Source organism: Manis javanica, chromosome 4 (genome assembly GCF_040802235.1).
Source record: "Manis javanica isolate MJ-LG chromosome 4, MJ_LKY, whole genome shotgun sequence".
NCBI lineage: Eukaryota > Metazoa > Chordata > Mammalia > Pholidota > Manidae > Manis > Manis javanica.
The window spans coordinates 120,750-252,240 of NC_133159.1; the positions used below are offsets into that span (position 1 = coordinate 120,750).

At 54.5% G+C, this 131,491-nt stretch overlaps 6 protein-coding genes and 1 long non-coding RNA gene across 22 annotated transcripts in view; 3 read left to right on the forward strand and 4 right to left on the reverse strand.

The window, feature by feature from the left end:
• Window positions 1–8,083: 8,083 nt before the first annotated feature.
• On the reverse strand, window positions 8,084–18,832 carry LOC140848635 (uncharacterized). The gene is made up of 4 exons (XR_012129723.1): window positions 18,707–18,832; window positions 17,255–17,317; window positions 10,290–10,497; window positions 8,084–8,178 (listed from the first exon to the last, which is right to left on the reverse strand). It is a non-coding gene; the product is annotated as an uncharacterized lncRNA (long non-coding RNA).
• A 39,065-nt stretch (window positions 18,833–57,897) lies between these two features.
• On the forward strand, window positions 57,898–78,017 carry SAMD11 (sterile alpha motif domain containing 11). Of its 5 annotated transcripts, XM_073232962.1 has the most exons (15): window positions 57,905–58,943; window positions 59,529–59,573; window positions 60,039–60,130; window positions 63,625–63,806; window positions 65,198–65,248; window positions 69,022–69,146; window positions 72,221–72,310; window positions 72,490–72,624; window positions 74,329–74,491; window positions 75,604–75,719; window positions 75,952–76,030; window positions 76,112–76,623; window positions 76,806–76,930; window positions 77,279–77,389; window positions 77,487–78,017. In XM_073232962.1, the coding sequence occupies exons 1-15, from the start codon at window positions 58,427–58,429 to the stop codon at window positions 77,730–77,732; spliced, it is 2,589 nt and encodes an 862-aa protein (XP_073089063.1). In that variant the 5' UTR covers window positions 57,905–58,426; the 3' UTR covers window positions 77,733–78,017. The 5 variants fall into 5 exon arrangements, with proteins under 5 accessions (XP_073089065.1, XP_073089063.1, XP_073089064.1 ...); XM_073232964.1 differs by lacking the exon at window positions 77,487–78,017 and having other exon boundaries at window positions 57,898–58,943; window positions 77,193–77,375; XM_017671938.3 differs by lacking the exon at window positions 59,529–59,573 and having other exon boundaries at window positions 57,907–58,943.
• Window positions 78,018–78,180: 163 nt separating this feature from the next.
• On the reverse strand, window positions 78,181–91,075 carry NOC2L (NOC2 like nucleolar associated transcriptional repressor). Of its 2 annotated transcripts, none has more exons than XM_017671940.3 (19): window positions 90,932–91,075; window positions 90,644–90,796; window positions 89,350–89,524; window positions 89,134–89,259; window positions 88,424–88,541; window positions 88,247–88,337; window positions 86,660–86,738; window positions 86,443–86,553; window positions 86,062–86,175; window positions 85,196–85,384; window positions 84,805–84,944; window positions 83,978–84,089; window positions 82,079–82,192; window positions 81,707–81,808; window positions 80,343–80,486; window positions 80,126–80,239; window positions 79,127–79,259; window positions 78,718–78,819; window positions 78,181–78,444 (listed from the first exon to the last, which is right to left on the reverse strand). In XM_017671940.3, the coding sequence occupies exons 1-19, from the start codon at window positions 90,955–90,957 to the stop codon at window positions 78,338–78,340; spliced, it is 2,250 nt and encodes a 749-aa protein (XP_017527429.3). In that variant the 5' UTR covers window positions 90,958–91,075; the 3' UTR covers window positions 78,181–78,337. The 2 variants fall into 2 exon arrangements, with proteins under 2 accessions (XP_017527429.3, XP_017527428.3); XM_017671939.3 differs by having other exon boundaries at window positions 88,424–88,544.
• Window positions 91,076–91,227: 152 nt separating this feature from the next.
• On the forward strand, window positions 91,228–98,320 carry KLHL17 (kelch like family member 17). 4 transcript variants are annotated; one of them, XM_073232966.1, is made up of 13 exons: window positions 91,228–91,852; window positions 91,950–92,697; window positions 93,599–93,858; window positions 93,946–94,067; window positions 94,214–94,435; window positions 94,871–94,987; window positions 95,202–95,415; window positions 95,701–95,845; window positions 95,927–96,094; window positions 96,386–96,597; window positions 96,685–96,758; window positions 97,004–97,185; window positions 97,444–98,320. In XM_073232966.1, the coding sequence occupies exons 2-13, from the start codon at window positions 92,573–92,575 to the stop codon at window positions 97,670–97,672; spliced, it is 2,070 nt and encodes a 689-aa protein (XP_073089067.1). In that variant the 5' UTR covers window positions 91,228–91,852; window positions 91,950–92,572; the 3' UTR covers window positions 97,673–98,320. The 4 variants fall into 4 exon arrangements, with proteins under 4 accessions (XP_073089067.1, XP_073089068.1, XP_036855569.2 ...); XM_073232967.1 differs by having other exon boundaries at window positions 91,228–92,697; window positions 97,004–97,131; XM_036999674.2 differs by having other exon boundaries at window positions 91,228–92,697; window positions 96,509–96,597.
• A 793-nt stretch (window positions 98,321–99,113) lies between these two features.
• PLEKHN1 (pleckstrin homology domain containing N1) lies at window positions 99,114–111,065 on the forward strand. Of its 5 annotated transcripts, none has more exons than XR_012129909.1 (16): window positions 99,114–99,284; window positions 99,384–99,483; window positions 102,160–102,321; window positions 102,411–102,491; window positions 102,610–102,682; window positions 102,972–103,096; window positions 103,170–103,301; window positions 103,389–103,469; window positions 104,168–104,243; window positions 104,359–104,507; window positions 104,639–104,788; window positions 104,987–105,127; window positions 105,306–105,446; window positions 105,718–105,817; window positions 106,050–106,098; window positions 106,182–111,065. XR_012129909.1 is itself a non-coding variant. In XM_073232969.1 (16 exons), the coding sequence occupies exons 1-16, from the start codon at window positions 99,202–99,204 to the stop codon at window positions 106,295–106,297; spliced, it is 1,851 nt and encodes a 616-aa protein (XP_073089070.1). In that variant the 5' UTR covers window positions 99,118–99,201; the 3' UTR covers window positions 106,298–111,065. The 5 variants fall into 5 exon arrangements, 4 of the variants coding, with proteins under 4 accessions (XP_073089072.1, XP_073089070.1, XP_036855573.2 ...); XM_073232969.1 differs by having other exon boundaries at window positions 99,118–99,284; window positions 105,626–105,817; XM_036999678.2 differs by having other exon boundaries at window positions 99,118–99,284; window positions 102,175–102,321; window positions 105,626–105,817.
• On the reverse strand, window positions 107,704–110,757 carry PERM1 (PPARGC1 and ESRR induced regulator, muscle 1). The gene is made up of 3 exons (XM_017671933.3): window positions 108,789–110,757; window positions 108,032–108,157; window positions 107,704–107,839 (listed from the first exon to the last, which is right to left on the reverse strand). Exons 1-3 carry the CDS (start codon window positions 110,755–110,757, stop codon window positions 107,769–107,771), a joined length of 2,166 nt encoding a protein of 721 aa, XP_017527422.3. The 3' UTR covers window positions 107,704–107,768.
• A 19,858-nt stretch (window positions 111,066–130,923) lies between the features above and the next one.
• Window positions 130,924–131,491, reverse strand: part of HES4 (hes family bHLH transcription factor 4) — a 5,170-nt gene continuing 4,602 nt past the window's right edge. For 3 of the 4 annotated variants that reach the window (XM_036999860.2, XM_036999859.2, XM_036999861.2), the window contains one exon: window positions 130,924–131,491. This exon is cut by the window's right edge and continues 3,149 nt beyond it. The gene's annotated coding sequence lies outside the window, so the exon portion shown is untranslated. The other variant, XR_005056380.2, reaches the window with a different exon arrangement.

Sequence of the window (131,491 nt, forward strand, 5' to 3'; positions counted from 1 at the left end):
ATCTGCCACTGACTAGAGTGATCCCACCCATGACACACGTATGCGGGGTCTTGGTACCATCTGGGTGCATGGACACACACCATACTGATTTGCATACCAGATTCCCTTGTAACTGCCATCAGACCTTGCTTCTGAAACAGCTTGAATGACAACTCTCCAATCCTCTCATTTTCTGCATTAATGGCTTTTTGAATTTCTTGTATCTCCTTTTTTTCTGGCTTGAGGAAGTTCTTCTATTTTTTCTTTTGGTTCTGGCTCATTAGCACTATCGTCATCCTCTCCATCACAAACCTCAAAGTCATCTTCATAGTCCTACAAAAAATAATAACACTTTGGAAATGTTAGGGCAAAGTGACTTCAAAGAACACTCATACAAATCATAATTTAAAATAGACTTTTAATTTAAAAGTCCTCACTGTGGCTAAGAAAGCTTTTTATTGTTTATTGATTTCAATGGCACTGAATTATAAATCTGTGTACCATTTTTTTCTCTAAAAAGGAAACACACTATGTAGAAACATATACACTAAGAGCTCTTAGTAATAATATGGAATTTTGTGCTGAGAGTGTGTCTGTGCATACAAATATATAAAGTATGTATGTACTCTACATGCACACACATAATTACATATTCTGCATGCACATGCATGCACAAAACATATACCCTATAAACATATATACACACATGCACATACTCTATATACATCCTCTATAAACACATACACACAACAATATATATGCTCTATATACATACACACACATGAATACACACTATACATACACTGCATACACACATGAATATACACTATATATGCTCTATATACATATAAACATGCACACACTACATGCACATCCTCTGTACACATATATACACTATACTCTAAAAACACACACATGCATATACACATATATACACATGCACACACATAATACTCATACTCTACATATAAACACACATGATATATACTATATGCACACATACACATGTATATATTCATATGTATGTCTGAATGCAGTATACTTGAAAATGGGTTAAATTGTAAAAAATAATTTAATTACATCATATTGGTAAGAGTTGACAGAGGTATGACAAATGTTTTAGACGCAAAAGGCCTGTATCAAACAGATATGGAGTACGAAGAGTAACAATAAAGAGAAAAAAGCTACTAAGTTACTCTACTCGAGTTGATTTTTAAGAACAGATTATTTTTAAGCCAAGAAAAATTTTAACTTTTATACATACTTCAAAATGATCTTCAAAACTAGCTGTATATCCATCAGCTACAGCATTTTCTAAATTAATGTTGTCCTTTTCAATTTCCTAGAGATAAAAATCAAACATACAACAAAAAATTCAATTATAAATTTGAATCTTGAAAATGGGTTGGAAAAGTATGTTTTCTGAGATTCATTTGATGTTGCTAATTTTAAAATGTTAAGTATTTATAAAACTAACATAACCTGACTTCAAATTATTTAAGAAATACCTTGCTAACTTATAAATATGATCAAAAAGAGAAAACAGTTAATAAACACATCCTTTTTGAAAAACCTCTATAATTCTGATAACTGAAGAAAAAATTTATATATGTAAATAAATAAAATAAAAATAAATGGCCAATAAATTATTTCTATGAACAAATTCCAAACTTCCAGCACGCCTCTCTGGCTTCCCTTCTTGCCCGTGAACAAATCCCCACATCCACACTGTCAAGAACAGACACACAGACGTGTGCGAAAGCAGACGCCAGCGCAGGGCTGTCTGAACTGCCCCAGTGACAGAAAAGCTCATGTGTGAAGTCCTCACGTTCCCGTCCTTGTCACGTAGAGCAAGAAGGGCTGCTCAGATCTGGGCCTGCCCCTGGGCATCAGGGTGTACCTGGCTCATCGCTGATCCACTCCCAGCCACATTTTACCAAATTATTTACTTAATTTCCTATTGTAAAAATGTCAGCTTCCTTTTTAGTGTTAAGTTAAAAATTTTATATAGATTTCTGAATATGTTGCAAGTGCGTTTGTAATATAATCACACCCTTAGACTGCCTGTTCCCTAGAAGGTCAGTAATCATCTCATATTGATTTCACGTACAGCTGACCCTTGATCAGCACAGGAGTTATGGGCACCGACCCCACCACCCCAGTTAAAAATCCACATATAAGTGGACCCATGCACTTCGAACTGTGCTGCTCAAAGGTCAACAGTACAGACTTGAATCACATTTTTACCAAGGTCACTACTTTTAGGTGACAAGTCTGATCATTTGGCTGCATGAAGATGACCTCTGGGTCTCAGGGAGACCACAAAGGCAGTGACCATCAGAAAACGGTACCTTGGGCTCCCCTGTCCTGTGCTCCTCTCCCAAGGGCCTGTGTCCTGTCCGTGTGGCCCTGGTGCCTCTCATCACCCAAGTGGAAGCCTTCCTTACGGCGTTTCTCTCTGCTCTGCTCTGCTTCTTCCTTGTCAGGGAATGAACTGCTTTTTTCTTTTGGATGCTTTTCTCTTCTTTCCCTTGTGCTGCCTTTTTCTTGATGCTTCCTTTCTCGATCTGGCTCTTTCTGCTTCCTATGGCTTCTCTCACCTTCTTCCTTATAAAGCCAGAACTTGAGAGGGTTGTCTTTACTGTCACTGTACTGCAGCTGTGGACACGACACAGGGACAAGCACGTGAGCACACAGGCAGGCACGCAGCGCTTCACGCGTGTTGCGGTGATGGTGGGGACCAGCACTGCCCCTCCTTCCTCCATCCTGCTGCAGCTCCTTCCCAAAAGCTTCCTCTGCTGACGCACAGGAGAAGCCCACTGCCCCCACTGCAGATGCTGCACCCACCCTGCCCCACCACACAGCAGTGACTCTGCCAGGCACCCTCACCAAAATGGGGGACAGCGTCCAGATTCCTCACATGGCACATGGGACTCTGCATGGTTCACCCTGCCCCATGGCCTGGTCCCCAACTCCTGGACTCCACAGCCTGCACACCCTTCCTGGGGAGTCCAGGGACCTCTCCAGAGGACATGCTTCATGAGCAGCATGTCCCTCCAGCCTCTCTACTGGGAAGCTCCATGTCTGCTTCCCACCCACAGGGAGATTCTCAAACCAGGCTCCATCATTTAGTCGTGTCTGAACCCCAGAACCAGTATGAGTGCTGGGTATTAACTGGAGAGGTCCATTGCAGGGCCACGCTCACCTGTGCAACACCTGGCTCAGACCCAGTCCTGCCCAGCAGAACCCCAAACCGCACTGTGCTGCCTGCCACTCAGGACTCCTCCACTCACACCCAGGCAGCCACTCCCACTCCAGCCGGAGGTGCCCGCTAGGCTCAGTGCACCCTGGTCCCCGTTCCCACCACCCGACTCCTGCCCGCTCTGCTCAGCTGCCAGGGTGATCTTCCTACAGAAAACACGGTGCCAAGCCCCTGACAAAACTCCTCAGCTGTTAAGTGAGATTACCCACACAAGCCCGCCACCAAAATAAATTCTGTGGAGGTTAAAGATTTAAGTGCTAAAAAATGTCATAAGTACACAGAACAAAACACAGGTGACTATTAACACTGGTGTGGGAAAAGGGCTGTGTATATATTACAACAGAAATAATGAAAGACAGACTTGGCTACTTCATAATTTTAAATAAACTTATAAAAACAAAGATCCCACAAATAAAATTCAAAATGGAGAATGGCAGTAGGATGTGCAGCAGGGAGCCTACCTTTAAAGCATCCTTAAAATCAACAAGACGGGGTCCTAGGGCAGGAAGAAAATGTGCACCAGTGGTAACAACAGGGCAGGAACCTTTACCAAATGCTCAGAAAGTCCTTTTCTTGTGAATCAAGTGAGCAGAGATTAGAAATTATAATGCCCAACTGCTGGTTAGGACCTGGGGAATCACATTCTAATGATAAAATAATTACAGCTTTCATGGAAAGTAAGTGGGTTAAGGTTACAATCACCTTATGCTGGCAAGTTCATTTCCAGAAATTAATCATATGGGAATAATTATGATAAGTACAAAAACTTTATCCCATGGATGTCTTTATAATAAAAAAATTCAGAAGCAACCTAAGCATCCAAAAAAAGAAGATGTGTCAAGAAAACTATATGTCCATATCATTGAATATTATAATTATGCAGCCACAATAATAATATTATAGAGAAATATCCTTACTTGGAAGAATGCTCAAAATATGCTCAGTTTAAAGTTTATAAAACAGCAAAAATCTAATTTAAGAAAAATGGTGTATGTGTACATAGATATATACATACTTAGAAATATATATATATGAACCTGTAGGATATATACCTACACATTATCAGTAATTGTCTCTGGGCTGGGATTCATTTTTTTTCCTTATTATTATTTCCTAAATTTTCCAAAATGACAAAGTATTGCTCTTGGAATCACAGAAAAACACTTGACTAAAGAGAAATAACTGAGTGCCATGGGGCCAAGAGCTTTTCAGGCCTGGAATTCTGTTTTACAAAGCCTGCCAGCCCTCCACAGAGAATGCACACCCCTCCACCCAGCAGCCCGGAGAGCCCATTGCCCAGCCCGCGGCCCACCCTCCTCTCCCGGGGTCTCTGCTCTCTCTCTCTGTCTCCTCTTTTGGAGTCTTGCTCTTCCATCGCCTTCTCTTCAGTTTGTACTTTACTAACTACAAAAATAAAACATATTTTTAACATTCACAAATGAGCACGTCAAAAAGATCTAACCTCTTGCTGGTCTTTACTGTATGTACCACATTACTACACAGTATATATTAACACATATGAAAAGATATTCTTCAATTAAAACACATCCTCCCAAGATGGGGAATCCCAAGAATGGGAAGTTCTAGAATCTGACCCTAAAATAGAGTGAAGAGGGACATCAATGGCAACTGCCACTGAGGCAACCCAGAAAATGTCAGACTGACCCCTGGACACTGAAGAGATGCACCAGACAGAACAAAAGGCCATCAGAGCTCACAGAGCTGGCAGAGGCACTGGGAAGCAGGGCCCCATCTCTGAGAAGAGCCTGCCCAGCTGGGGAGACGTTTCTGCCAAGGGCCCAGCTTCAAAGAAGTAAACGTCGCCTCAGGGATGAACTTCATAACCACACCAGGCGCCCCACCCCTTGCCCCTGGAGCCCACCACTGAGGGCACGGCAGGAGGGGGGCCCAGGGCCCCACCCACAGTCTGCTCTTTCTCCCTGCCAGGAGGGACCCAGGAGAGCCATACACGACCACTGCTGACACCCACAGTACCACCCGATGGTGGAAACTCGGCCTGTACTTTTAAATATGCAAAAAAAGTCATTAGGCTTAAACTAAGAGCATCAATATTTTTAAAGATGAGGACAAAATTAAACATTCAGAGATAACTGAAACAAAGTTCATTCATTCAAAAAGCGTTGACTGGGCATTGGCCACTCTTCTAATAGCCAGGAGTACCATGGATCAAAAAATGGGGTGGAGAGACAGAATAGGGTTGGGGTGATTCCCAGGTTTTCCCATCTGAGGAAGGGAAGGACACAGGTGCCGTCCACTGAGACAGGGAAGGCTGTGAGAAGTTGGTGTCTCGGAGCTCCCAGAAGTTCATCTTGAAGGGCATTAAGTTCGCAACATTATCAGAGAGCAAGTACAGGAGGACATACAAGCCCAGACAGGGATGAGGCCCAGCTGGGAATCAAACTTGGAAATCAGGAACAGATAATGGTATTTAAAACCATGAGACTGGACACATTCACCAAGGCAGAGAGCAGCTACAAAGGTGGTGCGGAACAGGGGCCCGTTTTACAGAAGGGGAGATGCAGAGGGGATGAGGGAGACACAAGAGCAGCCAGGAAGGAGGAAGGGATGTCGGGGTCTAAGTGCACGATCTTCCCGGTGCGTCCCTCTCGATACTGCGTGGGAGAAACAAGATCAGGAGGCGACCGGAAAAGAATGTTCTGAGGACAAACAAGATTCCATTGGAAATAAATACGAAGAACATCAAAATAATGACCCTAAAAAGAGGCAATGGAGAGTAAGGTAGCTGCTGTTAGACTTAACAAGTGGCAGGTAACCTGCTAACCAGCAGTTAAAATACACCCCACCCAACAGAGCACGAGGAGACGCTCCCAGCCTCCCCGTGGGCTGTCTGCAGAGGCGTGCGATGCACCTGCAGCAGAGGGAGTGGTGGGTGCCAGGGAACGGTCCCACCCACATCCAGGCCCTCCTGGCTCCCCATGACTCCAAGAGCTGCCACAATTTCTTCTCATATACTCCTTTTCTTTTGAAGTTGGCTAGTTCACATTTTTTATAAGAAGCATATACTATTTGTATAATTATAAAATAGTGAAGATATTTCCATTACAGGGGGAGAAAAGATATGCACCTTTACTTTAGAGTTCCTAGGAATTTAGATAAATAATAATTACAGTGCTGAAATAAAAATGGTACTTCTGATGAATTCTTTTTATCAAAGAGCATTATTTTTATTTACACTGTGGGTTGACATTTATTGATAATAAAACTGAAATGTTTCAATAGCAAAACTCTAGTAAATAAGGAGAAACTGTTACTGCTTTCATTGAATGAAGTGAGTTTCTAAAATAGCAAAAAGAAAACAACAGTGAAACTCAAATGGGCCACAGCTTCAAACTCAGAACTCGGACATTTATGAAAAGCACCAGAGAAAACAAAACAAACGAGTGAACATTAGAAAAGAGGAAGTGCCCCCAAACTGTGAGCCCTTTACTTCACAGGAAAATGCAGAGGATGAGACACACCAGCTGTGCACCACCTGCCAGCATCTAGGTTCCCCCAGGACACTCCCGTGACCCCCGACAGGCTGCACACGCACCTGACTGCACCCTGTGCTCCGCTCTCTCTAGGAGCTGCGGGCCCCGCAGGCTGTGGGGGGCAGCGTCTGCCGGAGCTCCACTCTCTGGGCCCGGGGCTCTTTGCCTCTGTCCCTGTCTTTTCCTTGGCTCTGGGGCTTTTCTGCATCCTGCTCCCGGGACTTCTCTCTCAGCTTCTCTCTGCCCCACTCGCAGGTGTCCTTTCTCCTCTCCCGTTGCTTGTCCCTGTGCCGCTCGCCACGAGCCTGCTCCCTGGCACCATGGCCTTCCTGTCCAGCCATCCTCTCCTGGGGCTTGTGCTCTCTGCACCTGGGGGAGTCCGCTCCTGACTCCTTGGACAGCTTCCATTCCCTGTGCTTCTCCTCTTTGGGACCACCTGATGGTGTGTTCTGAGCAGGAGACAGGCCCTCACAGTCACACCCAGGGACAGACCCCCAGCTGTGTGCCAGCCCAGCAAGGCGGGCCTGGACCAAGCCTTTCAGAACAGACAGAAAGGGGGTCAAATGTAGCATTTCTATGCTTGCCATGGTACCCACTTAGCAGACCCTCACGCCTAATGGCAAATCAAATATAAAATTCCACACTGGTTAAAAAGAAAAGGAAGGGTACACTGGGCTGGGCTTTAAATCTGAGACATTAACTGCCTGGGTCCCACTCAAGGAGCAAAGACCCTCTTTATAAAATTCTCAGGAAGCCTCCATCCCAACTGCAAGGCCCCTCTATACATGCACACACACACACATGACCGCACAGACAAATGTACTCACACACATACACACAGAGACCACACATACATGTACATGTATACCCAGAGACCTCACACACATGCAAACATGTGTATACAGAGACCACACACAAATGTACACACCACACATATAAACATACACACACAAATGCATATACACACATGGAAACCACACCAATGCACATACCACACATGTATACATATACAGAGACCATATACACTACACACATGCATGTACACATACACAGACCAGATAAATGCACGTGCTATACATGTACACACATGTGCAAGCACATACCACACATACATGCACATCTGTAGACATGCACACACTCTCTCTTACACACACAAACACATACACACAGCCCAAATTCTGAACCATGACAGAAACCCGACCATGAAGGTGGAACACAGGCTGGGCTGAGAAACCTGGTACCACCACTTCCAGGGCTTTGTCTCTGAAATGAGCCACATGCAGGTGCAGCTGTGCAGTGCGACGTGGACACCACCACCGGAGAAGCCAGCCCAGCCCCAGAGACCCCAGCTCAGTTCTGTGAGCACATTACCCAAAGGTGTCTCCTCAGGTTGTCTGCTTTCCAAGTGTCATCTTTGGTTTTTCTCTAAAAAGAAAAACAGAAAGAACTTCTGTTTTTACATTTGCTATTTTTAATTTATTTAAGCAACACAGAAAAAAGTTCATCAAGTTAGAAATTTTATGGCTTTAAATAACTAACTTTGTATGCTCTAGTGAGCTGCTTTTTCTTTAGGCCATTTAAGTCAACGGCAATTAGTCCTTGATATGCAAGAAGTTACTGTCTGCCTACTGGAATGAAAGGCAAGAGAAATACAGATTTTCAGAAATCATTCACCAGTCTAAAATCACCAATAAACAATTGTAAGGTGCTCCTTTGGCTGCTTCACAATATAAAGTCCCTGCTGCTTTAAGGCTTGGGCACAGACTGCACTCACCCCTCACCTTGCCCACAACACCCGGGACCCTCCCCAGGCCAGGCCTGAGCCGGACACCGCGGGATGCTGAGGGAGTCACTCAGCAAGCCGGCCAAGGGCTTCCCGCCAGAGAGCAAGACAAATTCATCCTGTTTCATTTTCCCTTTGAGAGGCACTGCCTTAAGGGGTACAACTAAAGGAAAATTTGGTTGGTTCCAAATTTAAAGCAAATGCACAAATGAAAAATAAAAACTTATTCATGAGGAAGCCACCAAACATCTTCCTTGTGATGTGAAAATTAAGCACACAGGAAGAGCTCAAGAAAGCCCCTCAGCACATTAATTAGGAAAGAGTGAAAAATCAGTTATAAGAATCTAGCCAAAGTATACAATATTCACAAAATTTACTGTGATGTACTATCATTAGAAAACATATTCTTTTTTGATAAATTGGTCTATATAACAAAATGAGTCCACAGTAAGGGAGTGTGTAAGATGATCAGCTGCAATTACTGTAACTATAACTTACACTTTCTGAAATGTAAAATCTTTTCTCTCTCAAGCTACGAGCTCTGCATAGAGGTTATGATGTTCTCCAAACAAACAGTCCAAACTTCACACAGTTCAAACTCCAAACACATGGTCCAAAGACAGTGTGTGCTGCTGGAAGGGTTGACGACAGGGCAGAAACCCCTCTGCGCAGGTGGAACAGCCCCAGCTCAGGCTGGGTGTCTTAGGCAGCCCCCCTGGTCCCACTCATTTCCAGAAAGCAGTTTCCCCAAAGCACACAGATCCGCAGAAGGAATACCACATCCCAGCCAAACAGCTCGACCACCTGGGCCTGCCTCCAAGCCCCTCAGCACATGGCACTGACTCCCACAAGGTCTTGGGGTGTCCTGGACTGGCAGCACAGTGCCCCTCCCACCATCAGCACCCAGCGCCAGCTCAGCTCAGCAAAGGCGAAAGTGGAATATCCACTAACTAGCTGGATGCATGTTCAGGAGTGCTTAGAGGAAGTGAGCGGCCTTGCTTACTACCCCATGTGGGAAACAGTCATGGTTCCTTGAGCCTGGGTGCTAGCACACTTCCCCACAGGGCTGGTCTGCCTCCCAAGCCTGGCTGCATGGGTCAGACACACCCATCACCACGTCTAACTCTGCCACGGTCTGCCTCCCAAGCCTGGCTGCATGGGTCAGACACACCCATCACCACGTCTAACTCTGCCACGGTTCCTGACCCCACACGTCCCGTGCAATTCCACAGCCACGAACCCAGCACAGGATCTCACGTAGTGGCAGACACAGCGCCTAACTGTCTACAGCACCCCTGGCCAGGCCCAGTCCAGGGGGTCTAGTTTGAAGCACCAGGGGTGGTGACCCTGCCTGACACCAGCAAGAATTCCCAGAACTGCAGGTTGGAGTGAGCAGAGCCCTGGAGACACAGAAGGGAGGTGACAGTCTAACTGGCACATTCGCCAAATGACCCACAAGGGGTGAGGCTGGTTCACACAGTTCTAGGACCGAGATAGAACTTACCTTTGACTACCTTGTTTTTTAATTATCCCTCATACTAGAAATGATTTTAATTATCAAATTCAATTGTTTAGGAACAAACTATGAATGTGGCCTATTCAATTTCTTGGCTGCTTTTCCTTTTCCTTATCTGCTGTTTAAATGCTGCCTCCATGGCAATAAAGTGGCCTGGGAAGAAAACAATCATCAAGGAAACTGAGATTACTGACTGAGCCCCTGTTATTCCCTACAACCCCCACATTCACGCTTTACCATCAGCTCACGCCTGAGAGCTCGTAGGACGTTCACACTGCAGATGACAAACTCCTGGTCTTAGAGTCCATGTATCTGCAGACGAGAGCCCTGCTGTGGGGGTGCTGCACCAGCTCTGACAGCACTGAGTCAGAGGCCCATCCTGCCTGAGGGCTGCATTTCCAAGGTTCCAGAGACACAGTCCTGGGTTGTGCAGACACCCAGACATCTGAGAGGCACAGAGGAAAGACACACAATTGTAAATGTGATAAGAAATGGGGACAGGTCTGTCCAGGTGTTGGCCAAACTGTCATTCTTTTGAAAGCCAGTCAGTCTCTTCCTGCAGGAGACCCACACAAGTGGGTCAGTAAGGGCCAGCCCTCAGAGAGTCCAGTGCGGTCACACCACAACAGCCAGCCGCTCCACAGGTAGGGGGCAGCAGCCCTCACTGACCTGAGCAGTTCACACAAGCAGATGGTGAGCCGCTTAACACAGTAGTTTGTATTTCACATCAGCATTTCAAAGGGAGGGTAGAGATTTATTCTAAGGATAACCTAAACACAAACTACATGTATCTACATATGTAGTTACTTATGTACATACATTTAGATTTCTGTAGACACATATCTACTTCTAACCCTAACCCAAACCCGAATCCTAACCCTAACCCTAAACGCTCACCATCACCCATATATCACCGTATCCTTGAACCTCAATCTCACTCTTGACCTCACATCAGAGGCAGACCTGAACTCTAATCACACCCCAATTTTCCACATAAACCTAACAAAACACTTAACCAAACCCTAGCACTGGCCCCTGGATCTGACCCCTCACCATCATCATCGTCATCACCCACATATCACCGTAACCCTGAACCTCAATCTTGCCCTCGCCCTCACATCAGAGCCTGACCCTAACTCTAACCGCAACCTTATCTTCCAAGTAAACCTAACTGAATGCCTAACCATAACCCTAGCCCTGGCCAGAGGACCTGACCCTTCACCAACACCATCTATGTCACCCACACATCACCATAACCCTGAAGCTCAATCTTGCCCTCGTCCTCACATCAGAGTCGGATCCTAACTCTAACTGTAACCCTATTCTTTCCGTACACCTTACCGAATACCTACCCAAACCCTAGCCCTGCCCCTGGACCTGACCACTCACCATCACCATCAACGTCACTCACGCTTCACCATAACCCTAAATTTCAATCTTGCCCTCTCTCGCATATCAGAACTGGACCTTAACTCTAACTGTAACCCTATCTTCCCCGTACACATTACCAAACACCTAGCCCAAACCCTAGCCCTGGCCTGTGGACATTACCTCTCACTGTCACCATCAATGGCTACACCTCACCATAACCCTGAACCTCTATCTCGCCCTCGCCTTCACATCATAGCTGGACCCTAACTCTAACCGTAACCCTATCCACCCCGTACACCTTACCAAACACCTAACCCTAACCTTAGACCTGACCCCTGGAACTGAACCCTCACCAAAAGCATCAACATCACCCACACCACACAGTAACACTGAAGTTCAATCTCACCCTCGCCCTAATATCAGAGCCAGACCCTAACACTAACTTATAACCATATCCTCCCTGTAAAACTTACCAAACACCTAACCCTAAAACTAGCCCTGAACACTTGACCATCGATGTAAACCACGCCTCACCATAACCCTGAAACTCTACCTCACCCTCACCCTCACATCAGAACAGGACCCGAACTGTAAACTTAATCCTATCCTCCCCGTAAACCTTACTGATCACCTAACCCTAACCCTAGCCCTGGACCCTGGACCTGACCCTCACCGCCACCACTGACATCACCCACACTTCACCGTAAATCTGAAGCTCAATCTCACTGTCACCCTCACATCAGAGCTGGACCCTAACTCTAACCGCAACCCTCCATGTAAACCTTACCAATCGCCTAACCCTAACTTTAGCCCTGGCCCCTGGACCTGACCCCCCACCATCACCATTGACATCACCCATGTTTCACTTTAAATCTGCTCAATCTCACCATCGCCCTCACATCAGAGCTGGACCCTAACTCTAACCGCAAACCTATGTTCCATGTAAATCTAACCAAACACTTAACCCTAACCCTAGCCCTGGCCCCTGGACCTTACTCCTCACTGTCAGCATTGATGTCACCCACAACTCACCTTATTCCTGAAGCCCAATCTCGCCATTGCCCTCCCATCAGAGCCAGAACCTAACTCTAACTATATGCCAATCCTACCCATACAGCTTCCTGAACACCTAACACTGACCCTAGCCCTATACCCTGAACCTGACCTTTTACTGTCACCATCGACTTCACCCAGGCCACACCGTAACCCTGAAGCTCTACCTCACCCTCGCCATCACATCACAGCCATACTGCAACTCTAACTCTAACCCTATCCTCCCCATACACCTTACCGAACACCTAAGCCTAACCTTAGACCTGGGCCCTGGACCTGACCCCTCACCATCACCATCAAATGCACCCATTCCTCCCCTTAACCCTGAACCTCAATCACGGCCTCGCCCTCACATCAGAGGCAGACCCAAACTCTAACTTTAACCCTGTCCTCCCCATACACCTAACCAATAACCTAACCCTAGCCCTGGACCAAGAACCTGAGCCCTCACTGAAACCATGGATGTCCCCCACACATCACCATAACCCTGAAGCTCAATCACACCCTCGTCCACACATCAGAGCTGGACTGGAACTTTCACCATAACCCAATACTCCCCTTATACCTTACCGAACACCTAACCCTAGCCCTGATCACTGAACCTGACCCTTCACCATCACCATCGATGTCATGCAACATAACCCTGAACCTCAATCTTGCCCTTGCCCTCATATCAGAGCCGGACTCTAACTCTAACCATAGCCTTGTCCTCCCTGTAAAGCCTACCAAACACTGAACCCTAACCCTAGCCCTGGACCCTGGACCTGACCCCTCACTGTCACCATCAACATCACCCACATATCACTGTAACCATGAAGCTCTACCTCGACCTCACCCTGACATCAGAGCCATACTGTAACTCTAACCATAACCCTATCCTGCCTGTACACCTTTCTGAACACCTAAACCTAACCTGAACCCTGGCCCTGGGACCTTACCCCTCACTGTCACCATCAACATCACCCGCATATCACTGTACCCTTGAACCTCAATCTCGCTCTTGTCGTCACATCATAGGTGGACCTGAACTCTAACCACACACCAGTATCTTCCATGTAAACTTAACTGAATACTTAACCCTAACCCTAGCACTGGCCCCTGGACTTGACCCCTCACCATCACCATCACCCACATATCACTGTAACCCTGAAGTTCAATCTCGCCCGCACCCTCACATCAGAGCCAGACCCTAACTCTACCTGTAACCTTATCCATGCCATACACCTTAACAAACACATAACCCTAACCCTAGCCCTGGCCCCTGGACCTGACCCCTCACCATCAGCATTGACATCACCCACACCTCATCGTAATCCTGAACCTCAATCTTGCCCTCATTCTAACATTACCCTCGGACCCTGACTCTAACCGAAATCCTTTCCACCCCGTACCCTTTACATGAAACCTAATCCTTATCCCTAGGCCTGACACCTGAACCCAGCCCCTCACTGTCACCATCAACGCTACCCCCATGTCAACATAACCCTAAACCTCAATCTCGCCCTCGCCCTTATATTAATCCTCATCCCCAACTCTAACTGTAACCCTATCCTACCCGTTCCCCACACCAGAACACTAACCCTAACGCTAGGCCCAGCCTGGGAACTCAGCCCCTCACCATCACCCTTGACATCACCCACACCTCACCATAACCCTGAACTTTAGACTCATCCTCACCCTAACATTTCCCCAGATCCTAACTCTAACCATAAGCCTATCCTTTCCATACCTCCTACCAGACACCTAACCCTTACCGTAACCCCAGGCCCTGAACCCAATCCCTCAGCATCATCATCAACGTCACCCACACTTCATCATAACTCTGAACTTCAATCTCGCCATCACCCTAACATTAGACCTGGTCCCTAATAACCCTAAACCTATCCCCTAATCCTAACCCTGACAACCCTATACCTAAAACCCTAAAATCCTAACCCCCACTCCAATCCTAATCGATAACCCTAACCATAAACCCAACCTGCACCCTAACCCATACTGTAACCCTAACCCTGACCAGTACCCTCACTAACCCCTCCTCTCATTCCTATCCCCTGATTTTAAACCAAATCCCTAAGACAAACTACTCCTCACTGGTTTTCAAACCTCTATTTCTTAAATTCTAGTAATTAACATTCTAATCCTAAATATCTAAATTCTTAAATCCCAAAGCTCTGAACTGTTAAATTTCCAAATTTAAGCTAGTAATCTGAGTGAAGTTAAAAGAGAACACACCAGGACACAAACATGTTTTTTGTATACATGAGCAATGAATAATCTCAAAAGGAATTTTTTTAATTCCATATTAAATAATGTCAAGATTAATGAAATACTTAGGATTAGAGATATTCAAGGTGTAAGTCTTGTACATTGAAAATTATAAAACATTGGTGATTTAAAAACTAAAGAAGAGCTAAATAAATGTAAAGTCCACCCATATTGATGGAAAGACTTACATACTGTTAAGGGGCAATGGCAAAAATTCCACCTAGCGTCAACATGATTCCTTTGAAATTTCACACAGACTTTAATGCGCCAGCCAATCCTGACACATGGAATTTCAAGGGGCCCCAAAGAGCCCTTGAAAACAATCTTGAAATAGAAAATCAAAGCTGAAGGCTCATGCCTCCCAAAATCAAATCTTAGTACAAAGTAACAGTAAACAAAACACTGTGACACGCATAAAGGCACACAGTTGGCCCTTGGGCAGCAGGGGTGTGAACAGCCCAGGTCCACTTGAGAAGACTTTTTCCACAAATATTTTGAAAAAATGTTTAAAGACTTGGGAAAATTTGAAAGATTTGCTTTTTTCTAGCTTACCTTACTGTTAGAATACAGCACAAAATATATATTATGTACAACATGTGTGTTGATTGACTGTTTATATTATTGGTAAGGCTTTCAGTCAAAAGAGATGACCAGATTTAGGCTAACTTAAGCTTTGGGGTAGTCAGATGTTTTATGTGGATTCCGACTCTGTGGGATGTCAGCTACACAAACCCCCATGTTGTTCAAAGGTCAACTGTATGTACAGATCAACAGAACTGAGAGGAAAGCCCAGAAATTACCCCAACCATCTACAATCATTTAGTTTCTGACAAGGGTGGACAACATTAAATTAGGGAAAGAATGGTCTCTTCGGTAAATGGTGCTGGGCAAATGGCTGTCCACGTGCAGAGAAATGAAACTGGACCCTTAATACATACCAGATACAAAAATAAACTCAAGATAAAGGGCTTACATGTAATAGGTAAAATTAGACTCTAGAAGAAAACATGAGGATAAACGTTCATGACCTTGGATTTAGCCATGGTTTCTCAGATCTGACACCAAAGGACAAGCAACAGAAGAAAGCTAAATTAGAGTTCCCCCAAATTAAAACCTTTTCTGCATCAAAAGTCACCAATCAGAATGTGAAAAGCAGCCACAGAATGGAAGAAAATACCTGCACATTGTACATCTGACAGGAGCCTGTTATCCAGAAAGCACCACAAACTCATACAGGGCAACAAGAGAACACACAAATTTTTAAAGTGGACAAAAGACTCCAGGTAAGATACACAAACGATCAACAAGCACATGACCAGGCATCACACAGCATTAGTCATAATGGAAATGCAAATTAAACCACAATGGCTCCCCTGCATGCATGCATCAATGGCCATACTCAGGAAAATTAAATATCACATGTTGCCAAGGATTTAGAGGAATTGGAGCCCGTAATCTTTGCTTGTGGAAATGTAAAATGTGCAACCTGTGTACAACAGCTTGGCATTTCCTCATAATATAAAATACAATTACCTAATTCTGGGTAAACACCCACTCTAGATAAATACCCAAAAGAAATCAAAATGTTGTTCAAACAGAAACTGGCCCGTGAGTTCTTGGCAGCACTGAACATCCATAGCAAAAAGGTAGAAACAACTCAAATGCCAATCAAGATGTAAATGGATGAACAAGACAGTGTTGACCGATAAACTGCATTATTCTGCCAAATACAGAAATAAAGAAAAATGGTCCTAAGCTCTTTGAAAACGGTGGGGGGTCCCCAGAAACTTGAACATAGAATTAACATGATTAGCAATTCAATTTCAGGGCATTTGCCCAAGTGACACAAAAGCAGGGACTTAGATAGTTGCACACCCATGTTCACAGATGCATGATTCACAACAGCCAAAAGGTGGAGACGACCTGGGTGTCCACAGACAAAAAGATGAACAAAATGTGGTCTCTACACAGTGGAGTGAATAAGGGAGTCCTGGCACCTGCTGCACAGATGGACCCCAAAGCCATTATGCTCAGTGAAATGCCCCCCTCAAAGAAGGACAAATATTATGTGATAACACTTATGTGAGGTCCCGGAGAGCCCAACTGAGGGAAAGTCTTGGGAACAGTTCCAGAAAAAGGAAACTGCATCAGGACAGAAAGACATGTGCACACAGCTGGGGCGCGTGGTGACAGCTGCGGTGGGTCTGTGCACTGGATCATCATGTGGAGACCCTAATGCTTCCTTCATTTGGGGTCAGGTGGTGGTTCCCTGGGAATGTGTCCCTGTTTGGGGTAGACGCTCCAGCATTTTGTGTGAAGTGGGTAAAGTGAGATGCTGGGGAATTCAGTATAAAGAGAATTTGTACTGACACTGCAAGTTTTCTGTATTCTTGAAATTGCTGGAAAATAAATTACTTTGCAAAACAACCATAAGAAGAGCAGAGCAGACATCACACTGCATCAACAGGGGCCAAGCCTCCACATCCAGTTCACCCGAAGGGGACACTACTCACCTTGCAGGGGTCACTAGAAGGCACGTGGGAGGATCCCCTGTAGCCACTGGGCCTTGGGATGACCTGACGTACAAACAGCGGGATTTTAGAATTCCAATTTCCCACACCACTCCACCAAAGACCTTGTTAGAACTAAAAATGAATTCAATAAACTTGTAAGAGATGAAATCAACATACAAAAGTAGGTTGCTTGTATTCACTAATAACCGACCATCAGAGAGATTAAGAAAGCAATGCCCTTTGAAACTGCATCATAAAGTATAAAGTGCTGTGGGTAAAACTGCAGTATTTCCAGAATCTCTTGTCTGGCCTCAGTGCATCACCTTATCAGCAGGTGTTTCCAAGGGGTGGAGAGAAGTAGTCCGTCTCTCTATCAACAGGTGATTTCAAGGGCGAGCGAGTGCATATCTGGACTGCAGACGTTCAGCAGGGCCCCTTCTTCTGCAGCCAGGTTGTGAGAGACACTGGCGAGCAGGAGTGTATGGCTGCTAGTAAGTAAGGAACTGGTTTCTCCCACTTTATTTCTCCCTTCGACTGATTTCCGTTCAAAGGTGCTTTGCCCCAGAATTTTCCCCTGGAGTTACAGGTACCTAAGAACAAGCTTAACCAAGGAGGCCGGAGGCCTGAGCTCTGAAAACTGTGGACACTGTGGACGTGGACGGGAAGTTAGGTTATGACAAGTCCCCTCGGCCCACAGCACCGTGCAGACTCCGTGCGACCCCCACTAAAAGTCCGTCGCACTCCTCACAGAAGCAGACACCCCGCAGTCTGGATGGAACCCCACAGGACCCTATCCCCACAGCCGTCCTGGGAAAGCAGAGCCGGGGCGTCGCGCCCTGACCGCCCAGGACACTGAGACCCCGCGTGGCGGCAGAGCAGACGCGGGTGCGGAAACAGGACACCGGGCGCCCTCCGCCCCCCAAACCCGCTCTGCCCAAGAGGCCGGCTCACGAGGCCCGGGCGCAGGCCGCGGGTGGGGGCCGCCCTCGGGGAGCCGGGCTGGGTCAGCGCCGCGCTGCGCCCCGGGGGCCTCCCAGGCGGCCGCCACCCCGGGGACCCTTCCCAGGAAACCTCCCCGTGTGCTCGGCGCACAGCAAGGGCTGCGCCCCGGTAAGCGGGCCGCCGCAGCAGCCACGTCCCCTGACCCCACTCCCGTCTCAGAGCCTCGTCAGGAAGGACGCCTGGAGCCGGAGGGCGTCCCGCAGGTGCGGCCCGTCCACGGGGGCCCGGGGCCAGGAGCGCGCGGCGCGGAGACACGGGCTCGCGGGGACGCACTGGGCGCCGCACAGCCGCCCCGGCCCCGCACCGCCCGCCGCACCCGCGACCCGAACTCACCCGCGCCCGCCGCGTCCCCAGACTCCGCGAAGACCCCGTTCCCCGCCGCAGGCCCTTCCTCCCCCGGCCCCTGGAAGGGAGCGCTCGGCAGGCGGCGCACGGGGAGCCTCTCCTCACCTTTCCGTTCCGCGGCTCCCGAGGAAACCGAGCCGTCACTGCGGGCGCGGCCCGCGGGGTCCCGAGTCCGCCGCGAAGCCGGAGGAATCCCGGCTCCGTCAGCGCGAGGAGGAATGTCCCGCGGCCAGAACGCGCATGCGCCTCGCGGGTCCACAATGAGAGCATTGGCGCGCTCACAGCCCGGGAAAGGTGGCGCCCCCTCGTGGCTAAACTGATGAACCACAAAACTTTGGAAATTCAAACCCCAATGGGCACGAATTTTCCGTGTCTTCTCCAGTTCGTTAGAGACCATACGGAATGAAAGGAAGGTAGATACAAGCTATACAACTCATGCAAAAATTCACTCAGAATTGTCCATGGACAAATTTTAAATGCAAAATTTCAGAAATTCTAGATAAGAGCAAGAAAATCTACCCAATCTTGCTGATGACTTTTAACACACAACACCAAAAGCCTAAACACAAAAGAAAAATAATTAATCACGTGGGTTATATAGAATTATAATTTTCTACTCTAAAAACCTTGTTCAGAGGACCCAAAGACAAGACAGAAACTGGGAGAAAATATTTGCAAAATACATATTTGATAAAGAATTTGTACTCAAGATACTTTAAAAATCCATAAAACAAAAAAGAACCATTAAAAAATATTTTACCATTAAAAAAAATAAGTCTCACCTTAGGATCCAAAATTGCTGCTCCAGTATTTAGACAACTGCTTAGAAAACCTATGTCCCAACAAAAACCACCATGCGATTTTACACAGTAGCTCTATTATAATGCCTAAAAACTTACAGATATAAGAATGTTCTCCAGTAGATGAATGGGGTAGCAAATTGGGGTACATCCATGGGAAGGAGAGCAGAATATGCCACCCCAAAGTATGCTTCTTTGGCACAGGGTTATGTTGGGCTGATTAATTTTTAAAAACAGCAGACAGAGAGACTCTCTGGAAATTGACTGTCTTGGCCCCAAATGTCCAACCCACCGGCCCACACCCTGCAGCCCACCTGGCTAGAGTGGGGGTGGTCACTGAGCTCAGGAGACTTGGGGTTGCCAGAGCAGTTGGCAGCTGGACACATGCTAGATGCATGGGAGCCCTGTAGTCGTGGCGGGGGAGGCATGCCAGGCTGATGGCGGGGCTCCCTGGGGCCCAGGTGGCTGCATAGCCGGGACCTTCCCCAGGGTGCTCCATGTACCACTGTGTCCATGTCCTGAGTGGAGGGCAGCCTCCCCAGGGCTGCTGGAGACCTGGGTACTGCAGGACATGGCAGAACCCTGGACCCAGGACAAGATGCTCTGGTGGGAACCATGGGGCCCTCATTTGGACATGCATCTGAGTCACTGCCCTGGCTGGGTGGGGAGGCCTCGGGGGTGCCCTGGACATCAGGACATGTGAGTGAAACATGGACAAGGTGGCTCCTGAGGTCCTAACGTGGCCCCTGGAGCCACAGAAAGTGCTGTTCTGAGAGACAGAGATAGAGAGAACACAGGAGAGAGGGGTCCAGCAGAAGCCAGGTGTCTTATAGCTAGTCTTGGAAGTGACACCCCCCCACTTGCCATTTGCTGTTCCTTAGACCAAGCCACAAAGTGCACCTGCCCTCCAGGGGAGTGAGGGGGATGGCACAGGAGAACCAGGAGGAGGGAACCCTGGGGCCGTCCTGCTGCTGCCCCCACACCCTGAAATGAGCCCCTTGGACCTGAGTGTGAGTCTGGCAGAGGCCCTAGAGGTGTGTGTGTCTGTGGGGACCGCATCTGTCAGCGCCATGAGGAACTGGGAACAGACAGGAGGGGAGGTGACCCCAGTCCCCAAGCAGACCCAGGCCCATTTCATTTGCACTCTGGGCACCCCCAGCCCTCCACTTTGTGCTGCCAGTGCTGAGTCTGCACATGAGCGACATGTGAAAGTAGGAGCTCCAGACATTTACGGCTCTGCACACCCAGTGACCTCCTAGGAGGTTGGCTGCAGTGACCCCTCTGTGTGCATGAGGACCCTCACAGATGATGAGAGGGAATGCGTTTGGCGTGTGGCCAAAAACCAGGCTGACGAGTCACACACAGCACCAGCACCCTGCTGATCATGCTCCAGCAGCCCGAGCGGTCTCCGGGGCCGAGCCCCAAAGCCCGAGTGGACACCCCACTCGGGGGCCCTGGGAAGGCAGGTCATGATCACATGATCACTTGCCTTCTGGCTGGGATGGAAAGAAATGAAAGTAAACAGGTCAACCAGGAGTGCCTCAGGGAAATGACCCAGGGGGCAGATGAAACCAGCCCTCTTTATGAACCGCCTTTCAGAGGTGCGCACACACCAGCCCTAACCCCCTGAGGGCCTTATTCTCCTACACCTACACTTCATTTCCCAGTCTCAGCCAGATATTCGTAAAAAGGTCCAAAAATTAGAAAATGGACCCCAAACACCCCAGAAAGAGCTTGTAGGCCTTGGGTTTAGTTTTCAACAATCGGGATGAAGAACAAAAAAGTCAGAAAGAAAAACAGGCTAAAGCCGAATATCAGATCCTGACCTCTCTAGTTCAACCTCCCACTGACAAGCCTGCAAAAGACTCCACCCCACACCCGCCTGGCAACTGTTTCCACTGTGGCAGTCAGGACCCCGGGCCAGGAGCTTGCCCCATCCCAGGCCTCCTACAAAGCTGTGTCTGCGCAGTGGGGTCACTGGAGAGTGGATTTCCCTCTAGGGAAGTCAGCCCCTCCCTTGAGTTCTCTCCTCTCTAGGCGACCAGACACATCTAGAGAGGACCTGGCAGCCCTCATGGCCTTGTCTTCAGCGACAGATTGACAGAGCCTGGATCCCAAGGCCCCCTCCACAACGACACCAGCGGATCCCGGGTAACAATGGCGGTGGCAGGAATTCACGTTTCTGTCCTGGTCGAGGGGCCAGCCTCTCTGTGCCTACTGAATACTCGGGACCTCTGCTCCCCTCCTCTATCTGGGTCGCTGGGATGAAAGTCTTAATAGAAACACCAGCCCAAAACCGCTCCTTTATATTGTTTCTTGGGCCATGTTACTTTCACTCATACTTTCCAGTAATGCCCCACTGCCCCAGCCCCTTCTGGGAGGAGATATTCTCCACCGCATAGGGGTGTCCTTACACCTCCCCTCACTTCCCTCGGAACCCTCCCTCACTCTCCCAGTCATACCCCCTAAGGAGGCCCTCCCCTCTGAGGCGGTACAGCTTATTAAATCACAAGTTGACCCTATCGTTTGGGACACGAAAAACCCTTCTAGAGCCACACATCACCAACCCTTCAAAACAGTCCCGAGAGATCCTACTTGCGCTCACAGTTAACCAATACCCCACAAGCCCTGACGGCCATCGTGGCCTCCAGCCCACCGTCAGCCACCTTCTTAAGGCCCAGATCCTCATCCCTACCCACTCCCCGCAACAATAGTGCCAGCCTTCCTGTAAAAAAACCTGAGGGCTCCTTCCCGTTAGTGCAAGACCTCCGGAAGATTCGCGAAGCTGTTGTTCCCACCCACCCAGCAGTCCCCAACCCCTACACCCTCCTCTGCCATATCCCCCCAGTACTCATTACTTCACTGTCCTGGACCTCAGACACACCTTCTTTACCATTCCCCTCAGCCCTGACAACAAACAACTTTCTGCCTTCACCTGGACAGACCCTGTATCTCTGTTCAGCCAACAACTCTCGCTGGATAGTTCTTCCCCAGGGATTTCGGGACAAGCCGCCCCCCGACCCAGTGTTCAGCCAAGCACTGCCAGAGGACCTCCAATCCCTCGTCCTCTCCCCTAGCCGCCTGCTCCAGTATGTCAACGACCTCTTGCTTTGCAGACCCTCAAAAAATGGTTCTATATCCCCAGTCCCCCTCCTTAGATGCCTGGGGAAAGAGGGGTACCCCTCCGACCTTCTCAGCAGCCATGCTCTAGCCCTTCTCTCCCCAGCCCGAGTCCAAGTCTTACACTCTCAGCTCCTACAACCCTCAGTCACCTTCCAGCTCTCCTGGCCCCATTAGCCTTTATCACCCTCCTCCTTCTTTTCCTTCCCTGCTAAATTAACTTATTCCAAAGATTTTTAAAGGATTAAATGGCAGCTATCTCTCAGGAAACTACTTGAAAACACCTCCCAATGGTGTTTCAAAATAGCAGAAAACGTGCTTCACAGCACTCCCTCCTCAAGCAGGAAGTATCCAAGAAAAGAATGGTGACCCGTCTCCCTACACCCCTTTAGAGCCAGAAATGATAGAGCCTGGATGGAAGGACCGGAGGACCACCTTTTTGAATAAGCAACACACCATCTCAGAGAGACCCAGGTTTCATCTGACTTAGGCTGCAAGTATTCTCTGGAGGACACATCAGCAAGCCACAGGCCCACCTTTTCCTTGATCCCTCAAAAGCCCACCAAAAAACTGGCCATAAAAAGCCTCTTAGCCTGTAAGAGACGCTTTCTTTGTTCTGCTCGCCAAAACAGAGGGTTCCCTCTCAGGTTTAGCAATAAACCTGCTTGGACTATGGCGTGTGTGTCCCTTCTTTTCCTTTTCCTGAGGACCGTGCACCCTGAAGGGAGAGCCAGGACTTCTCCAGTCACTGCCTCAGCTTTGGACACAGGATTGGATCATGAGCCCACATCCCTTTAGGAGAGCCACTCCTGCACCAGCCTCTGCGGAGACCCAGAGCCAACTCAGGACCCTGCAGCCCTGCAGGGAGAGCCTGTTCTAGAACCGCCCTCAGCACCGGCTCCCCAGCCACTCAGTCCACCTGCTCCCCTTTCGGAACCTCCTTCCCCTCCTGTTAGTGTCTGTGTTTGGTTTTGGTTGAGTTTTCCATTTTTGTTTTATATAGTTCATGGCATATCTATTTTAAAGTACAAGGCCCTCACACTCCATGTGAACCGGCATGGTGATCAGCCTCAGACCAGAAGAGCACACAGTCCCATCCCTGCAGCAGCCATTAGAAACACACTGCAAAGGGTGTAACTTAGACGGCAACAGGCCTGTTAACTCCATTCTAAAATATTCCAGTCATCCAAAAGGCAAGGAAGAAGGAAGAGAGGGAGAAAGAATAAAGGAACAAAGAAACACAGATGCATCACGTAGAAAACTCACAGTAAACTGGGAGACATCAGTCTGAGCACATCCATGACATGGGATGTTATCAGATGAAGCACTCAAATTAAAAGGTAGACTTTGTCAGGATGGCAGAAAAAAGTACCCACCATATATGCACTGCCCATATGTGTAATCTAACAGGAACAGGGTGTCTGGTCTCTGTTCCCAGTTCCTGACAGACAGCTGCTAAAACCCGTGGCCTCTCTGGAGTGATGAGTGTCTTCTGTGTGCTCATGAGACAGCGGGTGACTGGGGACCCCTGGAGGGCCTCGGGGTGGGGCTGGTCCCGAGAAGGACCAACGTGGGACCCGAAGGTGGGAACTCTCAATCCCGCCCCCAACCTCCAGGGACAAGAGGAGCTAGAGGTTGAGCTCAATCACCAATGGCTAGTGGTTAAGCAACCATGCCTACATAGGGGAGGCTCCATAAGAACCTACATGCTGGGATCCGGAGCACTTCAGGGTGTGTGTCCAGAGGGCATGGAAGCTGTGTGCCACCCCACACCTCGCCCTGTATGCCCCTTCCATCTGGGTGTTCCTGTTTGTATCCCTTATGATAAACTGGCACTAGTAAACTGTGTGCCCGGGTTCTGTGAGCTACTGAGCCTGAAAGGGAGAGAGGCACATCAGACAGAAGTGTGGGAACCTGGGCCCCAATACTGGCAGCGGGCCTCTGAAGTGGGGTAGTCTGGGCCTGCCACTAACTCCAGGGAGTTGTTCTCAATAGAATAAAAGTAGAATGGACAGAAAAAAGGGACATTGTGCAGAAGAAATGCAAACGAAGTATGGAATGACTACACTGACCTAAGAGAAGGTGGATTCCAACACTAACAACACCACAGGAGAGAAAATGTATCTCAGTAACTATAAAAGGGTGCATCTTTCAGGAAGACGTACCATCCTAATGGGTGTTAATAACAGAGCTTCAAAACACTTAAGGCAAAAACTGACAGAGTTAGAGAGAGAGGGTGGGAGTGGGGAACTCTAGGCAGGTAAAGTGGTGGCCCAGGAAACACAGGCCCCTGTACAAGCGCCTGAGCATCAGAAGTCTGCCCTTCAGCCATCTGCATGCCAGTGCCTGTGGGCAGGCTGCAAGCTCACTGCAGCACCCACTACCCCACGGGCACCACACAGCTCTCCCACCCCATGTGCCCCGGGGCCTCACCAGTGCCCCGTGTAGAGACAGCATGCACCCTGCTTACAGGAAACAGCTTCCAAGGAAACTGGATGGAGAATGAAAACCTAAAAAGAGCTTCCCAGGGACGCCCGGGGGCTGAGTTCTGGGCCTGACAACTCTATTCCCCAAACAGTGCTACACGTCCCATGCTGGGGTGTGGCAGGCCCATCAGTGACGGAGCAGAGGTCACATCGCAGCATCCCTGTCAGCATGTGGAGGCCTTGCTGCTCAACTGTGGCACCTGCTGGGCTGCATGACCTCTCTGGGTTTGGTGTCTGGGGTTCAGGCTAAGGCTAGAACTCAGGGGTTAGGGTCAGGGTCAGAAACACACAGGAAAACTGAGAAATTCCATGAAATGGCCTAAGCCATTACCTTAACATTTTCATGTCAAAACTAAAGGAAGTTTGGGAAATGGGGTTAGCCAGTTAAGGGGTCTTATCTGGCAAAGCACAGTAACAAGTTTTCATGCATATTTTTTCTAGTCCACTTTGATAAGGTTCTTAAGATTTAGTGATCCTTTTATTGGTATAGGGAGGTACTCTTACAAATGGAGATTTTCCTTTTAAAAGTAAATATACCTCACAAAAGGGCTACTTCTACTAGTCTATCAGGCATTCCGTGTCTGCTGTTTTTAAAAACTAATCAGCCATATTTTGGGATGGTATATTCTGCTCCCCTTCACATGATGTACTCCATTTTGCGTATCTATTCAGGTACTGAAGGACATTCTGACTTCAAGTTTTTGCCCATTATGAATACAGCTTTGTGTATAATTGCACGCTGAATTTTGCTAGGACATAATTTTTCAAAGCTGTCATTTAAACAGCTTTGGAGGTGTGACCATCGGGTCCTAAGGTGTGACTTATTCTGAAAAAATCCCACCAAACTCTCTTCTGAAGGGGCTGTAGGTGCACTCCACCAGCAATGAAGGATGGTTCCTGTTGTTCCTCGCCCCCCAGAAATTGGTGGTGTAATTATCTTGGAATTTAGCATATGTAATAGGTGTGCTGTGCCATGTGGCTGTTTTAATTTGTATTTCCTAATGGTATTTAATCTTGATGTAGTTTTGTAAGTTTATTTACTACCTGTATACCTTCTTTGGTGAGGTGTCTGTTCAGATTTTTACTCATTCTGAATGGGGTTGTTTGTATTAGAGTTATTTGTACATTTTGAGAACAAATCCTTTATCAGACATGTGTTTTGCAAATTTTTTCTACCACTTTGTGGCTAGTCTTTTCATTTTCTGAAGAAGGTCTTTAACAGAGTTAAACATGTAATTTTATTAAGTCCACATTGTTATTTTTCTTTTGTGGATATGCTTTTGGTGTTGGGTGTTAAAACTCATCACCAAACCCAAGGTTGTGTAGATTTTTCTCTCCGTTTTCTTGTAGAATTTTTTTTAATTTTGCATTTTAAATTTGTCTATGAATGATTTTGAGTGAATTTTGGTACGTTATAAAGCTATGTCTACATTCATTTCACTCCATATGGTTTCCACTGAGTCGTTCCTTAACTGTATTTGAGGACGACACTGGAAATTTGGCTCCAATTCGAATTTCCAAAAGCGTCGGTCAGCAGGTTCGCCGGGAGGGGGCGCTGCCTCCTCTGAGCTGTGACCTCTCGCCCTGCACCAGCCCCAATGGCCCGGAGGGGACGCCTGTGCCACATCGCCGACCCACAGGGCGCATGCGCCTTCAGCCCGCAGACTCGGCTCGGCTCTGGGCTGACAAACGCAGGGTCTCCTCAGCACCTGCGGCCACTTCGGGACAACGACGGCGGCCGCAGTGACAGCTCAGTTTCCTCAGGAGCCATGGCGGGAGGACAAGGTGAGGAGAAGTGAGGAGACAGAGGAGATGTTTTCAGCATGCTGAGTGCCCAGCGCTTCCCCCCAAAGCCTCTCTTCGCGCTGCGCCCCAGGCCCCGTGCGGCAGGTCCATCGGCCGCACCTGTGGAGTGACCAGTGGGCTCTGGGTCCATGGCTCCACGTGGACGAGTCCCTGTGAAACAGGAATGGGCCTGAGGGGACTTGGCTGCTGACAAGCAGCCTGCAGACCCAGAAGCGCGGTCCGTGGCTGTGAGTCCAGCACGCAGGGGTCGCTTTTCATGGTGTGAGTCCCCAGTTTGGGGGCACAGCGCAACATATCAGCCTGATTGTGTGGGCATCGGTGGCGGAGCCACATCAGGATGGGAACCCTCAAGGGTTAGGGCACAGGTCGGGATTGGGTGGGGTTAGGCTACGGGTTATGGTACTGGTTAGAGTTAAGGGTTAAGGGAACAGGATTGAGGGATAGGGTGACAGTCGGGTTAGGATATGGGCTAGGGGGTTTGGGGGGAGGGTTATGGGTGAGGGGTTATGGTTAGGGTTAGAGCTGTGGCTAGGGCTAGAGTTTACCGGTTTAGATGCAGGGATTAGGATTAGGGATTAGGGGATAGGATTGGTGTTGGAGGAAGGGTCAGGGTTAGGTGCTTGTGGATAGAGGTTGGGGTAGGGGTTAGGGTTAGGACTCAGTGAGTGCTGGCGTTGGGGTTGAGGTGGGGTGGGTTACAGTTGTGTCAGGGTTATGTTGAGGGGTTGGTGTAGGGGTTTGATTAGGGTTTGGGTTTAGCATCTTGGGTTAGGGTTACAGTGACAGTTAGGATTAGGGTGTGGGTTAGAGGAAGAACCACAATTCTATGTACAAGAACAGCTCAGTTCACCAGGCTTCTTTCCCAGTCTTGTAGGAACAGAGATTCATTTGACAGGAAACATTTCCTTTCTGTGCATACCAGTGTCCCACTAGGAAGTCCTGTGCATAAAGGCGAACTAACAAGAGAGATACGCACTTAAAGAGCAGCTCCAAGGAACTAAATGATGATTCTGCTGCAGTCCCTTAGCATATGCAAGCAGGGCTTGAGCAGGACGTGTTTGTTCCTTTGGATTCTTAAGGGTCCGAGTTAGGGGTCAGTGTGAAATCAACAGTTAGTTTTCAGGGTTCAGTGTTGGGGTCAGGTTCAGGTGTAAGGGTTTGTGTTTGGGTTCAGGAGTCAGGGTTCGTGGGGTTTCAGGTTCACGGATTTGGGTTTGGTGCCCAGGGTAGGGGTAAGGATTAGGGTGAGGGTTAGGATTAGGGTTAGGTTTAGGCTTAGGGTGAAGTTGTGGTTTTGGTTTGCATTAGGATGAGGGGTTCGGGTTAAGTGAGCTTCAGGCCAACAGTGAGGTGTGGGTGAGGGAGAAGGCTGGGGGCTAGGGTTACAGTTTGGGTAAGCTTTTGGGTGAGGTATAGGGTGAGGATAAGGTTATGTTTCAAGTTAGAGTTAGGGTTTAATGTTAGAGTCAGGGCTAGTTTTAGGGTTAGGTGTGATGGGGTAGGGGTAGGGGTGTGGGTAGGCCTAGGGTTAGGATTAGGGTTAGGGTCAGGCTTTGGATGAATCTATGATTAGTGTTAGAGGTAGGATTAGGGTTTGGGCTAAGGGTTAGAGCTTTGGTGTTAGAGTTAGGCTTATGGTTCCATCTGAGTGTGAGGGTTAGGGTTAGGATTGAGGGTGAGGGTTAGGGTTAGGGTTAGGGTTAGGATCAGGGTTTAGGTAAGCATTATGTGTACGGTGGGGATATGGTTATGGCTAAAGTTAGGGTTAGGGTTCAGTGTGAGGATTAGGGTTAGGTTTAGGGTTTGGGTTACAGTTAGGTGAGGGTGAAAATGAGGGTGAGGGATTAGGGTGAGTGACCAGGATTAGGTTTAAAGTTAGGTTTTGGGTGAGGATATGGTTATAGTTATGGTTTGGGTTCAGGTTCAATGTTAGGGTTAGGGTGAGATTTATGTTTAGGGCTATGGTGAGTTGTGATAATCATGGTGAGGTTGGGGTAGTGCGGGCATGGGTATGTTTAGGGTGAGGGTTAGGGTTAGGGTTAAGATGAAGTTGGTTAGAGTTAGGATTTCGGTTTAGGCTAAGGGTTAGCAAGAGATTTAGGTTAAGGGTTATGATTCCGTTTGAGTTTGGGTGAGTTTGAGGGTTAGGTGTTAGATTTATGATTAAGGTTAGGGTTAGGATTAGTATTAGGTGTTGGGTGAGGATATGGTTATGGTGATAGTTAGGTTTAGGGTTCAGTGTTACAGTTGGGGTTAGGTTTAGGTTTTGGGTTAGGGTTAGGTGTGGATGAACTTGAAGATGACAGTGAAGGGGTGGGTGAACATCAGGTATGATGATTGGATTAGGGATTGGTTTAGGGTTAGTGTGAAGTCATGCTTACTGTTGGAGTTAGGGTCTGGGGTTAGGGTGGAGGTTAGGATTAGCTTTCGACTAACAGTGAGCTGTGAGTGAGGGTTAGGGTGAGTGCCAGGGGTTAGGGTTTTGGTGGTGGTGAGCTTCTGGTTATGCTTAGGATTAGGTTAGTATTCAGGGTTAGGCTGTGTGGGTCCCATGGCTGATAAGTCACTTGGTATCCAAAGTGAACGGTAAGAACTGGTGGCCAGGTGTGGGTGTCTCCAGTGGCCTGGGGCACAGTGCTGTCTGAGGCAGTTGGAGGTCAGTGTCCTCCTTGTGCAGCCCGTGGGGATCTCCAGGGTCATGCCAGCTGTCCTCGTGCCTCCTCAGCCCCTTGAAGAGCTTGGTCAGATGCTGCTCCGGATTTCATGGGACACGGCCGTTGAGGTATAGACGGAGGTGGCGGTCAGCATCCTGTGTTTGGAAGCCGAGCATAGGGTTAACCTCCCGCTTCTTGAGACAGAGCTCAAGGAAGAAGTCGCCCGTCTACAGACAGAAAATAGGAATTTACATGGGAGGTTGCAGTTTTAAATCTGCCTCCGAGGGGACTTGGAGGAAGTAAGTCATGACTGACTGGGATGGCTGACTGGGAGTTGCCACTCACAGCCACTGCCCAGCATCAAGAAACAGTATCTTACCACATTTCTCTATCCCAGGAATAGGTTGAATTTCAAAATTTTAGGTATGGCTTCCACTGAATGGGTATTGTTTTTCCACCTTTGTAAAGTCAAATAATCACAAGTACAAACACAGTCAAAGATCATCTTTATGTGTGTGTGTGTGTGTGTCTGTGTGTGTGTAGTGATATCTGTTACTTAATTAGATGGGAGGAATCTTTTCACAATATATATGTCAAATCATCACTGTCAAGGCAAAAATGTTGAAATGTCCTAAATTAAGTGACATAAAGGACAGAGAAAGAGGGACAGAGACAAGAGAAGGTCATCAGTCAGTAGCTGCAGGCCTCTGGGTATGAAGTCATTTCAACAAGCACCGCGAAGGTCCGTACAACCATGGCATTCCCCTTGCATGTGAGCCGTGAATAACCATCACCAGCAACCAATCCATGAGCCTTCTCTGTGGACTACTCACCTATCCTAGGACTGTCCCCACTTTGTGCTAGCCCACCTTCCTTATTTAACCAAAGTGAATTTAAAGAATTTTCTTTCCTTGAGACCCCTCATAACAGACCCGTCTTTCCTTGAGGCCCTTTTTCTTGAGTCTGGTGGACAAGTTGTTTCTGCAAACTGGCCTTGCTGTTGGTGAAGCAGAAACTTCCTGTCCCAGAACTCGGCCCTTATCTGGCCAGCATCTGTACAGGCTCAATAAACCCTTTCATTTCACACATCTCTCAGTCTCTAGGGTTTCTGATTTGTCATCATGATGTACAATTTAAGTCACAATTTATGCTTCCAAAAGGTACTTATTTTTAATTTCAAGAAAGGAAAAGACTGTTCTTTGGCCACAGATCTAAGTCACAAACATGTAGCCACAGTTAATTAGCAACAATGTGCTGTGAAAATCACCAAGCCAAAGCAGCCTTGCTCCAGCAATGATGCTTCTGGTAGTTAGCAAATCAATGGCACTTCAGCCTTCTGAAGACAAGCCAACTTGCTAACAGCCGGGCTTTTAGACAACAGCCAGTCAGCAAGTGCCTCCTACGGTAACAGAGATTCTAAAGTCAGCTGGTGTTGAGCACAGGAGCACAACTGAAAATCTACCAATCCGAGAACACCAGGCTTCCCAAAGCTCGAGCAAATTCAGCTCTGGCATTCAGTGTTGCACTGTGCTACACGTATGGCTCCCCCTTGCAGACAAAGAGGGAGTTCACACGTTTTGCACTAAATACTGATTCAACACGCTGCTTATTTACAAATTCACAATCCTTTCAAGTTATACCATTGTTTGTAACGAGTTTTAAGTGACAGACAACACACTAAGGCAGTTGTGAGATTATCAAATGTATTACTTTCCATGTTGTTGGCAGTTGCTATTATCTATATTTATTTATGTTTATTTGGACCTCAAAATGCCAAAACACAAGTGTGAATTTTATGGTTAATTTTCTGAACAATTGATATTTTTTATTTGAAGGAAAAAATCTTTTGGAGCTCTCTGTGCAATATGCAATTGTTCATTCAATTTGGAAAATGATGGAAAGCTAGATATAAACCGGCATATGATAACAGCTTAACATAAGAAATTAATGATTTCATCAACCATTACTGAAAAAGTGATAAAATGACAATATTTTATTAAAAGATGCACATGAAGAAGATGAAATCATCAGAATTTAAAATAGCCTTCCACACCGTATTTCATCATCAGTCTGTCTACTCCAATAGCCATTTGGATATCTTTTCTTATTCCAAAATTGCAAACAAGTTTTCAAATGCCAGGGGAATGGAGGGGAAACACAACAAAAGAGTGTTCGTCGCCCTTATTGTGATAAGACAGATGTAAACAGCTCCATTTACTATCGCAGAGATTATGAAAGATCTAAACAGCTCACGTTTTTAGATCTTTCTAAAGATCTAAATGCAAGTAATCACAAGGCCGAAAAAATTCCCTTTGCTAGTGCAACATTTTTCTTGCCAAAGGGCTTGTTCATAAGGCTATTTTGATATGTTTAAACTTAGTGAATTAAAACAAGAATTGCATCACTTTATCCCTTGTACATATACAAAGGTTGGCAAGGGTGTGGGCAGGTGGAAGGCATGGCTGGGGGAGTGTACAGTGATGAAGCATTCTTCTGGAATTTACTCTGTCAGCACTTGGTACTGTTAAGTACATGTGTCCCATGACATGACCCTACCACTATAGGCTGTTCCCTGGGTCTCAAGAGGGGCTAGGAGGGTGCTCATAGTTTCATTGATCTTTTCTATTATCTTTTTAGTCTTTATTTCATTTATTTCCACTGTGATGTTTGTTATTTCTTTCCTTTCATTGACTTTGCACTTCATTTTTTCTTCTTTTACTAGTTCCTTGGGGTGTAAAGTATAGTTGTTTGTTTGAGATTTCCCTTGCTTTCTGATATAGGCATTTATTGTTATGAACAACCCATTTTACTGCTTTTGTGCATTCCATAAGTTTTGGTTTGTTGTAGTTTCACTTTCATTTGTCTCAAGGTATTTTTTTTCCTTCTTTGACCCATGGGTTGTTCAGTAGCATGTTGGTAAATCTCCACATATTTGTGAATTTTCCAGTTTTCATCTTGTAATTGATTTCTAGTTTCATATCATCATGGTCAGAAAAGATGTTTGATATTTCAGTCTTCCTAATTTTATTAAGGCTTGTTTTGTGAAGTAACATGATCTATTTCAGATGGTATGTTGTGCATATATCCGATAGGTACATCTGGTCTAATGTGTTGTTTAAGGCCAATGATTTCTTATCAAATTTCTGTCTGGATGATCTACCTATTGATTTAAGTGGGGTATTAAAGTCCCCTCCCTCATTACATTGCTGTATATTTCTCCCTTTATGTCTGTCAATATTTGCTTTATATATTTAGGTGCTCCTCTGTTGGGTACATAAATATTTACAAATGTTATATCCTCTGGTTGTATTGACCCCTTTATCATTATGTATTGACCTTCTTTATCTATAACTATGGTCTTTGTTTCAAAGTCTGTTTTGTCTGGTAGAAATATGGCTACCCAGCCTTCTCTTGGTCTCCATTTGCATAAAATCACTTTCTCTTTCCCTTTGTTTTCATTCTGTAAGTGTCCTTACATCTGAAGCGAGTCTCTTGTAGGCAGCATACAGATGGGTCTTATTTTTTCATCCATTCAGATTTTTTTATCATCTTTTGACTGGAGAATTTAGTCCATTTATATTTAAAGTAATCATGGATAGGTATGTACTTGTTTCCATTTTGTTTATTTTTTTATGGCTGTTTTGTAGATCCCTTCTGTCCTTTTCTCCTCTTCCTCTCTTCTTTTTGGTTTTATGACTTTCCTTTGTGGTATGTTTCCATTACTTTCTTTTATCTTTTCTTTATCTACTACAGGTTTTTTGCTTTGTCATTACCTTGAGATCTACATATAGTAATTTATATTTGTAACAGTCTATTTTAAGTTGAACAACTTAAGTTTTAGCGCATTCTAAAGATCTACCTTTTTCACCCTTTATGTTTGGATGTCACATTTTACATCATTTTATCTTGTGTATCTCTTAACTAATTATTGTATTATTTTTATTACTTTTGTCTTTTAGCCTTTATACTAGCTTTGTAAGTGATTCATCCACTACCTTTACCAGTGAGATTTATAATGCCCTTTCTTTGCGGCTTAAAAACTCCCTGTAATGTTTCCTATAGTCCAGTTTGGTGGTGATGAACTTCTTTAGCTTTTGCTTGTCTGGAAAATGCTTTATCTCTCCTTCAATTCTAAGTGATAACTTTGCCAGGTGGAATATTCTTAGCTGACAATTTTTCTTTCAGTAGTTTGAATATTTTGAGCCATTTCCTTCCAGCATTCAAAGCTTCTGCTGAAAAATCAGCTTATAGCCTTATGGGGATTCCTTGTACATAAAACGTTTTTCTCTTACTGCTTTTGAGAATCTCTCCTTGTCTTTAACTTTTGATGTTTTAATTATAATGTGTCTTGGTGTGGGTCTCTTCAGCTTCATCTTTTTTTTTTTTAACTATCTGGGATTCTTGGACCTGGATATCTGTTTCTTTCTCCAGCTTAAGGAAGTTTTCAGCCATTGTTTCTTCGAATACCTTTTCTCTCTCCTGGGAGTCCTACAATGAGAATGTTAGCCCACAAAATGTCCCGTAAATCCCTTAAGCTATCTCCACTTTTTTTCATTTTTGTTTTATTTTTGCTGCTCTGATTGGGTGAGGTTCGCTGTCCTGCCTTTGAGTTCACTGATTCTTTCTTTCTGCTTCTAGTTTGCTGTTGAGCCCCTTTAATGTATTTTTCAGTCATTTTATTCTTCACCTCCGTGATTTCTATCTGGTAGCTTCTGTCTGTTGAAGTTCTCACCGAGTCCACCCATTCTTCTGGCCATGGCCTGACTTCAGCAGTGGCGCTCCCTTGCTTCTATCGGTGCACAGAGCACAGGCCCCATCGTGCTGAGGGCGTGCTGGGGGCGGCTTAGAGGCTGTCACAGTCGCTCACGTTCCTTCGTGTTTTACTCTAAGCCCTGCCTCCTAGCTGCTCCCAGAACCTAAATACTCTGGGCACTTAGGAGCTGAGAGTGAATGAATACCTCACATCCATGCACTTCTGCTAACATACTTCATCTCCTTCCAATAGATTGCTCCACCCACCGTCACCCCCACATAAAGTTCAACAATTCATCCTCAAGGCCCAGATCAAACCTCTCCTCAGAGACCCCAGGGCCTAGCATTAGAAAGGAGTCCAGAGGTTGGCGTTCTTTGGACACTAGCTCAACCCTCTCGCTAGGCCTTACATTAATTTAATTTATGTAAATGCACACTATTTGGGAAGATAATTCATAAAGGCTGAACTTTTCACTGGAAAAACTTTTTTAAATGTCAAAGACAAGGTTGAATCCCGGACAAGCCGGAAGTCGTGGGAGAGCCCAAGTCACAGTCCAAGGGGAGGGTTGTCCTGAATCTTTTCCTCTGCGGGAGAGGAAAGAATTAGCATCAAGAGGGGGCGCCAGCAGCCAGCAAGACGCCGACAGAGCCACCAGTAACCAGGCTCAGGAAGGAGCTTGGGTCTGGGCTGAGACACCTGGAAATGAGCCCAAGTGAGGGGTCTCTCAGCAAAATGGATGTGGCTCTGGGCTGAGATGCTGCAGCCTGAGTTCCCTCTGTCACTGCAACGTCACCTGAGCAGTGAGAACAACTGGACCACACAAAGCTGCCAGGAGGCACAAATGGGTGCTGTGCCAGCTACCTGGGGCAGTGTGGATCTCAGAGTCCCCCGGAGCCCGGTCTAGGGTCTTGTGATCTGAAGCAAGGCCGGCAACCCCTCTGAGCCTCATCTGCTGTGTGGGCAGCTCTTCTCAGGTGTCCTGGAAGCCCTGGGAGGGTCGGCAGAAGCGCAGGAGGGCCGGTACTAGATCACCACCTCTCTGAATCCATGATCATCCTCCCAAGAGCCAGGGTCTTGAGGATATGAGTGCAGGGGCCCCTTCCCACCCTCAGATTTGTGAGGTCCGAAGAGGCCCTCACCCCAGGAGTTTTGTGAGGCTCCAGGGACACCTAATACCCACCCCCTCACCCTACTTGTGTCGAGGAAATGTCCCCATATCGAGTCGCTTCCTTCTGCTCCACCCCTTAAGAAAGCCCCAAGTGTCCCTGGGGCCTGGAGTACTGGGCCCATGCGGCTTGCCTGCACCTGAGTCTTCCCTCCTCCGGCACCTGGGGGACTAAGGTGATGGCCCCTCCCACCTTGGTCTCATCCCTGTCCTGTCCCTGATCCCCTCCCCTGGGCTTTCGCATACTGTCACTGACGCGCAGGAGCCCCGCGTCCCTGTTTTCCTGACTGGGAGCTGCGGCGGGTCCTCCGCGCAGCCTCGAAGCGCCGCCACTAGGAGGCGCTGCTCCTCCGTGAACCGCCGCTCCAGCCCTCCCTGGATTTGCGGCATCAGGGCTGAAAGGCGTTCCAAAAATCAAATATACGGAAATAAGGGTGAGCAAGCGGAGAGACTTTACAGAGAAGACAATGGCATAGCAACGGCCAGGTTACCAAACTTCTGGTCTTGTTCTGAACCTCAGATTCACGAAAAGAGGCTCATGGTCCAGGAAGTATCTCCCTGTAAAACTTTGGTTCTGACACCTGCCTGGGATTTTTACACTTCTGGGCAGACCAGTGTGGGACTCTGTTGCCACAGCGTGTAGGTTTGACCACATGAGCTCATCTGGGGACCAGCCTAGTTCCCAAGACCCAGCCTTGGAATAAAAATGGAGAAAAGGGCTTTGGAATCATCAAACTATTTCCCTGGTAAGACACTGCACGTCCCTGACCAAGTCACCCAGCCTCTCTGAAGCTGCTCTGTCATAGCAATAACAGTGCCCTCCAGAAGGGTGGTTGGCACATCACAGGCAACGTGTATAGTTCTCACCCCACCACCACACAGCTCTCACCACGCCCCTCACCAGTAAATCGCTGCCTTCTGCAACCACTGTTTGTGAAAATGAACGTATAAAATAAATAAGCAGATACCACTCCACATCCACTAGAAAGACTATAATTTTTTAAAAATTAACAAGTGTTGGTGAGGATGTGCAGAAGTTGGAACCCTCATACACCACTGGTGGGAATGTAAAATGGTCCTGACACTGATGAAAACAGTTTAGTGTTTCCTCGAAAAGCCAGACACAGAATTGCCATATGATCAAGCAGTTCCACTCCTAGGTACACACCTAAAAGAATGGAAAACTGGCACTCAAATACACGTACAGACATATTCACCGAAGCACCATTCACAACAGCCAAAACATGGAAACAACCAAATATCCATTAACTGATGAGTGGATAAACAAATTATGGTATATCCATACAATGCATTTTTCTCAGCCATAGAAGCAGTGAAGTGCTGGTACACTCTGCAACATGGGTGAGCCGTGAAAACATTATGTTATGTGAAAGAAGCCAAACACAAAAGGTTATGTGCTGCATGAGTCCATTTATGAAATGTCCAGAAAAGGCAAATCCATGCAGACAGAAAACAGATGAGTGACTGCCAGGGGCTGTGGGAGAGGGTAATAGGAATGACTGCTTAATGACTTTGGGGTTTCCTTTGGGCCCCACTTCCAAAACCTACACCCCAATTTTAGTCACCAAGTGGCATCACCTGCCCTTCCTCCTCTGTCACTAGCCTTGACCTGGCCTCAAGACCACCACCTAGCAGGTATTCCTGTCTTCAGCCTGGTGCTGAGAACCCCTCTTCTCATCTAAGGCTGACTTGGCTCCTGCAGGGAACTTCTCAGGGTCTCCAACCCCACCCTCTGGAGCAGACTCTCGGCCCTTTAACATGCGCAGCCTCGCCAAATTGCAGGAGAAGCAACGGACTTTTTACGACTAACTTTCTTCTCCTCTTTGGTCCTCTCTCTGGTGCTCCTGGCCAAACCTCTGGAAAGGCTTGCTAGCATGCCTCCACTCATTCTGTCTCCCAGCAAACCCCAAGCCTCACCAGACCACCTTTCACACTGGCAGCTCCAAGGAGCATGGTCCAGTACTATCTTCTGGGACCCTTGTGCCTTTCTAGGGGCCGACAGCTCCCATCCTCGTAAGCCCCATTCGTGCCCCTACCTCCCGCCCCTACCTCCCCCCAGTGTGAGCGACTGTTCTCAGGACTGTCCTAGACCCCTCCCGTTTTCGACCTACCCCAGGGGGCAGGGCCCACTGATAGCTTCTCTGTATTGATCAGGGTGGACAGACTTCTGGGGACACATACCCCAGAATCTGAAGCTCCCTCATCATCACTGAGGTCCTTTCTCAGCACAGTTGTGTGGGGACCCCCTGGCAGCTCTCCAAGCTGCGACTTCAGAGAGCCAGCTCCTTCCACCTAGGATGTCTCCCCCTTTGGCCTCCAGGATCATGGTCAAAGGGAAAACTCTCACCTGCTCTCACCCCAGCCATTCCTCATCTAAAATGCACAGGGTCCGTGAAGATAGTCGGAGACACCCTGGATTCCCTGCGGCACCCTGCCCCACTGGCAGAAAAGAGGACCCTTGGGGATCAGCTGGCATCTCTGCCACAATCTGCAGGCAGCATCTGTGTTCAGATGTCTCCTATTCACTGCAGACACATGGCCCAGCACCTCCTGAGCCTGCAGCTATCTCCCCGTCAAACTCACTCACCCTACAGCTCTCTGATCACCCGACCCAAAGTCTCAGGGGGCACGAGCTACTTTTGCCACAGTGAAGAATCCAGTCCCAAGAATTGATTCCGGGGAGCTCCGCTTTGTTCCATCTTGTTTTCCCTGACCTACGTGAGACCTAAGGTGAGTGCCAAGACTTTCTGTCATTCTCCAGTAATTGAAATCTTCTGTTCCTTAAAGTCATTTCTAAAAGGCTTGTTTCAGTGATTAGGATGTGCCATCCTGTGTGAGCACTGAAGCTGGCCTCTGGCAGTGAGCAGAGGAGATTTGGTTCACTGTGCACTTCCTCGGCCCTCGGAGGGTCAAGAAGGAGAGGTAAGGGTCAGGGGTCTCACCAGATTAAAGCTGCTGGAACCCATATTCTCCGGGCTCAGAGAGTATCAGGAGCTGACGATTCCTCTCAGAAGACGCACAGATGCTCCACCCCACCCTTCCCACTAGGTCCACCGATGATCCTTTACCTATAGATCCTCCTCATGAACCCTGGAGATCCCATGGTCTACCCACCTGTGGACCACATCACAGTCTGCTTGAGGAACCAAGAAGCCCCCTGGCCAGCTCTCTTTCCCAGGTGGTGAGAAATCACACACACACACACACACACACACACACACACACACACACACACACACACACACTCCGTCCTGACCATCCCTCCCCAGTGTGAAGATTACCCTGAACCCCTTGCCCACCAAGCCTGGTCTTGCCTAAAGACTCCCCAGGACTGTTCCTTCTACCTGAAGGGGCTCCTCTAGTTAAGTCTCAGCTCACTATCAACTCCATCCACCTCCCTCCTGTACCTTCCTGCCCTCAAAAAAAGTCAAAAACCCCTGCAGAGGCAGTTCTCCTGTTACAACCATGCTATCTTAACTCTCCACACGTTATAGTCTAGCATTTTTCTTATTAATTGATTTGTCTATTTGTTCATTACTTTGCTCTGCTCCCTTGTGGGATACAAGCTACAGGCAGCTGGGTCCTTCCAGCACCTGGCAGAGCCCAGCACACAGCAAGAGCTCGATAGAAACTGCATATGTCATCAAAAAAGGGTCCTCAGTATGTGGGGCTGTTAAAGCTGCATGGCAGCAGATGCCCGCAAAAAGGTACAGGTGCCAGTGCTGGAGAGAACAGGGGACCCAGCGCTGAGCATGAAGCAGGGAGGGTGGGGTCCTGGCTGCTGAGGGCAGGGGCTGCACTGAGAAGGGGCACGGCGAGTCCTCTACAGACAATTCTTTGGAAGGCTCCCTGAACCAGGGAGGAGGGACAAGGTGTGGTCGGCAGGAAAACAGGCCTTGGGACAAACTCCGTGTCGTCGAGTCGTGGGCAGGTCGTGGGGCTGGGGAGAAGCCGCCGCAAAGGAAGGAGAACACAAAGATACAGAGGGGGCAGAGGGAGGGTGGGGCGGGTGGGCGAGGGGAGGGCCCTCCGCTGCGACCGGGCCAGCCCTGGCCTTTCTGGGTCTCGGGCTCCTCTCCTGTGACCTGGGGCGGAGCAGCACGATGCCCAGCACGCTGGCACTGCCTGGATGCTTACGGCCCCGTCGGTGGCCCTCACCGCTCTCCTGTGGCGTAGGGCGAAAGGGCAGAGGGCAGATGGGGCCGCGGAGAAGCTGGTGGTGCGGGACGCAGCTAGGGGCAGGCGGCCTCCTGGGGACAGGCCCCGGATCTCCGGCCGGGCGCTGTCACCAGGCCGCGGGGACACCCAAGGCACGCGCCGGCGGGCACGGGGAGGGAAGGGTTAAGGCCGCCGCGGGCCAGCAGCCGCGATTGGCTGGCGCGCAGGACCCGGGGGCAGCTGCAGGCGGACGGCCGCCCAGACTTCCCGGACGCTGCTGGCGCCTCCGCCACGCTGCCGGCGGCCTCCGGGGACGCGCGCAGGCTGCCTGGGGACAGCGCCGCTCCTGCGCCGCCCCCTCGGCCTACCGCCGGCGCTCGTCGGCAGCAGTGTCCGCGCTCCGCCGCCAGCCAGCAGCTCCGGAGGGAGCAGGGCCCCGTGCCTCCCAAGTCCGGCCCCGGGGCACCCTGCAGTGCCAGGGAGACTGGGGTGAGAGGCCCTTAGCTGGTCACTTTGGCTGACCACACGTGGGTTGAGGGGGGCGGTTCCCGTGGTTCCGGGTGCTCTCGTTTCCCTTCCCAAAGCCCAGGAGCCTCATATACCAGAACAGGGCTGGACTTGTTCCTGCAAGCACCCACCTGTAGAGCCTCCAGCCACCCGACTTGTGGCCAGAGACCATGGTGGTGGGTGGGCAGGCCAGCACTCCCACCCCACTGGCAGCCATTCAGATTAGGGTCCTACCAGAGGCTCCAGAAAACCCAGGACTGTAGGCTCCGAGTGGATATGACAAGTGCTGACAGTCTCACCTTAGTTGTTTTGAAAAGTATAGGTCTGCCCCTGCTGGTGAGACGGACACGGCTCTAGAGGACGTCAGTTCACAGAGAATTTCATTGCAAATGAAACGTGGGTTAAGACCACGGCAGATTTTGAGAAAAGTTTCTCCACTTTTTTCTGTCTGGACATACCTGCCTCCCTGCACCACTAATAGGACCCTTAGACCTCAGGCGGGAGCAAGATCTTGAGGGAGGGACACGCCTGCTGCCCTGGCTGGGCCTTGCCTCGTGGTCCTCTCGGGACCTCCACCTGGTCTGTGTCCTCCGCCCCCCACCCCACGCCCACGCCGGCCTGGCCACCCGCCTCCCTCCTCATCCCTTCCCAGGCTGCGCTCCACTTTATAAAAGGGCAGGAATCTCCTGCAGCCTCACTCTCCTAGGGGAGGAAGGCAGTGAGGCAGTCACCTGCCCTGCCCCCTCATCTATCACTGTGAACTGTGTTCCACGATAAAGTCACTCATCCTCAGCCAGTGATAAATGAAATGAGTCTAGAGGTGACCGCACTGGGTGAGAGTGGGGGTGCCCCATTCAGGGTTTCTGGGCCTGGCTGAGGAAAACCTGGGCAGATTGTGACTGTGTGTTAACACACAGCCTGGCAAAACCTAATTTGTGTGTCCTGATGTGTACTCTTCTTGGTAAAAAAGACATCTCTGTGTATGTGCACACTGAGCCAGGCGGTCGGCCCAGCAGAGCTGGGGGCTGAGCCTTGGAGGGAGGCTGGCCAGAATCTGCAACCAGGCATGGTAGCTGGACAGACAGTGGGTGCTGGACAAGGCCACAGGGAGGAGAGGCTACATCCCCAGAAAAAGGAGAGGGAGGAATCAGGAAACTGGGGTCAGCCACAGAGCAGATGCTGGGGCAGACAGGAGAAGGAATAGACTGTCTAGAAGCCTCGCCTGGTGCCGAGGCGAGGGAGCCGTCAGCCGCATGAGTGAGCAGGCAGGGTGACCGGTGACCGGTGACCATGTGTCTGCAGGTGAGCAAGGCAGAGCGGCTCCCTCCAGCAGGTTCAGGAGTCCCGCTGTACCTGCCAGCCAGAGGCTCCAGACCTGGCGGCATCCAGAGGCCAGGCAGCTCCCAGCACCAGCCGCAGGCAGCAGGGTGATTCCTCTGGAGCCTCTGGCTGCCCCGCTTTCTTCTTGCTCTCAGCCCAGGAGCCCCTGAGAAGTCCGTAGCTGATAACTAAGGGGCTAGGCGATCAAAGGGTAGAGCTCAGGAGCAGGCCTTGGCCCAGAGCAGCTGTGGGCTCTTTGAGTAAAGCAGAGGCCAGAGCACCAGGCCTCAAGGCTACTCTGAGCCTGTCAGTTGCTACCTATAAAGGGAGGTGGAAAGAGCACCTACCTCACAGGTTGCTCTAGGAACACCTGAGAATATGCTTGCGAAATGCTGAGTCATTGTGACACTATTTCCAAGGCCCCCTGAGGCCCAGCCTGCCACTGAGCTGAGGCGAGACCCCTCTGGGCTCAGATAGGAATATACCAGATCCCTGTGGAACCAGAGCCAGAGTTCTGGAAATGCAGGGATGTGTGCCCAGAAGGTCAGGGGACAATGAATATTCTGACTGCAGAGCTCCAGGAAGCTCCTAGGAGGAAGTGCCATTTGAAATTGGCTTCAAAGGATGAGTAGGGTCAGGCAGAGGGGAATTGTGTCCAAGTGCTGTTCTGGAATGTGGGCGGTCCAGCCACTCCTGGGCTGCATCCCCAGCCCAGCTCTAAGGAGGGTCAGCCTCCTGCGCATGTAGAATTGGAGCTTCCTTTTCTGATTCCCACACCAGGAAGAAAGGGCTGTGTGAGCTGCACACCTTTGCCCTGGGAGTTAACACTGTGCCTGGCACAGAGGCAGCCCCAGTGCTGGATGAATGAACCGGGGAGAAATAATGACTGTGTGTTCACCCTGCAGGCAGTGCAGCCATGGACTTAATGAGTCAGGAAATGACAGGTTGGATGCTCCAGACAGTACAGGAAAGGCCAGTGGAGAAAGAGCAGGAGCCTAGGAGGGCTGCCTAAAAGGCCAGGCTCAGTGCAGGCCTTAGCATGTGACATTGGGATTGCTTGAGACAGCGCAGGTCTCAGGAGGAAATGCCTAGGCAGCTGGTGGGTGCTCTTGGGGCACTGAGCTTCCCAAAGTCACTGCCTTTGCAGACAGCGCCTGGCGAGGAGAGAGGCCACCTCCCAGGAGTAATACTGGCCTCTAAACTCCCCTGGGGGTGGCTGGAGGTAGCATCCTCCCTCACGTGTGCCTCTTACTTGGGGTTCCTAGGGACTCTGCCCTACTGCTGGCTGGCATCTTGAATGGGGCCCCTTCCCCCTCTTCACTCTGAGGAAAAGCTTTCCCTGCCACTTGAAGAATGCCTGGCTCATGGAGCCTCCCAGACAGGGGAAACAGAGCCCAGTCAAAGACCAGACTCGGTGGATGGTGCCCTCACTGCCCCTCCACTGTCTCTTTAGCTTTCTCTGGAGCACCCTGTCCCTGAGACCATCTGCCCACCCATCTGCAAGCTGGGAGCCAGGCTCCAGTCTGCCTGCAGGTCGGACCAGGTTCCACAGCCCAGGCTGCTCATCTGGCCAGAGGGCCAGATCTGGAGAGCTCCCCCTGGACTCACATCAGAAACACCCTGTCCTTAGGGCCCCGGGACCCACCTTTGTTTCAGGCACTGCCTACTCCAAGTCAAAGTCAAATGCTGCCAGCCCTGCCTGTGACGCACATGTGCACACAGGTTATCAAATGTGTGCCCTTGTGTGCATGTGAGTGTGTTCACGACAGAGGCTGCTGCTCCTTCAGTCTGTGGAGTGCACTTCTGGGTAACAAAACAAACCTGGTGTTTGTGGAGGCTTCACTCCCCTCCCAGGGGCTATACAAGATCAGATTTCCTCTCCCAGTGGCAGCACCCTCTCTCTGGGGCACTGGTGATGAAGCCGACCCCTCTGAGAGATGGACCATGGTCTGGGGCCCACCAGGCCACCCCCAGAGGGAACTCATCCTCCCCTCCTACCTCTTGGCATGGGATGCCTTTCACAGCTAACATTCTGTGGCCCTCCCTCCTTCCCAGCCCATTGGTCCCCACAGTAAAGCCACCAGCCACCCCAGGCAGCGGAAATCGGTCTGAGGTCCTGCAAGTAGAAGTGGCCCGTGGAAGCCAGCAGTGCGGCAAGGAGCTACGGCTCCCAAGCACCCGACTGTGGAAGCCCCTCTGATGCTCCCTTCCTGGGCTGAAGTTGAGGGTGTCCCAGGCTTTACCAGGCTGCAGAGGGTTAGCAACTGGTGGGACCAAGGGTCTATTGAGCAACAGATTGTACAAGGACACACAAGCAGCCAGGCATGCTCAGAAGACACTCAGCAGGCACAGCTATGTATGCCAGGCTCTGTAGCAGGTATGGAGTGCATTGTGAGCATGTTCATGGGACAGACGCTCAGACAAGACAGAGCAGCCAGACGCACCTCCTGCCAGAAACAACTCAAACATCAGATAAAATACAGGCAACAAGGGCCCTAAAGACACTGGACATCAGGGGATGAAGGGTGGGAGCCCCTGAGAGGCAGGACAATCGTGTGAGTGCCCCACCCCACCCACCCACCAGGACAGTTTCCGGCTGCAGTGCAGGGAGGGCTCCCAGCGGGCTCAAGTGGAGGGCTAAGGCTGGGAGTCCTGGGAAGCCAGGGCGACTGGAGTCCGCAGAAGGCAGCGCCGGAGAGGAGAGAGCCCGAGGTTCAGGGCAGCAGTCGGCACACGTGCAACGGGAACACGCTCGAGGCCGAGGAGAGGCCCGCAGGGCTGTGAAAGGTACTGCCACCGGCTGGAGGGCCTTGCCTCACTGGACCAGAGACCCAGGCAGGTCTTGCCATGGTGAAGCAGAACAAAATTAGTCCTAAATGCTGCTGTGAGCCTCCTCGCAAAGCGTACAAGCGAGACCTGAAGGACCAGACTGCCTCCAAGCACTTCCTGGTGTCCAGAGCAAAGTACAAGAATATTTCCTAAAATATTCAGCAACCACCAAAACTGACCAGGCATGCACAGAAGCAGGAAATACAGCCTATAAATGAGAAGGAAACCAATCGTTGCTGACCCAGAAATGACTCAGGTAAGGATGATTGCACCAGGACATGACAGCATCCGTATGACTGTATCCAGGTGTTCAGGAAGCCAGAGGGTAGATTTAACGTGTTAAGTAGGGAGGTTCCGGAGCAAAAATGAATGCTGCCAAGAAGGGTCAGTCATGGGAAGAGGGCAAAAAGCTTAGATATGGGCAGAGTGCGATCTCTGCAAAGTTGGCTCAGACCCAGCCCAGACCCTGCAGGAGGTGCCGAGGTGCTGTCTCCACCCCACCCTACACATTCCTTGGATGCCTGGCACAGGTAGGTCCTCAATACATATTCATTTTGTCTTGTTCAATTCTCACTTCCACTTAACAGATTGAGGCTCAGAGAGGTTCAAGGTCTTCCCCAAACCATGCAACCAGGAGGTGGTGGGCCTAGTGCCCTGGCCACACAGCCCTAAGCACTCTGTGCTGTACACCTGCCAGCCACCAGGTCTCACCAATCTGGCAGATCCAAGGTAGGTTAGGGTCACCGCAGTCCCAGGGCACAGGCTGGGATGCACATCACAGACTGTGGATGAAAAGCATTAGCTGGCAGGGGGCAGATGCCAACGTTCATGCCCCAATTCCTTCCACAATTGCCGTCCAGGATGTCTGGAGGCTGCAGCCCCCCACCCCAACTTCCCAACCTTGCCAAGGCCTCAGCCTCCCCAGTTCGTGGACGGTGACAGGAAATCGCAGCAGGCAGGCTGGGAGTCCTGCCTGAGGGTACTCATTTCTGTAATTACCATCATTGCCGTAAATCACTGCTTGGGCTGGAGCACTCTGGGGTCTACGGCCTTTGCACTCAGCCCCCAGCTCTGCACATCTCAGCAAGTCCACCTGGGGGTGCAGGTGCACAGCCCAGGGATACAGCACAGGCTCCCCAACTACACCAATCAGCCCCACCCTGCTTCAGCCCAGGCACCAGGCACCTCCATCAGCACCAATCCCGTGTCTAGACTATTTGCTCAATGTCTGCCCACCAGACCAGGAACGCAGTACTGGACCCAGGAAGAAGGAGCCGGGGACTGAACGCCATGCCTGCTGGTGCACAGTCACACCTTGCTCAGCATGCTTGCCCTGAGCACCTAGGACGGCACAGACACACCTCGAAGGGCTGACACAAACCCAGACACAGACCTTTCCTTTTCCCTGGTCAGGGGTTGGGTAAGGAGTACTTTATGGGCCTCTGTTGTGTTGGCCATCATGACCACTGCCCTTATTGAGCAAGTACCGTGAGCCAGGTGTGTGCAGCTGCTGCACGAGCCTCCGCCGGTCTGACATCACTTACTGAGGGAGGACAGTCCGAGGCTCAGAGCATGACCGCTGAATCTCCCAAGCTCTCCAAGCTCCCGAATCAGCCTTAACCCAAAGCTCAAGCTCTGGGGGTACCTCCACTGAGGGGCTGGAGTAGGGGAGGGAGGGGGAGGGGTCCCACCCGGAGGGGTCCCACCCAGAGTCTCCACAGCGGCTGAAAGCCAGGCGAGGCAGGCAGCAGGCCCGCCACTGGCTCCTGCCAGGCCCCTGGCTGCATGAGCGATGGCAGGCTGAGCGATAAGAAACTCGTAATTTATGTTTTCAGCTCCTGCGGCAGGCGCCAAGGGAGGGCTGGGCCACAGCCTCCTCCTGACTCCTGCAGCCACAATCCCTTATTGCACAAATTATTAACGACCAAAGAATGAATTGCTGTAACCAGATCAGGGCTGCCAGCAGCTTTCATTTCATTTATTTGTATAAATTCTGGGGTCAGGGTCCAGCCTGAGCTCAGAACGCCAGCCTCCTGGCCACAGCCCAGGCTCCCACCTGGACAGAGCACGACTCTTACCCTCACATGGGACTCCAGGAGTTGTTGAAGACAGACTGGGTCAGGGAGAGGCACAGGGCAGCAGGCCTGAGCTGGGAGACCTGAGCTGACGTGCGCCCACTGCAGCCTCATCAGCCAGCAGGTCCCTGGGCCAGGGAACCATCCTTCGGCCGCTTCTTCAGGGCCATTTCCCACCTCTTCTCAGAGCCAGGGGCTGGCCCAAGGCATGGGGGTGGGAGAAATCTACTCTGCCCCCTCCAGCCCTTTCCTTCTCCCCAGGGGCCTGCTTTTCCCGATGTCCAGGCTGGAGGTTCTCCTCGGGCTGCCCCCCGCCACCCCCGCACCCTTGCCCTGCTCCATCTGCTCCTGCCGCACCTCCCTCCCCTCTCCTCTCCAATCACCCCTTGCAGGCTGGTCTCCCCCTGCCTTCCCTTTTCCTGTCCTGCTGCTGAACTGGCTGTCACCTCCCTTGGGTCCAGGGACTCAGGCTGTGAGGTTTCCAGCAGCACCGGGAATGAGCTGCCTATGGTCCTCTCATGAGCCCACTTTTAATCTCATTGACCTCTCGTTATACTACAGCACATAAATTCAGATTTGGAGAGCTTATGTTCCATCATAAATTGGGCTGGCAGACTTCCGATCAACAAGATAAAGCTGTCTCCTGTGAGGTGGGTGTTTTATTAGTCTTGGCCTCAGTGCTGGAGGAGGGGGTGGGGGTGGGAGGTGTGCAGGGGAGTGAGGCCTCTGCTTTAAAATCCTCCTGTACGGTTCAGAGTCCTTCTTGCCATCGTGGGTAGGCCCCACGTACCTGGGCATCCCCTGGACCTGGGCTCTAGCTGCCCATAGACTTTCATTCCCATAGCCCCGGAGTGAGCAGGCACTTCTGGGCCCCCAGGCTGGGCACTCAAGGGCCAAGTAAGAGACTCTGTGTGCCCCCAGGTGTATGTGTGTGCATGTACCTCCCTCCCTGGTGGATCTTCAAGAGCCTGACCAGAGCCAGAGTAGATTGTGGGGTTCAGGGGTTGGTGGGGTAGCTGGACCTGCCTGGGAACCCTGAGGGCTAAAGGGCTGGAGGAGGGGGACCCAGAGGGATGGGGTTCAGGCCCCTGGCTCCAGTGATGTGGTGGCCTGGTCCAACTCTGCTTGCGAGTGCAGACACCTCCCCTCCAGGGACCTAGAGGAAGCCACAGAGGCTCTTGGAAGCTATGGGCCACCCTGGGCTGGGCCGCAGCCACTCACCGACCCAGGACTGGGGGTGGCGTCTGCTGGCCTTGCCTGCCCCTCCCTAGAGGTTGGGTCTTTATTCACTCACACTCCCGTCCACACCATTTTACCCTGTTGTTGACACTTCTGCCCCAGTTTTTAGCCCAGCCTGCCGATGGTGCATCTCAGTGAGACCACACACACCAGCACCCACAAGGAGGCTCTGCCTGGCCCTTCCGAGCCACTGGCACCCTGTTCCTCACCCGCTCTGCGTTCAGTTCAGCAGGAGTGCCTCCGAGCACAGTGGCCTTGGCAGCGCAGCAGGAGACCTGTGGGTCCGGGGCATGTGCTTGTGTTCTAGGGACCCAGGGAGGTCTGAGAGGAGAGCGAAGCAACCCTGGAGACTTCTTGGAGAAGGGGATGCTTCAAGAGAAGTCCTGAAGATAAGAAGGTAGAAGCGGGGCTGATGTCACCAGCCAAATGGTTGGCATAGCAACTGGACCCCTGGTACTTTTAGGGACCACAAAAGCATTTTAATTTCAATTTCTGTTAAAATCAGAAGGAAAAGAGAAAAACAAATATTGAGTAATGAATCTAGCAGAGAATATAAAGATTATATTTGTCTTTATACCAAGACAGTTGTGAGACATAATCTTAAAAAGCTGTAATGGAGGAAGGGGCCTGCAAAGGCAGAAAGTGTCGCACGAGTCACGGTGGGGGTCTGGGGGGCTGCTGAACAGGGGCTCCCAGGCCGGGGTGACCACTCAGCCATGCTTGGACATCGAGGGAGGACATGGAGATGGAAGGTTGGGCCCCGGGGCAGAGGCAGGCTAAGAAGGCCAGGGAGCCTGGGTTTTTCCCCAAGGATCCCCTGGAGGTCAGGGAGTCAGACATGCCCATCAGGCCCTGGGTTAGTGGGGGCAGAGTGTGTGGGTGTCCCAGAAGGAGCCAGGCTGAGAGTGGCCAGGTTGGGTCACCACGAGTGAGAGAGACCTGACAGGGAGGCACCTCGGTTCATGGGGAGGAGTCCAGGGCAGCACCAGCCACCCAGGTGGCTGAGAGCCGGGTCAGTGACAATGTGGTGGTAGGAGGGGGGCCCAGGGTCAGTAAGGTGGGTGTATATGGTTGGCTGTAGACTCCCAAGTGTCTGGACTGAAGCTAGGGGTTTAAGGCTGTGATCTGTAAAGGAACACAGAGACCTGTGGAAAGAGAAAGAGAAGTGTGCCTACAGTGGTGCGCTCCCACCCACCCCTCCACACGTCCCCGCGCCCACACACCCACACGCCCACACATCCACATGCCCCCCCACACATATGCCCCCACCTCCACACGCCCACGCACCCACACCCACACCCCTCCACACACCCACATGCCCATAGACACACCCACGCCCACACACCCACCCCTCCACACACCCACACACTCACACACCCACACGCCCACACACCCAGCCCGTTTGAAGGGTAGGTGAGGCAGAAGAGAGGGGAAAGGAGGGTGACCTGAGAGAAGGGTCTCAGGGCATGTCCTCATCCTGTCTCCAGTAAGGTGCCAACTAGAAGCACCAGGAAAAGTTCCCACAAGTCGAGGCCAGAACCAGGCAGAAACAGCAAGCAGAAGGTCAGCACCAGGCACAGACTGACAAGGTTGCTGAGGGCCAGGTTCCTGGCTGGAAGAGGGGCTGACCCAGCCCAGGTCCTGGCTTTGCCTCTTCCAGTTATCATCAACCTGTCATGTCTTTGAGGCCCCAGGGGCTCAGGAATCCACATATACCTGCTGGACCTCAGACCCAGCTACTCAGCTGCTGACATGGGGCACACTCTCAGGTCGGGGAGGGGCAGGAGGTGGTCTGACTGTTCTCCTGGAAGGGGTCTGCAGCACGCCGGCACCTGTTGGCACCTGCATGTACACACAGCATCAGAGGTCAGGCTCCTCCATCTTAAGCAGAGCAGGGGGACCCCACTTTTCAGGATGCCCACACTCTTCTCTATGCAAACCAGCTCCAACCCCAGCCCTATCCCTGCCAGCTGCCTCCCTTCTCACTTCTCAGGGACCTCCAGGCAGTCAGCCCAGGTTTCCAGTCTTCCCCAACCTGGGACTTTGTAAAATGCCCTGAGGAAAGCTCTGGGTTGTGGCCTTGGACAGATCCCTGGAATTGCTACCCTTCCTCTGCCCAGCCTCTGCACATGGGCTCTGCTCAGGGTCTCAGCCAACACTAGGCTGCACACTTCAGCTCACCTGGAGCACCATGAATAACTCCAGGGGCTGGGCATCACAGAGTCCCTGCTCTCTGGGCACAGTGTGCTGGGCCACCCCATTATGACACTGCAGACAGCAGCTCAGAAGACGCAATGGCCCCATGGAGGGCTCAGCTAGTTGCAGTAATAAAGGAATCCTCACACCCAGGCAGCACCCACAAAATATCAATGCACCCCAGGGAATGTCACTGGCTCAACCTGCCCTCAGAGGAATGGGGCCCTTGGCAATGGGAGTCCATGACTTGGTCATGGATGGTGTCAGACTGAGTATATGATCTCAGAAAGCCAGCCTGGGCCAGAGTTGTGTTGGAAAACAGTAAAGCTCACTGCCCCCCTAAGTGTGCTACTCCTGAAAATCCCTGACATGACAAATCTATGCTGACGAAGTGACTATTGCTCTTCCTGGTGACTCTGATGGTGGGACTGTGGATGAGGAGATTCAGACCCACCCCCTCCTCCCAGAGCAGGCAGGCGCAAAGCTGAAATCCTGCTGGGGCCCAGGTGCGTAAGATCCTAAAATATACACCCAACCGCACAGTGGAACCCTGTGATTCCGTTGGGGTACAAGTTTCATCAAATAAATAAATAAATACATACATACATAAATAAATACATAAATACATAAAACAGGCAGAAATCCAAAGTGACTGGGGTTATATGAGGCTCCCCAATACCCTTGGACCCACTTCCTGGCAACAGGGCACCCTTCAGAGCAGCCAGAAATGGCAGGTGGTGTGCATGAGGGCATGTGTGTTCCACGTCATGCCCCATGTGCATGTCCCATTGTGCTGTGTCTGTGTGCACGCTGCCATTCCATGTCACACACAACGTGCACCTGGGCCACACTGGGGCAAGGAGGGCATGAGCACATGCAATGGGCTGCAGGCATACACTGGGCCTCCCGCCCACATCAGGCCCTCCAGAGCCAGCTCTAGACTAAGAGCTCATTACCCAGGCAGGAGTGGGTGTCATTGCCAGGCTCTCTGACTGTTGTGTTTTTTTTTTTTGAGGGTCCACATCGGCTTCTGCTGTGCCTGAGTTTTGCCCTCGTAGGCTCCAAAGAACAAAATGCCCCATAACCCCTCTGTGTAGCAGAGAAAAGACAGTTCATGGAGGAGCATGGGACAGGTGTCAGGAGGCCTTAGCTGGTCACAGCCTGCACTTGGGGTGCAGCATCTCTGAAGCCTCTCCACAGACCTGCATCCACTTCTTCGTATAGGAGAAGGCATGAGCCCTGCCTGCTTCCAGCTGTGTGCCAGCCCTCATGGATGACCGACAGAGATCTCAGAACAAAACACCTGTCCCTGGACTCTGATCTCCTTCTCAGTCTGGGCAACACCTGCCAAAAATCAAGGATGCCCAAGGAGCTGAACAGACACTTCTCCAATGAAGAAATTCAGATGGCCAACAAGCACATGAGAAGATGCTCCACATCTCTAATCATCAGAGAAATGCAAATTAATACCACAATGAGATATCACCTCACACCAGTTAGGATGGCCACCATCCAAAAGACAAACAACAAAAAATGCTGGTGGCGAAGATGTGGAGAAAGGGGAACCCTCCTACACTACTGGTGGGAATGTAAAATAATTCAACCATTGTGGAAAGCAGTATGGAGGTTCCCCAAAAAACCAAAGAACAGAAATACCATTTGACCCAGGAATTCCTCTCCTAGGAATTTACCCTAAGAATGCAGGAGCCCAGTTTAAAAAAGACATATGCACCCCTATGTTTATCACAGCACTATTTACAATAGCCAAGAAATGGAAGCAACCTAAGTGTCCATCAGTAGATGAATGGATAAAGAAGATGTGGTACATAAACACAATGGAATACTACTCAGCCATAAGAAGAAAACAATCCTACCATTTGCAGCAACATGGATGGAGCTAGAGGGTGTTATGCTCAGTGAAATAAGCCAGGTGGAGAAAGACAAGTATCAGATGATTTCACTCCTCTGTGGAGTATAACAACAAAGAAAAACTGAAGGAACAAAACAGCAGCAGACTCACAGAACCCAAGAATGGACTAACAGTTACCAAAGGGAAAGGGACCTCTCCGAGGATGGGTGGCAAGGGAGGGATAAGGGGGGGAAAGGGGCATTATGATTAGCACGTATAATGTAAGTGGGGAGGACATGGGGAAGGCAGTATAACACACAGAAGACAAGTAGTGATTTGATAGCATCTTACTATGCTGATGGACAGTGACTGTAATGGGGTATGTGGTGGGGACTTGATAATAGGGGGAGTCTAGTAACCATAATGTTGTTCATGTAATTGTACATTAATGACAGCAAAAAAAAAACAGAGAATTAAAAATGAATAAATAAAAAAATATCAAGGATGCCCATTCTGGTCCCAGCTGTGGGATTCTCCCAGGCTCCTAAGTGCTCTCTCTGTCTCTCTGTCTCTCTGTCTCTCCCTCTCTGATGAAGACAGTGCCTCTGGCCAAACCTCTATGAAGCTTCTGGAGACTAACCACTGTGGAGTCCTGCCCAGATAGAAGCCCAGTGGGCAGGTACTGGGAGCTGTGCTGAGAGTGGGGCACACTGGGATGCGTCCCCACCCAGGGCAACCCTGAAACGCTGACATGTGTGTATGTCAGACAACAAACAAAAGTCCTGCATGCGAGGAGCTCACATTCGGTAGGATGTCCAACATGTACACATCACATTCTGGAGCCATTCCAGACTCCCTGCACAGGCTAGAAGGCCCTCAGAGTTGGGCCTGGGGACAGTGACTCAGCTCAGGCACCCCTCCCCAGCTGGCCCCTCAGTTTCAGCTTCCCTCAGCCTCCTGGCTTTCTGCACCTAGGGTCCCTGCCTGGATGTTCCTTCTTCTCCAACTGCCACCTGGCAGCCCTGCCAGAGGGCCCACCTGAGCCCACCCCACCCCCCATCAAACTCAACTCTGGGGCCCGCTCCTCTCCCAACATCCACTCCTGCTTCCCATACAGGGGCTTGACTGTCGCACTGTGGCTCTGAGAACGGCACACCCTGATGCCTCTTCTGGGACTGCTGTGGGCTCTGATCGTGCAGGCCAAGGCAGCAAAGCATGCAGAGTGAGAGTCACAGCACAGGTGGGGATGACCCTAGACCCCCACAAGCAGGAACATGTGTCCCTGAGGCCTTCATGCCAGATCTGTGCTGAGCGTGAGCTGATGGAACAGCAGGACAGAGGGCTGGTCCCGAGCAGAGGGAAGTGCAGACTTGTGAGCACACAGGCAACCCTGGCCTCTCAGGTCAGGATCTGCTATTCCTACCCTTGCTCCTGCTGGCGCATTCCTGGGACATGGGGGTGTAATGGGCCTGCAGCAGAGGCTACTCAGCTCTGTCCATCTCCCTCACTGGCATTTGAAAAATGTGTGATCATTAGGCTGCAGAGGCTTGTGCTATGAGTGATGAGGACAGCACGGGGCCTTAGCACCCACATCTGTCCAGCAGGGCAGCAGCCACATCCAAGAGTCCCCCTGTCCCTCCTTCCTGCTCCAGGCCAGGTCCCGGCCACTGGCCAGAAATAACTACAGGGAGAGGGCGGAGTAGAACCAGCGCTCACGCCCATTCACTGGGACAGAGTCTTTTGCTCCCAAGGGCCCTAGAGGGCCCTGTCCCTTCCCTTTGCTTGGCCTCATCTTGTGGGGGAGCCCCCCAGTCCCTGCACTCTGAGCCCATTTATGGAGAAAGCAACAGGGTACGCCAGGCCCGCTTCACTTTGCTGACCCAGAACACCTTTAGCCACATTTCAGCCTGACTGCTCTGCTCCAGGGCAAATGGACCCCACAGATTTTGAGTCTCCACCCCACTCTCATTTTCAGATGGGGCAACCAACGTCTGGAGAAAGGCAGAGATGACTGCATCGTATAGTGACATGCCAGGAGGACCTGAGTTCAATGCCATTGCAGGGATTGCCCTCTACCACCTGCTTTGGTCTGCTATAGCACCTGGAAAACTGCCCTAAGGTGGGGACTGCTCTCTGCCCCCAGTGATGCCAGTGAGCCGGTGTCTTCACTCCTCCTGGGGAGCAGCCAGGTGTGCAGAGCCAGTAGTGGCCAAGACTCCCACCCATGTTGCCAGACAATAGCTTCCTCTGTAATGGCATCGGATTATACCAAGAGTGCCCTGTGGCCTGTCCATCACATGTATGTCACAGTGCTGGTGTCTGGGTCAGTGCATGTGTCTGAGAAGGTGTGTGTGTGTGTGTCAGCATATGTATAACATGGCAGGTGAGTCCCACACCACGAGTAACCAATGGTTTGGCAGCATGTGCCCCAAGTCTGGACACTCATGCTGGAGGTAGGTGTGAGGTCGACTCCAGGCCCTATTCCTTTGCTCCTGTAACTAGCGTAAATTAAAATCAGTGGACAGACCTCAGAAACACCTTCTCTTCTCTGAGAGAGATGGAAAGGCCTGCAGCCAGCTCACAGCAGGCCAAAGGCAAGGCATGTCCCAGCAAGGCAGCCCTCCAGTGACTACCTGGAGCCAGGAGTAGATACATTTCTGGAAGCTCTAGCCAGTCTTGCAGGGGTGTTTGAGGCAGTGCCAGCCAACTACCCACTAACATTTGACCTCCCAGGTTAACCTTTCCTAGTGGAACAGTGCTATAAACCAGTCCCTCACACCACACATGTTGTCTTGAACATGGCAGCTGTATACCTCTGGTCCAGCTGTAGCTCATGCTGCAGGCCTGTGTGTCTATGTGTGTTTTGTGTGAAGGTCTTGGTGTCTTTGATCCTGGCTGTTGTGTGAGTTAGCACACATACTGTCTGTGCATGTTTGTGGTGAAGATTCTGCAGCCATGCACCTGCCGGTCTGGTGCAAGCAGCTTTGGGAGCTGCTGGGCCAACACCTGGGAGTGTGTGGGTGCAGCTGCCTCCGTGGGCTTTTGAGCAGGCATGCATCTGTTGGTGGCTGTGGGGGCTTGTGTGGGCACGTCTGTGTGTGCTCTCTCCCTTCATGCCTTCCTGTGTCTGGGTGAGTCTGAGCGCAGGAAGACCAAGGCTGAGGGCGCAGGCCACCTGCGACTTGTGGCCTCGGGGATACACTCTTTCCTCTGCATCTCTCTCTTCGTCCAACCTCACCTCTGGATCTGTCTTCCTGGGATTTTACCACATTTAGTGCTCAAAAAATGATTGATTGATGAGGGAATGTTGGAAAGGGGGCCTCTAAGGCACCGTCTGGACAGGGGGCAGCAGGCACTCCAGGATGGGAGGGGGATTCTGGCAGGAGCGCCAGTTGTGGACTGGGTCCAGCAGCGCCAGAGGAGGCGGTCAAGGCTGGTGAGCGTGGGTTGGGGGCATCAGGGTCTGCACGCCGCCCCGCGCTCCCCGGGGACGTCTTGGGTCACCGTCTGCAGCGTCGGGCCGCGCCGCCCGCGGGTTATTTATGACCCCCTTTCCCTCCCTGGCGGCAGCGGCGGCTCCGGCCTCGGCCCAGCGGCAGAGGGCCCCTCGCGGGGGGACCGCGAGCAGCGACTGAGCCGCTGAGCCCAGCAGGCGGCGGGGGCGGGGCCTCCGCAGGCCGCAGGAGGGGCTGGAACCGAGGACCACACCTGTGTTTCCCGCGGCGCCGCCAGGCCTCAACACCAGTCAGGGTTGATGCTAGAGCCAAAATTCTGTCCCTCTGGCATCTGGCTCCAGTATGAGCAGTGCAGAGGAACGTGTGGGCACAGATGCCAGACTAGGACACAGGTGGACAGGTTGGAGGAAGAGAACCGATCCTGTGGGAGGGGTATTGTGTCCAGGGGCGAGGATGCCTGGTCCCCATGGGAAAGTGGATCTAACCCCGTGGACAGAGGGCACTATTACCTATGAAGAGGGGAAAACAGGTGGGGTGAGGGCGGGGTGAACTGCCCTGATCAGTCAAGGTCCTGACCAGCCCCTAAAGGGGGTCAGGGAGTGGTCCTTCGACGAAAGAGGGTCCTGCAGGAATCTTTGGACCCAGTCATAGTCTTTTCAGGAAGGGACCCTGGTCCTCCCGAGAGGGACGGGGCCAGGCAGCGGCCTGGAGGTTGGGCTGAATGAACTAGGTCAGCCCCCATGCATCCCCAGCCGGACTCCCCTCCACCCACCGACAGCCAGAGTGGGGTGCCCCTGGCCCCTCCTTCTCCGTTGTGGGCCGGGGTGGGATGGAAGAGGCCAGGGCTGAGTGATGAGTGGTCCTGCAGAAGGTAAGGGAGTACCCCTGCCCCAGCTGCCATCAGGGGAGAGGCTGGACCAGACAGCCAGGTGGCAGCTTCTCAGCTCCAGAGAGGTGCTTCATCAGCCTTGCCTCACCACACCACTCTCGGCAGGTCCAGGGTTACAAGGCCTGGGGCTCAGCAGGTAGGTGCAGGCAAACAGAGAAGAGCAGGGTGGAGGGGACTGTCTTTTGGCAGCCAGGTCAGGGCTGTGGTCAAGCAGTGGGCACATGGGCCCATCTCAGTCGGCCTCCAGCTGAGCCCTCACTGCCACCCCACACCTTGCCATGACCACAGTTGAGATGAGGGCTCCTCCGTGGGCCTTGACTCTCAGAGACTGGCAGCCTCCTGCCTCTGTTAGACATGGAGGCATCACACCTGAGAGCAGGACACAGGCCACAGAGGTGGGTGTAGGGGCAGCTCCCTCGCTATCACACCTAGAGTGAGGCGTGAGCAGGTGTCCTGGCTGGGGTGATGGGCCAAGGATGGCAAAGTAAGGAGATATGATTCACATACCACCTGGTCCCATAAACCCAGCAGACAGGAATGATGAACAGAGGGGGATGCAGAGGACTAGGTGCACAGGTTCCCAGACACATTTCTGGTCTGGGCCCAGACCTGGCTCCTCAGGTCAGTCTTGGGGCTGGCTGGTGCCTCAGCCAAGGACGCGGTGGGCAGCGTGCATCAGTGAGGGGAAACAGAGTGGTAGCCCATGGTCAGCCTTGAGTCCAGCTGTTGCTGGCATCTGGGGAAGGTTGGAGGAGCGTGTAGTCCCTCACTGTCAGCCCCTCCCTGGCAGAAGTTGCTGGTGCTAGCTCTTCCAGAGCCTGGTCTGGAAGATGCCCGCATAAGTGCCCCACCAGGTACATTTCAGAGGGGTGGGGTCCAGGTGCTAGGTTGGGATCTAAGGCTGCTTTCTGGCTTGTGAAAAGTGATGCACCAGAGAAAGATGAGCCTGCGTCCCCAGCCATTAACAAATCCACTGGATTTCTCAGTTTCTCTTCCTAATTCTCTTGCTGCAAGGTTGGCATGCAGACATGCAAGGAGGTGCGGTTTGACCCTCATTCCAGGCCTGGACTGAGGCTGACCTACTCCCCCAAGGCACCCAGTGGATGTGGATATAGAAGGTCTCTCTCCACCAGACTTACTTCTAAGTAGAGGACAGAAATGTGCCCAAGTACACAGTCCCACGTTCCACTGCCCCTCCTTCTCCCAGCATCCCCCTTCCCTCACCTAGACTGGGTCCAGCCCAACTTGCCCCACAGCATGGCTCAAAAACTATTTGTCCTAGAGTCAGCCTGGATTTGAAACATCTGTGTGACATTAGGAGGGTTACTTGACCTCTCTCTGTGTCTCACTTTCCTCATTTATAAAAATAAGTGGCATGATCAAGTAAACTAAGGCGTGTAAAAGTGAGGTGGCAATAACTGACAGAATTATCTTTCACAGAACACAAATCCTCCCCAAAACATTTGCTGAGGCCACACACGACAAACCCACAGCCTCAAAACCACAGTGGATGCAGAGACCACCCATGCCCTCCCCACACTAATGCCCACCACCCACCGGCGCTGTGCAAACGCTCTTACTCAGAGTCACCGGCTCACACTCACAGCCAAGTACACGGGACAATTCCGACCCAGGATCCCACCGCGCAAGGAGCCGCTCCGCGTCCCCACGTGAGTCTCAGACTCCGACTGCGGCCAAATAGCGACTCCCTCAACAATGGTGCGGGGTCTGTCTTGCATCCGCCGCCCTCCGAATCCCAGGCTTCCCCTTCTCTTATCTCGCCCATTCCGGAAAACGACCGGGGCTGCACATCTTGTCCCGCCGCACCCGCGTAGCCTGTCGGCCGTCAGGCACCCCCTGCTGGAACCCGCGCCCGCCGCCCGCCGCGCCGGGGCCGTTTAAATGGGCCAAGTTGTGGCTGCCGCGGCGGCGGCGGGCGGCGGGCGGCGGCGGCGGCGGCGGCGGCGGCGGCGGCGGCGGCGGCGGCGGGAGTCTCTCAAGTCGCCGCCGGGCGGGTGCGCGCCAGGGTACGCGGGTGCGCGGCCGGGACCGCGGGGCGGGGCTGGGGCCTCGGACCCCATGGCGGGGCGGGGCGCGGGGCCGGAGACTTGACGACTCCTCACCGCCCTGCTGGGCCCGACAGGAGGACCGGGAGCGGGGCGTGGGGCCGCCCCAGGGGGTGCGGGCGCAGGTGCCCCGGGGCCCCGCGGAGCCCTAGAGTCCTGGAGCTGCGGAGCTCTGCAGGCCGGTCGGCGATCGAGAGTAGCCCGGCAGCACCATATCTCGGGCAGCCGAGGCCCCGCCAAGCCGGCCGGGCAGTGGTCCAAAGTGTCCCGGCGGGCGGCGTGGCAGCGGCGGCCGCGGGCGACGGGGTGCAGCAGCGGGTAGGCGGGCGAGCGTCCAGGCGCCTCCCGGGCCCCAGCCCTCGAGACCCAACTCCAGCCGGGACGGGAACAAGTTGCTCCGGCGGCGGACAGCCAGGCTGCAGGACCCCCGGCCCGCCATGCCAGCGGTCAAGAAGGAACTCCCGGGCCGCGAAGACCTGGCCCTGGCTCTGGCCACCTTCCACCCGACCCTGGCAGCGCTGCCACTGCCGCCGCTGCCCGGATACCTGGCGCCACTGCCCGCTGCGGCCGCCCTGCCCCCGGCTGCCTCTCTGCCCGCCGCCACCGCCGGCTACGAGGCACTGTTGGCTCCACCGCTCCGCGCCCCGGGAGCCTACCTGAGCCTGCACGAGGCCGCCCCGCACCTCCACCTGCCCCGGGACCCTCTGGCCCTTGAGCGCTTCTCGGCCACTGCGGCCGCTGCACCGGATTTCCAGCCGCTGCTGGACAACGGCGAGCCCTGCATCGAGGTGGAGTGCGGCGCCAACCGCGCGCTGCTCTACGTGCGCAAACTCTGCCAGGGCAGCAAAGGTCCGTCCATCCGCCACCGGGGCGAGTGGCTTACACCCAACGAGTTCCAGTTCGTCAGCGGCCGCGAGACGGCCAAGGACTGGAAGCGCAGCATCCGCCACAAAGGTGCGGCCGCGGCGGGGGGGCGCGGGCCGCTACTGTCCCTCCCCTCCGCTCCCCGAGGACCCGTGAATCCGGACCCCCTCATTCTGCCACTTGGGAGAATGCACCTCCGCCCCGAGAGGGCGCTGCGACTTCGGGGCTGCCTCAGGGACCCTTCCCCCCCCCCCCGCCCATCGCAGCACGGTCGCCTTGGTGGACCCCGGCAGAGCGCCCTCGGCCTCCCCCCTCCCCCCAGCTCGGATTGCGGTGCCCCGGGCTCCCGGCTGCGCACGAGCCGGCCGCCCCTTCCGCTCGGAAGGTCTTTGCGGGATTCCTGGGCCTTGAGGCTCAGGGCAAGTTTACGGGAACTCGGGAGGACAGGCGGGAGGCGCGCGGAGCGGGACAGTCCCTTCCCGAGTCGGGGAGCCACCAGGTTCTAGAGGGACTGGAGGGGCGCACATGCGGCCGCGGTACGGGTGTGCGCTGGTGGAGGGAAGGGAAAGGCGTAGGGGTGGCGCAGGCAGGTAGGGGCTGCGGGGGCGCGCTCCGGGCAGTGGGCGCGCGCGGAGCGGGAGCGCGGCTGGAAACAGCCTGCTTGGGCTTTTGCAGGAGTCTGGCGGCAAGCGGGGGAGGCGCGAAGCGTCGGGAGCCTGGGTAAGGGGTAGTTAAAAAGTTAGGGATCCATCCGCCCTCGACTTTCGGGTTCACGCTCCGCGGTGGCCTCCCTCCTCCCGCTGCGGGATCAGGCGAATCCCCAGGTCCTGCCCGCCCCGCTCACCTGCGCCCAGGGTCGACCTTCCTCCGCCCTGCTCCAGGGTCCCGCGGACCGGCTTGGGGAGGGTGGAGCGCGGGAGGAGGGGCGCAGGGGGCGGGGAGGAGGCCGCCCTTCGTCGGGGAAGGACTCCCTCCCGATCTTGGGTTTCTGGGCTCTGCAGATCCCCGCGGCGTCCGCGAGGGCGGGGTGGGCAGCTGAGCCGGGATCGGAAGTTGGGTGGAGGTGGGTGCTCACACACGTGCTGGTAGGGGTCCGGCCTTGCAGGGTTCCGACTGCACCCCGGAAGCGTGCCTACCTGTGCCCGACCTGCTCCCTCACCGATCCTGCCTTGGCTCTCCTCGCAGGGAAAAGTCTGAAGACGCTTATGTCCAAGGGGATTCTGCAGGTGCACCCTCCGATCTGCGACTGTCCGGGCTGCCGAATATCCTCCCCGGTGGTGAGATGTGGGAGAAAGTCTGGGGCTTCGGGAGCTTCTTTCCCTGCACAGCCTATTTCCTGGGATCCAGAATCCTAAGTGCACCCCTGCCAGTGCGCAGGAGGGAGCCTCTGGAGGGCGAGTGGAGGGGACACTGCTTTGGAGGGGGACCCTGGGGCACCTGCCCCCTTCTCCCTTTTGGATGCATGGCCTGTCCTGCCTCTCCTGGGGCCTCTCCTTAGTCCCGGAGGCAGCCCAGGGTGTGAGGGTCTCCTTGGACAGTGTCATCTGACTGGAGCCAGGGACTCCACCCTGTCACGGGTCTGAGGGATCACCGTGTCATCTGGCCCAGCTTGGGAGAGGATCTGTCCTAGGGTTGACACTTCTTCTGGGATGTGGCGGTGTTAGCTGGCAGGGATGTTCATTCTGCGGTGGCCACAGGCTTGGATGTGACTGACGTGCGTGTCTGGTGTTCGGAGTCCCGCTGTGCAAGGCCCTGAATGCCCAAGAATGTCTGAGGATAGAACCCAGGCAGGGGCAGGGTCTGTGCAGTGGCGCTTTGGCATCAAGAGAACTGGAGTTGAAGGCTGCTGTGGGGTCCCCTGGCTGGGCTAGGGGAGCAGAGGAGATTGGGGTGCTAGGCCTTCCCTGAAGCGCTGCCTTCCCCACCACACGCTGTCCAGGCAGCAGTGGTTGGAGGATTGATCTGAAAAGGAAATTGCATCGTGAGAGGGACCAATATGGATCCCTGGAGGAGAGCCAGTTAAGGCCCCGGCTCCTGGTAGTGGTTGGGATTGGGCTGCTATTACTGGAAACATCAGCAGCCCCCGCCCACAGAGAGGGGCAAGGGGCTGTGAGGACACAGAAAGCCCACTTTAGGCTTGTTTACTTCGGACTGGCAGTAGGGTGGGGAAGGGTATGTCCTGGATTCTTCATGGGTCCTTCGGGGTGGGTAACCTGGGCAATCTAGGAAGCCACAGACACACCTGTGAAGACAGACACTAGGTCAGACACTCAAGTTGGACAGGGGAAGAGGATTAGCCACACCTGACCAGTATGCCCACCCCACACAAGGTCTGAGGCAAGCTCATAGGAGGCATAGGCATGCCTGTGCACAAGAGCCCCCAAGAGAGTGGAGTGTGCACAGACAGCCACCATACCTACCTGGGGCAAGAGGCCAAGGCTCCTCTCCAGTTCTGTGCCCTCTCAAGAAGCTGATGCCATAGAGGGATCCTCTGGGCACCCTCCAGGCTGGCCTGGGGTTTCCGATCGTGTGGAAGGAGCCCCGCCTCTCCCAACCCACCCCCTTCTGAAGGTCTCCCACAGGACGGGGAGGGGAGCAGATGGTCTGAACCCAGCATCAGTGCCCCCCAAGGACATTGCTTGGGTGTGAGCTGGCCTCCACACATTCACTCTGGCTGTCTAAGGAGCCAGTGCTTGGCTGGGGACAGGCTCAGGGCCCCGCTTTCAAGTCTGTGTGCTGCTGAGCAGGGTGGTGGCTGAGGTCTCAGGTGTATCCTTGGCCAAGGTCAGGGGCTGCCTATCCTGCTCCCACTTCTTCAGCCCTCCTGCCATGGGAGCACCCCCGGAGCACCCAGGCCAGCATAGCCGGTCCGACCTCACCCTAAGTGGCAATCCTACTGCCCTCATTTCCCTCTCCTCTTCCTGACCCCACAGGTGAGAAGCAGAGGGAAATGGATTTCCTTTTCTTCTTAAGAGAATAGTTTACTTAAAACAGAAAGGCATGAGAGAAGGTCCTGTGGTCAGCTGCAGCAGGCTAGAAAAGGGCAGAGCTGAGTGACTTCACAGCAGGGCACACTCCAGGTGGGCCAGAGGCTGTTGAAAACAGTCCTCCTGGAACCCACTAGCTGGCACGAAAAGGCATGGGGACCAGACAGGCTGTCACACCTGCAGCCTCACCCACACTCTGCTGCCACTGGTATAGCACAGGGTCAAGTCCAGGGTCTTAGAAGGGGCCACAGAGCGGGTCCTATCCTCAGATTCCACTACCCCACCCCACCTTGCCCCAGTGCTGTCCAGTCCATGTCACGGAGTGTGTGTTGCAGAGAGAGAAATGGAAAGTGTCATAGGCGGACTCATGAAGGCAGGTATTGGGCGGACTGTGGCTTCCAGACCCCATGGTGGGGGGCTGTGTATCTGGAGGTGACTGTGATCTGGTCACCCTGGGAGACAGGACTGGGGTGGCTACCGTGCTGCCCTATAGGTCCAGGATGACATGGATCTGGGAAGGCACAAAAACCTCCTAACATCTTCCTTCTGAAGCTCATAGGATGTGTCATCCTGGCAATGGGAGGGAGGGGCCCACGGAGGCCCCAGGACTGAAAATAAGAGAGAATTATATCATCGCAAGGCCCCTGACACTCTCCCGGAACCAGTAACCTGTTATTAAATAAGAAAAAGCTTCCTGCCCACCAGAAAATAACCAGTGACTTTTCTTCTTGACACTGGAGTGGCCAGACCCAAAGACTCCAGGGGCCATGGCGTGTAGAGGCCTCCTCTGGGTGCACACGTGCTGTGTGCCCTCTAGTGTGTGCACACGCCCCACATAGGAGACCTGGGTAGTGCACCCTGCACATCTGCACCGAACACGCCTTCCATCTCTGCTGTCCCAGCTCACAGCATATGCGGCTCCACGCCTGTTAGCCCCGCCTCACCCCATGTGCTCCACATATTCACATCGTGGGCATGGAAGAATGGGGAGAGAAGTGGACCTCAGGGAAAGATTCTGAATCTCTCAGTTCCTGACTGGGAGGGTGGGCCCACTAGGTCCCTTGAAACAAAAGGTCTGGGCTGGTCAGGGTTCCTCCCAAGGTGACATGGGAACCCAGGCTGTCAATTTGCAAGGAGTCAGCAGGCCCAGGCCCCAGGCCCCAATCTGCAAACCTCCCCTGAACTGGGCTCTGCTTGCACTAATGGTGGACAAGGGACTTGGTCTCAGGTGGGAGTTCACACAGATTCTGCGTGGGAGCACCAGGCAGACACACACACACAGAGGTAACTGCAGCTGAACAAGACCCACGGGCACGCTGTGTAGTGCAGGTGCATGTGGCCCCTCGGGGCTCCCTGGAGCTGGGAAAGTAAGGGTCTGCCTCCAGGTGGGCACCTCCACACTCAGGCGGCTGATCGCCTGTGGAGGGGAACCGGGCTGGAGTGTGGAGTCTGGACAGGGTGGTGCTCCGAGCAGCCTGGCCAGGGCCGTACCTCAGCCCCGTGCAGAGTAGGGTGGGGCAAGGAAGGCAGTCTGTGGAGGGGCCGCTGACAGAGGCCCTGCCCCTCTGCTAGTCTCGGCCTGTGGCCAGCTGTGGCTCCTGCCAGCCCTGGGGCCTGTCCTGCAGGCTGGAGGGCCCTTGGTGGGAAGTGCTGGTGACCTTGCCCATCTGGTCATCTGCGCTCTTCCAAGGGCTCCTGCCCGGGGGTGGGGCCTGGGGTGCAAGATGCCTGGAGGCCGAGGGACCTGGTTCAGCCTGACCTTCCTCTCCCCTCACCCTGACCAGAACCGAGGGCGGCTGGCAGACAAGAGGACAGCTGCCCTGCCCCCTACGCGGGTCCTGAAGAAGGAGCTGACCCCCAGCTTGTCTGCCAGTGATGGCGACAGCGATGGAAGTGGCCCAGGCTGTGGGTGGAGGCCAGGCTTGAAGCAGGAGGATGAGCCACGCGTCCATATCATGAAGAGAAGGTACTTCTACCAAGGACCAGGACGGTGCAGGCACACAGGCTCTGGCAGCGGGGGGACATCAAGACCAGGGTCTCCCAGCAGCTGGAAACCAGGCCAGAGTGTTGTGGGGACCTTTGCCTGCAGGTGGGGCCCAAGCTTATCTTGTCAGATTTTGGGATGTTGGCAGCTGCTGCAGCTGAAACAAAAACTGGACCCTGCAGGACAGCCCAACTCCTCCATGCCACGGGCCATAGTGAGAACTCACCTTGCCCCAACTCAGGGACCTGGGGCCAGGACTCAGTTGACAATGTTGGAGAGTGGGCACCCCAGTGGCAAGCCCTGCCATGACCAGAGTGGCCTGGGGGGGATCCATATGGTTTTGTGTGGGGAGATGCTGAGAACAGACAGCTGCTATGTGAGGAGAAGGGGGAAGGTCTGGGAGACCTGGAAGGGTGGACCTGACCCCATGGCCACCAGGTAGGGCAAGGGGAGCCGAGTGGACCCGTGAGGCACAGTCCTGGACACTCATCCCATTCTGTGGCAGGTGGCAGCTCTCCTGGCTCCTGCCGTCCCTTCCAGGCTTGGGGCCACCCTTCCTGACCTCCTACCCTCTCCCCTCCTGGCAGAGGCACCTCCTTCTGTCCACCTAACTCTGTCCATCTGTCCCTCTAGCACGTGTTATGCATTCCCCCAGAATTTCTAGGCCCTTTCTCTTCCACTTAGTCTTTTGACATGTCCAATTTCTCCCACCCTAAAATAGCCTTCCTGGACTCCCAAGATGCCCACCTCTCAGTCCCTGCACCCACACAGGCTTCCTGCTGCACTCCTCCAGCCCATGGGGCTTTCTGCAGACACCGTTGTGGATCTGTGGGGGAGGGTGTGGGCACAGGGCATAGCTGTTTCCTCTCTTGGCCTCACCCTAGCATCGCTCCTGCCTCCACATTCAGAGGCAGGTTGATACCAGCTGGAACCAGGGGCCTGCAGCCACCTGGGCAGGCAGCTGACCATTGCTGCTGCTGGCGGCCATGGGGCTTGCTCCCTGACCTGGTTCCTCCCCAGCCAGAGCTGCTCTAATGGCTGGGAATTCGGATTCAGCCACAAAAGTGACACACAGACGCATTGAAGCTGCAGGCCCCGCCCCCAGCACTGGGGCTCCTCTGGGTCCGCTGCCACGAGAAGCAAAGGTACAGTGGCCTAGGCCTGGTAAAGCCAGGAGCTGGCTCCCATCCCATGGGCCTGTTCTGGTGGCATCCAGCTGAGCTGGTACCAGATGGCTCTGGACACAGAGCTGAGCCAGCCCAAGTCCCTGGGGGCTGGCACTCCGGTGCAGATGAGGGCTGCCACGCATACGCCCTGCTGTCCAGGTGCTGGGTCCTGGAGGCCACACTGACTGTCTGCCTCTCTCCTTGCAGAGTCCACGCCCACTGGGACGTGAACATCTCCTTCCGAGAGACGTCCTGCAGGTAGGGTCCAAGCCTGGACCAGGCTTCTCCCCGCGTGCTGTGTGCAGGCAGGGTGAAGCCTCACTGCTCCACTTCCCCCACAAGTTTACTTCCAGATATTTCCAGACTCCCTCCCATCCTTCCCTCCTTAGCGTATGTAGTCTGTCTGACTATTGACTTGTGCCCAGGGCTTGGCAGGAGTGCCGTTGTGGGGTCTAGAGCCAGGATGCATTCCCCCTCTCACACAGGATTGGCTATTTGAGCCAACTTGGCTATTGGCCCAAAAGTGAGGTCATAACCTTCCCCTTCCAGAGACTCAGAAGGAGACAAGAATGGTAATGTGTGAGTGGGGTCTTGAAGGATAGGTAGGAGTTCACTAGGGACAGGAGCTGTCTTCAAAGATGTGGAGGAAGGGGGAAGGGGAATGGGGAGGGGGAGTTAGCAGGTCCGGTTCAATCGGATGCTAAAGGGCCTGTCCTCCAGGTAGCCAGAGCCACTGAAAATCGTCGAGCATGAGTGTGGCTAGGTACACGATCTGACAGGGCCCTTCCGGAGGCCTCTCCCAGCAGGTTGGGGGTTTGCTCCAGTCCAAGGTGATCCAGGCCCTGGAAGCAGAATGGAAGGCAAGGGGGCTGCGAATACAAGATGTAGTAAGGAGATAAAAATGAGGGGACCCGTCAAAGATGGGGCATTGAGGAATCCAAGTTTCTGGCTCCCAAGGGGCAGGGTGTGTTTAGCCCATGGGTGGAGCCCAGGCTGTGGTTTCTGGTCAGTGGGGCAAGTCAGAGGGGGACTAGCAGGGAGGCACAGGGAGCGTCCAGCTGAGCAGGGAGTGGGCATCCTGCTTGGGCCTGGCTTCCTCGGCCAGAGCCGAGGGGCCGGCCCACCCAGGTGGGAGCTTGTCCTCCCCAGTCCCGGCCTGGCTCTATGCCAGCTATGTTATTATTTATGTATCTGAGAACAGCTGGGTGCTGGGGCCAAATTACAATGAAAACAGCTTTAGACTTACTTCCACCTCATTTTGAAGTTGCCTGCTCAACTGATCATTTTTATGAACTGTCATGAACATTGATGACATTTTATGAGCCTTTTGCTCGGGAAGCTGCAGGATGAATTGTCAGCGAAGCCTGTAGGGAGCCCAAGGACTGCTCCTCCACTCCTGGACTGGCTCCTCTGCTGGCAGCCCCTCCTCACCCATCCCCAGCCTTGAGAAGTGGGAGAGGGTCCCAGGGGTCCAGTGCAGGGTGCCCTGGTAAGGTGCCAGATCCGAACTCATGTCCCATACAGCCCTAGAAGTGGCTGGGATGGTTTTCTGAATATGGCCAGGGGGAAGACTACTGCTGGGGGGACATGGCCAGGAGGACTCACAGCCTGGCTGCCCCCTGCCTGCTGATGCATCCCGTGTCTGGCTAGGGAGGGCTGCAGCAGGCACGGGGCCCAGGTGCCTCACATTGCCCCACCCGGGTCTGTCTTTGTCTCCTCCTGGCTCCTTGTGGCCCTGTCCATATGCTCCTGTCCCTCTGTCTGTCTGACTGCAATGGTCCACCTGCCTGCTTGGCGCTCGTGAGTCAGCCCCCAGGCTCCCTGGGCAGCAGGCAGGAGGTGTGCTCCCTGCCCTCCTAAGCCCTGAGCTGGCCAAGAAATGGGCAATGACTGGACAGGATGACGGTGGCTGAGGGAGCCTGGAGGGGCCTGGGAGCCCCTCCAGGGGAGCTGGGGCTGACGGGCAGGCCCAGCATTTCAGGCCCTCCTCCATGCACCCCTTCTGTCTTCCAGGCTCTCCCCACTCACTTCCTGACCCACAGCCTCACCCACAGAGACCCTCATGGTCTTCATCCCCATGGAGAGCGGGACACAGAGGGGTTTCTATGGCTGTGGGGCCTACGTGGGGATGCCAAGCTCAGCGTTTGTGCATTTTCAGTCTGGTGTGTACCAGGTCTCTTTGTGGTTCTTTACATAAAATCCAGCATCACTTCTTCAGGGAGTGACCAAGTGACCAGAATAGATTTTCCAGGGCTGGGCCAGCAGTCTTGGGGCCTACGGAGTGAACTTCCCAAGGCGGAGAGCAGGGGGCAGGTGGTGTCCTCATTCCCACTGGTATCACCTCCATGGGGCCACAGCACCCCCTGAGTCCCCGGATGACCAGCCCATAAGTGAAGGTGCTGACACAGTGGTGATGGGAAGAGATCCCAGCCCTGTGTGGGCACTGGGCCAAGAGTCCACAGGGAACAATTTGATGGGGCCTGTCATCGCCCACTCAGTCCCGGGGGAACTGGTGCACTTCCTGTAGGGGACCTCTCAGGAGAACTTGGCAGTAGCATGGCCTGCCTCTGTGCTCCCCCCACTGGGTGCTGAGGACAGCAATTCTCTCTTCGACACCCCCCCAGCTGATGAGGATGATACAGGGGACTGAGAGCTGCAGCCAAGTAATCTCATAAAGTACTTACTCCCACCCCGCCTGCCCTCCTGTTTGCAAGGGGGGTGGGAGGTGGGGAGAGGACCAGCATCTGGGTCTCCCAGAAAGCTCTAGAACCCAGTCCTGGAGTCTTTGGTGCTGAAACTGATCTGCTTAGGGGCCAGCCCCGGATTAGTCTGCTCTAGCTGCCCAGCCAGGGGGGCTGGGGGCTATTTAATGAGGTTTAGGGTTGGTGCCCAGGTCACTCCGTGGAGGCCCCCCTTGCAGCAGTCCAGCCAGGAGGCCGCTCCATTACAGGTGGGCCAGGGAGTGAGGGTGCTGGGGGGTGGGGCACCCAGGGTGGGGCACCCAGGTTCCTCCCTCCTCCTCCTCTGTCCTATCCTGACTTCCTGTCTCTAGGCTGCATCTGTGAGGTGGCAGGTGACCCTTCTCTGTGCTGACTAAGCGAGATGTTCTCAGAACCCCAGGAGTAAATGGAGCAGGAGACCATTTACACGCAGTTGCACTGGAACTTTCTCCTCTCTTCGTGGTTCTGCGATACAGGATTGAGCTGAATTAGCGGAAAGAGAAATGGAGGGAACAAAAGAGTTAATAGGTCGTTTATTCCAAGCCAACACGTGCCTGGCGGCGGTTCTTAGCTGGGAGCCTGGGGGAGAGCAGCGTCAAGGGCCCACTCGAAGGGCCGGATGTCCATGGCGTGTGTCTGTGTGTATCTGCAGGAGCTGCTTGGGCACACGCTTGCAGGCCCTTGTGTGAGTGTGCATGTGCCCAGGTATGTGCACCCCTGTGTGTGCATACATCTCATTGACTGTGGGGTCTTAGTCAGGACCTTGGTTTCCTTATTGAAGAACTTCGGGTTTCGTGAGTAGTTGCAAGTTTTAGGTGAAAAAGCACATGCAGTGTTCTTGGTGAAGCAGCTGGCACAAGAGTTAGTGCTGGGTGACAGCTGTGTCCTCTGGACGCCTGCCCTCCAGAGGCAGGACCCCTGCCCTGGGCATGGCCCCGCCACCCCAAGCCTGGTGGGTACCTGGCTGCCCTCCAAGGCAGGGGACAGGGGAACAGAGACTCACTGGGAGCAGCAGTGGCCTGACTGCAAGGACGCTTGGCAGGTCCTAGTGGTCCTAGTGGGGCTTGGATGGGTCAGAGTGTGTACTTCACACCCACTAGGAGGTGCTTCACTTGAGACCTGCTATGGGGATGCTCACTTGTGTGATGTCACGGGCCACAAGCACAAGTGCGCTTGAGGCACTGCCGTGCTTTTATGTTGTTCCCCAGCGCCAAGCACCCTCACACTCAAGATCAGTCAGGTACTTGCTGTGCCTGGCACTGGGCACATGGCCTCACAGGGTGTCACCTTTCCTGTATTGCTTCACTGCAGCCAGGACAGCAAGCTTCCCACCCTCATATCCAGCGTGCATCGCAGCCGCCACCTCGTTATGCCCGAGCACCCAAGCCACTGTGAATTCCAGAGAGGCAGCGTGGAGCTCGGCTTGGGAGCCGCAGGTGAGATGCCCAGAGAGCTGCCAGGAGTGAGGATGGGGCTTCCAGGGCTTCAACGGCTCACAGGGGGACCGATGGCCCCGCCGCCCTCCTGGTGTCTCTGCTCAGCAGCTCTGGATGCCGCCACCCCCAGCAGCCTTGGCTGGCGGCCAGGGAGGCCAGCAGAGGAGGCGGGAGGTGGCGAGGCCGGCTGTCCCCCGGGGCTCCATGTGACGGTAATTGTGTTAATCCCGCCAGCCAGGCAGACAGGAGGCAGAGGCAGTGGCTCCACTGTGGCTGCTGCTGGGGTGGGCTTGGAATGGCTGAGGCTACTGCCACCCCCTCCTCATGGGACAGACGCAGGAGGGCAGCCAGTGCAGGCCTCACAGAGGCTCAGAAATGTGTGCCTGGGAAGGGCTCAATTGAGAGCAGGGACATCTCTGCATGTACAGGAATGTCTGTTGGCCCCTGGAGAACTGGAGAACAAGGTCCCAGGAGGGAAGAGATCCATCACCTGAGAGAAGGGGTGCTGAAGCCTGGACCTCCATGAGTGGGGGAGGAGGGTGCTGGCCCAGGAGCTCCTGGGATCACCTCAGAAGGGCTTTTGAGGAGGGGACAGTTTGGGGACCCAGGCCCTCCCCAGAGGAGCAGGCAGCAGGGGCCCTGGCACAGGTGAGCTTTGGCTGAAGGGGCAAAAGGGGGGCTGTAAGGAGCCAGTGGAGATCCCTTGATGTCCTGCAGACCCTTGGCAGGGAAGTTTACGGCAGTGGCTACAGCTCTCGAAAAGGCTGGGCAGGAGATGGCCCCCCATCCTGGGACCGCTGAGCACCCCCATGAGCCCCCACAGGCATGCCTGTGCCTGGGAAGGACTTTGTCGGGTGGCTGTGGGGTCTGCTTCTGGGGCTGTGCTGGAGGCAGCTGAGCAGGCAGCTGATAAAATCTAATTGCCCCATCGATCGGGCGGAGCCTTGGGAGCTCCACAATGACTGAGATATTCTGAGCCGTCAGGCCCTCCCCCTGCTGCCTGCACACAGGGAGCCCCCTTTGCAGCACAGGAACACGGGTGTACATGTGTGAGTGAAAGCAGGCATGCGCAATGCTGCCAGCCAGGGCCTGTGTCCTTGGAGCCCTAGCGTGGCCCCTGTACCTACTCACTCCACGTCTGGGTATCCTCACTGGCTTTATGCTGAGGTGCAGGGCGGATGTTAACACATGCTCTGTGTGAAGTGCTACATGTGTGCACCATGTCCAGGTATCCTTGGGGCTGCAGGCTCCCACTGGCTTCCACTTGTTTCTGTTGGCATTGGGTGGGGACATGCCTGCCATAGCCTGCTCTGGCTTCCCTGGGAGCCACATGTCAATCCTATTCCCAAGACCCCAGCCCGGGCCCCGCCCTGGTCCCTGGGCAGGAAGGATCTGGGCAGACTACCAGGAGTTCAGCCACGTCTTGTGACTTGTATGTCTACTTGCTGCCCCAGGTGTGTGCATGAACGTGGCCCTCATAGGGACTAGTGCACCCCCAGATCCCCATGGTAGGACCTTATGCAGCCATGGGGCTTGTTCGTACTCAGCCCCCCACCCACCTCCCCCAGGCTGAGAGAATCCCCCAAGCAGAAAGGGGAGGAGGAGTTCCTACTGTGGAAAATAGGAAACAGATCCCAGGAAGAATCCTGGACTATTTGTTGACTCCCAGAGGCATGTATGTGGGCTGGGGTAGGGCAGCAGGTGTGGACCCAGCCCAGACCCACCTCCAGGCCTGGCACAGCCGGACATGGTGGTCGTCCTGCCCACTGGGTCCTGATGCCCTGAGGCTGCTGGGGACTAGCTATGGCCTCCTCGGGAGCTTCATGCTGGTTGTGCCCCCCCACCTGTCCTGCCAGGTCACTAAGGTAGGGGGCCTTCATCCGGTCAGTGGGGACTTCTTCCCTCTCAGGGCAGGGCCTGGGGCTGGGCTACTAGGCCCATGCTAGTGGCAGTGAGGTGGCCGGGATCAATAAGCCATTAGCACCATTCTGTCAGCTGTGAAGTGGAGATTGATTGGTGCTCTCGCTGCTCCCCGTCTGATAAAAATGACAGATTAGGGGATAAGGAAGAGAATTAGGCTTTGCAGCTGATGGCAGGGCTTCTGGGGAGCCCCTGTCCCAAGGTGTCATGGTGAGCCTGGTCCACTGAGGCAGCAACCCCTCACCACACCCGCCCAAGCGGCCTCGTGAGCTGGAGATGGGGTCAGAGCATGGGGTCTGGACTAGAGGCCAGCACTGTTGTGGGATGTTCAGCAGAGACCCGCCCGCCAGACCTTGGGCTCAGGGCTGGGGTGGAGAGGGGCTGGCTCAGAGAGAGGGCGGGCTGTGGTTTGGATGTGCGACCTGAGAGAGGGCTTCAGGAAAGGGGTGGGGCATGGCCTGGGCTCCCCACTGCTGAGGCCAGGCTGCCGTGAGGCTGCTCAGGGTACCCTCGGGAGCTCAAAGCCTGGCTGGGCAGGTGGGCAGGCACGCACAGGCAAGGCCAGGGTGCGGGCTCAGGCCTTCTGGGGCAGCAAGGGGTGTGACCAGGATTCTGGGCCCAGGGGAGTGGATGTGGTGGGTGTGTCCAGCCTCAGGGGCCTTAAAGCACCCTCAGGGGACTTCCTGTGCAGGAAGATGTTGGGCTACCCTGGCCTGGGAGGGGAAGGTGGTTTTGTCACATCAGAAGCTTCCCATTCCTCTCTGGCAAGATGCAGAGGCCTCTGTAGTCTGCACAGGAGACCGGTGGGGGTGGCAGGGCACCTATGGGCCCTGAGCTGCTGCCTGAGGCTACTACCAGGAATGTTCCATCACATATACGCATACCCCAGAACCAAATTTAGGACTGTCCCATGCCCTCAACCTGTCCTGACCCCGGCATGATGTCCTCTGACTAAAGGCCTGGGACCCTGGGTTGGGCAAGGCCTTGCCCTGGCTGGGAACCTGGGAACCCCTAAGCAACCGCGGATGGCTCTGGGCTGAGCTGGAGCTGGCAGGGACTGAGCCCTGGGCTAGGCCTCTCCCTGCCCCGGACCTCCCACTGTCCATCCCCTCCAAACCCTGGATGCAGGATGGGCTCACTCTACCCTCTCCCAGGTGACCTTTTGGGCAAGAGGCTGGGCTGCTCCCCCCACATCAGCAGTGACTGCCCTTTGGAGAAGAAGGCCCGAAGCAAGTTCCCCCAAGGTGGGAATCCAACCTGGAGGTGGGGGGGACAGGTCACAGGAGGAGGGAGGAGGATAACTTAGATATTCTGCAGGGCAGGGACAGCCCCAGCAGCAGGTTCTAAGAGGGGAGGCCCCGCCTCTCCCCCAAGGCAGTATCTGAAGGTGAAGCCCCCTCACGACGTACTCCCTGCAACACAGAGTCTCTGTTGCTGCCTCAACTAGGGCCCAGCATGGCCCCTGAGGATCACTACCGCAGGCTCATGTCCGCCCTGAGTGAGGCCAGCACCTTCGAGGACCCCCAGCGTCTCTACCACCTGGGCCTCCCCAGCCACGGTACGTGCCCCTCCCTATAACATGATTCCCTCACCAAGTGTCTTACCCACGTGTGCTGGGCTCTCCCTGACCTGGTGGCCATCCTGAAGAGGCCCCTGACACCAAGGCAGGGATTGGACAGGGTCCAAAGGCCCCTCACCCCCACCAAACCCCGTGTCGGTGGGCAGCGAGGCATGGCTCCCGTCTGTCCGCCACAGGCAGCCACATCCACCCCTCCCACAGCTCTCCTGTGGCCCCACCCCCGCCATCTCCCTCTCCTGCCATGTGCAGGCACCGTCCCTGAGCCCCTGTAGGAATGGGAGCTGGGGGTTGAACCAAGCCCACCTGCCCCTCTCCAGCAGATTCTCGTGGACAGAGCCCTGGTTTGTATGCTGTAACCCTTCCCTTTCCAGCACTGTCAGATCACTGGGGTGTGAGACTGGGCCCCACACCCCACCCCAGGTGCCTGCGTTTCTGGGTGGGAGGGGCTGAGGAGAGGAGCAGAGGGCAGCATGGATAACAGGGTTTGGCCACCAGGACCTCACTGGTACTCAGGAGAAGCCCCAGCTGGGGGCCCGTCCCTGCCACACCCGGTGTCCACCCTGCAGACTGGTTTGGTCTATCTGTCCATCCCACCTCTCAAAGACACCTGGCAGTCCCCCCATCGCAGAGACACACTGGGGCCCCTTTGCCAGCTGCACCCCACCCCTGCAGGCCCCAGCCCACTGTGCTGGGGGAGCTTGGCTTTTCTGGCTGGAGGTGGGTGATGGAGGGGTGTTGGGAACTAGGGCAGGATTTCCTCTCTGCACACAAGGCACTGTCCCCCAGGGCAGTCAGGCACCGAGAGCCTGAATAATTCACCAAATGTTAATAATTTAAAAATCTTCCCTTTTAATTGCTTTCCCTGCCCTGCCTGGGGCGGGCGGCGCTGGCCTGCGCGGGGGAGGGGGCGCCGGCCGCCGGGGAGCAGCGCCGGGAGTTGGGCTGTCAATCATGGCCCCGCGGAGCCTGCTGTAAATAACCCAGGCCGCCGGCGGGCGGGGGCGGGGGCGCGGGGCCCGCTGGGGTCGATGCAGGCGGCCGCGCCGGCTGGGCTCTGCGGGCTGGCACCCGGCCCGGGCGGGACCCACCTCCGCTTTTCAGATAATTAATTTATAAACAGTTGGCGGCGGAGCCTGCACAAGTGGGGGGCTGCGGGGGGACTCGGAGTACCGGCCCTGTCCTGAGCCGACAGAGGGACTTGGAGGGGAGCAGAAGGCGCCAGACGCCTCGGAGGGGGTCACCTGGGCAGCGCCAGTCTGGGGCTCCAGACCCGCTCCGCCCCAGCTCCCCACTCTTAGGCGTTCGCACGACCTCAGGCCCTCTGAACCCATCAATACCGACCTTCAGGCACCGCGGACCCCCCGCCTGCCCGGCCTTTCCCTCCCTCTCCCTGCATTTTGGTCACTGACTTCCCCATATCCTTTTCAAATGCTCGCCTGTGCCTGTCCCAAGTGGGGGCCTCGCACCCCCAACTGCAACATTCTCACTGCACTGTAATGTTCTGTGTGTCCTCTGCCTTGTGGCCTCCTGTGCAACTTCCTGTCCTGGTGACCGAACCAGCAGTGTCAGTGTGAGGATGTCTCACAGCCCCTGGCCTCCTGGACTCACCTTGTGCCCACCGCGGTGCAGAGGGTAAGAGCCTGGCCTCTGGGTCACTGCTGTCACCCACCCCCTACACCCCAGATCTACTGAGGGTCCGGCAGGAGGTGGCGGCAGCAGCTGTGAGGAGCCCCAGTGGCCTGGAAGTCCACCTTCCCTCATCCACAGCAGGTCAGCGTCGCAGGCAGGGCCTGGCTCAGCACCGAGAGGGCGCCGCCGTAGCTGGTGCCCCATCCTTCTCAGAGAGGTACTGGGGTGCCTGGGCTCTGAGACGCCCCCATGTTCTCTGTGCTTGCTTCTGGTCTACAAAGCTGACAGGGTTCCTGGTTTCTGCAAGTCATGCCCACAGCTTGCACATCCCCTCTTGTTAGCCACCTTCACTTGAGCACAATCCCCTCCCCTGTAGCAGCCACGCACAGCCCTGTGTTTAGGAGATTGTGCCAGGAACTGTGCTGGCCATAGGTACACGGCCTGCTGTGAACAAGGGTCCTGACGCTTGCTTGGCTGTGCAGAGGCCCAGGAGAGCATTATTGGGGTAAAATGTGTGTGGGTGACCCACCCCTCTGAGCAACTGTGGGACCTGCTGCATCCTGTGCCCCTGAGACAGCTGAGGGCTTTGCTCCCCCAACAGGTAGGTGAGGGTGCTTGAGGCAGGTTGGGGAATCCCTTGGAGGGGGCAGAAGCTGATGAGCGGAGCAGCATGAAGTCTGGAAACCCCGTCGGAGAGCTGGGAGGGCCTCCCCAGCAGCGCCGATTCAGACACCGGGGCAGTTAACAGATGAAGCCTCTCAGGGTTGTCGAGGCCCGGAGACACCGAGGAGGGGTGGGGGGCTGGTCGACCTGCGAGGAGTGACTGGTGAGCAAGCTCGGGGCCGAAAGGGCTGCAGCGGCCCCAGGGCCTCCAGCCCAGCTGCCAGGGCACGACCCCTCCTCCCATCCCCCGGCCTCTGCAACTCTTAAGCCCCCGGCCGGGCCCCCGCGTGTCATTTGCATCTGCCTCCACCGCCTACCCGATTGCGGCTGTTTGCGCCCCACCCCCCGGCCGTGCAGTGTCCGCGGAGGGAGGGGGCCTGGCGCGCACCGCGTGGTAATTACCGCTGCAGTTACTGCCGCCCACAGGGTCAGCGCCTCCGCGCCGCCGTCGAGATTAATTGGCGCCGCCAGCGGGGGCGGGAACGGCGGGCGACTAGGAGCTGTAGCGGGCGGTGCATCGACCGCCCACGGGGAGGGCAATTAGCAGGGGCGGCCGCGAGGGGCGGGGAACCGTAGGGGGCAGTGGCAGTTACAGGAATGGAGGGGACGCGTAGGGAGGCGGCCAGGGCCTGCGGCGCGCGCCGCTCACCGCCCTGCTGTCCACAGGGAGCCGTCGCAGCCGCCCCCCTTGCTATCGCCCCAGAATGCCCCGCACATCGCCCTCGGACCCCACCTCAGGCCCCCCTTTTTGGGGGTGCCCTCGGCTCTGTGCCAGACCCCAGGTGAGGAGTAGGAGAGGTTTGCGAGCCTTCCGTGCTCTGGGGGGGCCCGTGAGTGCGCACGCCGAGGTCGTTGGTGTGGGGCATCGGGCCCCCCTGTGACCGACACTGCGCCCATGAGCGCTCCTGTAGGACGCAGCCCTGCCCTTTTGAAGCCAAGGACAGGCTAGGGCGGGCTTGGGTGGCCCCGGACCACTCGGCCATCCGACCTCGTGATCTGTCCGCTTCCCACCAGGTTATGGCTTCCTGCCCCCTGCTCAGGCGGAGATGCTGGCCCGGCAGCAGGAGCTCCTGCGGAAGCAGAACCTGGCCCGGTAGGTGCCGCGGCCACCGGTGGGGAGAAGGCGACACTGCCGAGCTTGCTGATCCTCTGCCGTGTGCTCCCCGTGCTCCAGGCTGGAGATGTCGGCGGAGCTGCTGCGACAGGAGCCGGAGAGCGCGCACCGACCGCAGCTGCTGGCACCGGAAGCCCCCCTGCGCCCGCCCGAGGGCGCCGAAGAGCTGCAGCGGCGCGGGGCCATGCTAGTGCTGAGACACAGCTCCACGCCGATGCTGGCCCTGCCCCCCCAGGGCCCCCCGGGCCCCGGACCCCCAACCCCACCCCGGGAGTCTGCCCGCCGAGCCCCTCGGAAGGGCGGCCGCAGCCCTGCCTCAGCGCGGCCCAGTGAGTCCAAAGAGACCTCTGGGGCTAGGCTCTGGGCACAAGATGGCTCTGAAGATGAGCCCCCCAAGGACTCAGACGGAGAGGACCCCGAGATGGTGCCCGCTGAGGGCCGGGACCCCACCCCGGGCCAAGCCCCAACTGGAGGCGCCAGCTCTGAGGGGAAGGGCCTTTTCTCTGGGCCCATGCTGCCCCCTCCACTGCACCTGGGCTTTCCCTATGCCGTCAGCCCCTTCTTCCACACAGGTGGGCACCCTTCCCCCAACCCTCCACCCACATCCCAGGGGTCTTAGGGAGGGGGGCCCACCGGGAGAAAAATCCTTTTGTCATTAAACATCTCAACAATTAAGGCAAAGGAAGACAGGTGGGGGCACAGCAAACAGCAGGCCCAAGTCCGAGTAACTCCTCCCCCAACCCCCCCACCCCAGGCACCATGGGGGGACTCTCCACGGATGGGGAGGAGGCCACAGCCCCTGAGGATGTCAGCAAGTGGACAGTGGATGATGTCTGCAGCTTTGTGGGGGGCCTGTCTGGCTGTGGAGAATATGCATCGGTGAGGGGGCACCTGCCCCAGATGGCTGAACTCCCACTCCCCACTGCCTCTTCCCACCCCTAATTTCTCCCCTCAAAAGCAGTGTGTGCGCGCTGGGGGGGAGGGGTGCATGTCCCTCTGGCCCACTTTGCCATGTCAGTGCTTCTGCCTCCAACACTGGCACATGCCCAACAGATTTATATTTCATTGGAAACTTTTCCTGAAAACCGCACAAACAGCTCCTTCTGGCCCTGCTTTCTCTGGAAATCTTGGGCCAATGCAGGTCACAGCCCTTCCTCAGCTGGAGGGATCCGGCAAGGTGAGCAGGCACTGCTAGTGGCACTCAGGCCCTGACACCACCCACCACAGGTCTTCAGAGAACAGGGGATCGACGGGGAGACCCTGCCCCTGCTGACAGAGGAACACCTCCTGACCACCATGGGGCTGAAGCTAGGGCCTGCTCTCAAGATCCGGGCCCAGGTAGGTACAGCTGGAGGCGGTGGTCCCGACAATGGAGGGGGCAGCACAGAAGCTCTCCGCAGCTGCAGGTCCCCCACCCAGGCCTGTCTTTCCATAGGTGGCCAAGCGACTGGGACGCGTCTTCTACATGGCCAGCTTCCCCGTGGCTTTGCCGCTGCAGCCACCAACACTGCGGGTCCCCGAGCAGGAGCTTGCCCTCACTGTGGGGGAACAGCCATCGCCAGCAGTAGCACTCTCCCCCTATGGGGGGGGACGCCCCCCAGCTGGCCAAGCCTCACCCAAGCAAGAGAACGGGATGTCTCTGCTCCCAGGGCCTGCAGACCCCTCCCAGCCTCTGTGCTGAGCTAGTGGGTGAGCCACTGAGCCCCCAGCCCTTCAGCACCTGCCACTCCAATGCAATGGCCCCGCCTCCCACAGCTCATTTTCCTTGTAGCTTTGGATACAAAAACACAATTTTTTAAAGAAAACGTGACGAGAAAAGGAACAAGTCCACAGGTCGGGAGTCGGCTGCAAAGCCTGGTGCAGACAGCCTAGGGGCCCCAACTGAGACCGGGGTGCACGGGCTCTGCATCCTGGGCAGCTACACACAAACCAGAGACGGAGACGGCACAACATCCTACGCCGGTCTGGCCATGCCCGCTGGCTGCCTCTAGAACTGGGACCGCTCTTGAGGTCGTTGACATCCTGCTCAGGCGAGGTCAGGCGAAACCCCGCTCCAGATTTCTTCCCTCAGACTCGATGAATCTAAGCCTCCACCACAGGGTGCAGCTCCAGGGATCGGCACAATGCTCGGTACTTCCGATCTTTTATGTTGTAAGAATGAAGCCCCATCCAACATCTACCACCCTTCCCCATGGCACGGGCACTGGCCTCAGGGCCTCTGGGCTCAGCACCAGCCAAAAGCTGCATGCCCGACTGCCCACCGAGATGGAGGCTGCAGAGCAGCCCTCAGTCCTCCTCGGACAGCTGTAGGTCCTGAAGCTCGTCCTCCGGCCCCTGGGCCAGCTGCCACAGCTCCGCGCGGTCCAGCCCTGCCCCCGTGTCTGGGCCTCCATCTGCAGGGAGGGACAGAGGCTACATAAATTCTGCTTTATCAGGAAGAAGCTAACTTTGAAGATTACTCATCACTAATTAATCACAGCACTAATTTATTGGTACCAGCAGGAACAGAGCGGCAGGCCTGGCATTCCCGGGGAGGGGCGTGGGCCCGGCTTGGAGTCTTCACTGCAGCCCTGCCCACCCAGCCAGGCCAGCCCGGGACAGCTGTGGGCTCTTGGACAGAATGCGCTCAATGGGCCACAGCACCCCTCACTTGAGGAGCCACTCACCCTCTGAGCTGCTGGCTTCGTCCTCGTGGCCACTACTGCCACCATCATCCTCTTCCTCCTCCTCTTCCACCCTCTGCCGAGCTCTCAGGGACCCGGGCGTCCCTGGGGACCAAGAAGAGACCATGGGAGCGCTCCCGGTAGCATGGTGCGGGCAGCTAGGGCAGGAGGGTCAGGCCAGGCTCCCAGCCCCGCGCCTGCCCTGCCTTCAGGCCTCCTTCCTGAGCGAGAGGCCTCAGAACTGCCCTGAGTAGCGGGAGCGAAGCGGTGGGGAGAGGGGTAGCGGGACCAGCAGCAGAGCCCAGCAACCCTGAGCGCTGAGGTGGTGCAGGCTCCTTCTCTGGTCCACGGGGTGCGCAGGGAGGCTCTCCGGGCCCACTGCCTCTTCCCCCAGGAGCATGCAGGGCCTCACCTCTCTCGAAGTCCAAGGTACTGTCCTCTTCATCACTGTCCATGTCAAAGAGGCCCTGGAATTCTACCTTGTCCTCGTCCTTCCTGTCCCCCACCTTCCTCCGCTTTATCTCTGGGAATTTCAAGTCTTCCAGCTGGAGGGACCCAGACAAGAGCAGCAGGTCTGGGTGGGCAGGCGGTCCTGAGAGCTCACCCCAGCTGACCTTATGTCTCAGCGGAACCCTGGCCACAGCTACTGTGTTTCCCTCCCCCAGATTCCCAAAGACAGGTTTTTCAAAACCTAGGGTCCATTCCCTTCGTCCCCCCACGCGAGGACCCTGCTCAGCCTCTTTTTCTAGCTGACTTTTGGTCAACAGCGCTAGGTAGGGTTCCTGGACAGTGGCCCAGTAGCTGGGTGAGGAGGCCCTCGACACAAGCTGGCCACACACTGCCATCAAAGCTGCGGCCACATCCCTGGCTGCAGACCCACCCTTTGTGTTCCCCCATCTTCAGCCATCATTCCCATGACAGATGGCAAACCCATAAAGACACCAGGATGTGGACGAAGTCACAGGTATGTCCCTTAGCAAGAAACTGTCCCTCAGGTCACGCCACTTGGCAGCCACTGGCTAGGCCCCTCCTCCCCTGCCCACCTGCCCCACTTGGTGTCACAGGTTGGCCTGCATGGCATTGTCGGTCCAGCTACTCCCTCCCTGAAAGCCCCCAGCCCATCAGGCCTGAAGAGGAACCACCTCTGCGCTAGCACAGGCCTGGGGCCTCTCCTAGGGTCACGGGGAAAGCCCTGGACCCTACCCAGGTCTGTGGGACAGCTGCTGCAGGCTGCAATTGGGGACAGCCCCCAACCAGTCCTGCTGATCCACCCCTAGGACTGTTCTCTCCACCACAGTCCCTCACTGCACCCCACCCCCAAGTCTTCAAGTCACAGCCAGGGCGCTGCATCCGGGCCCCAGAACAAACCAGCCAGCTGTGCCCACATCCCCCAACCCCCAGCCCACCATACCCGCTCTTTGCCACTGATCTCCAGCTGAATCTCTCTGTCCCTCAGCTTCTTCCACTGGCTGTAGTACTTGGTGAGAGGAGTCCCCTCCTCTCTGGTCTGCTTCTCCCAGGCGTCCTGTAAAAAAAGGTTTATGTCCCACACTAGGCAAACCTCCAAGCCTCAGCCACATGCTGGCCAGTGCCTCCCCCCAGGGTCCAGGCACCAGTCCCCAACTGACCACAGCTTGCTGGTCAGCCACGCTGAAGGGGGCCCCCTGGCGGTGGCTACTGATGTACTCTGTATTCTCTTGCACCTTCTCGAGCAGCTGGCGCATCTGCCGGCAGTAGTTAGCCACCTTGCACTCCCGGAGGAAGAATTTCAGCTGCAAGAGGGGAACTCGGCCTAGCTCCAGGCACAGGGCTGCTCTGCACCCCATGACGGGTCCTGGGCCTGTGAGAGCCACACACGGGGACCACAGGGAGGTGGAGAGGTCCGTGTCTCAGGGCCCTAGAGCACTCGTGGGGGCTAGAGGCCCGCCAGCAGGGTGGATGCTCAGCAAGGGCCACTGGCAGTGAGGCAGCATGGATCTACCCTTCAGGCCAAACCCCACTCGCTGCCTGTCCCTGTAAATAAAGTGGTATTAGCACACAGCCACATTCACCACTTATGTACTTCTCTGGGGGTTTTTCTGTACTTTGTTGAGGGAGTTGAGCAGTTGTGAGAAACCCACAACTACAAAATATTTACCACTCGGCTCTTTACAAAAAAATTTGCTGACCTGTTCACAATCCTGGGACCTCCAGCCCAAAAAATACAGCCTTGCACACAGACACACACACTATTTCTGGACAGGCCTCTGAGCCAGGTATGAGCAACCCCATCCCCACTCACCAAATGAGCCTGTGACTAGTCGGTGGATTCTGCCAACCAGGGTCAGACGGACAGGCAGTGCCCCCTGGCCCTCCCATGAGAGGCACAGAACTCCCAGAGATGGAAAACTTCCCATCTAAGCTGAAGCAAACACACCCCACAGGGCATCCAGGAAGGGCTTCCAAGCAGGAGAACCCTGCAACACCACCACCAGTATCGCCTGAAGGACAGCTGAGGCAGGGCCAGCCAGGGCTCCTGTCACCCTGACCCAGCCCATCCTTCACACCCGCACCAGGACCACCTGGGAGAGTGTGCAGTCAGGAGGCCAGCATGGTGCAGGACTGGAGGGCCAGGCTGGGTCCAGCCAGCTCAGTTTCAACTTCCCCAGGACAGAACTCATCAAGGGTCTGGTCCCTGGGCTGTGCCAGGCTAGGGAGGAGCTGGCCGGTCCTGGGGTCACAGCCGACTTGCCCAGGCCAGCCCCACTCCTCAGATTCCGCAGCCTGTACTCCTACCCCCACACCACAATCACGGGGATCCTGCTGCCAGACGATGCCTGTGCAGAACCCATAAGCCAGCCAGGCTCTGCTACTGGACCTGTGTGGCTTGTGACAAGGCTGCCTCCCTCCGGCACACGCCAAAGAGGAGCTGAGCCCATTATAAGACAGTCTAGTTGGCCATGAAACAGGCCATTGAGGGGTCTGGGTGGAGAGGGTAGGTGGGAGCACACACCTGCAGGACGGCAGGCAGAGCTAGTTCGGGGAACGCGACGCTGTGGGCCTGGCCCTGCAGGTACTCCAGGGTGAGGTCATACAGCTGTTCCACCAGGCCATCCTGAGGCAGCAAGGGGACAGGAGAGCGTCAGAGGACATGGAGCTCCCTCTCCAGGGCAGGGAACCAGAGGACATGCCTCCCCAGGAGTCTCAGGCTCACTGGGGTGGAGACCAAGGAGTGCCTGCTCCCCAACTCTAGGAGACGCATGAGGGTCCACACTGAGGCTTGGGGGGTCAGCTGTCCACATGTCTGCCTCCACACTCCACCTGCAAACTGACCTCAGTGCCCTCTGGCATGAGCCACCCCCACCAGGGCATTCCCCAGCCTCACCCGGTATGCCTTCTCCTGCAGGTTAACCTTGGACAGCTTCAGGACCACAGCAAAGTTGATGGGCTTGGAGCTCATGCGCCCCGGCCTCCTATTGAAGTCGACCTGCTGAAACACCTGCCCCAGGACGACATCACCCAGCCTGCTGCCTCCCACACCCCACCCGAACCCTGGGTTCCTGCCAAGCTATCGAGGCCAGAGAAAAATGGCCGATGCAGTGCCAGCCCCATGGCCCCACAGACACCTCCCACCTCCGCCAGAGTGTGCTGGCCTTCCAGAGTTCTGGCCCCCAAGGGAGTCCCTTTCATACCAGAGTCAGGCCCTGGCCAATACACTGCACACACACTGGCACTGACCCTCTCCTAAAACTGGGCCAGGAAGCGGTAAGGATGGGTCTGGAGACCATGGGTCCTCCTGAACAGGGCCACTTCCCTGCAAAGTCTTCACCCAAGACGGTGTCCCAAGGCCTGGTCCTGGCCCCAGGGATGGATCCGCAGGAGTAACACATCCAGGGACAGGTCTCAGGCAAGGGCCCGAGTGGCTCTCCCGTGTCCTTCAGAGACTGCAGGCTGCACACAGTGACCTTGACCTTAGCAGCCCACACCCCAGCCCTGGTCTGAAGGCTGGAGGGTACCCAGTGAGGAGCAGAGTGGGAGCCATGCCTGGCCTCCTAGCCTGGGGACCCCGGCACCACCACCACCCAGGGGTGGTCGAGGGTATATCCCTGAGGGGGACAGAGAGCTGACTCTGGGGAGGCCTGACTGGGGAAGGCCACTGACAGGCAAGATGCTTCACAGCGGAACTTGGCCTAGCTCCAGATGAGGATCAGCCGTAAGGGGAGAAATAACAAAAGGGTCCCTGGAGAGCACCGCCCCTTCTCTAGCCTGGCTCAGCCTCAGGGTCGAGGGCAGGTGACTTTGCACAAAGGGCTGCTCTCAAGCCGCCTTCTCACCCAAGCAGGGAGACAAGGCAGGGACTTCCTGGAGGCTGAGCACTTCGCTTTTGCCTCTGGTTTGTTTTCTCTTTGACGAGAGGCCTGAACCCTGGTCTGAGAGGTTGTGGGAGCTCAGCTTCAACAAGCCAAGGCAGGGGTCAGGAAGAGAGCTGCAAGAGCTGCGCCCAGGAAGCAGAAGGGGCCCTCAGGAGCCGAAGGGCAGGGAGGGGCAGATGGACAGATGCCCAAGGCTGGCCTGCAAGGTGGAAGGCACACAGCAGGACGCCAAGCCGGCAGCCTCCAGGGTCAGAGGTCATCGAAGGGGCGTGGGTATTTCCAAAGGACACTTGTAAGAGCACAGAAATGCAACACCCCTGCCTCAGGGACACTAGACAGCAACGCTCCTGGGGCTCCCATCCCTGCACCCCTCGGGAGGGAGGTGCAGCGCACAGCCCTGGCCACATGGAGACGCTGCGTTGGGTATCCACTGGGTGGTGCTGAGGCTGCCCTGATGGGAATATGAATCCTGAGTATATGGTGGGCTGGAGCCTAGCCCCCAGCGGATTTCTCAGCTTTGGACCACAGCCCTGCCCTACCTGAGCCACGTGCCCACGCAAACACACAGTCACACATACACACGTGCACAGGTGTGCATACACAAACACACGGGTGCTCAGAGAGCACACAGCTGTGGAAGCAGGCCTGGGCTTCTGCCCCAGATCCCCTGCTCACTCCCATCTTGGGCAAATGCCTATATGGGCCCAGCTCCGCGTTCTGAAGCCAGCACCCTCGGGCAGGCCCAGCCCCTCATGGCCACTCCTGGCCACCAGCAAGTGCAGCCAACCGGGAAGGGAGCAAGTGCTGAGCACGCCAGCACGCGGGAGAGTCACCCCATGTCCCCTGGCAGTCCGCAGTGCAGGAGGCACCTCCAAAAGAGGCGCGGCCCCGCCCTGCACCTGCCCACTCACCTCGAGGAGGAATGGCAGCACTGGGATGAAGGTGCCGGTGCTCTCCGAGAGCAGCGTCAGGGTGCGCACACAGTGCATGCGCAGCGGGTAGAAGCGGGCGGTGGGGACCAGCCTGGGGCACAGGAAGCGGCAGTGAGCAGAGGCCCCAGCCTGAGACCACCCTCCAAACCAGCCTCATTCTCCTGACCCAGCTGCCACTGCCCCTCCCCACCCAGGGGGCTCCAGCCTCAGAAGAACCCCTCCCTATCACCTGTCAGGGCCAGGGGCCACCCTGCCCTACTGAAGTCCCGCCGCACTTCAAGCCCACCTCCTGGGCTCAGGAGGGTGGGGGCATGCCCACCCAGGGTTTGACCTAATCCCACCTTAACTGTGGGGGTGCTGTTTCTTCAGGCCTTTGCTTCCTCCTGCTCCCCACTTGCATGGCTCCCCCTTCAGGAGCCCAGGAGTGACCCTCCTGGCTGCTAGGACTCCTCCATTCTCTACTCCCAGACACACCATGCCACACCCACCGACCAGGAACACCAGGCTGATACACCCAAACTCCCTCCAGACTAACTGGGCACCCTCTACCCAGCATCCCCTAGAATACATGTGCTGCACCCAGCAGTTGCCCCGACCTGGGGCATTCTCTAGTGCAGGGTCCTGGGCTATCAGGGGCACTGCCCAGGCCCGCCTGGCCTCCAGGACCCCTCCCTGTGTAACCCTGACCTTCAGAGAAGCTTCCTATAACCTAGTCCCCAGATGCCCTGTGTACACTGGCCCTGACCCCATACAGTCTGAGTAACCTGGCTCTGTCTTCCTTTGGGGACCCTGCCTACCCAACTCACTTGATGCAGCCGATGACAACCTGGGAGAGAGGGTATATCAGGGGCTGCAGGGCTTCGCTGGGATGGATAGTGCTGAGGACGCGGCCCCACAGGCAGAGGCAGTGCACAAATTGCCAGTTGTACACTGACTGGTAGGTCTCCTGGGCAGAGTGAAGGCCACGTCTGGTCACCCCAGATATATCTCGGGAGGGCCCAGTTCCCATCAACCACTGTGCGCACAGGGTCCCAGCCTGCCAACCCCCTAATCCTACCCACTGGCCCTCAGAGCTGCCCCCACCCTCCACCTACTCCCACAGCCCCCACCAACATGCTGGGTGGTCCCTCCCAAGAGACAAGGGCTTCCGGGATGCCCCAGACCCTTTGCTGGGGCAGGCTCCTAGCCGGCGCACACCTTCTTCCGTGTGGTCATGGCATTGCGCAGGTGGACAGCGAGCTGGCGGATGTACAGGAAGGCGTGTTGGTAGGCAACACCTGTGTCCAGGGCAAGCAGCTCTGTCAAGGTCCGCTGCATGAAGCTGATGAGGGGCAGGGCACTGGGGGAGGTGAACTTGCAGTTCCTCACGTACGTGATGTACATTTGCTGCCGGAAAGACCTGGTCAGAGCCGTGTCCGACTCCGATGTACCACCAGAAACCTGGACCTTTCCCCTGCAGCCCGCCTGAGCCTGCTGCAGACCCCTGCCCCTGCTCAGCACCTGCTCCCCGGGCCCCCACTGCTGCTCATCCTCCTCAGGGGGGTGCCCGCTACTTGGGGCACAGAGTCTGCAGTGCAGAAAGGAGAGGTCCAGGTACGTGGAAGGGCAGGTACCAAGGAAGGGCGAGCCACAACGTGAACACCCAGGGGATGGGCGAGGGGACCCTGAGGGACTGGAGGCAGAAAGGCTGGGAAGCCCTGCTGAGGCCAGGCCTATAAAGGGGGGACCAGAGGGTTCCTGTGTGGAGCAAGCCACACCAGGCCACACCAGAGCTGGGCAGCAGGGTCCTTGTCCCTCGCCATACCCAGTGTCCTTACCCACGGAAAGAAAAGCTATACAGAGCAGCCCACATGGAGCTCCAGGGGGCCAAGGGCTGCCATTCCTCATTCCCGACCCCATCCCCCACTTCCCAGAGAGGAGACCATGCCGAGGGCCCAGTTCTGCCCTGAACCACAGTGCCAGCATGGGGTGCCGACCAGAGGCAGCTTGCCCCGTCCTCAGGCAGACCCTCTGCCTAGAGCAGACTCGGGGGCACTACAAGCAAGAGGCCCCAGACCTGCTACCTTGAGGACGGGGCTCAGGAGCACATCCTTCCTGTGCCGGCACACTCTGACGAGGACCAGGAAGGCCAGCACACGCAGCGTCTCCTCGCCGGTGCTCCACAGGGCCACCATCCTCTGCAGAGGGTGAGACACCACTCCTGCCCCAGGTGCCCCAAGCCCTCTGGAGGCTCCTGGGGTCCTGCAGGGAGAAAGCCCTTCCCCTCACACCTCAACGGGAGCCATGGGTTAGAACTCTGTTAAGGAGAAACAAAAGCATACGCAGAACACACCCCCGCCCCCCAGGGCACAGCACCCAGAAAATCACCTCTGGCAAGGGGTGGGGACATGGCTGAGGGCAGCTACATGCCCCCAATCACGCCACCACCGGGAGGGCCCGCGCACCTTGAGCAGTATGCGGCACTGCTTGGGGAAGGTCAGGTAGTAGAGCACAGAGCTGCTGATGTGCCGGAGGACGGCAGCTGCCACTGTCACCTCTGCTACACAGGCCACCAGCTGGGGAGGCAGGAGGGGTTGGTATGGGCAGGGACCGTCAGTCCAGGACACAGGAACGGTGGGACCACTGGGCATGGCCAGGCCACCCCCCCAGCCAGAAATGCACCTGTGTGACTGAGCTCAGGTAAGCCTTGACATCCAGCCGGAGCCTCCCCCACCGTGGGCTGGCAGACGGCTGCGGCACCCTGCAGAGAGGGGACCACACCACCTGCGTGAGCCATGCTGCCCAAACATGAGCCACTGGGTGTGAAAAATGTCCCATCAGTGCAGTGTCCAAGACACGGGGCACAGGGGCCTGAGGGAGACCCCAACCCATTTCTCCCCATGCGAACTTCAGGGAACCCAAACAGCAGGACCAACACAGGATGGACCAGGACGCCCTGAGGTGCCCAAAATGATGCCTGAGGAGGCACGACCCCAGGCCCCATAGGCCACCCCACCTGGCTAGAGGGCCGAGAACAACCATCATCTTTGTCTGAGCTGGCCGTGACCCCCAGTCTGACCCCCAGTCCCCAGAGGGACGCCCAGCCTCCAACTCCCTCCCGCAGACCTCAGGCACGCAGGGCGCCCTCCCTCCCTGAAGTCTGACCCAGGCTATCACAGGCTGGTTTTCTCTGGCCCATACATGCTCTTCAAAAGCCAAGCCATCCACATTTATGACTTAGCTTCACCAAAAATCCAGACTCTGGCCTCTTTTGAAAACCTGAAAGACCTGGCTGTCGTGGCTGACATTCCTGAAGTTTCTCAGAATGCAGCACACAGTACATGCTCATTGAAACTTGCTGAAACATATGACAGAATAAAGGGCAGGAGCCCCTGAAAGCCTCCCCATCAGCTGACACCAGCTGTCCTGCACCCGTAGCCAGCGGCCCTGGCCCAGGAGGCAAGGCCACCCACTTTCTCCCCATCAGAAGCCTGGCCCATGCCAGCACCACTCACTCAGTGCCTGTCCCCTCCTCCCCTCAGCTTCCCCACCCCTTCAGACAGGGTCTCCTCCCCATGGCAACTCCCCCCTGGTACAGCAGTCCTTTCCTGATGGCCACCACCAGACCCAGGTACTGCCATCTCCGAGCCCACTGCTTCCCCCAGCTCCCCAGACCCCTTCCTAGAGATTTCTTTCTTCTTCAAAAGGTATCTGGGGTGAGTCTGGCCCTCCAGGCCTCTACTGCCTCCAGGTTATGTGGCTGCATGGCCCTCCCAGCCACAAAGTGACCCAGATTCTTCCAAATGTCTGCCGTTCTTCTCTCCTCTCTGAAGACCTATCACAGGCTTCTCAGCACAAGCTGCCTCTAACAAGCTAACGCTCTCAGATCCAGCAGCCATGAGGCCCCAGCCTGCAGACAGATCCACACGCCTTCTACAGAACACGGGCAAGGGCAGTGAGCAAGTTACCCATCTAGAGAGAAGAGAAACCTGGCAACGTGGGGGCGCAGAGCTAAGCACACACTCTGTGGCACCAGAGAAATTCTAGTCAGAGAATTTCCTTTTTCAGAAAGGAGAGATAGGAATAAGGGTGGGGACCCCAAAATGGCCTGAGTACCCTGCTTCCCAGGAGCCCTGCAAAGAGTCTGGCTCTGCCTCAACAGCCCTCTGCGCCAGCTGGATCTCGAGGGGGTGCCAGGTCACAAGGCCTCTGCCCTCCCCGGTGCACAGCCCTGACCATGTCCCCGCCATCCTACCCTCTTCCTCTTACCTGCCGTTCTCCTTTGGGACTTTTCCAAACAGCAGCTTCTGGAGGCAGCCAAGGAGGTCTCTGGTGCAGAAGGTGACCAGAGCATTGAATGCTGCAAGGAGGAGACCGCAGGTGCCACTCACAGGACAGAAGATGGAATGGAGGGCATGCACCCTGGGTCCCCTCGCCCCAGCTCACCAGCACTATCTGTGACCTGGAATCTCCTGGCCTCGGAAACTTCTTGGTCTCCTTGGGTGGTGGCTACAGCTGCTCGAAACGCCTGCACAACTTCGTGGAACAGCTTTGGAGTAAGGTGCTGCTAATAGGGCAAGAAGACCCAGAATGTCGATGGCACAGCCATGGTGACGGACACAGGAGCCTGCTCTTTGACAGAAAGGCACTGCTCGCTCACATTCTCAGATACAGAGCAGAAGTGGGAGCAGGGCCACTGAGCCACGTGCAAGGAACAAAAAGAGCAGAGTCCTGAATCCTTCCAGAACGGCAGGGAGCCTGGCTCAGAGACCATGGGGGAGGGGCGGAGGGTCCCAGATGTGCAATGGCCAGCTCCAAGTGGTACCACAGCAAGACCCTTGGAAGAAGGGCCCTGGCTCTACCAACTGCAAAGGCACAGAGACTACATCCTGCTTACAATGGATGCTGGGGAACAGGAAGCCCAAGAGAGAAACTGAGAGGAAGGGAGCAGTCAGAGGCCCCAGAATCTCTGACTAAAAGAGAATGTAATCCCGGAGTCTCCAGTGCACCTTGTAATAAGCCTCTTTTGTGCTGAACAGGAGACCAGTGCTCAGAGATGGGCTCCTCCCACTTGCAAAGCCCCAGGGAACTGAAATGAGGTGGGGAAAGAATCCTAAGGGGGGCTGTCCATCTACCCACCCTATGCCACTTCTTACCTTTGCCGCCTGCTTCCACCTGTCAACCATGGCGAGGGTCACAGGGGCCAAGTCCCTCTTCTTCCCTTTTGGTCCTCTGGGGACGTTGTCCTCATCGTCTTCACCTTCCCCCTCCTCACTCACTTCCTGCACCAGACACAGAGGGCTGGGCTAGAGCAGGACGCAGAGGCCACAGGGGTGCCCCTGCGCTCTGCCCGACTCTGCCCAGGCCCTCACTTCCAGCACATCTGGCAAAGAGTGGAGCTGCTCCTCTTCATCCTCGGAGCTGTCTGAGTCACTGAAGTTCAGCAGGCTCTGGTCATTCTCCTGGAGGAACCTGTAGAACTCTGGGTCTTTGTCTTTCAGCCGAGAGAGCTGGTCCTTGTGCTCTGACGCACGGCCTTTATGCTGCCTGAGAAGGTGAGAGGTCATCAGGTCCAATGGGCAGGCACAGCCATGGGGGTTGAGCGGGTGTGAGTTTTTCCCTATCCTTCATGCTGTCAACTTGCCAGCCTCCTCAGAGAAACTACCTGGCTTAGCCTGCTCCCTCCACAGCCACTACCACCCATCAGCAGCAGGATTTCCAGGGTAAGTTTTCGACAGCTCTCTCCCCAACCCCAAACTCACACACCCAACAGCTTCTCCATCCGTACGTCTCAACACGGGCAGTCTAAACCCAACACCTAAGGCGCTAAACTTGTGCTTCCCACAAACTTGTTCTGCCCATACCAGCTATACCTCAATTATAACTACCTATCCAGGTAAGAAATAATCTGTCATTCACTCCCACCATACAATGTCATGTCATCTCATCAGGAAAACCTTCTAAACCCCTCACGCCTCCTCTCAAACCAGCACCACCTCTCAATTCTCTACATTACTAAAGTGGTCTCCTCGCGCCTCCATCCCTCCGGCCTACACCTGTTCTGCACACAACCACCCAGGGAACCGTTATGTGTCCCATGCCAATACTTCACCACTCAAAACCCAGAGATAACTGTCCGTTTCCCTGGGATGCCTCCCCCGGCCCCTCCCCATCTGTCCAGGTTCATCTCCCGCCAGTCTCCCCCTCCTTCTCCACCCAAGGCCTGCTCCCACTTGGCCTTTGCGGGACCTGCCTCCTTGAAACGCGGAAACGCTTGCCCTCTGCCAGCACGGCTTACTGCCTCAGGGCTTTGCCCGATCACCACCTCCTCAGATGGCCTTCTCCACGCCACTCAGCTCAGCCGCAGGCGCCCCCAGCTATGCTCCCTGACCCTCCAACCCCTTCTGCTTCTCCTTTGTGTCCACTTACACACTGCGACTCACCCAAGACTGAGCAAACTCTCCTAGGGCAGAAAGGGCCCGGCATGTTACCCACGCGCCGCGATCATATAAAGAAAGGCCTGGCACAGAAGCAAGCACTCATTACATGCGGCACGAAAGGATGAAGGGGCCGGAGGCCCCCAAGGGCAGCTCCCTCGTGGGGCGGTGGGCGGGGCGACGACGGGGGTTCCGCTCACACACGTCCCGTGGGAGCCGCTCCACTCACCTGGCCGAGGGGCTCCCGACCGGCCTATCCGGGCTCCACGCGGCTCCACATGCGGCCCGCGGCTCCGCTTCGAGGACTCCTTCGGGCTCCGATTCGGACTCGGTATCAAAGCCCGAGGCCAGGAACTCGTCCACCGTCAGTTCCGCCAGACGCCTGCGGGTCATGACTCTCAGCCAGCCTGGCGTGACCCAGCCCCGCCGCCCCAGGAACGCGGAGCGGCGCGAGGAGAGCCCCCCTGGACAAAGCGCCCCGCAAGGAGGCTGAATCGGTCCTCAGATCGCCACTTACCGCTTGCGGCCCCGCGCCGCCGCCATGACCGCCAGCCCGCAGCGTGCGTCCCACTTCCGGCCCCAGAATACCTTGCACTGCCCGCACTTCCTTCGGACTGGCCCCGCCCCTGCCCCGCCCCGTCGCGCGCGGCCAGGCGGCTCTACGGTTCTCCGACCGTGGCTCCGGTGGCATCCAGGCGGGAGGGCACGTTCGCATCGTCCTTGCTGAGGGCGGCGCTGGTGGCACGCGGGATGCGGGTCCTGTCTTAAGCCAGGTTCAGTCACGGCTCCAGCACGCGACGCCGGGTACCAGGCGTAGAGCTAGGGCATCGGCAGGACCACAGAGGCAGGTATTCCACGTGCCGCTCACGAGTCGGTATCCTCCGTGAGCGGCGGTGGTGATCTATGGACCTGGGCCAGACCGGACCGGGGGTCACGGCAGTCCCTCATCCCCGCCCACAGCCTCCCCGGGACTGTGTAAACACGCGCCGGTTAGGATGTCAGTTCATCTGCAGCAGACAAATGCATCCCCGGGGAAAACGCGATAGAAAGGACTCCTATTCAAAGAGCTCTTCAAGTCAATAAAAGGCTGATGGAATAGTAGAAGCGGCTATGCTATAGGGGGGCAGTTCGCCAAAAGACAAATGACGCCCTGGTAGCCAGGCCTGTCCCGCCCAGACCACTGAGAGACGCTTCCATTTCCGTGGACAGCCCTCCGCGCTCCTGTGCTGGTGGGAGGGAGCCAAACGATAAACAGATCCGCGCGCTGTTATTGAAGACAGTTTGGCCAGATAAACCTGAAAGTGCTAGGCCTGATACTTCAGTCCAGCGAGAGCTCCGCCGGGAATTCACCAGAGTATACATCTGCCTAAGTCCATAACACGGGACGGGGCAGGGGTAGCCACATTCCCTCTGCCCTTCCCGTGGGGACAGCCAGTAGGTACAAAAGCCTCTCCGGGGCTGGAAAGTTGCCCTTGGGAAGAAAGAAGTTAGGGAAGCCAGCCTACGATCTCCTTCCCTCCCCGCAACCCGCCTAGGGCGCCGGTCCGTGGTTCTGGACCATCAGATCCCACGACAGGGCATGCCACAGCCCGGGGGAGCCGGCGAGCACCAGGCAGGACCCCCAGGACGTGTGGCACTCCCCCGCACCAGCCGCCCCGCAGCCAGCGTCCAGATCAAGGCCTGGTACTTGACGGAAAGGAGCGGGTTTGCGGAGCGACAACAGCAAAGACCAGACGGACAAAGTGGCCTGCCTGGAGTCACACAGAGGGGAAGGCGGGGTGCGGCCTGGGACAGCACGTAGGGCCGCTGGTCCTCATCAAGCTTACGGGGTGCTAACGGGGTCGGGAGTTGGGGGGCAAGGAAGGTCCGGGAGGCTTCTTGGACACAGGCAGCGGGCGGGGCCCGGAGTGCGTCCTGGAGGAGTTGGCAGGCGTGGCGCGCGTGACTGGGAGGATTTGAGGGCTACGTTGTTGTGTCCCCGAAGCGCGCGGGAGTGCAGGAGGCGGGGCGGGCGGCGCCGAGAAACAGCGGCTGCGGGCAGGCGGCGGGAGCCTGGGACGCGGTGCTGGCCGCCACCGCCGAGCAGTCCTCCAGCAGTCGTGCGTCCGACTGTCTGCGCGTCCTCCGCGGGTCGGCGGCGGGTCCCGCGGCCGAGCCCATGCAGCCGCGCAGCGAGTGCCCGGCCGGCAGGACGCAAAGCCCGGAGAACGGCAGCCCGGAGCCCGGGCCCGACACGCCGCCGCCGCCGCCGCCGCCGCCGCCGCCGCCGCCCCAGCCTCCGGCGTGAGTGGGCCAAGGGCCCCCGATTGTGAGCAGGGCCGAGGGCCGAATGGGTCCGGGAAGGAAGGAGGGGCCGGAGGGGCGCGCGGCGACCCTGGCAGGCTGCCCGGAGGGGGCGGCCTCGGCCCCGGGCAAGCTCGGCCAGCCCGGGGAGGGGCCGGCGCCTCACCCCCGTCCTCGGTGTGTCCCGCGCGCCCAGCTACGCGGGACAGGGCGTCCAGAGGCGGCTGCCCCGAGGCTCTGTCCTCCCTCGCCGCTCTTGAGTTCCGACTGGGGCGCTCAAAGACTCAGGCAGCTAGTCTGCAGGGTGGGGGGCGGCAGAGGTGAAGCGGCCGCTTCGGAGGGTCAGGTGAGGTCACGCCTGCTGGCGGGGCAGGAGTGCGCTTCAGAGCCGCCGACAGCGTTGCCGCTTTCACTTTGTGCATTTCCTGTGAGCCCAGCCGATGCTGAGAACACTGGGCTCCAACGGGGGCACGGGAAGGGTGGCCGGCAACGACCAGAGGAGAGCCTGCACCCTAGGAGGGCAGCGGCAGCCGGGTTCTCACGGGGGCCTCAGGCTGGGGGAACCTGGGTAGAGGAGAATGTGATGTCTGCAGAACTGTGGTGGCAGAGGACACTGCACAGGGTCAAAGGCTGGCTTCAGATGCCTGGTATGCACTCGTGCTGGGAGCAGGTGCCGAGTGGAGTCTCCCTGGGCTCCAGGCATTCTCCCTGAAGGGAGGGAGCAGAGTGGGGTGGGGCCTAGGCAGCCTAGGAGGTCCTAGGGGCCTCTGGGCCTTGATGGAAGCCACCTATGAGCTGCTGCGGGGAGGATGGCTTCCTGGGTGCCCGGCCTTGCCCAGGGTCTCAGGGGTGGGTAAGCAGCTCCCTGCAGAGCACATCCTGACCTGCTGTCCCTCTGCAGCCCTGAGCCAGAGCGTTCCCGCGCCCGGCAGGCCCGGCCCACTGCCCCCATGGAGGGTGCCCTGCAGCTGCTGAGCCGAGATGGCCACACTGTGTCCCACAACTCCAAGCGGCACTACCACGACGCCTTTGTGGCCATGAGCCGCATGCGGCAGCGCGGCCTGCTGTGTGACATCGTCTTGCATGTGGCAGCCAAGGAGATCCGAGCGCACAAAGTGGTGCTGGCCTCCTGCAGCCCCTACTTCCACGCCATGTTCACAAGCAAGTATTGCCCCTTCAGCCTGGGCCCTCGGGATGCTCTGTGGGTCTCCCACGACAGGGAGCAAGTCTGACCCGCTGTCCCCACAGATGAGATGAGTGAGAGCCGCCAGACACACGTGACGTTGCATGACATCGACCCCCAGGCTCTGGACCAGCTGGTGCAGTTTGCGTACACGGCCGAGATTGTGGTGGGCGAAGGCAACGTGCAGGTAAGGCCGCCTCACCCTTCACGTCCCACGCCTCTGCAGGCCTCGTGCTTCAGCTGTCCTCATGTCCCCCTGTCCTCCTGTCCCTCTCCTGTCTCTCAGTTCCTCACACCCACGTCTCTGGCCCTCTGCCCCAACTTGCCCCACAGACCCTGCTCCCAGCTGCCAGCCTCCTGCAGCTGAATGGCGTTCGCGACGCCTGTTGCAAGTTCCTACTGAGTCAGCTTGACCCCTCCAACTGTCTGGGCATCCGGGGCTTCGCTGACACGCACTCATGCAGCGACCTGCTCAAGGCAGCACACAGGTACGTGCTGCAGCACTTCGTGGACGTGGCCAAGACGGAGGAGTTCATGCTATTGCCTCTGAAGCAGGTAACATGCCAGCCAGGGTGCAGCCTCAGCCCTGACCGAGTCCCTGGACTCCAGATCAAACCCTTGGACCCCTGCCTCCATCATCTGGGCCTTATTCCCAGCCTCTGACTCACTTCTATCTCCACTGTTCTTCCCCTGGGTTCCCTTGCTCTGTTCCCATTTTCTGACCTCACCCAAGCCTTCCGCCTTTGACCCTATGACCCCTTCCTGTTCTGACCACATCCCTGCCTACTCCCCCAAGTACCTGTTTGTACATCCCCAGTATTGCTCTGGACCTAGTCCCTTAGGAACTGGAACTGTGGCTCCCCAGCCTACTTGGCTCCTCCTCATAGGAACACTGGGGCCCCCATTGTACTCTCCCTCCCAGGCACCTTCAGGGGTCTCTGGGCCCCCAGACCCTTCCCAGATCTCAGGCCTGAGGGTCCCCATCCCCAGGTGCTGGAACTGGTCTCTAGTGACAGCCTGAACGTGCCTTCGGAGGAGGACGTCTACCGGGCTGTCCTGAGCTGGGTCAAGCACGATGTGGATGCTCGAAGGCAGCATGTCCCACGGGTGAGGCCAATCCCTGGGGCTGCCACCATGTCTGGGGGGACTCAGTAGCTGGGAACCTGGGTGTGCCTGGGTCCTTCCATGTTCAGAGACATGCCCCCCACTGCCCTCCCCAACAGGGGGGATGCAGACACGTGTCTTGGGAAGGACCCAGAGTATCTGAGGGTGTTCTCGGGCCCAGGGCCTGCCACCTGACTGTGGCACCCCTGCACCCCAGCTGATGAAGTGTGTGCGCCTGCCCCTACTGAGCCGGGACTTCCTGCTGGGCCATGTGGATGCTGAGAGCCTCGTGAGGCACCACCCTGATTGCAAGGACCTGCTCATTGAGGCCCTCAAGTTCCACCTGCTGCCCGAGCAGAGGGGCGTTCTGGGCACTAGCCGCACACGGCCCCGGCGCTGCGAGGGCGCCGGTCCTGTGCTCTTTGCCGTGGGTACGCCCACCTGTCCTGCCTCTCATGCCCCTGCTCTGTGCCTTCTCTCCATGAGTCCAGCACAAGCCCACCCCACCCTACCTGGTCACATCCAGTCACATCCAGCGCCCACCCCACAACTGCTCCTCTGTGCTCTTCTGACCCCATACAGTATGACACATTCACCAACCTCCATCCCCAACCACTCTGGAACCCCCATGTCATTGACTTTGAGCTGTGCTAAAGTCCCCTAGCCCATTGCCTCCCTGGGCCCCTCACCCTACACCATCACTGCCCCCTCCCTAGGTGGTGGGAGCCTGTTTGCCATCCATGGGGACTGTGAAGCCTACGACACACGCGCTGACCGCTGGCACGTGGTGGCCTCTATGTCCACACGCCGGGCTCGGGTGGGCGTGGCAGCAGTTGGGAACCACCTATATGCAGTGGGCGGGTAAGCATGGAGGTTGGTCTCTGGTAGGGCTCAGCATGTGCCCTCTGGGCCAGCCCTGACCAGCCCCGGACCCCTCCCCAGTTACGATGGGACTTCAGACCTGGCCACCGTAGAGTCGTACAACCCTGTGACCAACACCTGGCAGCCTGAGGTGTCCATGGGCACAAGGCGCAGCTGCCTGGGTGTGGCTTCCCTGCATGGCCTCCTGTATGCAGCCGGTGGCTACGATGGGGCCTCCTGCCTCAACAGGTAGTAGCTGGGTTCAGGGCTGGGTGGCCTTTCGGGGTTGGCTCAGCAGCAGGTGTGACTGCATCAGGACTACAGAGGTCACTCTGAAGGAGAGCAAAAAGGGACCTTGTCTGACTCAAGTCACCAGAGTCCCCTATGCCTCTTCATCTGGGCCAGCCCAGTTGCCCCTTCTTTTCATCTCTGGGGTCCTTCCCATCAGTCCAGGGGCTGGGCGCAGGTGGATACTTCTCTGGTATCGTTCAGGCAGCCAGTGGCCTGTGCCCACCCAACAGGCCCTGCCTCTTATTCCAGTGGGGTCAGTTCCTGTGACTGCCAGCACGGAGTTCTAGTCATTCCACAGGGAAGGGCAGGTCCTGGGGCCAGGGCAGCCTTTCTGCCACCACTCAAGGTCGGCGGCATTTCTGGCGTCCACAGTGCTGAGCGCTATGACCCTCTGACCGGAACATGGACGTCTGTCGCTGCCATGAGCACCCGGAGGCGATACGTGCGTGTGGCCATGCTCGGTGGGTGACAGGGCCTGTTTTGTGAAGTGCCCACCCTGGAGATGCCACACACAGCGGGCACACCACGGGTGTGTTGACTCCCCACAGATGGGCACCTGTTCGCCGTGGGTGGTTATGACAGCTCATCGCATCTGGCCACCGTGGAGAAGTATGAGCCCCAGGTGCGAAACACACCCTAACCACACGTGTTCCTCTTCCTGTGAGCCTCTCCTTTTTTCTTTTTTCTTTTCTTTTTCGGTTACTTGAATTTTTAATTGAAGTATCCCAAGAGCCTCTTGAGTTCTCACCCAGAGGGTCAGCTCTCAGCATCGCACCCCTGTCCTGCTGACCCCCGTCCTGGAGCAGGGTCTGCGCGGTGGAGGTGCAGGGAGGCTGGTGACGGCTCTGCCTGGGCCCTCCCCTGCAGGTGAACGCGTGGACGCCGGCGGCCTCCATGCTGAGCCGACGCAGCTCAGCAGGAGTGGCAGTGCTGGAGGGGGCCATGTACGTGGCCGGCGGCAATGACGGCGCCAGCTGCCTTAACTCCGTGGAGAGGTACAGCCCCAAGGCCGGCGCCTGGGAGAGTGTGGCGCCCATGAACATCCGAAGGTGCGCCGGGCCTCACTCCGCGGGCTGGGAGTGTCCCCCTGTCACCACCACAGTGGGTTTGCCCCGTCCAGGGACTGACATGTGGCCCAGGGCTTCACCCTGGGTCAGGCGCCGGCTCCTCCCCACATCCCTGTCTCCACCTTCCAACGGGCCCAGCAGCCCTGTGGCCCCGCCCCCAGAGGCCCCTCCCACGGCCCCGCCCCGCAGCCCCTGTGGCTCCCCCTGCGGTGCCTGCTCACCGCGGCCCCTGGCCCCCAGGAGCACGCATGACCTCGTGGCCATGGATGGATGGCTCTATGCTGTTGGGGGCAACGACGGCAGCTCCAGCCTCAACTCCATCGAGAAGTACAACCCAAGGACCAACAAGTGGGTGGCCGCGTCCTGCATGTTCACGCGGCGCAGCAGCGTGGGCGTGGCAGTGCTGGAGCTGCTCAACTTCCCCCCGCCGTCGTCGCCCACGCTGTCCGTGTCGTCCACCAGCCTCTGACCTGGCGCGGACTGCCGAGGCCCGCCCTGCAGCCTCCCACATGCCTTAAGCCCCACGGGCGGGGTCCTAGGCCCCCACCGGGGGCGTCCTGTGCCCTCTGCCCACGTCTCTGTACGTTGAGGCCGCCTGTGTCTGTGTCCGCTCATCGGTGTTCTGTGTATGCTGTTTATTTATTCATTATTTATTGATCGGAGCACTGCGCAGCCACCCATTTACACGTTTACCCTTGGAGTGTCCTGTGTCTCTGGGACCAAGCTGCCGTCTGGGCTGTCTTCCCACCCCGCTGGGGGCGCCAGGGAGCTGTAGGGGTGGAGACCCCTCAACCTAGGAATGATGGGGATGGACACACACTGAAGTGGGTCAGGGGCCAACTAGGACTCTACAGACCTGGAGGTAGGAGCGGGCAGATGCAGAGCGACCCAACAGGGTTAGTTGGGGACTTTCTGAGCCGGTGCAGACGCCCCGAGCCTGCGCTTTGCACGTCACCCTTGCCTCACCCAGCCAGTCACGCTCCCAGGGAGGGCCTGAAGCTGGCTTCCTTCTTGTGAGTGTGGTGGCTTTTCTGGACCCTGCACTGAACTGGGCACACGTGTCACAGACCCCACGCAGCAATATGAGCCAACTTGAACAATAAACACATTTCTTGGGCTCTGTGGGCCTGAGGCTGAGCGTCCATCTCCCCGCTTCAAGGTCCTGTCTGGGGTGACCAGGAAGGCCGGGGGACAGGTGTATAGCTGGGCTGGGATGCTGAGTTGCCATTCGAGGCCTTTGAGGCACATCCAGGTGGGGCAGGGCAGCAGCGTCCTGGACCAGCACCCAGTCATGAGCGTGGTTTGCTGTCAGCCTCGTCCTGGGAGACCCCCGTGGCCGGTGTCTCACCCCAGGTTCTGGGGAGTGGGGCGTGTACAACATTTCCTCTGCCTCACCTAACAGTCCTGGGCATACCTGGGAGGGTTGGGGCCTCCTTCCTGCATTCTGGTTAAGTCTCGGGGACCCTGCCCTTGGCCAGTGATGAGGGTCGGCCGAGGCATCAGAGGAGTCTGGGGCAGGGTCCTGGCTTCCCCTTCCCCAGGGTTGTGAGCTCAGCTGCTGAAGCACTGAGAGCAAGTACACACCCCCTTACAGTCAGTGGTGACTCACAGACTGGCATCTAGGTGGAAACAGGATGTGTGCGCACACAGCGAAGGGGGTCTGCGGGCTCATAGTGTTCGGCACCGGGCACCCCAGCTTGAGTGCAGGCAAGCCGTGTACTCACAGACCGGGCCCTCTGGGCCCCTCCTGTACAGGCTGGAAGCTCTTGGCTGGACCAGGGGGCAGTCTTTCCTGCCCCAGGGTGCCTGGTAGGCGGGGAAGACCCAGGGCAGAGAACTGAGAAGCCGGGGCCCAGGGGGCGGTCCTCCTGGAAAGGCCCCGCCCTTGGGAACAGGGCGAGCCTTCCCAAGGACCCTCCCTGGGAGGTGGGGCAGAAGGCTCAGGGCAGAGGGACTCAGACTGGACCTCTCCGCTCGGGCCAGCCAACACCTCCACTGATGGGGAACAGCCACTGTGTCCCCCAGGCCCCTAGGAGGCTCCGTGCCTCCTTTTCCAGAAAGCCCTCTCTGAAGGCAACTCGGTGAGGGGCATTGGGGTGTGGCCTCAGCCGCCTGGTCCCAGGGTCTCTCTCACCCTGCCTGGGGGCCAGGCTGTGAGCCCCCCATTCCCTTGTTCCCAGAGAGGATGGCACGAGGAAGCTAACTGGCCTGTTTGGCTCGGAGACCAGCCCCCACCAGGACACCACTGCCAACAAGATCTTCTACTATGTCCCTGGGACGGTGAGCGGGCAGTGGGTGTGTCCTGGCACAGGGGGCGTGGTGGTGGTCTGCGTGAGTGCGTATGCCCATCCTGTCCTCACTTGGCTTAGGGTCTTCCCTGGGTCAACCCAGGGTGGGTGAACCCAGAACGAGGGGAGGAGGTAGACTGTGCCCCGCCCTGGGAGCTCACCTGGCTGAGAGTCGAGCAGCGAATGAAACCAGGAGACACTGAGTCAGCGTGGCCGGCGAGCAGGCAGGGCGGCTCGGGCGGGCCTCCGGGAGCTGCTGTGTGGAGCCAGCACCCCAGGCAGACTGCACAGGGGGGCCCGGTCTGCGCCACAGGCCCCGGTGTCTGCCTGCCCCTACCAGCATGCGGGACGGCGTGTCTGGGCCAAGCGTGCCCGTCTCTGTTGCTGCTGTGGCACGGGTGCTGTGTTGGTGGTATGGCTGCGAACCCCCAGCACCCTCCATCACTCTGGGAGAGCTGGAGGCTTCAGGGTGAACAGCGAGCCAGCCTCTCACCTACTCCAGGCCGCAGTTTCTCCCAGGGGGTGTCTCCTTGACATCCACTCTGACTCATGGCACAGCAGCCTCCTGTGTCTCCCCTACCAAGGCCACACAGCAAGGATGTGGCTCCCAAGCAAATGCTAGGCTACCTGTTAAGCTGAATGCCATCTCTACCCAGCCTGCCCAGTTCCTGTGGAGTTAAGGACCAGTCAGCTCAGGGAGAGACACCCAGCCCTTTGCGCCGACATGGCTGACACTGGGTTGGGGCCCCAGGATGTGAGGGAAGTGACCCCCCTCCAACTTTTGGCCCCAGGGGCATCTGGGAGCCGAAGGGAAGGAAGAACATTTGTGACTCTGCACCAGGGGCTCTGGCCAGGGCTCCTGCCTATGCTGCTTGGCCGTCACACTATACCCTTGAGGCCTAGCAACTGGTGTGGGCTTCCAGAGCCCACCTTCCTAGGATGTTCCTGTCACGCTGTCCCCTGTCCTGCCCTGTGAGCCCCAGGAGTCCCTGTGAGCAAGTGCTAGCTTCGGAAACTGTCCTGCCTTAGAGAGGTGGGCAGGGCACTTCTGCCCAGGGCCGGGCCAGGCCTGGATGGTGTCCCACCGTGTGGCCACATCTCAGGCCTCAACTCCCTCTGTTCAGGTCCAGGACACATCCTGTGACCCTGGTGGAGTCCCATGAGGTGCGGTGGCCCCAGAGGTCCTCCCTTGCCAGGATGTGGTGGCTGGAGAGGGGAATGGCCATGTCAAACCTCTGGAGGGGGCGTCAGGGGAGTGGCCCTGTGGTGGGTTCTGTGGCTGCACATGAGCCAGCCCTGCTCAGGTCTCTGAGCTGACTCCTCCCCAGACCCTAAGGCTGAGTCCAGGCCGTGAGGTCAGCCGCATGGCCCTTCCTGATCTGTGCCCTATTTTTCATGGGTCCCATCCCGCATCATCCCCCTTACTGGGTGTGGGTGCAGGAGGCCCCACCCAGAGGCAGGGAGGCCAGGAAGCTGCGAGTCTGTCTGTTCGCATTCCAGCGCTTGCCCAAGGGCAGCTCAGCTTGGCCAGGGCACAGCAGCCCATGAGGACCCCCCTGCTGGCTCAAAGAGAGCCTGGCCCTCTCCCCAACTCATCCATGAGTCCCTAGATCTCAACTCCTCCAGCCCCAGGTCAGCGCCCATCCCCATCTTACCCCCAAGCCCCTGTTTGTAGAGGATTCTGTGTGTGCCAGGTTGGGTTAAGTGTTTGCAGGCACCAATCCCTTTTCCTTCAGCAGACAATTGTTGAACCCTCAGCACACCCCTGGCCTGTCCTAGGCCCTGGGGGTACAGAAATGGGCAAAACATACCAAACCCTGTTCTCATAGTGTTCCCATCCCTGAGACAGAGCCAGATGGCAAGACAAATACCTAAAAGATGCAGTAAGTCAAAAGCAGCTAGTGCTAAGGAGGAGATAGGAGGAGAAAGGTGTGCAGGGGGTCGGGGAAGGGTGGAAGGGTGGTAGGGTGCCCAGACAGGACTTCACAGAGGAGGTGACATCTGAGACAGGCTCTGAAGGGTGAGTGGAGTTCTGCTGAGTGGTCCAGGCAGAGGGGACAGCAGGGCAGAGCCCTGAGGCAGACATGCCCGATGTGAGGGAAGAGGACAGGGGAGGGTGCAGGCCGAGGACCCCTCAGGCTGTCGCAAGGGCCCTGGTCGTCTCTGTGAGTAAGGTTGGGGGCACTCGGTGCTGGGCTGAAGTGGCCAGCGTCTGCCCTCCAGGGCTGAGTGGACGCATTTCTTTGAGCTGCACATTTGCTGACTTGGTAGCTTGGAATAGGCCGTGGTGGGTGTACATACAGCATGGATATTGACAGATGCTGTAAATCAGCAGTGCCCCCCGCCTTTTTTGTAGAACCAGGACTCACTGGCTGGCACTGAGGCAAGGGAGGGTGTGAACATCATGTCACTCAGACACCCAAAAACCCCTCTGACAGGCAGGTCTCAAGAGGTCATATAAGCATGAAACAGCTTAGGAAACAGGAAGACAAGGCTCGAAACTCCCCTGAGTCCAGACCTCACTGAATCAACCACGAGACCACCTGATAGGCTGTGTGTGTGCACTCACGTCCTCTGCTGTTTTCTGCCAAGAGTGAGGGTGTAGGGGTCTGGACCCACACGCAATGGTGCATGGGTTGTGTGTGTATGTGGGGCCCTCTCCCCCAAGCTCCGGTGCCCGCAGGACATCTCAGGCCTGGAGCGCCAGCGAGAAGGCCTGGAGCAGCCTTTCCTGAGCGTGTTCAAGACAGGGCGGTGGAGGGTGCCCGTGAGGAACCTGGGCAAGGTTGTGCACTATGCCAAGGTGCAGCTGCGTTTCCAGCACAGCCAGGTGGGCTCGGGGGACCGGCGGGGAGTGCCTGGGGGCCAGCCTGGGGCCTGCCCCGACCTTTTCAGGCCAGCAGCCCTGCTCTCCTCCAGGACACCAGCGACTGCTACCTGGAGCTGTTCCCCTCCCACCTGTACTTCCAGGCCCATGGTTCAGAAGGACTGACTTTCCAGGTGAGGGGAAATGGGCAGACTGAGGAGGCAGGGAAGAGGGAGGGAGGGTGCAGGCCCTTGGGCGGGGGTGGCCGTGGCTCAGGGGGACCCTGCTCTCCCATTCCCTGTGCCCTGGCAGGGGCTGTTACCACTGGCGGAGCTGAGTGTCTGCCGGCTCGAGGGGTCTCGAGAGCATGCCTTCCAGATCACAGGTGTGTGGGGCATGAGCAGACTGGACCCAGCAGGGCCAGAGAGCAAGGCCTACTCAGTGACAGTGGTCTCTGCAGAGCCCCGGGACTCTGGCTGGACCTGAGCTCATAAAGGTCCTGGCTTTTCCTCCAGTGAGCACAGGTGCAGCACCGGGCTGGGTGGAGGCAGCAGCTTGGGGCATTCAGAGCTGTGCAGGGGCCCCAACAGTAGGTCCCAGGGTCCATGGAGAGCCCTTTGGGTGGCCTTTCCTGCAGGCTGCCCACCCAGCCCACTCTGCCCATCCAACCACAGGCCCGCTGCCCGCCCCCCTTCTCGTGCTGTGCCCCAGCCAGGCCGAGCTGGGCAGCTGGCTCTACCACCTGGAAAAGCAGATGGCTCTTGTAGGAGCGAGGCACTGCCACACAGCACCCCCACAGGTCAGTGCCGGGAGCCCCTGCGCCCCTTTCCCATCCCCACTTCCTCCGCTGTTCCCTGACCCCCTTTCACCAGGGGCCCCCTGAAGACGAGCTTCCTGGGACTCTACAGCATAGGCTGAGCCGGCTGCACACAGTGTTGGGGCGCCCAGCGGTGGGCAGCGCCATCTGCGCCTCCAGGGTCAAGCTGCAGCATCTGCCCTCACAGGTGGGCTGGGGACACGGGTGAGGAGGCCAGGGAGGGGAATGGGTACAGGCCAGTCGAGCCTCCACTTTGACTTTCGACCCCCTCCAGGAACAGTGGGACCGGCTCCTCATCCTGTACCCAACTTCCCTGGCCATTTTCTCTGAGGAAGCAGATGGGCTTTGCTTTAAGGTGGGTGCCCCACACATGGGCCCGCCCCAAGGAGGTGCCCTGTGTGCAGAGGTGGGAGGGGGCAGCAGCTCAGGAGGAACCTGTATTTCGGGGCCTGTTGGGACAGAGCACATGGGCCCCGCCCTCCAGCCTGCCTCTCTGGTCAGCTCTGATGTGGGCAAGGAGGGGCCGGTGCCCTGGCGCCTCCTAGCACCCTAGAAGGGGCAGATGACCCTCACCTGTAGCAAGTGGCTCCTGCGAGGCCATCCTGTGCTGGTGCCTGGTGTCCCCGAGGGGTGCTGTGCCTCTGAGCGGGCATCTTCCAGGTGCCTGAGGGGCATGTGTGTGCGTGTGTGCACGTGGAGGCCCTCGTGGGCTGGAGCACATCTGCCACGTGCATCAGGGCATCCATCTACTTTGGGTGCAATCGTGACCTTCAGCCTCTGGGAAACACGCATGGGGGCTCCCCGAATACCCTCCCCACCCAAGCTGTGTCTCAGCAGGTCATCCAGGGCATGGAACCCCCTAAGGTCTGTCTGTGTCTGACATTAGCTAAGAATGGATGGGGCACCTGGCATCATGTCAGCCTTGGCCCCGCCTTGCCCTCTGCCTGGCATCTGAGTGCCCACCCCAGCCCTGACAGTGAGGTGGAGAAATGGGGCCAGGCAGAGGCCCAGGGCTGCCCCCAGCCAAGGACCCCTCTGACCCTGCCCCCGCAGGGGGAGCTCCCACTCGGTGCTGTCCACATCGACCTGGAGGAGGAGGAGAAGCAGGTCCACTCTTTCCTGATCAAAGGTGGGCCGAGCCCAGCCTGGGGGGGAGGTGGCACGAGCCTGGTGGCACCCCAGCTCTTTGGGGTGCCTTGTGGGATGCCCTGCCTGCCCGGTGCCTCACAGTGTCTGTTTGGCAGGCCGTCTCATCAATACCATCCGTGTGGTGTGTGCCAGCTATGAGGACTACAGCCTCTGGCTGCTCTGCCTGCAGGCTGTTTCCTGCAGGGATGGAGCCCCCCGACTGCTGGGCCCTGAGAGCTTCCTGGGGCCTCGGAGGCCCACCCAGGTGAGGGGTCAGCAGGGGGATGTCTGATCCCGGGCAATGGTGAAAACAGGAGGGCAGAAGTGTGATTCTGGGCACGGTGGGTGGGCAGTTGGGTGCTGCCCTCTGGCTCACCATCCCCTCTGGCTGCCCAGGTCATGAGTGGCGGCCGAGGCTCACTATCTTCAGACGGACGAACCAGCTGGGACTCGGGGTACCTGGCACCCCCATCCACCCATACCAGCCATTCCCTCCCTGGGTCCTCAATGGTGTTCACCACAGGCTGCCCTGCCCAGCCTGCACACGTGCGTACAGGGGACGGGGCTGAGCAGAAGGGGCAGGGGGCCCTGAGGGAAATTCATGTTGGGGAGCCTGGGTCCCCCATAATACCCCATGTCAAGAGGGACCCTAGTTCCTTAGGGAAGGGGGCTCAGACTGGAGAGAGCTCTGTGCAGCCTCGGGGGGCTATATGAGGGATGGCCTCGGGTCTTTGGTCCCCACAGGATCAGGCCAATCCCGGCTGTACCAGCAGCAGTGGGCCGAGAGCAGAGCTGAGACGGGGCGGCAGTAGTCGGTCACCTAGGAGCAAGGCTCGTTTTGAGGGGCCTGGCCTGGGCACCCCGCTGCACCTGGACCTGACCAAGGTGAGCCTGGTGCACTGACCCTTCTCTGGCCTGGCTCCCCCACTCCCTCCACCTCCTTGGCCCCTGTCTGTTGGGCCCAGGTGGTCACGGAACCTCCTCGAGGCCCCTTGCACAGGAAGGCCGGACTTGGGTTACTTCCAGCTCCAGGAAGTCCGTCTCTTCTGCTTTTTGCCTGCAGCTGAGCAGACTGGGCCTGGAGGGCGAACCCAACGCCCCAGACCACTCTCTGGAGATGCCCCACTCTCCACTCTATGCGGATCCCTACACACCACCTGCCACCTCCCACCACAGGATCACAGATGTCCGGGGCCTGGATGAGGTCAGTCCCCTGTGGGTTAAAGAAAGAGCTGAATGTGTTCACATCCTGATGTTTACAGTACGCCCGAAGCCTGAGGTCTGCTCAGGCCATGAAAGCTAAGGGGGTTTCTGGGTGGGGCACCCCTTAGCTCCGTGGAGGTCCTGGCCCAGGGCCTCAGGTCACCAACACTTCCCTGGCAGTTCCTCAGTGCAGCGCAGAGCCCACTTGGACCTGAGCCCTTGAGCCCGGTGCCCTCTGTCCCTGTGCCTATGCCTGTCTCTGGACTCTCCAGCCCGCGCTTGCTGTCCGAGAAGGGAGCCCTGCAGCCCCAAGCCTCTAGGGGGTGCCGAGGCCCTGGCAAGGGCCAGGGGCCCCCAGACTCCCCTAGGCGTGTGAGTGGCAGCACCTTCCCTGGGCCAGGGGTCTGTCGGGGGAGACATAGCATGAGGCCTCTGGGACCTGCTGGGGCAGGGGAGGTGGAGACTGAGCACAGGGAGCCAGGACGGCGGGGATGGGGAGGGCTGGAGGGAGAGGTGTGGGGGGCTGGGGGCTGGCGGGCTCCCGGTGTGGTCTCCAAGCGCTGTCCCCAGGGCTCAGCTCTCACATCTGTGGTGCGATCCCCAGGTCCCCTCTGCCAGGGAAGTTCCGCCCAGCCCTCTGCCACCTCCCCCAGGTGAGTGAGGGCCCTGGCTTCTTTCTGGGGGGAGCTGTGGGTATTTCTCCCCTAAGCACATGCCCCTCTGTCCTCCCCACCAGACGGCCATCCCCCCAGGAGCTACGACACCCTCTGGGAAAAGGCTCCATCTCCCTCCCACCGGTGGAGGCCCCGCAGAGCCCCTGAGGCTGAGATGGGGCTCATCCAGTGGATCTGACAGCCCCCCAGGCTGGCTGCGTCCTGGGACCAGCTTCAACCCTGGAGAGGTGTTCCCAGCAGGGCCTGGGTCTTTCTTTGTAGGGCCACAGGCTCACTGGCCCCCACCCCTGTCCAATACCGGGTCAGGGCCTTGCCTCAGCAGGGTAGGGGGAGGCTCCAGAACCCTGAATTTCCCTGGGTTCTGGAGGGGCCTAGAGGAGGGCCCCATCCTGAGTGTGCTCTGCCAGTGTGGCTGGGCACCCAGAAGACCGAGCCTCAGCCCGCCTTCCAGGGAAGGAACAAAGGAGGGGACCTGACGGGGGCTTCGGCTGGGAGTGCAAGGATGGCACGGGTGCGAATGTCAGAGGGCTGCAAAAGTCATGACAGCGAGGGTCAGAGTATGTGAGGTCAGAGGGCCGGAGGGTTAGAGGTCAGCAAGATCTGAGCCTTCACACGCAGAGAGGAGGTACCTGGGGCATGTGAGGAGAGGGATGGACTGGTCAGGAGGAGCTGACAAGAGACTAAACAAAAACGAAAGAGAAGGAGATTTTATTGGTGCCGTGTCCACACGTTCTTGCCCGGCCACCAGGAGTCCCCCACCATCCTGGGATCCCTGCGCATCTGCCTGAGGCCGCATGCCCACCCAGCACCCAGCCTCGTGCACCCCCCCCCACCTTCCTGCCCCTGCTTTAGCTCCTCTCAGCCCTGGGACAACCCCAGGTGTCCAGTCCCTTCACCTGATGCCAGGGCTCCCCAGAGGAGGGGCTCCAGGCTCAGCCCTACTGACTCCCACCCTGCAGGGACCACTGGGCCACCTTCCTGCAGGCCCCTGTAGGTACCTGCTCATTGTATCAGGTAGGCTCCAAGGAGGTCTTGCTACAGGCCTTTGGGGTTCAAGAGGTCAGAGAGGCCTCAGAGGTCCTCACTAGCCCAGCCCATTTGTAAATAGGGCAGAGTCCCTGGGATACCCCCACCCCAACCTCATCGCCCTTGCCACACGCCAGCCTCCAGCTACGGTCTCACTGCTGCTCTGACCCTCTAATTAGTGCACAGTCCTGCCCCTCACCCCCAACTAGAGAACCAGATAAAATATAGGATACCCAGTTAAATCTGATTTCAGATAAACCACAGATAATTTCTTAGCGTAAGTATGTCTCAAATGCTGTGTGTCTGAAATTCAAGTTTCACTGGACGCCCCATCTCTTTATTCGCTGATCTGGCCACCTTACTAACCAGCTGCCCGCTCGCCCTACTCATCCAGCCTCCCGAATGCCCCCCCTCCCAGGTGTGGAGCACAGGCCTGGCCTCAGGCCTTTGGGCGGAGTCTGTGGAGCCGGGACCAAGGACACTGGCTCCTTCCTACATCTGTAGAACACAGGGGTCAAAGGGCAAGGCCTGAGGACAGTGCCTCATTGTGAGCACCTGTGGCCATTTCCTTGTCCTGCGCCTTCCTGGTCCAAGCCTGGGTCCTAGGAGCTGTGGCTGTGGCTTCAGCGCCCCTGCCCCGCCTGCCGGCGGAAGTAGTGGATGGCAGAGACGGTACCGATGTTGGCCAGCAGCACTGCAAGGAGCACAGGGCTTCCTGAGTGCGGCTCCCCTCCGCCGGGCCACCGCCTCTGCCATGGGGCCTGGCCTCTTCAGCAGGGCTAGGTGGGTCAGGAATGGGAGGGGCGAGGTCCGGGGAGAGACCTGTGCGTCTGTGTACCCCTCATCCCTGTGGGCTCCAGCCCCTCCTCCCCCAGGCCCCCCAAACCTGTTTTCCAGGCGTCTGGGGTATGCAGATCTGAGGTTCTCACAGCCCAAGTGGCAAAGGCCACGAACATCAGGCACATGTCATTCTGGTTGAAGGTAAACGCGGCAAGGGAGTCCCGAGGCTCCCCTAGGAAGGAGAAGCGAACCCTGACTCCAGCTGTTCTGTGCAGACCCATCCGTCCCAGGACACGCCTGCCTCAGGAAACATCTATCCTGGCACAGGCCTGTCCTGGAGCCAGTCCATGTGGGGACATATCTATCCTGGGGCACGTCTGTCCTGGCACTTGTCTGCTCCAGGACACACTGTCTGAGTCACATCCTCCCTGTGAACTATGCCAGACGCACAGCAGTGTGCGGCACAGTCAAGGTGCCTCTGTGACACATCTCCTAGTGTGCAAAATAGCTCCCAAAGGGAATGTGAGGTGAAGTCTATGAGCACCTGAGGGAGAGCCACCCTGGCGCCTGCTCTGCTAGAGGCTGGGGGCAGGGTGCTGCTGTCATCCGGGCCTCAGCACAGGGTGACGGTCAGGGCTGAACTCAGCCCCTAGTGGCCCTGGTGCCTGGCCTGGGCTGTCCCACCTGGACTGTGTCCTGGGAAGGCTGGGAGCTGGTCCTTCTTCCCAGATCGCCCCTGACGCCTCCCCACCAGCTCATGACTCGGGTCCTGGCCTGCCTCGCCCCAGGGGCTCTTCTGGCTGAGCTCCCTGGACACTGTGTTCCCAGCACCTGGCAGGCCCTGGGGCCCACACAACACCTACCTGCTTGCCTGGCCACCAGATGGAGCTGCTGTGCTGTGCCTGGGCTGGGCTCTGGTAGGGTGCCTGGCCCCACTCCCCCGGGGACTGGCCTGGGGGCCTCCGTGGCCCTCAGCTGGAGAAAGTCAGCTAGCCCCCGCATGTCCGCTGACCTGTCCTCCCCAAGGAAGTGTTCATAGGCCTCAGGGATGGAGATGGGCATCAGGTCTCCAGGTAGAGGGGCTGGCACAGGCACAGCTTGTGGGGGTGGGACTGCAGAGAGGCCACCCCGGTGTCCCGGCCTCTGGGCTCTGCAGTCCTGGAAGAAGAACTCACACATGTCTGGCCACTGGACTTCGGCTGGGGCCTGGCCAGACTCTGGCACCTCCTCCACATCTTCGTCCTCCTCCTCAATAGTGTCACAGAAAAAAAACTCATAGGCCTCTGGGAGGGTCACTGTAAAGCAGCTCCTGGGCCCAGGCCCTCCGGAGGCAGAGGGGGCAGGGGGAGGCAGGTGCTTGAGGATCCGAGGCTGAGGAGTGCGGGGCCCAACTGCCATGGCGTCCCAGCCTCCAGGCCCCCCGCGGGCCCCAGCTGCTGTCCTGGGGGCCGAGGGCTGGGCTGTGGCTAGTGAGGGTGGGCCCAGGGCCTCTCCTGAGCCCAGCTCCTGGGGGCTGGGCACAGCTGTGGAGAATCGCACTTTCTTCTTTTTGGGGGTTTGGACAGGGCCTGGGGGGGTCTCCCCCAAGTGGTGTCCAGGAACCCCTGATATAGGCTTCCCTCGGAGCCCCCCTGGAGGCACAGCTGGGCTCAAACCTGGCCCTGCTGTTGGTGCAACATCCATCGCCACCAAACGAGGCCCAGCCTGGTCGGCGGCAGGTCCGGGCACGTGCACATCAGTCTGGGCCTTGGGAGCAAGGTGAGGTGGAGCTGCACATGGTGTAGCCTTTGAGACAGGTGTAGGTGAGTCCACTTCCGGCTTGACCATTAGGTCCAGGATAGAGAGGTCCAGATCCAGTCTAGGCTTGGAGGTGGGTGTAGACAGAGCCACATCTGACTCAGCCATCAGGACATCTGGACCAGCCTCCTGGGCAGGTTTAGACACAGTATGTAGCTCAGCTCTGAGGGGCCCTCTGAGCAGGTCCGTCCCTTGTCCCGTTGTTGGGACAGGTGGCGATAGATCCAAACCTGGCCCCTGCCTGGTCACCTGCTCAAAGGCTCCTGCAGATTCTGGCCCCAGTTCATCCTGCCCGGCTCCTGCTGTCTGCTGTTCTGTCTTAGCCGGGAGACCCTTCCCCTCGGACCCAGCCAGGCCAGGGCCCCCCTCGGGTCTGGTTTCAGAGAGCAATGGGGAGCCCAGCTGGGCGGGAGCAGAGCCTGGGGTACTTGGGTGCCCACCCCCCTTGGTGCCCGCAGCACGCCTCTTCTTTCGGCTGGGGCTGCGTGGCGGGGCTCCAGGGCTGCCAAGGGGTCTCTGGGGGACATCCCTGCAGCCAGAGGACTCGAGGCTCGGAGGAGGCCCACCAGGGGGACTGGGTGCAGGGCTCTGGGGGTCTGGCCCCTGCAGAAGCCTCTGCATCTCGTCTCCGGAAGACTCGGACCCTAGGAGAGATGAGCTCTGGCTGGGAGGAGCGGCACCAGAGCTGAGGGATGGCAGAGCTTCTGACCGTGTGGACGTGCTGGGTGTCTGCTGACCAGCCCCCGCAGCCAAGCTGGGCTCATGCCAAGACCTGCTGACCAGCCGCCGGGTGGCTGCCTTGTCCTCCTCTTCGAGGCTGGGCCAGCCGCTCCCCCCGGGAGCCTGCTGTCCCTGGAGAAGGGTCAGGGGCCCGGGAGGACCGCCGCCACGACTGTCCCCCTGGTCAGTGTCGCTGGGCATGAGCTCGTCCCCGGAGGCCAGGCCGGCCTGCAGGAGGCCACACTCTTCGCTGGTGGCTGAGAACTCGGCCCAGTCCCGGTCGCTCAGCTGGATGCTGTACTGGAAGTTTTCCATTTTGGGTCAGCATCACTTGGGCAACAGGGCCCACATCCAGGGGGGGTCTTCACGGACCCAGGCCCTCAGCACTGGCAGGCACCCGCTGCCAGCGCCGTGCCTGCCCCGTGGATGCCCCCAGCCTCTCTGGCCCAGGGGCCAGCACTCCATTTCTGTCCTGAAAGAAAACAGTCCAGGGTCCCCAGAGAGGCTGTGCTGCTTTCAAATCTGGTTAGAAAACCCTCCGCTCCCGCTTTCCTTATTTCTGGGCTGACCCCAAATGATACCTTGTGAAGTACACTAAAAAAATAAAATTCTTCATGTTTGGATTTTCATCTCCAGAAGTGGTTTTCTTCAAACCTTTGAGCATTTTCTGGCTGGCTGGGTCAGCCCCACCTTCCCCAGCTTCCCTCAGGTCTTTGTTCCAAGGTCGACTGGATGCAGCAAAGTGGTTCCCAGGACCTCCCACTGGGGGTCAGCTCTCCTGGGCTGGTTCAGCCCGGCCTGTCCCAGCAGGCCCCAGGTAGCCACCGGCCATGGGGGGAGGTGACCTTTGGGGATGACCTCCCACCAGCCTCTGCGGGGAGATCGCCCTGGGGCTGACCAGGGCCCACTCAGGGGTCAGCGGCGAGAGCCTGGCTCTGTCCCTACCTAGGCAGGAGGTCAGAGAACAGAAGTGACTGTGACTCCCAGCGGCCCCCAAGGGCCGTCCTCAGGGTCTGTGCCCCCTCCCTCCACGTAATCTCCATGCACCAAGGCAACCCTAGCTGGCTGAGAGCCCCTAGCCTCTTGACCTGCTGTGGGAGCTGCCCTTTGGCCTTTGGCCAGCCCCCACCAGACCCACGGGGGTGCAGAGCTGCTCTGGCCAGGCCGACCCCACAGTGATGACACCTTGAGACAAGGTCACAGTGGCTTCCTGGCCTGCTGAACTTTGCTTTCCCCCCTGCCCTTGGGCAGGTCCCCGTGGGGACTCTGGGGCCCCTCAGGGTAGGAACGAGGCGCTGACAGCATCATACCTGGGACCCCGCAGATGGCTGGAGCTGCCTGATGGTGCTGGGCTCGCCGCACAGATTCCGCCTCCAGTGCCGAAAATACCCCCTGCCTGTGGTCACATGTCTCCTGCCAGTCAGGGTCCAGGCCACAAATAGATGGCATTTGATGGGACTCCAGCGACGTGAGCGGTGCCCTCCTAGCCAAGTAAGAGGCCAGCCAGAGGACGCCGGCCGGCAACTGGGACCTCTGCCTCTTCCCTGAGCCGAGGCCGCTCTGTCTCCTTGTCTTGGCCATGCACAGGCTGCTCTTTCCTTTTAAAGTGGTCCCACCCACAGTGAGAATTCAGGCCCCCCCATCTGCTAGCAGCTCCTCAAAAACAGCCAAGGCCCTTCCGGATTCTAGGGCTTTTTACCTGTTGCCTGTGTAGAATTGAGGGACTCAGAGAGATGAGCCGGGAGGTGACTGGTTCCAGGACGCTCCTAGGTGCCCTTTGGAGGTGGGCTCCTGCCAGTCAGGGGGCAGGATGTGCCGCTCCCTGGTCTGGCCTCACGGTGCCCGCCAGAACCCCCACCCCCAGCAGCTTTGCCGAACCTGCTGACGGGGCTCACACCCTCCCGGTGAAGGGCACTCCAAACGCCTCTCCACCTATGGAGAGGAAAGTGGGTCACCCCGGCCAGCATCTCTCCTAACTTACGCTCCTGTGGGCAGGGCCTGAGATGGGGGCATCCCTTCAGTGCAGTCTGTCCCTCCAGGGAAGGAGAACCAGTCCCCAAGTGGGGACAGGCAGGTGGGGTGGCCCTGGGGGATGACACCCCATGCCAGGCCCACTGCAAACACTTTTCCAAAAGCTCGTCCATCCTGGGGGTCACCAGGATGACCCTTCACAGTCAAGCTTGGCGAGGCACAGAGAGGGTGAGTGACTTGCCTGTGGCCACACATCTAGTAAGTGGCAGTCTTAGCCACGCTCCAGGCCACACATCACTGTGACACACACACCCACAAGCACACAGGTGCGCACCTCTGGCCTCCAGGTCGGTCGCAAAGGGAGGAGGAGGGCTCGGACAGGGAGAGACTGGACAGACAGGTGAGCAAGGCCGCTTCGGCAGCAACACAGGGTCAGAAAGCTGTGGGGAGGAGGCGGGGGTGCCCTGGACGGGCCTCCGACCCGGACAAGCCTCGGTGGGTGTGGCGGCGAGGGCCAGAGGAAGCCAGGCTGTGTGTTTTGATTCCCAGGAAACCTCTCCATGGGACACGTGCAGAAGGGGCACAAATGGCCAGTGGAGGCACCTCGAAGCCCGCCAAACCCCACCCAGGAAGGCTGAGGCTGCTGCGTCCTCCATCCTGCCACCCAAGCAGGTGGGCCTGGCCTAGATGAACTTTATACCAACAGAATCGCACCCTAAGCACCTTCCTGGGTATCAGGAAAACCAGCTCCCCTCCCTCCTGTGGTCCTGTGAGCCTCCTGCACTGCCCACACAAGCGCCACACTTCCTGGCACCCAGTGTAGGGTGGGTCCCCACACCAAGCAGCTCTCTGACACCAGCTGGCTGTCCTACAATTTAGCTCGATTCTGACACTATATGTCAGGCCCCACAGGTCAAGGGTTCAGTGTCATGAGATCCCCCACTTCAGATGCCATTCAGAGTAGCAGCGTCCCCAGATGCCCGTAGCTTTTGTCCGCTTGGCTCCAAATCGGAGGTTCCCACCACCCGCTCCCCTGTGGACATGATTAATTTGTTAGAGCAGCTCAAGAACTCATGGAAACATTTACTTAAGTTTACCACTTTACTATATAAAAAGACATGATAAAGGATGCAGATGAGTGTACAGGTGGGAGAGATGTGCAGGGCGGGGCAGAAAGGTACCACCACTCTACCAGCACCTCCGTGCGTCCAGCCCAGACACTCTCTGGGCACTGTGCTTCCGGAACTTCATGGAGGCTTCCCCGCAGCCCCCGAAGGTCAGCTCCCTGGCAGCCCCTCTGCCTTCTGGAGAGAACAGGGCGGGGCCGGCTGTCCACAGCTCCTACTCAGGCCTCTCTCTCTCTCCCACTGCTAGAGCTGCTGCCTTATTAGGACAAAAGATGCTCCTATTGCTCCACCAGATTTACAAAGGTTGCCAGGAAAGCAGCAGAGACCCCGTGCCCTCTCCGGCGGCGTGCCCTCTGCTTCCTCCACTGCTCATCACACTTTGAGGTTGGGAACTGAGAGACTGTGCAGTCTGCTCCCATGAGAGCACGCACATCGCCACACTGTTTTCCTGTGGATGGGATTTGGGTTGTTTCCACTTTGCAGTTCTTATAAACAGGGATGCTCTGAACATTCCAGAATGCTTCCTTGGCGAACCCACACGCGTTTCTGGAAAGCAGCTGGGTCAGAGGGTGTGTTCGTCCAGCTTCAGAACACACTCGGGTGACTTCTATTCACTGCGTGTCCAATCGCCTTTGTGTCCAGGAGTCCTGGAGGCTCTGTAGTGGTGTCACACCCTAGTTGTAATTCATGTCTCCTTAACAGTAATAAAGTTATTGGCTACTGGCGCATCTTTTGTGAAGACGAGTGTCCCTACAACGCTTTCGCCACTTTCCTACGCCTTTTTCTTATCGATTCGTAGGCATCATCACGCATTTTGGTGAGAATTCTCTATTGGCCATCCATACGAATATCTTCTCTCTGTCCCGCCTTTTCACTCTCGATGATGTCTTTTGATAAACAGAAATTTTCAGTTTTAAGGGAATGCAAGCTATCAACAATATCCTTACAGCGTCACTTCCTCTGTCCTTTTAAAGAACTCCACCTGCCCCAAAGCCATGAAGATTTCGCCAAGATGTCCATGTGTGTTTTTTAAAGCTGTGTTGTTTTACCTTTTACACTGGATCTGCAACCCACCTGCTATTGATTTTTGTGTGGTGATGACTGAGGTCCTGTCACTCTTTTTTGTTTCCATGTGCACCCAGGTGGCCCGGAGCCATGTCAAGGCTCGGTGGCACATACCTGTGGGTCTGTGCATCCGCAGGGCACAGCAGCAGAGCCCCATTCCCACTTCGGAAGCCTAGGAGGTCTGCGGGGCTTGGGGCAGGGGCTGGTCAACAGCCCCTGGGAGAGCAGGATGCAGGGTCAGAGGGCAGCGGGGAGGCTGCAAGGAGGGGGCCGGTGGAGAGAGGGCGCCTTGCGAGGACCAGCTGTGTCTGCCCTGTTCTCCAGCCCTGTCCCAGTCGTGGACCTCGGAGGGTGCCTGCTGCAGGGCTAGGACACCCCACAGGCGCTATAGCACATCAAGAGTCCGACAGCATGGCGGAGGCCTTAGATCGAGGTTTGGTACCTGGGCCAATTGGAGGCCCGGGTTGGGCGGCCTCTGGAGCAGGCGGCGCCCCTGGCAGCGAAGCCCGCGCAGGACGCGGCCGGGCGGGGCGGGGCCGTAGCCTGCTGTGCCCAGGAGGACCACTAGAGGGCGCCAGGGCTCCACTGGAAGCCCGCGGCGCTCGGACTGCCCTGCCGGGTCTCGGGGTCGGACCCTTCCAGGGGGACACCGGACCCCCTTTCCCGGAGTCGTGTAACCCCTCTGAGCCCTTGACCTTGAGACAGTAAGCCCTTAAAAATAAGGGCCAACTTTCAACCGGCCGCTGTTACATGATAGGCAGTCTTAAATGCTTGACACAGTTTATGGGCTTTTTACTTTTAATTATTTAATAGTCTTACTGAGGTATAATTTACATACAATAAACTGCACATATTTAAGGTGTAAAATTTACTAAGTCTTGACGTAAGTATGCACCCGGGAAGCCATCACCACTACAGTCCAGAGAGTGAGCATGCCCGTTACTCTTAACAGTTCTTTACCCTTGGTAAAGTCCCCCTCCCCTCCTCCCAAGCAAATAAGCCATCTGCTTTCTTACACTGTAGTTAGGAGGCATTATCCAGAACCGCGATACATGGGATCATACAGTATGCACTCCCTTGTATGGTACAAAAGAGTACTGGACGGCTGGCTTCTGTCACTCACCATAATTATTTCGAGATTCACCCATACTATTGTGTATACTGATAGTTCTTTTTAAAAACAAAATATAATATGGAGCCTTTCCTTGTTACGCATACCACAATTTATCCATTCACCTGTTGATGGATATTTGTTTGGGTTATATCTAGTTTGTGGTTATTACATATAAGCTGCAATGAACACCTGCCTTTCAAGTCTGTGTGGGACTTTCACTTATTTTGGGTAAGCATTTTGGGTAAAATGGCTGGGTCATATGACAGGTAGATGTTTAACTTTTTAAGAAATTGCCAAACTGTGTTCCTTGGAGTTGCAATTTTTCACTGCTACCAAGAGTGTGTGAGAGTTCTAGTCTCTCCTCAACCCCACAAGCCCTGGATATGGTGGTGAGTCTTCTTTTTTTAAAAAATCAATCAATCAATCAATCAATCAATTAAGTAATTAATTTTTATTTTGGTATCATTAATCTACAATTACATGAAGAAAATTATGTTTACTAGGCTCCCCACTTCACCAAATCCCACCCACATACCCCTTCACAGTCACTGTCCATCTGCATAGTAAGATGCTGTAAAATCACTGCTTGTCTTCTGTGTTGCACAGCCCTCCCCGTGCCCCCCCCCCACACACTATACATGCTAATCGTAAAGCCCCCTTGCTTTTCCCCCGCCCTTATCCCTCCCTTCCCACCCATCCTCCCCAGTCCCTTTCCCTTTGGTAACTGTTAGTCCATTCGTGGGTTCTGTGATTCTGCTGCTGTTTTGTTCCTTCAGTTTTCCTTTGTTCTTATACTCCACATATGAGTGAAATCATTTGGTACTTGTCTTTCTCCATCTGGCTTATTTCACTGAGCATAATACCCTCTAGCTCCATCCATGTTGTTGCAAATGGTAGGATCTGTTTTTTTCTTATGGCTGAGTAATATTCCATTGTGTATATGTACCACATCTTCTTTATCCATTCATCTACTTATGGACATTTAGGTTGCTTCCATATCTTGGCTATTGTAAATAGTGCAGTGATAAACATAGGGGTGCATCTGTCTTTTTCAAAGTGGAGTGCTGCATTCTTAGGGTAAATTCCTAGAAGTGGAATTCCTGGGTCAAATGGTATTTCTATTTTGAGCATTCTGAGGAGCCTCCATACTGTTTTCCACAATGGTTGAACTAATTTACATTCCCACCAGAAGTGTAGGAGGGTTCCCCTTTCTCCACACCCTCACCAACATTTGTTGTTGTTTGTCTTTTCGATGATGGCGATCTTTACTGGTGTGAGATGATATCTCATTGTGTTTTTAATTTGCATTTCTCTGATGATTAGCGATGTGGACATCTGCCTGTTGGACACCTGGATTTCTTCTTTAGAGAACTATCTATTCAGCTCCTCTGCGCATTTTAAAATTGGATTATTTGCTTTTTGTTTGTTGAGGTGCATGAGCTCTTTATATATTTTGGATGTCAACCCTTTATGGGATCTTTCATTTATGAATATATTCTCCTATACTTTAGGGTACCTTTTTGTACTATTCGATGGTGTCCTTTGCTGTACAGAAGCTTTTTAGCTTGATATAGTCCCACTTGTTCATTTTTGCTTTTGTTTCCCTTGCCCGGGGAGATATGTTCATGAAGAAGCTGCTCATGTTTATGTCCATGAGATTTTTGCCTATGTTTTTTTCTAAGAGTTTTATGGTTTCATGTCTTACATTCAGGTCTTTGATCCATTTCAAATTTACTTTTGTGTATGAGGTTAAACAGTGATCCAGTTTCATTCTCTTACATGTAGCTGTCCAGTTTTGCCAGCACCATCTGTTGAAGAGACTGTCATTTCCCCATTGTATATCCATGGCTCCTTTATTGTATATTAATTGACCATATATGTTGGGTTAATGTTTGGAGTCTCTATTCTGTTCCACTGGTCTGTGGGTCTGTTCTTGTGCCAGTACCAATTTGTCTTGATTACTGTGGCTTTGTAGTAGAGCTTGAAGTTGGGGAGCGAGATCCCCCCCACTTTATTCTTCCTTCTCAGGATTGCTTTGGCTATTCGGGGTCTTTGGCAGTTACATATGAATTTTTGAACTATTTGTTCCAGTTGATTGAATAATGCTGTTGGTAATTTGATAGGGATTGCATCGAATCTGTATATTGCTTTTGGCAGGATGGCCATTTTCACGATATTAATTCTTCCTAGCCAGGAGCATGGGATGAGTTTCCATTTATTAGTGTCCTCTTTAATTTCTCTTAGGAGTGTCTTGTAGTTTTCAGGGTATAGGTCTTTCACTTCCTTGGTTAGGTTTATTCCTAGGTATTTTATTCTTTTTGATGCTATTGTGAATGGAATTGTTTTCTTGATTTCTCTTTCTATTAGTTCATTGTTTGTGTAGAGGAAAGCCACAGATTTCTGTGTATTAATTTTGTATCCTGCAACTTTGCTGAATTCCGATATTAGTTCTAGTAGTTTTGGAGTGGAGTCTTTAGGGTATTTTATGTACAATATCATGTCATCTGCAAATAGTGACAGTTTGACTTATTCTTTACCAATCTGGATTCCTTGTATTTCTTTGTTTTGTCTGATTGCCGTGGCTGTGACCTCCAGTACTATGTTGACTAACAGTGGGGAGAGTGGGCATCCCTGTCTTGTACCCGATCTCAGAGGAAAAGCTTTCAGCCTCTCGCTGTTCAGTATAATGCTGGCTGTGGGTTTATCATATATGGCCTTTATTATGTTGAGGTACTTGCCCTCTATACCCGTTTTGTCGAGAGTTTTTACCATGAATGGATGTTGAATTTTGTCGAATGCTTTTTCAGCATCTATGGAGATGATCATGTGGTTTTTGTCCTTTTTGTTGATGTGGTGGACGATGTTGATGGATTTTCGAATGTTGTACCAGCCTTGCATCCCTGGTATGAATCCCACTTGGTCATGGTGTATGATCCTCTTGATGTATTTTTGAATTCGGTTTGCTAATATTTTGTTGAGTATTTTTGCATCTACATTGATCAGGGATATTGGTCTGTAGTTTTCTTTTTTGGTGGGGTCTTTGCCTGGTATTGGTATTAGGGTGATGTTGGCTTCATAGAATGAGTTTGAGAGTATTCCCTCCTCTTCTATTTTTTGGAAAACTTTAAGGAGAATGGGTATTATGTCTTCTCTGTATGTCTGATAAAATTCCGAGGTAAATCCATCTGGCTCAGGGGTTTTGTTCTTGGGTCATTTTCTGATTACTGATTCAATTTCATTGCTAGTAATTGGTCTGTTTAGATTTTCTGTTTCTTTCTGGGTCAGTCTTGGAAGGTTGTATTTTTCTAGGAAGTTGTCCATTTCTCCTAAGTTTTCCAGCTTGTTAGCATATAGGTTTTCATAGTATTCTCTAATAATTCTTTGTATTTCTGTGGGGTCCGTCGTGATTTTTCCTTTCTCGTTTCTGATTCTGTTGATGTGTATTGACTCTCTTTTTCTCTTAATAAGTCTGGCTAGAAGCTTATCTATTTTGTTTATTTTCTCAAAGAACCAGCTCTTGGTTTCATTGATTTTTTTCTATTGTTTCATTCTTCTCAATTTTATTTATTTCTTCTCTGATCTTTATTATGTCCCTCCATCTGCTGACCTTAGGCATCATTTGTTCTTCTTTTTCCAATTTCGATAATTGCAACATTAGACTATTCATTTTGGATTGTTCTTCCTTCTTTAAATATGCCTGGATTGCTATATACTTTCCTCTTAACACTGCTTTTGCTGCATCCAACAGAAGTTGTGGCTTTGTGTTGTTGTTGTCATTTGTTTCCATATATTGCTGGATCTCCATTTTAATTTGGTCATTGATCCATTGATTATTTAGGAGCATGTTGTTAAGCCTCCATGTGTTTGTGAGCCTTTTTTCTTTCTTTGTACAATTTATTTCTAGTTTTATACCTTTGTGGTCTGAAAAGTTGGTTGGTAGGATTTCAATCTTTTGGAATTTACTAAGGCTCTTTTTGTGGGCTAGTATGTGGTCTATTCTGGAGAATGTTCCATGTGCACTTGAGAAGAATGTGTACCCTGTTGCTTTTGGATATAGAGTTCTGTAGATGCCTGTTATGTCCATCTGTTCTAGTGTGTTGTTCAGTGCCTCTGTGTCCTTACTTATTTTCTGTCTGGTGGATCTGTCCTTTGGAGTGAGTGGTGCGTCGAAGTCTCCCAAAATGAATGCATTGCATTCTATTTCCTCCTTTAATTCTGTTAGTATTTGTTTCACATATATTGGTGCTCCTGTATTGGGTGCATATATGTTTATAATGGTTATATCCTCTTCTTGGACTGAGCCCTTTATCATTATGTAATGTCCTTCTTTATCTCTTGTTACTTTATTTATTTGAAGTCTATTTTGTCTGATACTAGTATTGCAACACCTGATATTTTCTCTCTGTTGTTTGCATGAAATATCTTTTTCCATCCCTTGACTTTTAATCTGTGCATGTCTTTGGGTTTTAGGTGAGTCTCTTGTAAGCAGCATATAGCTGGGTCTTCCTTTTTTTATCCATTCTATTACTCTGTGTCTTTTGATTGGTGCATTCAGTCCATTTACATTTAGGGTGATTATTGAAAGATATGTACTTATTGCCATTGCAGGCTTTAGATTCGTGGTTACCAAAGGTTCAAGGTTAGCTTGTTTACTACCTTACTGTCTAACTTAACTCGCTTATTGAGCTGTTATATACACTGTCTGGGGATTCTTTTCTTCTCTCCCTTCTTATTCCTCCTCCTCCCTTCTTCATATGTTGTGTGTTTTGTTCTGTGCTCTTTTTAGGGGTGCTCCCATCTAGAGCAGTCCCTGTAAGATGCCCTGTAGAGGTGGTTTGTGGGAGGCAAATTCCCTCAACTTTTGCTTGTCTGAGAATTGTTTAATCCCTCCTTCATATTTAAATGATAATCGTGCTGGATACAGTATCCTTGGTTCAAGGCCCTTCTGTTTCATTGCCTTAAATATATCATGCTATTCTCTTCTGGCCTGTAAGGTTTCTGTTGAGAAGTCTGATGATAGCCTGATGGGTTTTCCTTTGTAGGTGACCTTTTTTCTCTCTCTGGCTGCCTTTAATACTCTGTCCTTGTCCTTGATCTTTGCCATTTTAATTATTATGTGTCTTGGTGTTGTCCTCTTTGGGTCGCATCTCTCAGGAGTTCTGTGTGCTTCCGTAGTCTGAGCAAATATTTCCTCCCCTAGTTTGGGGAAGTTCTCAGCAATTATTTCTTCAAAGACACTTCCTATCCCTTTCTCTCTCTCTTCTTCTTCTGGTACCCCTATAATGCGGATATTGTTCCTTTTGGATTGGTCACACAGTTCTCTTAATATTGTTTCATTCCTGGAGATCCTTTTATCTCTCTCTGCATCAGCTTCTATGCGTCCCTGTTCTCTGGTTTCTATTCCATCAATGGCCTCTTGCATCTTATCCATTCTGCTTATAAATCCTTCCAGAGTTTGTTTTACTTCTGTAATCTCCCTCCAGACATCTGTAATCTCTCTCTGGACGTCATCCCTTAGCTCTTGCATATTTCTGTGCAGCTCTGTCAGCATGTTTATGATTTTTATTTTGAATTCTTTTTCAGGGAGACTGGTTAGGTCTGTCTCTGCAGATCCTCTCTCAGGTGTTGTCTGAACTATCTTGGACTGGACTAAATTTTTTTGCCTTTTCATGGTGATAGTGGTGGCTGTAGGCAGGTTGTGGGTGTGTCAGCTGGGAGAAGAAAGTCGTTTCCTGCTTGCTGGATGCCTTGCCCTTCTCCGTTGCCTGTGTCAGTTACCCGCACTCCTGGAGCAGCCGCCAGGTTAGTCCCCTAAGCTGCTGTGGGCGGGGTCTCCGTCAGAGCAGCACAGAGCCCTGTGGGGAGTGGCAGACATGCCAGGTACACTCCTCCATGATAGCAGTGCCCCTGCCAGGCAGCTGTGTGCCAGCAGCGGACTTTGGGTCTGGCCCAGGCGGCTGTGCATTGGGCTGGGATTCTGGTCAGCTGCTGGGAGTGCACCTGCTCCCTCTGGCTCTGCTGCAGGTGCGTGCAGGGCTCTACCGGGCTCCTCTGGCTCCACTGCTGCCGGTGCATGTGAGCTGCACCGGGGGTGTTCAGTCGCCACCACTGCAGGCTCACATAAGCCTCTCCTGGTCCCCTCTGGCGCCATTGGCGCATGCAATCTGCTTCTAGTCCCTTCCTGTGCTGCCACCCCTGGCACGCGTTGCCACTCTCCCGCTACTGGGCCGGTGTGTCAGGGTCCGCACCAGTTGGAGGAACGACTGGCAGGCTGCTTAGTGCCATGAGGGGCTTCAGAGCTGCACTGCCTCCCCGGGGTTTAGGGAGCCTAAGGTTCCCCGGAATTCCCAGCTGCTCACTAAGTGTGCTGGGACGACTTCATCCAGCTATGGGATCCCTGACTCTTTAAGACTTGCAGAAAGCACTCGCTTTTCTTTTGTCTCAGGGGCGCCAGTTGCAGGGACCTGCCCACAGGTTTTGCTTTTCCGTTTCTCTAATATCCAGCACCCTAAGCACTGTGTGTTTGCGCTCTGGGTGCAGATTTCTAGAGATGGTTCTTTAGCAGTCCTGGGCTTTCACTCCCTCCCCGTTCCAACTCCTTTCTTCCTGCAGGGTTTTGGGGTGGGGGAGCGTTCAGGTCCCACCTGGCCTTGGCTTGTATCTTACCCCCTTCGTGTGATGTTGAGTTCTCATACATGTAGATGTATCCTGGCTGTTGTACTGCATCCACCGGTGTCTCTTTTAGGAATAGTTGTATTTATTGTATTTTCATAAATATATATGTTTTGGGGAGGAGATTTCCTCTGAACTACTCACGCCACCATCTTCCCGTGATCCCCTGAGTCTTCTTAACTGTAGCAATTCCATCAGATATAGAGTGGTATCTCGATGTGGTTTTACTCTGAATTTCCTTGATGATCAGTGATGTTGAGCATCTTCTCATATGTTTATTTGCCATCCACACATTTCCTTCTGTGAAATGACTGATCAAATATTTTGCCCATTTTCCGAATTGTTTTCTTGTTGTTGAGTTTTGAGAGCTCTTTATATATTCTGCGTATAGTTGCTTTACCGGATATGGGAACTGAAAATATTTTCTCCTAGTCTGTGGCTCAAGTTTTCATTTTCTTAACAATATCTCTTAAAGAGCAGAAGTTCTTAATTTTGATGAATTCCAGTTTATTAATTTTTCCTTCATGGATTGTTCTTCTCATGTTGTACCTAAGAAATCCTTGCCTAACCAAAGGGCACAAAGATTTTCTGTTTTCTCCTAAAAGGTTTATAGTTTTAGGCTTTCCATTTAAGTCTATGATCCATTTTGAATTAATCTGAGTATTTGGTGTGAAATAAGGATCCAGGTAATTTTTATGCACAGGGGTGTCCCCAATTGTTCCCATACTATTTGTTGAAAAGACTTCTTTCTTTACTGAATTGTCTTTCCACCTTTGTTGAAAATCAACTGACCCATACAGGTATGAGTGGGTCTCTTTAAATTTTGTTAATAGTCTTATTGAGGTACAATTTACATATAATAAACTGTACATATTTAAAGTGCACACTACTCTTAGTACTTTAAAGATATACTTTTAGTATTTTAAAGATGCTGTTGTACTGTCTCCTAACTGCATTGTTTCCAACAAGAAATCTGCCAGTTTATCTTTGTTTCTTTCTAATGGCTCTTAAATTTTTCTCTTTATTACTGTTTCTGTAGGGAGGGGGTTACCAGCTTTATTGGTATATAATTTGTATACTATACAGTTCACCCACTTAAATTAAATGGCTTTTAGTCACAGAGTTGTGCAACCCTCAGATCTAGAACATGTTCATCAGTCTGTAAGAAGACTCTGTGCCCAGAGGCAGTCACTCCCCATTCCCCTCAACCTCCCTCCCAGCTCAAGGAAACCAGTAATCTTTGCCTGTTGTGGATATTTCACAGAAGTGGGATCCTACAACACGTGGCCTTTTGTGCCTGGCTTCTTTCACTTAGCATATTTTCAAGGTCTATCCATGTCATAGTAGTATCAGTACTTCATTCCTTTTTATTCCAAATAAATATTCCGTTGCATGGATATAGCATACTTCATTTATCTATTCAACAGTTGATGGACATTTGGGTTATTTCTATTTCTTAACTATTATGAATAATGCTGCTATGAACATTTGTGCACAAGTTTTTGTGTGGACATATGTTTTCATTTCTCTTGGGTGTACACCAGGGAGTGGAATTGCTGGGTCACTCGGTAACTCTGTAGTTCACCTTTTGGGGAATTTCTGGGCTGTTTTCTAAAGTGGCTGCACCATCTTATGTTCTTGCCAACAATGTGTAAATGTTCCAATTTCTCCATAAGCTTACACTTGTTATGATGTCTCTTTAATTATAGGTGTTTTAGTGGGTGTGAAGTGGTATCTCATTATATTTTTGATTTAAATTTTCCTGATGGCTAATGATGTTGAGCATATTTCCATACGATTATTGGTCATTTATATATCTTTAGAGAAATGTTCAATTTTTCACCCATTTTTTAATTGAGTTTGTTAACCTTACAAGTAAAACTATCATTTACTTTTCTAGCAAAAATAAGTTTATTTGGGAACAGCAGAGAATTGCAATTTCATACAAGAAAGTTTTGGCAAAACCACAGGCAAATCTGGAGAACGGAAAAGAGGCGGCTCTTTTATAGAGAGAGGAGGAGTTGGGGCTGTTCTAAGCAGAAAGCCCATTGGAGGAAACTGGGAGTTGGCGGGGATGGGGTGGGGGACATGTGTTGTGGCTGCTCGTTGGCTCAGTGTGACCATCTCTCATTGGCTGGACTGTTGCTCTGGGAGGCAGAAACTCTTCCCTCCTCCTACTAAGTAGAAAAATACCCAAAATAGTTGCAAGATGTCTCTCTCTTAGGTGAGGTCTGCAGTTGATGAGAAGTGGTGGAAGAGACAGCTCCCCCTGCAGGCCTCCCCATACCATGCCAGTGAAGCATCTCTTTAATTTTCACATTGTCTTTTATTATTGTTATAGTCAACAGTTATTCATATATTCTAAATACAAGTCCCTGTCAATACATGTTTTGCAAATATTTTTTCCTATTCTGTGTGTCTTCTCAGTTTTTTGATAATGTCATTTGAAGCACAAAAATTTTTAACTTTCATGAAATCCAATTTATCTTTTGTTTCTTTTGTCACTTACAAAAACTTTTGTTTTTGGTGTATCTAAGAAGGCTTTGCCTAAGGTCCTCCATACCAAAGTTCATGAAGATTTATTCTAAATGTGAACGCTTATTTCTGAACTCTCAATTCTGTCCCATCGAGCGATATGTCTATCCTCATGTTAGTTACCACTGTCTCAACTATTGTAGCTTTGTGCTAAGTTTAGAAATCAGGAAGTTTGAGTGCTCCAAATTTGCCCTTCTTTTTCAAGATTGTTTTAGATATTATCAGTCCCTTGAATTTCCACATGAATTTTAGGAGCAGCTTGTCAACTTCTGCAAAAGTGTTAGCTAGAACTTCAGCTAAACTTATAGATAAATTTGGGAAGTACAGTCATATTGACAAAGCTAAATCTTCTTATCCATGAACATGGATTTATTTTCATTTATTTAGATCTTTTAAAATTTCTTTCACCAATGGAACAGACTAGAAAGCCCAGCTATAAACCCAAGCATATATGGTCAATTAATATATGATAAAGGAGCCATGGATATACAATGGGGAAATGACAGCCTCTTCAACAACTGGTGTTGGCAAAACTGGCAGCTACATGTAAGAGATGAAACTGGATTATTGTCTAACTCCATACACAAAAGTAAACTCAAAATGGATCAAAGAACTGAATTAAGTCATGAAACCATAAAACTCTTAGAAGAAAACATAGGCAAAAAATCTCTTGAATATAAACATGAGCAACTTTTTCCTGAACATATCTCCTCGGGCAAGGGAAATAAAAGCAAAAATGAACAAATGGGACTGCATCAAACTAAAAAGCTTCTGTACAGCAAAGAACACCATCAGCAGAACAAAAAGGCATCCTACAGTATGGGAGAATATATTTGTAAATGACATATCTGACAAGGGGTTAACATCCAAAATATATAAAGAACTCACATGCCTCAACACCCAAAAAGCAAATAACCCAATTAAAAAATGGGTGGGTGGAGGATATGAAAAGACCCTTCTCCAAAGAAGAAATTCAGATGGCCAACAGGCACATGAAAAGATGTTCCACACCACTAATTATCAGGGAAATGCAAATTAAAACTACAGTAAGATATCACCTCACACCAGTTAGAATGGCCAACATAGAAAAGACTAGGAACAACAAATGGTGGTGGGGATTAGGAGAAAGGGGAACCCTCCCAAGCTGCGGGTGGGAATGTAAACTAGTTCAATCATTGTGGAAAGCAATATGGAGGTTCCTCAAAAAACTAAAAATAGAAACCCCATTTGACTCGGGAATTCCACTCCTAGGAATTTACCCAAAGAAAACAACTTCTCAGATTCAAAAAGACATATGCATCTATATGTCAACAAACTGGATAACCTAGAAGAAATGGACAACTCTCTAGAAAAATACAACCTTCCAAGACTGACTAAGAAAGAAACAGAAAATCTAAACAGACCAATTACAAGCAATGAAATCGAATCAGTAATAAAAAAACTACCCAAGAACAAAACTACCATACCAGTTGAATTCACTGCTGAATTTTATCAAACATTTAGTGAAGACATAATACCCATTCTCCTTAAAGTTTTCCAAAATGTAGAAGAGGAGGGAATACTCCCAAACTCATTCTATGAAGCTAGCATCACTCTAATACCAAAACCGGGCAAAGACCCCACCAAAAAAGAAAACTACAGACAATATCCCTGATGAACATAGATGCAAAAATACTCAACAAAATATTAGCAAACCGAATTCAAAAAGACATCAAAAGGATCATACACCACGACCAAGTGGGATTCATCCCAGGGATGCAAGGATGGTACAACGTTCGAAAATTCATCAACATCGTCCACCACATCAACAAAAAGAAAGACAAAAACCACATGATCATCTCCATAGATGCTGAAAAAGCATTTGACAAAATTCAACATCCATTCATGATAAAAGCTCTCAACAAAATGGGCATAGAGGGCAAGTGCCTCAACATAATAAAGGCCATATATGACAAACCCACAGCCAACATCACACTTAACAGCAAGAAGCTGAAACCTTTTCCCCTATGATCGGGAGCAAGACAAGGATGCCCACTCTCCGCACTGTTATTCAACATAGTACTGGAGGTCCTGGCCACGGCAATTAGACAACACAAAGAAACAAAAGGCATCCAGATTGGTAAGGAAGAAGTCAAACTGTCACTGTTTGCAGATGACATGATACTGTACATAAAAAACCCTAAAGAATCCACTCCAAAACTACTAGAACTAATATCTGAATTCAGCAAAGTTGCAGGATACAAAATTAATACACAGAAATCAGTTGCATTCCTATACACTAATGATGAACTAGCAGAAAGAGAAATCAGGAAAACAATTCCATTCACAATTGCATCAAAAAGAATAAAATACCTAGGAATAAACCTAACCAAGGAAGTGAAAGACCTATACACTGAAAACTACAAGACACTCCTAAGAGAAAGGGGAACCCTCCTACACTGCTGGTGGGAATGTAAACTAGTTCAACCATTGTGGAAAGCAGTATGGAGGTTCCTCACAAACTAAAAATAGAAATACCATTTGACCCAGGAATTCCACTCCTAGGAATTTACTTTAAGAATGCAGGAGTCCAGTTTGAAAAAGACATGCACCCCTAAGTTTATCACAGCACTATTTACAATACCCAAGAAATGGAAGCAACCTAAGTGTCCATCAGTAGATGAATGGATAAAGAAGAGGTGGTGCATATACACAATGGAATATTATTCAGCCATAAGAAAGAAACAAATCCTACCATTTGCAACAACATGGATGGAGCTAGAGGGTATTATGCTCAATGAAATAAGTTAGGCAGAGAAAGACAAATACCGAATGATTTCCCTCATTTGCGGAGTATAACAACAAAGCAAAACTGAAGGAACGAAGTAGCAGCGGACTCAGAGACTCCAAGAAGGGACTAGGGGTTACCAAAGAGGTGGGGTTGGGGAGGACAGATGGGGAGGGAGGGAGAAGGGGATTGAGGGGTATCATGATTGGTGCACATGGTGTGGGGGGGTCACGGGGAAGACAGTGTAGCTCAGAGAAGACAAATAGGGACTCTGAAGCATCTTAATACGCTGATGGACAGTGACTGCAATGGGGTGTGGGGAGGACTCGATAATGACGGTGAATATAATAACCACATTGTTTTTCTTGTGAAACTTTTGTAAGAGTGATACCTTATTAAAATTTTTTTTCTTTCAACAATATTGTATAGGTTTTCAAAGTATACATTTTGCATTTCTTTTGTTAACTTTATTCCTAACTATTTTATTCTTTTTGATGTTATTCTAAATGGAATAGATTTATTTCATTTTCAGTTTTTCAGTGCACAGAAATACAATTGATTTCTGAAATACTGATCTAGTACCTTATAACCTTGCTGAACTCTTTTATCCTTCCTAATAGATTCTGGTTGGCTTCTCAGGATTCTCTGTATGTGAGGTCATGTGGTTCGGATATGGATCGTTTCACTTCTTCCTTCGCAAACTGGGCGCCTCTTCTTCCATTTTTGGGCCTGACTGGCCTGGCTAACGTCCTGCGCTGCCGCAGTTTGATCATGACGCTCCTTGATGGGGTTTTCTTCATGCTTGAATGTCGCTGAGGTTCTTGGATATGTGGGTTTATAGTTTGCATCAAGACTGGAAAAATTCCAGCCATTATTTCTTCAATTTTTTCTTGTTTTTTATTTCTTCCTCTCCTTCTGGGATTCCAGTTACATGCATATTAGGCCACTCGAAGTTCTCCTACAGCTCACTAATGCTTCTTTATATTTTTTTCTCCAGTTTTTCAATATCTGTTTTATTTTGAATAGTTTTTAATTATATGGTTGCTGTTCACTAGCATTTTCCTTTTTAGTGTCTGACCTGCCATTACTTCCCTCCAATGCATTTCTCACATCAGACATTATAATTTCAGCTCTAGAAGTTCATTGGGTTTTTTCATACCATCAATATTTCTAACACATTCAATCCTTCCCCCGCTTCTTGAACATATGAAGTGCAGCAATAGTAATTGTTTTTATGTCCTTGTTGAGTAATTCTATCATCTGTGACATTTCTGAGTTGCTTTCAATTGATTGATTTTTCTCCTCATTATGGGTATTTTCCCATTTCTTTGTATGCCTGGTGACTATTTACTGGATGCGAGACATTGTAAATTTTAACACGTTGGGTGCTGGATATTTTTGTACTCCTCCAAGTATTCCCAGGAAAAGACTGGCCAAAGATCTCCAACTCTAAGTGGGCAGACTGGTTGTCTCAGTTCCCGGGACGTCACCCTCACCTCTCGATCCAGCAGACCACATTCCCAAGGAAGTATTCATGGAGCTTTCTCTTTTCCTAGAACTGAATTGGACAAGGAAATTGCACATGCACGCCACCAGCTGATGTCCTGTCCCACCTTGGCATTTCATTCAGAGCCAGTGTCCTCCTGCTCCACGTAGAGGAAGAACCTTGGCCGGGGCCTGCACCCTCGAGAGACAATGAGAAGGGAGGGTCAGGAGTCGGGGGTGCTCAGGCTGGTACCCCCAGCCCTGTTTGGCACAGACCATGGTCATCTCATAAGTGGCATGGGGGCTAAGAGAGGACAGTGGCACCTCCTCACACCTGGGGCTGCTGAGCTCCCACTTACTGTGCTAGGCAGGGCAAAGGTGGGGTGTTGTGGGGAAACCCAGGTGAGGGGAAGAGTGGAGTTGGGGAAGCCCTCCTCCCCACCAGCCTCTGTTAGGCACAACCGCTACAGGGAAGCTCACCCTCTGGGCCCACACTGCAGGTAAGAATGGGAGGGCAGGAAGTGGGAAGTGCCTGCTAGCTCAGGTGTGTGCACCTCCCTTTCTGCAAGTGCGTTCAGGGGTCGATGAAGGCTTTTACTCTTCGCTGAGCCTCCAGCCCCCCACAGCGGGAGCCAGAAGGTAAGCCCAAAGACACCCGGAGGCAGCTGGCAGTCAGGTGCTTTTTAGTAGCGATGGATACAGGACTGCAGAAAGCATGCGTGCTCACCACCCCAGAGAGGGACAGTGTAGCCCGTGTGTCTGCACTGCAAGCAGCTAGGCCCACCAAGGGTGGGGGGCACTGTGGGTCTCAGCATGAAGCGCCTCCCACACCTGTCCTTGTGTGAAGTCTGGGGTCTGTGAATCCCCAACCCTATGCCCTGAACCAGGGTGCCCCATTTGTTACTGCCACAGAAATGACCCTCAGCCCTGCCCAGACACCCCAGGGTTTGATGAGTAACAGAAGAAATTTGCTGCTCTGTTTCTTTCTCAGGATACTCTGGGAGTATGTCAGTTAAGGCTGCCTGCCCTGACCCCAAGGTGGGCTGGACTGTTGCCTGTTTGTTAAAATGTGTTAAGAATCTTACCTCTTAATTTCTTGGGCTGTTTATAGTTGGGCTTGCTTACTAAATTAGTCTTTTCCCTAGGTTGCAGATTACTTGATTAAGATCACAGAAGGAAATACAGCACATAGGTACAGTTAAAAATAAGCTGGGCCTTTAAGCAGGTGAAGGTAAAGTTTACAGTGTCATGATCTAATTGATACAGTGAAGTCACGGGTTGTGCTGAGATACTTTTCTTTATCTGCGGAACACTCAAACATTCCAGGCCAAGTTGCTGCTGGCCTTTTGAGCTTTAACTGATCTCACTGAAGATGTCTATATTCCTAGTCTGGTATCTTTACCCTAGAGAATTAGTGTGGCTCTGACGTTGTGTAATGCGTAGCACAGAGTTTGGACAGGGACTTCTTTGCACATGGTTACATTGTTCTGACTGTGATTATCTGCTCTGCTTTTTCTCTGGAGGAGGCCCTCACCCTACTCTGACTACACCCACGGTCCGGGTCTCACTCACGCCCCACCCAGCCTCTTCCACAATCCCATCATCACGAGGGCAAGTGGTGGTGACCCCTGGTGTTCATGGGCACGTCACCTGTTTATGCTACCATTATTTATATTTATTTTAAATTTTACATAATATGTATTATTATTTATTGCTGCATAACAAATAACCTTAGATTCAGCAGCTTAAAACGACAAACATTTATTCTCTCACAGTTTCTGAGGGGCAAGAATACAGGAGCTGCTCAGTGGGGGTTCTGATTGAGGTCTCATCAAGCGGCTGTCAAGATGTTGGCGGCAGCTGGGAGACTGTCTGAGGGCTCAGGGGCTAGAGGGTCCACTTCTGAACTCGCCCTCACTGCCGTTGGTGGGGGCATCAGGTCCGCAGCAAAGGACCGCTGGCCTCCCCCGGAGTGAGGGGGCAGCAGGGAGCCTAGCAGAGCCATTCCATCAGCTCTGCTGAGTCCTGTCGCTCACCCAGGCCAACCCTGCCCCACCATGAGACTGAATACCAGGAGGAGGCTCTTGGGGGCCTGCTGGGAGGCTGTCAACCCACAGCCCGTTTCCTTCTGAAGCCTGGAGGTAATCGGGCCCCCACAGGAGCTTTTGTGGGGTTGCTAAGGCCTCACCCTGACAAGCCAGGGTGCCAAGCAGCCCCAGGCCCAACCCCACCCTGGACTTCAAAGTGACTGGAGTTACAAGGGCCTGGCCAGGCTCACTTCTGTCACCACAGGGCCAATTCTTTCTCCAGATT

Bases quoted from the DNA above. Each gene is read 5' to 3' on its own strand.
- NOC2L (XM_017671939.3), bottom strand. From the start codon at position 90,957: ATGGCGGCGGCGCGGGGCCGCAAGCG. The intron at 89,525-90,643 runs GTGAGTGGAGCG...TCACCTTCTCAG, and splicing joins GTCGGGAGCCCCTCGGCCAG to GCAGCATAAAGGCCGTGCGT. The intron at 85,385-86,061 runs GTAGCAGGTCTG...TCTTTCCGGCAG, and splicing joins TCCTGAGCCCCGTCCTCAAG to CAAATGTACATCACGTACGT.
- KLHL17 (XM_073232966.1), top strand. From the start codon at position 92,573: ATGCAGCCGCGCAGCGAGTGCCCGGCCGGCAGGACGCAAAGCCCGGAG. The intron at 92,698-93,598 runs GTGAGTGGGCCA...GTCCCTCTGCAG, and splicing joins CCGCCGCCCCAGCCTCCGGC to CCCTGAGCCAGAGCGTTCCC. The intron at 95,846-95,926 runs GTAAGCATGGAG...ACCCCTCCCCAG, and splicing joins CACCTATATGCAGTGGGCGG to TTACGATGGGACTTCAGACC.
- SAMD11 (XM_073232962.1), top strand. From the start codon at position 58,427: ATGCCAGCGGTCAAGAAGGAACTCCCGGGCCGCGAAGACCTGGCCCTG. The intron at 65,249-69,021 runs GTAGGGTCCAAG...GCTTCACTGCAG, and splicing joins TTCCGAGAGACGTCCTGCAG to CCAGGACAGCAAGCTTCCCA. The intron at 72,311-72,489 runs GTGGGAATCCAA...CCTGCAACACAG, and splicing joins CCGAAGCAAGTTCCCCCAAG to AGTCTCTGTTGCTGCCTCAA.
- PERM1 (XM_017671933.3), bottom strand. From the start codon at position 110,757: ATGGAAAACTTCCAGTACAGCATCCAGCTGAGCGACCGGGACTGGGCC. The intron at 108,158-108,788 runs GTAGGTGTTGTG...TCTCCTTCCTAG, and splicing joins TCTGGTGGCCAGGCAAGCAG to GGGAGCCTCGGGACTCCCTT. The intron at 107,840-108,031 runs GTTTGGGGGGCC...TGCTCCTTGCAG, and splicing joins CCCAGACGCCTGGAAAACAG to TGCTGCTGGCCAACATCGGT.
- PLEKHN1 (XM_073232969.1), top strand. From the start codon at position 99,202: ATGGGGAACAGCCACTGTGTCCCCCAGGCCCCTAGGAGGCTCCGTGCC. The intron at 103,302-103,388 runs GTGGGCTGGGGA...GACCCCCTCCAG, and splicing joins TGCAGCATCTGCCCTCACAG to GAACAGTGGGACCGGCTCCT. The intron at 104,244-104,358 runs GTGGGCCGAGCC...TCTGTTTGGCAG, and splicing joins CCACTCTTTCCTGATCAAAG to GCCGTCTCATCAATACCATC.